Source organism: Grammomys surdaster, unplaced genomic scaffold (genome assembly GCF_004785775.1).
Source record: "Grammomys surdaster isolate TR1022 unplaced genomic scaffold, NIH_TR_1.0 125756, whole genome shotgun sequence".
In the NCBI taxonomy this organism is placed as follows: Eukaryota; Metazoa; Chordata; class Mammalia; order Rodentia; family Muridae; genus Grammomys; species Grammomys surdaster.
This window is the reverse complement of record NW_021620588.1, coordinates 1,328,031-1,466,345: the sequence shown is the minus strand read 5'-3', so window position 1 is coordinate 1,466,345 and position 138,315 is coordinate 1,328,031. Positions and strand designations below refer to the sequence as shown.

The 138,315-nt window shown below is 40.0% G+C and overlaps 2 protein-coding genes and 1 non-coding gene across 12 annotated transcripts; all 3 read left to right on the top strand.

Moving 5' to 3' along the window:
* Positions 1 to 16,025: 16,025 nt before the first annotated feature.
* Thumpd3 (THUMP domain containing 3) lies at positions 16,026 to 37,074 on the top strand. Of its 4 annotated transcripts, none has more exons than XM_028788616.1 (9): positions 16,026 to 16,064; positions 17,116 to 17,957; positions 22,010 to 22,140; positions 25,644 to 25,713; positions 28,234 to 28,349; positions 29,285 to 29,395; positions 29,777 to 29,900; positions 30,186 to 30,334; positions 37,026 to 37,074. In XM_028788616.1, the coding sequence occupies exons 2-9, from the start codon at positions 17,148 to 17,150 to the stop codon at positions 37,036 to 37,038; spliced, it is 1,524 nt and encodes a 507-aa protein (XP_028644449.1). In that variant the 5' UTR covers positions 16,026 to 16,064; positions 17,116 to 17,147; the 3' UTR covers positions 37,039 to 37,074. The 4 variants fall into 4 exon arrangements, with proteins under 4 accessions (XP_028644449.1, XP_028644450.1, XP_028644448.1 ...); XM_028788617.1 differs by having other exon boundaries at positions 16,045 to 16,098; XM_028788615.1 differs by lacking the exon at positions 16,026 to 16,064 and adding an exon at positions 16,092 to 16,166.
* On the top strand, positions 22,780 to 22,886 carry LOC114639891. Its single transcript, XR_003714075.1, has one exon. It is a non-coding gene; the product is annotated as a U6 spliceosomal RNA (small nuclear RNA).
* Positions 37,075 to 46,843: 9,769 nt separating the features above from the next.
* Positions 46,844 to 124,647, top strand: Setd5 (SET domain containing 5). Of its 7 annotated transcripts, none has more exons than XM_028788606.1 (24): positions 46,844 to 47,117; positions 77,139 to 77,325; positions 78,122 to 78,346; positions 81,652 to 81,844; positions 82,113 to 82,218; positions 82,602 to 82,753; positions 83,092 to 83,150; positions 83,582 to 83,760; positions 86,878 to 87,120; positions 87,779 to 87,927; positions 88,240 to 88,357; positions 88,930 to 89,039; positions 89,632 to 89,881; positions 90,506 to 90,589; positions 91,640 to 91,897; positions 93,065 to 93,385; positions 93,763 to 94,005; positions 100,897 to 101,026; positions 109,924 to 110,171; positions 115,167 to 115,637; positions 118,971 to 119,269; positions 120,744 to 120,877; positions 121,291 to 121,379; positions 122,070 to 124,647. In XM_028788606.1, exons 4-24 carry the CDS (start codon positions 81,753 to 81,755, stop codon positions 122,676 to 122,678), a joined length of 4,344 nt encoding a protein of 1,447 aa, XP_028644439.1. In that variant the 5' UTR covers positions 46,844 to 47,117; positions 77,139 to 77,325; positions 78,122 to 78,346; positions 81,652 to 81,752; the 3' UTR covers positions 122,679 to 124,647. The 7 variants fall into 7 exon arrangements, with proteins under 7 accessions (XP_028644439.1, XP_028644441.1, XP_028644440.1 ...); XM_028788608.1 differs by lacking the exon at positions 81,652 to 81,844 and adding an exon at positions 82,313 to 82,449 and having other exon boundaries at positions 47,039 to 47,117; positions 82,545 to 82,753; positions 122,070 to 123,958; XM_028788607.1 differs by lacking the exons at positions 78,122 to 78,346; positions 81,652 to 81,844 and having other exon boundaries at positions 47,039 to 47,117.
* The last annotated feature ends 13,668 nt before the right edge of the window (positions 124,648 to 138,315 follow it).

Sequence of the window (138,315 nt, the reverse complement as noted above, 5' to 3'; positions counted from 1 at the left end):
CGCACAGCTCCTTTTACTGTGCACTCCCAAGAAGCCTGAGCATGGCGTCGGTTTTAACTATTTGCTTTAACTATGATTTGCACCGCTTATGCAGACTGCCGATTCTGTGTTCTGTGCCTATAGAGCAGACACCTGGGCTCCAGACACCGACAGCTTAGTACAGGCCCCACAAACCCCTCACACCTTGTGTTTCTAAAACTGAATTCATTACTTCCTTCCAGTCCTGCCTCCCTCATATGTTCTTTCTGGTCATCACCTGGACCTCCATCAGTTCAGTTAAACAAGCTTGAAAGCCAAAATCATCAAAGGTACCTACATTTCTTTAAACACTTATTTGAAGCACTTCAGGGCTGACAATGAATCATACTCCCTCTTTTGAAAGACTAACTTTATCACTGGCTTGCAGGTGTGGCCTATGTTTATTGTTCTCACAGGAGTACTGATCTCATAGGTAGGAGTACAGGCTGTGTCCACATCAGCGTTTCTGAGTCATCTACAGCAGCAAATCCTTGTTTCTCACTCTCAGTGCTTCTCACCTGAGCTACTGGAATCTAGCATCCCTTGGTCATCTTCTAGCTTCTGCCAAGGTTTTTCTTTTTGTTTTGATTTGCTTTGTTTTGTTGTTTTATGTTGTTGTTGTTGTTGTTCCTAGTAATGTAAACATTTAAAAACTTTTTCTGAAATAATAAACATCTACTGTAGACATCTTGGAAAAATATAGTTACAGATATTTGCTGTTAGTGTAGTCTGTCTGTCTGTCTGTATGTATGTATGTATGTATGCATTCCAGCCATTTTTCCTCAATGGACATACCTCTTTAGATGGAAAGGATTATATAACCGATGTTCTTTTTTTTTTTTGGTTTGGTTTTTCAAGACAGGGTTTCTCTGTGTAGCCCTGGCTGTCCTGGAACTCACTCTGTAGACCAGACTAGCCTTGAACTCTCGAACTCAGAAATCTGCCTGCCTCTGCCACCCAAGTTCTGGGATTAAAGGCGTGCGCCACCACCGCCCGGCTAGGGAACCTTAATTTTAAAAATGCCCTACTGGAAGTGTTTTCTTAACTAGTGATGGGGGAGGGATCAGTCCATTGTGGGTGATATCAGCCCTCCCTAAGCTGGTGGTCCTGGCTTTTATAAGAAAGCTGGTTGAGTAAGCCATGAGAAGCAAGCCAGTAAGTAGCACTACTCCATGGTGTCTGCATCAGCTCCTGTCTCCAGGTTCCTGCCTTGCTTATGTTTCAGTCCTAACTTTCTTTGAATGATGAGTTGTGATGTGGAGGTGTAAACCCAATAAACCGTCTCTTTCTCAAGTTGCTTTGGTCATAGTGTTCCATCACAGCAATAGTAACCTTAAGTAGAACATACAGAGGCAGGCAGGCACACACATACATCCATGTAGATAAAAAAAAAAAATGTAATGTGAAAATACAGCCAAGTTTGGTGGTACAGGCCTATAATCCCACCTACTTGGGAAGCTAAAGCAAGATGACTGAAAATTTAAGACCTATCTGGAATAAAGAGGGCTTTTAGTCTCAGCCACTTAGTGAAATCTGTCTCAAAAGAAAAAAATTTAAAGGGGGTGGGATATAGCTCAGTAGTGTTTGCCTATATGTATGCATGAGTCCCTGAGATTAGTCCCCCCCTCAACAGATTAAAATAATCAGGTTTTGATTCTTAAAGCAAACAGCATGTAAGACCAAGGACTTTCATTTTCCACACATGACTAAGTATTTAATAGCTTCCTTCGTTAATTATTAAGGGTGATTAAGTGTCTATGTTCTCAGGGAAAAAAGAAGTACTGCCAAGTGTTTAAAATGCTGGATTGCCCAGGCAGTTTGGCAATGATGCTAATTTTCTGCTCTACATGTGAAAACATAGGTTGTGGGAGTTTCCAGTATTTCAGAAGAATCTTCTTGCCTTCTCCACTGGTGTTTCTCTTCTTCTTCTTCCTCCTCTTCTTCCTCCTCCTCTTCCTCCTCCTCCTCCTCTTCCTCCTCCTCTCCCCTCCCTTCCTCTTTCTCCTTAGTACTTACAGTGTTGTGAGTTTCTATCACAGCACTCTTCTATGTGTTATTTCACATGTCAAATAACTTGTTTTCCTGTTTTGGATCATACTGCTCATGCATAAATGCCATGATATTCTTGCTTAGGTTGGTCTTTCTCCGCCCCCCCTCCCTCCTTCCCTCCATCCCTCCCTCCCTTCCCCACACTCTCTTTGTGTTTGTGTGTGTGTTTCTCTCTCCCCTTCCCTCCCTCTCCCTCTCCCTCTCCCTCTCCCTCTCTCTCTGTAATCCTGGCTGTCCTAGAACTCACTATGTAGACCAGGTTGGCCTCAAACTCACAGAGATTCTCCTGCCTCTGCCTCCTGGAGTTGAAGTGCTGAAGCTAAATAAAGGTGTGCTACCACAAATGGCTCCTCTCTTGTCTTCTGTTATTACCAAGTTCTGAGTCAGCCTATGGAGAATGGGGCAGCAGGTATAGTTTAAGGTCCTTTGGCCCCAATGAGTTGGAACCAATAGTCTGAATGACTCAAAATATCCCTTCCCTGAAATTAGGTTAGTTTATTTATAAAGAAGCCTGACCCCTAAGATGATCAGATGTTTTGGGGAAGGAAGGAGCCAAAAGAAATCTTTTAGGAAGGTGACAGGGAAGGTCAGAGACTTGTCTTTATTCTACCTTGACTTCAAAAACACAGTTCTTAGGTGACAGAAGAACATATGTGGTACTCTGTTCAACATTAGCAGGGCAAAGAGGTCGGCTGTGTTGAGAACTAATAATACTGCTCAGTACTGGGATGGGCTATCTGTAGCTTCAGGCCTGCAGAGTCACAATAGTGAGGATCTGAAGATGAAAGGTTAGTAGAAAAGAGAAGCAAGACCTTCCTATCTCAGGGACTATCCAAGGAAATAGAGGTATCTATGCAATTTGTTCTAGCTGTCAATACAGCTTCCCCATCTCTCCTGGGAAGTCATGCTTCTAAAATGTATATGATTACCTTGACAAAGGAGAGGATATAAAGTCTGATTTCAGCCAACCCAGCTTATATTTCAAGAGGTACTTAACAAAAACTGCCTGAGAAAGGACTGTTGTACTGCACATTTCCATGCTTTGGTCTAGAAAAAGAAGAGAAGATTGGCTAATTAATCCTACTTGACTTTGTTCACATTTCTACTGCCAAGAGGAGCAGTTACTCACCAACAGACACTAGAAACACCCACACGCTAACAGACATGTATAGTCAGGCCCTCGCTGGGCTTTCCTCGCTTGCCACTCCACTCACAGAAACCTCCGGTTGAAGTACTCCCAAGCACCACAGCAGGCCTCTCCTCAACAGCAGAGAACTTTTTTGTTTTAATTTTATATTTTGTTTTATGTGTATAAATGTTTTGTCTGCATGTATGTCTGTGTACCATATGGCCAGATGAGGGGATTGTATCCCCTAAGAATGGAGTTACAGATAGTTGTGAGCCACCATGTGGGTGCTGGGAATCAAATCTAGATCCTCTGGAAGAGCAGCCAGTGCTCTTAACCACTGAGCCATCATCTCTCTGGCTCAAAACAGCAGAGTTTTATATGCAATAAAATTATAAGAAACAATGATTTACAGATATATTTTCAGCATTTTTCTTGGATCATAGAAAAGATAGAATACCCAAAGATAGAAGAAGAGAAAAAAGAAAGGGAAAGTCAAGCATAGAAAGTCATCCCAGTATTCAGAGGCTGACAGAGAATTGCAAAGAGGAGGCTAAGCTGGGTGATGTAATGAATCTGAGGTCACCCTGTGTTACATAGCAAGACCTGGAGGGGGAGAGGAGGAGGAGGAGGAGGTGAGGAGGTAGAGGAAAAAGAGGTGGAGGCTGGGGAGGAGGAAGAGAAGGAACATTAAATGAAAGCAGGCTAAAAGTCAGCAAACACTTTAAGAGATAATGTGAATGATATATCCCAGTACTAGATTGTTTCAGCTAGTGAGCATAATCTATGTTAAACATTGCTCTACACCCATTGTTTAATTCAACACAGTTAGTATACATGTTCTATATGTTAGTCATGGTTCTAAAGAAGGAGTACTTTATAGAAAACAAAACACAAGACAATTTCCTCCTTCTTGGAGTTTACCTCTCAGTGGGGAGAGCTTACTTAGTTATCACATTAAGAAACGGAGATAGGAAAGTCAGGAGTGCCTAAGGTACAGTCCAGTGGCAGAATGTGTGTTCAGCATACACAAACCCCTGGTCTGATCCCTGGCAGCAAGAAAGAGAGTGAAGAATGCAAAGTAAGAAGAGAAGAGGGAAACCATATATAGAAACAGAAAGACGGGAATAAATATATAGGACAGAAAAAACATTGAAGGATCTTCTAGTTTTGCTTCAGTTGCTGTAATAATACAGTGACTTGGGGAGGAAACAGTTTATTTCATCTTAAGGTTCACTGTCGCTGGGCGGTGGTGGCGCACTCCTTTAATCCCAGCACTTGGGAGGCAGAGGCAGGCGGATTTCTGAGTTCGAGAGTTCGAGGCTAGCCTGGTCTACAGAGTGAGTTCCAGGACAGCCAGTGCTACACAGAGAAACCCTGTCTCGAAAAAAAAAAACAAAAACAAAAACAAAAACAAAACAAAACAAAAAAGGCTCACTGTCTATCACTGAGAGAAGCTAAGGCAGGAACTCAAGGTAGAAACCTGGAGGCAAGAAATGAAGCAGAGGCCATGAAGGACTGCTGCTTACTGGCTTGCTCTCCATTATTTGCTTAGCCTGCTTTCTTATTCAGCCCAGGCCTACCTGCCCAGGGGTAGTGCTACCTACAGAGGTCTGAACCCATCCAACATCAATCATTAATCAAGAAAATGACCCCAAAGAGATGGCGATAGGCCAATCTGATGAAGGCAATTCCTCAATTGAGGGTCCCTCTTTCCAAAAGACTCTAGTCTGATTAATGAAAACCAAATCAGAACAAGGGGAAAGGACCTAAAGGAAATTAGACCCTGTCTCAAAACAGATTCTTTAGGCTTGGCTTCCTCACATAGTAAGTATTAAGAACAATGCAAAGAGTAAAAGTAGAAGCTACCAGGCCTCTCTTGACCCACACTTGGAATTGGGCATGACATACTGCCACATTGCCACATTCTAGAGAACCAAATCAAATCCAGAGGTCAAAGCAAGCCATAAACCCAGCCCAGCCAATGTCCTTTGTTGAGAGCAAGGGTACCAGAATTGTTGGAAGGCATTTTTGCATAACCTTTATATTATTTCAATGAATATCCACAGCCACTTATGAGACATTCACCATTTCACCCCCTATTGTATAACTAAGGAAAACTCAGTCTGGGTTGACTAAATAGACCTGTAAACATAGGCATCAGATCTAGGAGTGGCTCTTCGCTGCTGGAGAGTTCCCCTTTACAGCTGTCTTTCAAAGTACAGGGCAGTAGTTAGATGGATAGAACCCAGTGTTCCTTCTTCTCTGAGAGACATGGGAAAGCAAGTACTGAAGAGTTCAGATGCTGGTGTGCAAATCACTTTGGTTTGTAATTTAATGCTGGTTCTGACTCATTGTCTCCATGACTTGGGCTAGTTAGCCCCAGTTTCACCACCTTAATAATGGGATTGATAACAATATGCCCAGTTCAAACAATGGTGAGATAAGACCCTCCCTGGACACATGCAGTTAGCTCTCTTTTCTCATGGGTTCTGCATTCATTGACTCAGCCAGAAAGAAAGGATTGTTTTCAGTTACACCTGTACTACACATGTACAGACTACTTACATAGAATTTACATTCTTTTAGTTATAAGACAATCTAGGGATGCCTTAAAGTATACAAGCAGATATATATACAGATATATATACAGATATATATATACAGAATATATATCTGTGTATATATATACACAGATATATACAGATATATATTCTGTGTGTGTGTATATATATATATATATATATATATACACACACAGATATATATATACAAGTTAGTACTAAGCCATTTTATATAGAAACTTCAACATCTTTGAATTTGGGGATCTATTGAGGCACTTGAATCTATTGACACACCTAAGGACTGCCTACTATTGTTAACCTGAGTGTCCTAATTCTTTGCATTGAATCAATCAGTCCCAAGACCACTGTGTCAAGAGCTCCTGTGGCCTACTGATACCAAGTCCTTGTGACTTCATCATTGTCCCATTGTCCCTATGGACACTGCCTTAGTCAGCTTTGCCTCTGACTCCAATTCTGCAGTGACTAATCCCAAGGAACTCTGTCACAAGGTTGACTCTGTGCCTGCTCTTTTGTTGCACTTCGTATCCCCTTTGCAGCTAGCTTCTATTTGTGCTAGAGACCTGGTGGCCATTCATGTTTATCTACACCATTTCCTTTGCCAGTCTCTTTCAGCTCTGACTAGACAATTGGAAGAGGAAATGGAAGTTTCCAGGTTAGGTCATTTGCTGCATTTGTTTCCTGTACTAGCTCAACCCCCCTCCTGTCCCCAACCCCCGTCGTGCTTTGAAATAGCCAAAATTGTTCCATCGAGAGGAACCACTAGGTGGCAGGGCTGTTTCACTTGCCTGGCCTATCGTCTTTATTCCCTTCTATACATCAACTGCACCAAAAATACAGTTCCTTTAAAATGAATGAGTTGCTTTTAAATCAACTTACTTACTTCTACGCAATTGCTAAAGAACTAAGAAAAGTCACAGACTTTACTCTGAAAATCTACTGTGATGTCACTAATTCCTTTCAGAGTTCTCACAGGGGTCAGATTACTGCATAAGTTTTACTGCCTTTGGCTTGAAAGGGCGTGGGAAAAGCAAATAAACCAGTGCTTGTTGAGCACCCGGCCAGAGCTGATTGTTTTCCCTCTAGTTGTCAACACCCAGCAGGACAAAGGTCTTTAGGTTAAGGGTTCATGGACTATTAGGCTGTTGTTTCATTAATAGGATTGTGGCCGCAGCTCTCCTTTCCCAGAGCCGTGTCCAGAAGGTTGCTTTGGAGGAGATGGAATTTCAGCTGCTTACTGAGACAGAAGCAGGTGCGGGCACATCCTTCCTTCAGTTACATCCCCACAGGAATCCAACCTGCCAGGTGGGATCCCTTAACAAACGACTAGGAGGAACAGAGAAGGGAGGAGATGTGGAGTGAAGGCCAAGAATGCTAATAAAACCCTCGCCTTACAGCAGGGAGGATGGGGAGAACTGCTGTAGATAGCTGATGGGAGGAGACATACAGCTAGGTGTTCACACTTGTAATTCCACTACTTGGGAGGCAGAAGCAGGAAGATCATGAGTTCTAGGACAACTAGTGCTACTAAATGAGACTGTAAAAATAAATAAATAAACAGGTTTTTAATATATATATATATATGCATATATGTATATATATGCATATATATATATATGTATACATATACATATATATATATCACTTAAAGTTAAATGCAACATTAAGATACAAACTCTTTTTTTTGTTTGTTTGTTTTGTTTTTGTTTTGTTTTTCGAGACAGGGTTTCTCTGTGTAGCTCTGGCTGTCCTGGAACTCACTCTGTAGACCGGGCTGGCCTCGAACTCAGAAATCCACCTGCCTCTGCCTCCCAAGTGCTGGGATTAAAGGCGTGCGCCACCACCACCCGGCAAGATACAAACTCTTGGGGGCTGTAGCTGTAAGGACAGGAGAGGCAAACTAGGATAAAGGAAAAGTTAAAGTCAACTTAGGTACCACAGCATGATCCATAGAAAACACAGAAAATCAAAAAAGGAAGGAATAGTATTCCTAAGCAAGGAAAAGTTATTTGGAGGCATGAAGGTAATCGGAAAACAAACTAAACTAAAAGCACCCAGCCAAACAACAACAAACCCTGAAAACACAAAGAGCTAGTAATTCTTGTGTCTACACGAGAGAGAGTCACTAGGCAATAGAGTAGCTGTACTGTGTGATTTTCTAACCACCACCTTGCTTTGCCTTAAGAATGTGCTGGGGTTGCTGGGTGGTGGTGGCACATGCCTTTAATCCCAGCACTTGGAAGGCAGAGGCAGGCGGATTTCTGAGTTCGAGGCCAGCCTGGTCTACAGAGTGAGTTCCAAGACAGTCAGGGCTACACAGAGAAACCCTGTCTCGAAAAAACAAACAAACAAACAAACAAACAAAAAAGAATGGGCTGGGGGTGTAAGATAGCTTGGAAGCTAAAGTCCTTGCTACTCGAGCTTCACAATCTGAGTTCGATCCCTGGAATTCATGTAAATGTGAAATGAACCAACTCTATGAAGTGACCCTCAGGCCTCCAGACAAGCCATAACATGTATATACACATCATCACTACCGTCACTATTATCGTTGTCATCATCATCATCAAATGATGGAATGGATGAAGGGCTGGTAAAATGGTTTATGGGGCAGAGTGCTTGCCAAGCAAATCTAGTAACATGAGTTCAATCCCTGGAACCTGCATGATAGTGGAAGGAGAACCTGACTTCCACCTCTCTCTGACAATAATAATAAATTACTTAAAGATCAGGCTGGGATAAAATATCATTTATTTGCCTGAAGAAATTGTTGTCTCTGAGACTTACTGCCTCCATCTGCTATCCTGGGCCTACTCCTGGAAGCTTCTAGCCTCTGTACAATCTTATCTAGGCCTAGAATGTTTTCAGCATCTAAGACTTGCTGCTAAATAAACTCACCCTTTCTTGCTCTTTCTGATCTCTGACTGGCTAGTTCAACTCAGCTGTTCTGGCTCAAACTCCTCTCCAAGATGACTAATTCAATCCAACTTCTCTCAGCTTCTCTTGAATTGTCCTGCTTGGCCTCATACTAACTCTGGCAATCTGTTCTACTCTTCCAGCTCCTCGATCCCTAGTTCATTCAGTCTTAACCTGTGCCTAGTTTGTTCTCTCTTCAACCTGTCTCTGTAAAAATCTCCTGGTAAAACTGCCTCCTCCTTTCTCTGTGCTTTTTTTTTTTTTAGTTTTTCGAGACAGGGTTTCTCTGTGTAGTCCTGGCTGTCCTGGAACTCACTCTGTAGACCAGGCTGGCCTCGAACTCAGAAATCCGCCTGCCTCTGCCTCCCAAGTGCTGGGATTAAAGGAGTGCGCCACCACCACCCGGCTCTGTGCTGCTTTCTTAAGTAGCTCTTTTTCCTCTCTTCTTTCGAGAGTTGGGGATATCCTATTCTGTCAAATCTTTCTCTGATTCATCACTGTCTGCCACTCAATTTACATCACTTTCAAATATAGCTGCTTCGTTCTACAAACTAACTTTACTTTCATCCTTTGGCATTAAAGGTGTGTACTAAGGACGTGTCTGTATTCCAGCCAGAGGGATTAAAGCTAAGGACTAAGCCATACCACAACTAGAAAGTTTTTCCAGCAAATAACACAATCTTGGGGTTTACAGTGTGACCAAATATCCTGGAGCAGAGAAGTAGCTCAATGGCACAGCACAGCATATATGAGAATCTGGACTCAAAGTCTAGTACTGTCAATAAATAAATAGAAAAGAAAAAGGAAAAGCAAAGATATTAATGTAAAACAGATCTCTAAGTTTCTGGGAACAGCTTCCTTTGAGCTTTAACCTTGATGCTCTGTATCTGAGTTATATAGCATTAAAGCAGGATAGAGAAATGGCTCAGGGAGTAAAGGCTGACTGCCAAGTTTGGTTACCTAAGTTCCTTTGCTGGGACCCACATGGTGGAAGGAGAGAATGAATCCCTGCCATTTGTCCCCTGACCTCCACAGGTATGACATAACAAGCATGTGTGTGCACGCACACACACAGATGTAAAACATTTAAAGACATGCTTGTTTACTTGGAGATGACTTTAACTTAATAGAACCACTACTGTGAGTTACAAATTAGAGGCGACAGTTTTCATACATACATGAAACTTATTCAAAATAGGCATTTTCTGCTAAGGATCCATTTAGTCAATATTTTCACAGCATATATTCAGTTTATTTATGTTACAAACTAAAATTATATTCATCTTCCTAATAAGCTAGACTAGAGATAAAATATGCTGTTGGCTTCATTGGTGGCATTTTGGTACAAGTTTCTTAGCATTTGGACCTATCAGCAGAATGTGGTTGGTCTACAGCAGCAAAGCTGTTAGGTCTGGCCACACACTTCCTTTTTTATCTTCTTTGGAAAACCACATCCAGTCTATCAGCAATGACTGCTATTCCTTCTGAATATATCAGAACTTGACACCTCTCACGACCCTAACACTATAGTGTGAGTATCATCACTTCTTACTTGGACCACAGAAATGGTCTTGTTACTGCTTTTATACAGGCTCCAGAGTGATAGTTTTTGTTGCTGGCTTTTTGGGTTTGAAACAAGGTATCAGGTAGTTCCGGTTGGCCTCACACTTGTCATGGAGATGAGGATGACCTTGAACCCCTGTCTCCCAAGTGCTAGGAGTTTGGTTGGGTTAGGTTGGGTTGGGTTGGGTTGGGTTGGGTTTGGTTTTTCAAGACAGGGTTTCTCTGTGTAGCCCTGGCTGTCCTGGAACTCACTCGGTAGATCAGGCTGGCCTCGAACTCAGAAATCCGCCTGTCTCTGCCTCCCAAGTGCTGGGATTAAAGGCATGCACCACCACCGCCCGGCCTAGAATTTTATTTTTTATGTGTGTATGTGCATGTGTGTGTCTGATATATGTGACTGTGTATGGAGACCAGGAGACTGTATCAGGTCCCTTGGAGCTGTGAGTGACTGTGAGCCATCCAATGTTGGTCTGGAAACTGATCTCTGGTTCCACGATAGCAGCAAGTAGTTTTTACCACCAAGCCAGCTTTATAGCCCCAGAATGGTTTGCTTGCTTTTAACTGTAAGGCACGGTGAGAATTTGTAGAACACTGGTCATTTCATATTACATTTAACTCCTTCGTTTTCCTCAGCCTAACAGGCCTCTTAGTTAATCCTAGATTGTTTGTACACTGTGAACTTGCTCTGGAATACTCTTCTTCCAGATTGCTAAACAACCTGCTTTCTTCCTCCAGACTCTGCTCTGTGACCTTATCAAAGAGGCCTTTCCTTTCCTGCTAGCAAAACATTGAATTCTTCCTATATCTCCAACACTCCAACCCAGATAGTTTTTCTTCATAATATTGATCCTCAAAGAATGTCATTACTGAATATTATTTATTATGATTTTTTTTTCATTAGAATATATTGCAGACACCTAAGGATCTTTCCCTTGCCCTCCAACTTTTGTATACCCAGAGCCTAAAAAAATGCCTGACATATAATAAATGGTCAATATATTGTCACCTAAATTGACACACCCAATATATGACTGGTGGAACTTAATTAGATAGTATAAAGACAGACATTAGATACACACAAGATGGCACTAAATGAGACCCAGAGAGAGCCTCTTCAGTATTCCAATGCTTCAGTATGTTAAGAAAGCCTCTGTTAGTGCTGAGTTGTGTCTACCACCTGGCCATGCATCTTCACAACTGGGGAGTGGGAAGCTCTAGATTCACAACCTATTAAAAGCCTTTTACAATCCTAAGATAAAAATAAATAAGCAAATGACTATTTTTAGAAAAAATAAACAACATAGAACCCTTTATACAGAATAGTAGTTGACTAGAATTGAATAATCTCATTTACATTGATTTTTTTTCATGACTTTGTGTGTACACACGTGCACACATGTCATAGCCCCATCAGCACTGGAGGTTAGAGGACAACCTGTAAAAGTTGGTTCTCGCCCCCACACCCACACCATAGAAGTCCAGAGGCTGGAACTCAGATTATCAGGCTTGGTGGCTGGTGGCTGGGACCCCAAGCTGCGCTGTTTCACCAGCTATTGTTTAATTATTATTTTTTTTTTTCGAGACAGGGTTTCTCTGTATAGCCCAGGCTGTCCTGGAACTCACTCTGTAGACCAGGCTGGCCTCGAACTCAGAAATCCGCCTGCCTCTGCCTCCCGAGTGCTGGGATTAAAGGCGTGCGCCACCACCGCCCGGCAATACAGGATTTTGTTTTTGTTTTTGTTTTTTTTTGAGACAGGGTTTCTCTTTATAGCCTGGGCTATCCTTGAACTCACTCTGTAGACCAGGCTGGCCTCGAACTCAGAAATCCGCCTGCCTCTGCCTCCCAAGTGCTGGGATTAAAGGCGTGTGCCACCACTGCCCTGTTTAATTATTATTAAGAATGCCATCTATGTGTCTCATGGCTGGCAGTGTGTTAACCTCACTTCATTCTCCCAACAAGTCTAGGAGGGAAGGATGATTTTGCAGATGAAGAAATTGTAAACGAACCTCCCTTAAGATCCAAAGCTTCCTCCACCAAGATAAAATTCACATAAAACTGGCAATTTTACTAGAGTGTAGAATTCAGTGCTTCTTAGTACATTTAGAGCGGTGTGTAACTTATCATTACTACCTAACTATAGAGCACATTCTCAGAAAAGTCAATAACCTTTGCCCATCTCTCCAGTTCCTTCTAACCTAGGCTTTCTGACTCTACATAGTCACCTTTTCTAGACAATGAATATTAAGTGGAATTGTAATCTGTGCCGTTTTGTGTGTTCGTGCTCACTCTCTCTCTCCCTCCAACCCCGTGTGTGTGTGTGTGTGTGTGTGTGTGTGTGTGTGTGTGTGTGTGACTGGAGATTGGACCTATGGCCTCTCACATGCTAGGATAAAAAGGACACTATCACTGAGCTACATCCCAGGCCTATATGTGGTCTTTTGTTTGTTTGTTTGTTTTTTTGTTTTTGAGACAGGGTTTCTCTGTGTAGCCTGGGCTGTCCTGGAACTCACTCTGTAGACCAGGCTGGCCTCGAACTCAGAAATCCGCCTGTCTCTGCCTCCCAAGTGCTGGGATTAAAGGCGTGCGCCACCACCGCCCGGCTATATGTGGTCTTTTGCATCTGGCTTTTTTCAGTTAACTTGTCACCCAGTTTTGTCCATATTGCAGCATATACCTGTACTTCAGTACTTTTTATGAGGTAGTTTATGGAAGACTTTTTACCTTGCACATATAAAGCACTGGGTTTGCTATCAGGCACCACAAAATAAAAAAAGTTTCAACAGTACTTTCTAATGACTAAATATTAACCTGTTGTGCATACACCACATGGATATTCAGGTTGTTTTTAGTTGGAAGCTATATGTACTATGTTTGTGAACAACTTCTTGTTTGAACATGTTTCCACTTCTGAGTGTACGCTTGCTGGTAGAGTGGGCAATTTGGTGAACATATGTTACACCTTTTTCAGGAAAGCTAAACTGAATTCTAACGTGGCTGTAACATTTTGCATTGTCAGCAAGATTCCATTGCTCCACATTCTTCCTGTAACATTGTGGAGAGCCTTTGGGGCTGCTTGGCAGGAATCTGACATTGGCTAAGGACAAGGAAATGGGCTTTAGGCAGGAATCTGACTTTGGGCCATGACAAGGAAGTAAGTTCAGGCAGGAGTCTATTTTTAGGCTAAAACAGAGAAGTTCAGGCAGGAATCTAATTTTAGGCTAAAACAGAAGTAATTTCAGTCTAGAATCCAAGTCTTAGGCTAAAACAAAGAAGTAGGCCTCAGGTATGAATATGACTGTGGGCTAGGACAGGATAGTAGGCTCAGATACTTTGTCATCCTGATGAGCCCTTACAAACAGCGATCAGATCATGAGAGTGATCATGATCATGAGAGTGATCACGGGGTGATCACAGGACTTTGTATTAGCCTTGTTTGTTCCTTGACTGTTTCTATTGTATTGTTGGTTCCTCAACCTAGAACTGACCTAAATTCTTGCATGTAATTAAAAGGGTTTAAAAGAAAAGTTGAATTAAACAAGTCTGCCTTCACCCTCAGAACTGGCTGGGTCATGCTACAATTTTGTCTAATCGTCTCTTTTCTTTTAATCCTCACTCCTGCACTGGAGAACCTGTTGACTGACTGAGTGGGCTTGGTCATAACATGAGAGGTGACTTTTGCTTTTCAAACTTGCCATTTGAATAGTTATCATAAAGTCAGTGTTAATTTAATCTCCCTAATGACTGGTGATAGTGGCCACTGATTCATGTACTTATATTGGTCATTTGTGTACCTTTTCCAAAAGCTCTGATGCAAGGCCTTTGTGAAGCAGGATAGAAAAGAGAAATTACAAGGACCTAAGAAGGGAGCCTCTCTCAACAGCTGAGAGTCACAGATTCCAAAACACTTAGCAACTGCTTGAGACCTTTCTCCTTTTCCATCTCTGAACCTATAATTTTCTAGAACTCCCATCAGAAACTCCCTTTAGTAAAGGGCATGTCCTGACCCTGTCATACAACCCTAGTGGCTTCTAGTTTTATCAGATTGTAATCCCATCCAAGGTACTTCTGAAGCACCCTATAATCTCATTTATGAAAAATAAAGAAGGAAAAAGTTTTCTTTTCCATTTGATGTAACTTCAGAGCCACTAAGAGTTGTTATTCTTAATTCCTAGGCTTAAAATCCATGCCAACGCTGTCTTTTTTGAGAGGTGTACACCATGCTTTCAGGTGCTCTTTACTTTTGTGTGTGTGTGTCATTGTTTTGTTTGAGACAGGGTTTCTCTGTGTAGCCCTGGTTGTCCTGGAACTCACTCTGTAGACCAGGCTGGCCTCAAACTCAGATGTGTCTGCCTCTGCCTCCCAAGAGCTCGGATTAAAGGTGGGATAAAATGTTACACCCACCACTTGGCTCCCCCCCCACCCCCCCTACACATTTATTTATGGAGGTAAGGCTCTCATGGCACACTTGTGGAAGTCAGAGGGCAACCTGTGGGAATCTGTTCTCTCCTTCCACAATGTGGGTCCTGGGGATGGAATTCAGGACCATCCCCAGGTCAAGCTTGATAGCAGACAACTTTTACCAGCTGGACCATCTATGGCAGACTTTGTCCCTGCTGATAATGACAGTGTGACTCCATGCTGCTGTTGCTGCTGCCATCACTGAAACTTTAAACTAAAAAATTGTTTTTGGTGAGGGTGAGGGAAGAGGCAGAGAGAGAAGGTATGCATCATGCATGCAGTGTCCCAATGACTTTGGAACCAGACTGGGCTGTCAGATGCCCTGAACTGAAGTTACAGGCATTCTGAGTGGCCTGATGTGGGTGGGTGCTGAAAACCAAACTTGAATTCTCTGGAAGAGCAGGCCTTGATCACTGAGCCGTCTCTCCACCGTGGCTCCCCCAACCCCACCCCACCCTTAAATTCGGCTGTCTCTTTTTGTTGAGTTAAAAGTTTCCTCTTTTAAAATGTTATATTTTGGGTTGGTGAGACGTCTTAAGAGGGTATAGGCGCTTGCTACCAATACTGATACCTGAGCTGGATCACTGGAACCCACGTGGTGGAAGAGAACCAACTTCTGCAAGTTGTCCTCTGACCTCAGGTGTGGCACGAAATCTCCCTCTACACACACATGAAATAAATGTTACTAAAATATATGAAATGTAACCTCTGAAATATAAAGAAAAACATGAAATAATAGTGTAATAACATAAAAAAGCGGTCTAAAAACCACAGACCAGGCTCTGGGCTATACTCTAGTAACAGCCCAGCTTGTTGGCTCTTAAAGAAACCAAGCCGGGTATGGTGGCACACACCTGTAATCCCAGCATTCCGGAGGCAGAGACAGTGGATATCTGTGGTTTCCAGGGCAGAACAGTCGACAAAGCGAGCAGGTCAGTCAGGGCTACATAGTGAGACGCCCATCTCAAAAATAAATTCCAAGTAAAAAGTGTTGTGCAAGACGGAAATGGGGGAAAATAATCTCTTTAGACTGTGTTTCTCTGGCTTTAAAACTGGAATCAAGTCCCAGTCTCATCCAAATGCTCGATACTTAAGGCAAAGGAAGTAAAACAACTGAACGATTGACGCAGTGCTCGCTACGAGCACGCCCTCCACAGAGGTTACCTCCGGGCAGGTGACCGGCCGGCAGATCTTCCTATTCCGGGTCAGAGTGCAACCAACTGCGCACAGCTTTACGCGCACACTCGCCCACCCCGAGCGCGGGAGCATCGTGACCCCCAAGGCCTGACTTCCGTTTCCGGGGTGACAGCTCGGCTTCCGGCGGCGTGCTCTGAGCGCGCCGGGCTCGCAGGTGCGGCGACCGGAAGGGTCTGGGCTTACAGCCGGTAACTGGCCACGGGTGGGAGTGGCCGGATGGGTGGGACGGAGGGAGGACAGCGGCGGCTTTGTGTAGGTCAGTGCTAGGACGGAGCGTCTGGCCTCTCTCAGGGCCTCACAGAGGTTGGGAGTGAGAGACACATTTCCCTCCAGTCGGAGCAACTCTTCAGCTCTCCAACCTGTCTGTAGGAGTTCTATTCACAGTGGTGAACAGTGACGCAGTGTGACCGCGTTAACCTTTGTGGCCTGTCCTTGGCATAGAATAGGGACAGGGAATAAGTTAGCTTAAATCACAACACTTAGGAAAATCTAATGGGAGGTGTGGACTCTCCATCACGGTAACACCTATCCAGCCCCTTCAACCTACACAAAAACTCATGCAGGAAGTCTGTTTTACTAGCTTCAGATATTTCCAAGGTCTGCTCTGGGTGCACATCATTGGATCTCAGCGTCACCATGTAGTAGGCTTTCAGATCCTTATAATTGTTTAGATGGTGGAAGTTGAGTTAATCTTTAATAAATTCACTGCCCACTTGACTACACAGCAGAAAATAGATACCTCAGCCGCACACTAAAAGTTTTGATCATTAGTCCAGAATTGTGTTATTCTCATTAAAACCTTCCAACTTGGGGAAAAAGGGATATATTTAGTTTCCAGTTCGAAACTAGACAGGATTAACTTGCTTTAGGGTCATTTGGACCTGTGAGTGCAAGAGGTGAGAATTCATAACTCTGAACCCCCACAGCCTCACATATTCTGAACTGCTTAGCTGAAAGGACAATATAGGAGCTTCTGTTTTTATGTTAGCAAGTATAAGATGGTGCTTACCAACACAGATGACCCTAAGCCAAGTATTGCATTCGGTGGAAATACTCCTGACGAGCCTGTATATTGCTTGTTTAATCATGTTTCACTGCCTGTAATCCGTGCCATTATTTATATGATAGTTTTAACTCTGGTATGTACATTGAAATATGAAAAGAGACTGAATTCTTTTCCTTTTTCATTTCTGTATTGACTTTAGAGACTGTTAGGCCTTTTAGAAGCATTTCCATCATGTCTGACACTCAAGAAGCTACCAGTGAGCACCTGGATGTGAACCTTCATGAGAACAAGAACCCTGTGCCCGTGATGGAAGGTGGTGTCAGAAGTGAGTCTGAGCATCTCCAAGTCACTATTGGGGCCACTGTACCTACTGGCTTTGAACAAACAGCCGCAGATGAAGTGAGAGAGAAATTGAAGTCATCTTGCAGAATCAGCAAAGACCGGGGCAAGATATATTTTGATATTGCAGTGGAAAGTCTGGCTAAGGTTCATTGTCTGAGATCAGTTGATAACTTGTTTGTGGTTGTTCAGGAGTTTAAAGATTACCAGTTCAAAGCTACAAAAGAAGAAGTTCTAAGAGATTTTGAAGAACTGGCTGGAAAACTCCCATGGTCAGACCCTTTAAAAGTCTGGCAGATTAACACCACTTTCAAGAAGAAGAAAGCCAAGCGCAGAAAGGCAAATCAGAGTGCAGGTAAAGAGAAGGCTGACTGTGGACAAGGAGACAAAGCAGATGAGAAAGACGGTAAGAAAAAGCATGCCAGCAGCACTTCAGAGTCACATATCTTGGACTATTATGAAAATCCAGCCATCAAAGAAGAGATATCAACCTTAGTAGGTGATGTCTTGGCATCTTCTAAAGATGAAACTGGTCAAAGCTTAAGAGAAGAAACTGAACCACAAGTACAGAAGTTTAGAGTCACCTGCAACAGAGCAGGAGAGAAACACTGCTTTACCTCCAATGAGGCTGCAAGAGATTTTGGGGGTGCTATTCAAGAGTACTTTAAGTGGAAGGCTGATATGACCAACTTTGATGTAGAGGTGGGTATTACCTTTTATTGATGATTAAAAAGATGTGTACTGTGGATTGGGAGGTGGCTCAGTGGGTAAAGTGTTTGCTAAGCAAGCATGAGAACTTGAGTTCAGATTCCTAGCATCCGCATAAAAGCCAGGGCAGATGTATGCATGTTAACCCTAGCACTGGTAGTTAGAGACAGGCAGTGCTTTGGAGCTTGTTGGGTAGACCAGCTGAAACAGCAAGACCCAGGTTCAGTGAGAGACTCTGTTTCAGAAATAAGGTAGAATGGTAGAAAGATAATGTAAACTTGTGACTTATGCACAGTCACCCACAAAAGAAAAAAAAAGGTTCTCATACATTTGTAAAATTTCCAGACAAACATAGCACAGGGGCCGTTAAACAGTGGCAGTAAAGCTAGGAGAATGTTAGGAATAGCATGACCTGTGGAGATAGATTGATAGGTATTGATTGAAATTTTTAGTCAGTAACTCTCTAGAATTGGACAAGATTGTCTTTTTGAGCCCCTATTTCAAACAGAGCCAATAATAGTATATACTTTTATGGTCTGTAGTATGGAAAGCAAATGAACGGGTTTCTTTTTGTTTTTGTTTGTTTGTTTGTTTGTTTGTTGTTGTTGTTTGTTTTTTTTGAGACAGGGTTTCTCTGTGTAGCCCTGGCTATCCTGGAACTCACTCTGTAGACCAGGCTGGCCTTGAACTCAGAAATCCACCTGCCTCTGCCTCCCAAGTGCTGGGATTAAAGGCGTGCGCCACCAATGCCCGGCTATGAACAGGTTTCAAGTGTTTGGTATAATACGTTGGTGTACGGTAAGTGCTCAATGGATAGACTCATCAGAACTCAAGTACTGGTGGCACATGCCTTTAATCCTAGCACTCAGAGGCAGAGGATCTCTTCTTTTCAAGGCAAGTCTGGCTTACATCGTGAGTTCCGGAACAGCCAGGACTATGTAGAGAAGAGACTTTGTCTTGCAAAACCCTCAGGTGTGCACTGTCTCTGTGTGTGTCTCTGACCTTGGCATCACCATGTCCAGCAGAAGTAAGGAGTCTGTTTGTTTTTTTTTTTCAAATCTCGGTGCTGGACTCAACCCACAACTTTGCACATATGGACAAGCATTGTATTTCTTTTTTTTTTTTTTGGTTTTTCGAGAAGGCATTCTATTTCTAAGCTATATCCCCAGTCTTCTCATTTCTAATCTAGTATTTTTTCTACATTATATGGACTTCTAGATTGTAACTTTACCTAAAATAAACTTACTTCTATCTTAGTTGGAGAGTTCTGCTACTAAACAATAGTAGAATATAATTTTCAGAACCTTGTGTCAGGGTTTTCGGGCTAATCCTCACCTAGAGCCAGGTTAGCTTGACTATCCTTGTAACTACTGGGTGACTTCTGTTGATAATGGCAATTGGAATTCTTTACATTCCTGGTGGTTTATCTAGGTCCTTAGCAGTTGACATTTTTACTAAGAAGTCAATTTTTGTTTCATTTGGGATACTTACATCAGGGGGCATGTCACTCTCTTTGTAACTTTCTTTTTTAATGTCAGACGAGAACAGTTCCGCATTCCATATTGTCTTATACAGCTGTGAGAACAAAGAGGCTAAGAAAAGCCATGTCCAGAAGTCTGCAAGGTAGCACAGAAGACACATCCTATATGAACTGATGATGTCTCTGTGTCCCAGGCTCAGAGGGCTTTCTAGGAAATGAGGCCGTGTGAATAAGATGTGTAGGGCAGGGCCTTGCATGTTGGAGTGTCAGCTCTTGACCTCTGCCTTTGGTAAGGCCATGATGAGGACATTCTAGGGGGAAGGCTGGGGAACATTTTATCTTCTTAGAATATTGGTAAGTTAGGAAAACTAGGACAAAGGTAGTCGTAATCAGACATTGTTTAAAACACTAGGAAAATAAGATAAAAGCAAATGTGACATGGTATCAGCTCTGGATAGAGGATATGTTTGAGAAGTGACTGTAAAAGTGTTTGAAGTGTTTTCCAAAAAAAGTAGTAATTTAAAAAATATATGTAGGCCAAGTGTGGTGGCACATGCTTGGGATCCCAGACTCAGGAGACAGAGACTGTCACATCTCTAATTTTAAGACTAGCTTGGTCTACATAGTGAGTTCCATGCCAGCCAGAGGGTACAGTGAAACCCTGTCTTAAAACAACAATAACAACACACACACACAGAGGCAGTGGTCGTGTACTCCTATAATCCCAGCATTTAGAAGGCAGAGGTAGATGAATCTGAGTTTGGGGCCAGCCTAGTCTACAGAGTAAGTGAGTTCCAAGATAGCCAGAGTTAGTTGCACAGAGAAACCCCGTATTGAGAAAAAAGAGTGGTAAAAAAGAAACCACACGTACATATTTTAAATCTATACTATCAGAATGTGTTGGGTTTTTTTGTTTTTGTTTTTTTGGTTTTTTTGAGACAGGGTTTCTCTGTGTAGCCCTGGCTGTCCTGGAACTCACTCTGTAGACCAGGCTAGCCTCGAACTCTTGAACTCAGAAATCCGCCTGCCTCTGCCTCCCAAGTGCTGGGATTAAAGGCGTGCACCACCACCGCCTGGCCAGAATATGTTCATATAATAAAAACTGGGAGATAACTTACTGACAGCCAGCATATGTATATGTATATATTTGTGTGTATGTGTATATATGTGTGTGTGTGTATATGTATGTGTGTATATATCATATATATACACATAGAATGTAAAATGAATAAAATATTTTAAAATTAAATGAAAATAGTATATATACTGTTTTATTTTTTTAATTCCAAAAATGATACAACTAACTTATAATAGTAGTGGTTAGATTAACGATCACCCCAGGAAGGAGACAAAAGGGAGCTTTCTAAAGGGTATTGAATGTAGGTCAGAGCTCACTGAAATATATATATGTACTTAAGATTTAGGTACCTCTGGGCTCATGGTAGATAGATTAGCCACTAAGGCTGCTGACCTGAGTTCAATTCCTAGGATGGATGGTGGAAGTTATCTTCTGATCTTCATACTCAAGCCACATACAAACTAAATAAATACATAAACAATTGAATTTTATGCACTGAATAGTAAACTTGCAGAGTATAACTCAATCAGAAAGTTTGTATGGGCTGGCAAGATGGCTTAGCAGTTAAAAGAACTGGCTGCTGTTTCAAAGGATACACGTTTAATTCCCAGCACTCATATGTAGGTACCTTGAAATCTTCTATAACTCCAGTTCCAAGGGATCACACACCACTTTCTGGCTTCCATAGGTACCAAGTGTGCATGTAGTGCAGAGATACACATTCAGGCAAAACATTTGTGCACATAAAATAAAAATTAAAAATGTTCTAAAAAGACAGTTCTCTGTGTGATGGGTGTATGAACAAGCCATGCTTGGCTTTTACTTGGGCTCCAGGGATATAAACTCAGGTCTTCATACTTGCCAAGCAGGTACTCTTTCCATTGACTTACCTCGGACCCAGCCATGAATAAGACAGTTGTTCTGTTGTTTTTAATCTTAGTTCAAAAAGTCTTAGTAAGAGAGACATGTATCTCTTTCTTGTTTCAGTCCAGCTAGCCTATCTAAGAAATTTAAACAATCTTTGCTTCAAGGCTCTGTTTATTTTATTCTTTTAAATTTATTTATTTATTTGTTTGTTGCTTTGTTTGAGACAGTCTTCCTATCTAGTCCTGGCTGTACTGGAACTCATTGTATAGACCAGGTTGGCCTTGAACTCAGATCCACCTGCCTCTACCTCCTGAGTGCTAGGATTAAAGCACATGGGGGAAGCACCACAGCTAGATAAAGCCCTCTTTGTTTTTTGTTTTTGTTTTTCGAGACAGGGTTTCTCTGTGTAGCCCTGGCTGTCCTGGAACTCACTCTGTAGACCAGGCTGGCCTCGAACTCAGAAATCCACCTGCCTCTGTCTCCCAAGTGCTGGGATTAAAGGCGTGCGCCACCACTGCCCGGCCGTTTTTTTTTTTTTTTTTTTTTTTTAAAGGCCTTATTAGGTGCAGTTTGAAGACTGTTGACTTTCTGACTTTCTCATTTGTTTCTAATTTGATGTAGGTTCTCTTGAACATCCATGATAATGAAGTCATTGTTGCTATTGCACTGACAGAAGAGAGTCTCCATCGCAGAAATATTACACATTTTGGACCTACAACTCTTAGGTCAACTCTTGCCTATGGGATGCTCAGGTAACAGAAGGATATTTTGCTATCCATATTGTAATGAACACTTCGCTCTGAATTAAAACACTCTTTTTCTAAAAGTAAAAAGAAAATTTTCTTGGTTAGAATTACAAAGTTCCCTATTTTTCTCTTCAGTATTCACTGTTCTCAGCTTTTGATCCAGAAAACACTCTATGGGTGGTTTATTAGTATTCTTGATTATAAATGTGAGAGTGGTGGTCGTGTGTGTGTGTGTCTTCATTGAGAAGCTGTTTCTGTTGAGAAAGGATGTGCTTCTTTAGGCGATAGAGTCAGTTTTGCTGTGCTTTTATTTTTATGCAGTGAAACAAATGAGATCCTTGAGATGTGTGAGTACAGAACTTGTATGTTGAGTGACGGGTGGTGCTGGCATGCAGCTTGGTAGCTGAGTGCTCAGATCACAGTACATAGCACCACATCCCACTTACTCATAGTTTTAAATGTTACACTGGCAGCAACCTGATAATCGTATTGGGACTTTGAGAAGTGCAAGGCAAGCAGCCTGCCACTGTTGTCAGTCTTACGTTCTTGGTGTTTTCTTTCTCAAATATGTCCTTTTTACCCCCCTACACTTGAGATTTCAATACTGCAAAATGGGCCTGACATGGGACACCAAAAATTATTCTTGTGCTCGATTTGGCAGCACATACACTAAAACTAAAGCAATTCAGAGAAGATTAGTATCGCCCCTTCATAAAGATGACAGACAGATTTGTGGAGTGTTCCATATGAACACAAAAGAAAAAGAAGAAAAGGTTTACTGATGCTAGAGAGATGGCTCAGATGTTTAAGAATGCATGCTGCTCTTGCAGAGGACCAGAGTTTGGTTCCTAGCCTTCAGGTTGGTAGATAACAACGACCTGCAACTTCAGCTCCAGGGGATTCAACATCTGTCTTTTGTAGACACCAGCACATACACATACTTTAAAAATTCCACCCACATATATACATACGTAAAAAAAAAAAGTAAAAAAGTGGTGACTAACTTTGGGGCTATAGAGATGGCTCATGATGTTTTTCCAGATGACCAGGGCTCAATTCTAGGCCCCCATGTCCGGCAGCTTACAACCTACTTTAATTCCAGCTCCATACCCTCTTCCAATATCCTCTTCTGGCCTGCGTTTGCACACACAGAGATACTAACACATATGTATAAATAAAAAATAGAAATTTCTATTAAAAAGTTTTGTTCATGAGGACTAAATATAGAAACATAGACAGATTATCTTATTCTGTACAGTTCCTGGCATGTTCTGGTGAATTATATAATTACATTTTCTTCCTTTTCAATTTTTGCTTCCTCTTTTGTCGTGGTCATGTGTGGTCTCATAGTTCCTCTCAACTGGGGCACATTAAGTTAGTAACAGAAAACTTAAGAGAAACACTCTAAGCTTCAGTCACTAAACAACATTTATTATCTGCCTCCAACCATGATTATAGAAACCAGCATACAAAGAGTTATTTGAGTGCTAGTATTAAAAAAAGAAAAAACTAAATAGAATAAAGAAATAATGGTTGGGTTGAAGAGATAGCCTGGTGCAATTTCTATACAAGCCTGAACCCAGCCTTCCACATTACTATTGTCAGTAATCCTAGCACTGAGGAGGCTGAGACAGGAGGATACCTGGGGCTTTCTGGCTAGCTACTCTAACTGAATTTGTGAGCTCCAGGTTTTGAGGTAAAGAGCAATTGAGAAAGGTGCCCAGCCGGGCAGTGGTGGCGCATGCCTTTAATCCCAGCACTTGGGAGGCAGAGGCAGGCGGATTTCTGAGTTCGAGAGTTCGAGGCTAGCCTGGTCTACAGAGTGAGTTCCAGGATAGCCAGGGCTACACAGAGAAACACTGTCTCAAAAAAACAAAAAAACAAAAACAAAAAAAAAGAAAAAAGAAAAAAAAGAAAGGTGCCCAGCTGAATGTGGTGGCACATACCTTTAATCTCAGCAGTTAGGAGGCAGAGGCAGGTAGATTTCTGTGAATTCTAGGCCAGCTTGACCTACATACTGAGTTCTAGGATGGCCAGGGCTCTGTAGAGACCCGCTCTCAAAAAAACAAAACAAGAGGCATGGGGGTGGGGATGCCCAGTGTTGATTTGTTTGTTTGTTTTTGTTTTTGTTTTTCGAGACAGGGTTTCCCTGTGTAGCCCTGGCTGTCCTGGAACTCACTCTTTAGACCAGGCTGGCCTTGAACTCAGAAATCTACCTGCCTATGCTTCCCAAGTGCTGGAACTAAAGGCGTGCGCCACCACTGCCCGGTCCAGTGTTGATTTCTGATTTCTGGCCTTCACATGCATGTTGGCAAACACAAGTGTCCATACACGTGCACACGTACACATGAAGTGATCATTACGCTGAGGATTGGGGTGGCTGGAGAGACGAACAAAGATGATACGAAATCCACAAAACCCCCTTGAAAGTATCTCAGGAAAGATAGAAACTATGGGGCTAGAGAGACGGCTGTTCTTCCAGAGAACCTGGCTTCAATTCCCACCACTGACATGGTGGCTCACAATTGTTAATAATTTGCCTCAAGGGATCAGATGCCCTCTTCTTGCTTTGACAGGCAGTGCTCACATATGATGCAGATATACATGCAGGCAATACATCCATATACATAAAGACTAAAAATTAAGAAGTATACAAACTAGATGGTAGAAAATACAAAGGACTGCTTTCCTGTCTCCTAAAAGCTTATGTGTTCTTGCTTAGCTCACCTGTGCATGTGGCTGCCCGTCATTTGGATGCATGTACCTCTAGTGGCACATGACTGGGTCAGACAACCCAGAGCTGCTTGCTCTTTATTCCAGATTCCTAAGTGGATTTGAGTGACATAATTTGATCAAGTGCCCAATCCTGGCCCATTAACAATGACTGGCATTACAGGCTTGCCCAAGAATCTGTCTTATGAGGGAGATCATTGACATGCATGGTACAAGGTCTCAAACAGAATAGAAAAGGTTTGATCAGATGAAACTTAGTGATCTGAGGACTGGTAAATAACATTTAGAGCTATTCACAGTGACCTGTAGTCTTGACTGTCCTTATTTTGTGTCCTAGGAAAAATGTTTCTTTGCATCATTTTGTCTGTTAAATGGTTATAGGATTGTTTAAAGCATTCAGTGAAATAACCAGTATATAAAGTTAAAGCAGTTATTTTATGTTAAGGACTGTATCTCTACAGTTAAATCCAAAATGAAAGGATACTAAATTTCTGGTTGTTAGCAAATGTCCACTAGAAATCTTCCTGCCTCAGCTTTCTGAGTACTACGATGACAAATCAATCAATATGTCTCTCTTGCTCTGCCCCTAACTCCCAAAAGCATTATACACATAGGTGAGTGCTGCCACTGAGTGCCAACCCCAGGCTGACTTTCTAACAGTAAGTTGTTGATCTTCATGCCAGAAGGCTTGTGATCGTAACCTTCAGGAATTTCTGTTGTGAAAGCCTTAGTTTTTGGTTGATTTTCCCATGTGCTGAACTGTTTTCTCTTTCCAGGCTCTGTGAACCTAAACCTACTGATGTAATAGTGGATCCAATGTGTGGAACTGGAGCAATACCAATAGAGGTAATAACACCTTTTTATTTTTACATAAGCAAGTGATCTATTCAAAATGTTCTAGACCTAGTGAGCAAATTGGATCCAATGAGAAAAAAACCAAAAGTTTGAAAAAAATTCTCATAGTCAGGTTAAAACTTTTTGTCAAAGCATTGCAACCATTTCTTTCAAACAGCCAAGTGCCATATGATTAGACAGTGAAGTCTTTTCTGGATCACAGAGGAGCTGAGAATGACAAACTGATAAGCCTTTTTTTTTTCCCTGTATCAAATGGATGAGGCACCTGCTTGAACAGCAGAGGATAACTGAAGGACCATCAACCTCCACATAAGTAGAGGTTCCTGGAACAAACAAGTTTAGTTATGAAAGGAGAAACCACAGTGCAGCTCAGTGCTAGGGCACCTGCTTGGCATGCCAGACACAGGTCTTGGGCTTGATCTCCAGCACTGCAAAACAAAAATAGAAACAAACCCATAAGAAAACCTATAAGTATTCTTTATGTTTGTTTGTTTCGAGACAGAGTCTCACTATGTAGCCCTAGTTGGCCTCAAACTCACGGAGATTTACCTATCTCCTCTAGGGCACAAACAACCTGGTCTTTACTCTCTCTCTTTCTCTCTCTCTTTTTTTTTTTAAAAAAACATATTTTAGGAAATCTAACAAGGCTACCATACCCAGTGACCATTAATAATTTTCAGAATTGCTACAATACTCATAAACTACAGAAGGTACTGGGTGGTGGTGGTGGCGGCACATACCTTTAATCCCAGTACTCGTGAGGCAGAGGCAGGCAGATAGATCTCTTGTGAGTTCCAGAATAGCCAGAGCTACACAACACAGAGAAATCCAGTCACCCAAACAAAAACAAAACAAAACAAAACATTAACAGAAGGCAAAATAAGAAATGGGAAGATGTTTTCTTTTTTAACCCTTTTGAGGCAGGGTTTTGGTGTGTAGCACAGGCTCACCTTGAATTCATGATAGTTCTACTACCTGAGCCCCACCCAAGGGCTGGTATTACAGACATGAGCCACAATACACAGTGGAAAAGGGATCTTGTAGGTAGAGAGCCTTCAAGATTGAACCACATCACCTGTGTAAGGGACCATGCAGGAGCTCACAGTAAAGTCACTTCAAGTTTTTGTGTTTAACACAGTGAAATATTCTACACTGTACCAAAAGCCAGGGAAAAGAAACTTCACAGAAGTACCACAGATTGTGTTGAGTGGGCAGAATTTGGACAGATGAGTAAGTGCAAAGCAACCCATAAAGGGAAAAATAATCGAGAGTGTAATTAGAAAATCTATGGTCTGACTTTGATCAGGAGTTACAATCCAAGAGGAAAATGCAAATACTTTGAATGTTCCACTAGTGATGGCTAGGGACGTGACTACTGCTTGAGATCTGCACAGGGAGCTGAGTTATTGTAGTCAAGAATTCTGGAAACAAAACTGTAGTTCTCCATCATTAAACTATGACTTATCTACGAAATGGCAGGTAAAGTGACCATGGATCAAGAAACATGCAATCAAAGTAGACATCAGAATAAAAAGAGCGAAAACCAGACTGAGCCATTTCCACGTAAAAGTAGGCATGAGAGTACCAAGGTAGAAACTTCAGCAGACATGATGGAAACTGAGGGGTCTGTGTACAGATGTGTCCACTAAAGTATCTAGTATCTGTCCTAGAATACGCTGAGATTTAGAAGTACTGTGAATGTAGCCTGAGGTCGGAAATCCATACTGGACTAAACAGTAAAATAAAAATAACAAAAGGTTGGCAAGCACAAATCACCTGAGAGACTTTTACTCTGGGTTCTTTCTGTATTCCTGCACACTCAGTTTCTGGCATACTTGAACATTCCTTTTGTTTGCAGTCATTTTAGAATAATAGACCAGAATGTCATCACCCTTTAGAGTCTGGGCAAAATACAGTTATGAAGTGCTATATTCATGCATGCATGTCTTTGTGACAGATTGTATGACTGTACCATAGTATGTCACTTCGTTTCACAAATAAGTCACTGCTTGGCATTTATATGCTGCTGACCTTTTTACTTAACTATTAAAATCTTTTCAGAGATACGGTGGTTATCTTTTGAAAGCTAAACTCAACAATCTAAGACAGCATAGGTCTAGTTAGTTTGGTAAATTTTTTAAATCATGTTAATTAAGGGAATGTAGTCCCTTATATGTGCCAGCCATTGCTGGGTAGAGATAGAATAAAATACTAGACCTATCTGGAAGGAATTGCTGGATTACTTGGAAGGCAGAGGTGATAGACAGTTTAAAATGGGCTAAGTCAGCAACAGAGGTGTACAAAGTGCTTCTAGGGCTGACATTGATGTCATGGTGGGTGACATTGGAGCCACATTTCTAGCGGGTGAAAGTTCAGCAGGCAGAAGAACAGGGAAGTCATTTCTGGCAAAGAAATGAATGGCACAGATTGCCATGTTCCTGAGAGTTGGCCATCCATAGTGACTTTCCCTTTTCTCTTGTGGCATACTTAACCAACACTCCTGTCTCATAGGGAGCTACTGAATGGTCTCACTGTTATCATATTGCTGGGGACAACAACCCACTGGCAGTGAACAGAGCAGCAAATAACATCTCATCTTTATTGACTAAGAGTCAGATTAAAGATGGGTAAGTTTAACTGCCATTTCCATACTTGATTGCAATTTTATTTCTCCTTTTTTGTTCATTATTTTTTGTGTCCTTTTCCAAAATGGTACAGTATTGTATAGGTTTTATTATTTAGATGAGGCGCATGCCTTTATTCCAGAGGCAGTGGCAGATGGATCTGAGTTCGAGGACAGCCTGGTCTATAGAGTGAGCTCCAGTACAAACAGAACTACACAGAGAAACCCTGCCTTGAAGAAAAAAAAAAAAAAAAAAAGAAGAAGAACCAAATTAATTATTAGTTGAAAGAAGCATGAAAGCCATTACCATAACTTCTAAATTACCAGTTATCTATACTCGTATCCATGGCCTGTTTAAATCTTCCAATTGCTTTGCTTTTGAAGGCTGTTGGATTGGGCTTTCTGTTTATATCTGTATATGTGTGTGGGTCTAAGAGTGCCATGGAGCTGTGTCATGGTGTAGAAGTCAGAGGATGACTTGTGGGAGTTGGGTCTCTCCTTACTCCCTGTGAGTCCCAGGAATCAAATTCCCTTTGTCTGGCTTAGGGCAGACCCCCTTTGTTAGACACTTTTTTTATATGTAAGCTCATTTTCCCTGGTGCTTTCTTAACTATACGTCCTTTGAAAACCAGTCTTAACCGTTTAAAAAACTTGTATTTCAGTTATGGACATATTTCTAATATTACTTTAACATTTCTTTTTAGAAAAAAAAATCTTTAGAAATTCAGACTGCAGAATGTTTTTTATTGCATTTATTTGTGTGTGGACATAAGGGCAGAGGTTAGAAGTCCAACTGAAAGATTTAGGTCTCTCCTTGTACCACAAGGACCCTGAAGATCAAGCTCAGGTCATGAGGCTTAATGGCCAGTACCTTTATTTGCTGAGCCATCTCATTAGCCTGGGAGAATATATTGACATATCTTTCCTTTGTCTCCACAGAAAAACCTCCTGGGGTTTGCCCATTGATGCTGTTCAGTGGGATATCTGCAACCTCCCATTGCGAACTGCTTCTGTGGATATTATTGTAACAGATATGCCATTTGGAAAAAGGTAGAAATTGGATTTTTCTTTTTTAAATAAATAGCATGAGTTCACCTATTATTGTACTATCTTCTCAGTCAGAAAAACATAACCATAATTCATTTCACCCATTGTGCCGTTACATGGTCCTATTCCACAATGTAGGCTGAGGAGCATTTGCTTCTTGGGACAGATTACTACTCAGTGGTTTGTCTTCAATGAGATAAGTTAGTTTTTTTAAAGTGTTCTGATAGAAAACATTATAAACACTTGACTAACAGTTTCCTTCATTGGCATAGAATACTAAAGTTCTGACCTCTAAAAGATGACTTCTTCATACCTTAGATTTTGTTCTTGTCTCATGTAAGAAACTACCTTTTGCAACAGTTTATACTTGATCCTCTTTTATAGGATGGGCTCCAAGAAGAGAAATTGGAATCTATATCCAGCTTGCCTTCGGGAAATGAGCCGTGTCTGTCGACCAGGGACTGGTAGAGCAGTACTGCTTACTCAGGACAAGAAATGTTTTACCAAGGTACTATACATGAGAGTTAAAATCACTCACCTCCCTGCTTGTACACAATACATTTGTCCGGTGCCCTCAACAGAAGGTGTTGGATGGATCCCCTAGAATTGGAGTTATAGTTGTAAGTCACAATGTACCAGAAACTGAACCCAGATCCTCTCCAAAAATAGCAAGTGTTGTTAACTTCTGAGTCAACTTTCCACCTCATCACCCATAACTTTTAAGTGGAAAGATTTCAGGTTGTTTTAGAAGCAGACTGGTAGCCTAATGACTTATGCTTTCTGTGTGTGCCAGGCCTTATCTGGAATGGGACATGTGTGGCGAAAGGTCCATACAGTCTGGGTGAACATCGGGGGCCTTCATGCTGCAGTTTATCTTCTAAAACGCACTCCTCAAGCCTTTGTTCATCCTTCGGATCAAGATGGAGGAAGAGACCCTCCTTGGTAAAGAAAAGAATGAAGACAACAGTATTTGTAGTTCTTAACACTGGAAATGTCAGCATAAAGAATTTGCTTTGGGAGAAGAATATCAGAAAAGTAACTAAGTATTACAGGTTACACTGCTTAACTACTCCAGAATGCTTTATTGTTAGCAAGGTGATTGTAATGTTATTTCTTGAGAAGCCTACATTGCTTGGCTTCTAAGTTTCAGAACACTTTAGGCCATATTCTATTGCTTGTGCAGCCTATTGTTCTACGATCTAAATTCTTTGTATCATCTCAGAAACAGAAGCATCCCTCAAGACCTAGTTTATCATCTGCCTTAAAATAAATACATACAACCTAAACAGGGCAAGGATGCTTTGTGTGACTCTTAGTAATATGACATTACTAAGTAGTAGAAGCATCAGTAGATGAGGTATGGGACCAATAAGCCTAATTAAAGGAATTTCTCTTTTAGTATATGGAAGTGTTATTTTCCAAAGCCCTCCCCAACCCCCAAAGTGCTTGTCAGTCTTTGGCGGGTGGAGGGAGCTAATGTATCTTTAAATGAAAATGTAAACTACCAGGACTACAGGGAGAAACCCTGTCTCGGAAAAAACAAAACAAAAAAAACCAAAAAAAAAAAAAAAAAAAGAAAGAAAATGTAAACTATACTGCTTACTCAGGACAAATGTTTTACCAAGGTATGACATGAGAGTTAAAATCACCCACCTCCCTGTTTGTACACAAAATGTAGGTCTGGTGTCCTCAACAGAAGAGAGTGTTGGATGGACCTCCTGACTTGAGAGCCCTGTTATTCTTGCCTAGCTTGTTGTTCTGTTGTTCTCTAGTTGTACTGATTTTTCGTCAGATAGTTCTATGGAAAATGAAATAACCTTATTACTTACCAGTTCCTTAACAGTGCCTTCTAAAAGCAATCCTTGTTTGAGCTTTATGGAAAGTTATTTTGGAGATCTGGCTTGTTTCAGCTTAGATTTTCAGTGTGATGTTTCTATTTAGAATAAAGGACACAGACAGTACTTCCTTTGAGAACAGAATCCACATTGCACCACAGTCAGTAGCCAGTGTCTTTTCAGAACTACTTACTGGAGAATGAACTGGGATTATGAAATTCTTAAAGGTTTTATACCCTAGGTAGGCAATTTTGCAATTGACAAAATACATTATTGATTGAACATAAATTTCCATCTTTGAAATAATTTAAACCTCAAACCAAGGTGATCATAGTAAGATGTATAACAATGGTTGTCTGTTTCATTTACCGAGTTCATAATCTTTGCCAGTAAGCATTTAATATTTACTAAACAAATGAACTACCTTTTATGCTAAGTTCTAAAGTTAATATACCAGGTTTGTGCTTGGTTCACCATAGCTCTAATTCTATTAAGTATATGAAATGACTTAAGACACTACAAATATAGTGAACACTGTCATCTTCATCTCTGGTTGGTAAAGTTTGCTTTTCTGGTTACTAGAATATGAAATAAGCTATGAAGTTTTTCCTCTAGACAAGGTTTTGTCAAATAGCCCTGGCTGGCTTCTACCTCCCATGTTTTGGGAATTAAAGAGTTGCAATACCATACCAGGTGAAAGGCTTATTTTTAAATTGTTTGCATGCAGGTATTAAGTTGGTATGTGTACCAGTACATGTGCCTGTGGAGGCTAGAAGCTGGAGTTATTGGCAGTCTATGAGCTGACTGGTACGGGATGTGAAGTCAAGTCCTCCTCTATAGCGGCCTAGGTTCCATTGTCAACTTTCTTTTTTTTGATTTTCTTGTTTGGTTTTTTGCATCAGGGTAAAGTTCTTACTCATCAATTGTGAAGATGTTAGCCACTTAAGACCAGTTTCAGTCCAAGTTCTTCCTACCTGCCTTTTGTGACCCACTTAAAGCAAATACATACTTTTCTCAAATAAAACCTCCCAGTCCAATCTTCTAAACTCTTTAGGAGTCATGAGTGTTCACCATGTACATCTTTCTAGAGAAGCCATTTCTCAAAGTTTAAAACCTTCTAATGCTTACCTTTTCCTAAAATTCTGAAACACATCAATCGTAGTTAAGATTTTTTGGGGGTTGGTCTTGTCTTGTTTTCAAGACTAGACCAGGGATATAGCTCAGTGAAACTGAATTTCTGGGTTAAAAGGCCCAGAAATTCATCTTCTGATTTTAATTGATAGAGGATAGGTGCCGGGCAGTGGGCAGTAGTGGCCCATGCCTTTAATCCCAGCACTTGGGAGGCAGAGGCAGGCGGATTTCTGAGTTCAAGGCTAGCCTGGTCTACAGAGTGAGTTCCAAGACAGCCAGGGCTACACAGAGAAACCCTGTCTCCAACAAAAGGGCGCGGGGGGGGGGGGGGGATAGGTATTGGTCAGCTGGAAATCAATGTATCATGGAGTTATTTTATACATCTTCCAGAAGTTGGTCCAGATCCTTATGACCAAATCTAGAGTCCAAATTGTCATACTCCTAACAATGTACAAGTTCCTCCAATTTACCTCAAAGTTTAAACTTAATCACACCTGTCAGCGATTTATAGGTAACAGGCCAGCTTCCCTCCCTTCCCAACCAAAGGGATGCCCAATTCCAACTGTGAAGACCCAAACTTGTCAGTCTTTCACAAGGATCTTTTGAAGTATAAGTGCATGCCCCCCTCTTTCGTTCACACCACAAACGAGTAGCGATGAACAATGCCACAGCATTACCCACTTTATTTTCCACCATTAGGGCAAATGTCAACATAATTGTTCTGGAGAAACCAATAGATTAAAAAGTCATTCCACATTTTGACTATTTAAGGACATAGGTTTATTGCCAAGCTTTCACATAAATAAATACAAGCACAGTGACAAGTCCAGCCACGTTTGTAAGCTTCATCCATTTGTAACATACGTCTATGAATTATAGATTAGAGTTTATATCTGTGGGAAAAACTTTAATATAACAAGCTGTTATATTGCACAAAAGAATCATTCTGAGCATTTCTTTTCATCTGGCAGATACTCAGCAATGTCGACTATATGGTTTTAAATTTTCTTAGCTGTTATATTTTTCTCCAACTAATACAGCAAGTAACTTGTTTCCCTTCTGAAATAATACTTCAGCTTTTTAATTTCTAGACCAAAGCTCCTGACAGTTTTGTTTTACAAACATGAACAAGTCTGCATTTAAAATGTTCAATAGCATTCAGAACAATCTTGACACTCATTGGAATGACTCCTTTCAAAATGACTACACATGATATTGCTGGTGCCAACACTATTTAAAGTTAGTATGTTGCAAAAGACATGCTATATTAAACTCTCTTTAAAGACAGTACAGTTTCTTAAAAGTTTATAGATGGACATGTCCACATGTCAGTTTTATATATTATTTTAAAACACAAACAGTGTTAATGGAACAATTAAGCATCTTAAAAAAATAAAGTATAACCATCATTCATATATAATGTGGTTTTTGGAACTCTGGGGAAATGTTCAAAACATTTTATGACAGTAAAACACCTTTATCCTCACGTATGAAGCTACAAGATTTTAAAGATGATAACTGCATAACATGGATTATGGAAGGTATAACTCATACAAAACACATGTCCTACCTAAACTACCTTAGACAAATCCAAACTGCACAGCAGCATTTAACATAGTGACAGTAATGTCTCTGACCATCGTGCCTCTGCTTGCTTTTGAGAATGTAAAAGGCACCATCTTGGGATTATGAAAATCATGTTGATCTCGAAGACCTGTTGCTACTCAGACAGCAGGAACATAGCTTTAAACAAGCACTGTCCTGTCTTCAAGGAACAATCTAAAAGAGGAAAAACAATAATTACACAATTACTATTCTTAAGATCTTTAAAAGCCATGACAACATTTAAGCAGGACCAAATGTGGCATAGGGCTGAAGGCAATCAGGGAAGGTTCCTTAAGAAGTGATGTTCTGAGACCATTCTCAGTGGCTCAACACTTGGTCAAAAATTTTAATTCTTCCCTCAGAGAAATTGAGTAGTTACTCCACTTTCAAGTTCCTACAAGCTTACCACCAACCTTATAATACACTCTAGATCTCCTAAAATAATATTTCTATCAGAACAAGGTAGTATAAAGCTGGCAGGTAGTCAGGCAGTGGTGGTGGTGTACGCCTTTAATCCCAGTACTTGGGAGGCAGAGGCAGGCAGATTTCTGAGTTCAAGGCCAGCTTGGTCTACAGAGTGAGTTCCAGGACAGCCAGGGATACACAGAGAAACCCTGTCTCCAAAAACAAACAAACAAAAAAGCTGGCAGGTAGACCAAACATTAGACTCGTTTCTATCTCTGGCCCTCAATCTGCTAGTATATCTATAGGAAGTTGCTTAAGGGCCACTGGTACAAACAGCCTCTGTTAGGATGAACAGTACTTCATATGAGATTTTAACAAAGGGCCAATAAAGCCCACTCAAGACTACTGAGTGAATTAAAATCCACCCAGTGGAGTTAGTACTGGTTATGTAACAAAATACTCAACTTTATAACTATGACGAAAACATGCTACTATTGCCAAAAGGAGATCCAAACAAATATTTCTCTGAACAAATATGTAGAAAACAGGGTGATAAAGAACAAGGGCTTTTTTTTTCTTTTTTTTTTTAAATAGGCCATCATTACTTGAGCAAGGTAGGGAAAATGAGTCTATGATATCCAAGAAAACAGAAATAACTCCAATTCAGGCTTAAAGGCCACTCCATGCTCACTAACAGTGCTCATCAGAATCAATTCCTTAACCCACTCAAAAATAGTCCTGAATATCTTCTGGATAAATATGTCCTCCAACGTAAAACACTATGCTAGCAAACCGCCTCAACTTCAAAGTCAAATGCTTGACTCCTAGACTTGTGACCCAGTAAGGTGCTCTACAGTTAGGGTTGCTAGGTCAAAGAGTTGCCCTTGTGCTCAATTGTCATTCTAGAGTAACAATTGCAAACCATAATTACACAGTTCCACCAAACAGAAGACAAGTAAAAAAAATGCCTTATCTTGCTCAAATTTTGAATAGTAAAAACAACTCACACCTAACCTTCACATTAAGTATAAATGTTTAACATATATAACAAGTTGAAATCATATGGCATCACCTGGCAGGAAACTAAGTTTATTTAAACAACAATCAGCCCAAGGTAAACCTAACACAGGATCAGGATAGCTGCAATGGTTAGTGCAGGGAAACCCAAGGAAGTGCTTCTGAGTATAAACCAGGAGACCTCACAATAGGAGCTTTGTTCTGTATCTCATGTGCTTTACTATCACTTGAAAACTTATTTTCAGAAATCACAAAACCAACATTTGTTTAGTTTCCAACTTTGCTTATTCACTAGAGAAATCCACATCCCAATTTGATGGGAGAAACTTGAATGAAATATTATTTGGAATATTTTAATATCCCTGTGTGTATGCAGATGGTTTAAAGACAGGCAATCTTAGTTTACAAGGCAGTTTTTTGAGATACGTTCTCACTCACCTGGAGCCTGCCAAGTAACTAGGCTTGTATGGACAGTCAAGTCCTAGAGATCCTTCAAACATGCTCTAACAGGCCTGACTTAAAATGTGGGTTGTGGTGATATAATTCAAGTATTCATTGCTTGAAACACAAATATTTTTACCAATTATCACCCAAGCCCCCTTAATATATCCCCTTTAAAAGAATCTGACCAGCAGATTCCAAAAGTATTACTACATTTTTTTTTCCCCTTTCATTCTGGGTTTGTTATTGGTTGTTTAAGAGGGAAGAAAAAACAGTACAGACTGAGCAGTACTACTAAGCTACACCTTTAACCTCAGTACTCAGGCGACAAAAGCAGGCAGAACTTTAGTTTACATATCTAGGTGCAGACTAGCCAGAGAGACTTAGTAAGGCTTTGCCTCAGGAAGTCTTTGAAGCCATATATATACATATACATATATTTTTTTTTCACAGTAAGCAAATTAACATGAAAAGACAGAATTTTTAAATCTGACCTTGGCTGTCTAGAATTTGGATTCTCTGGGTCTGAGACTAGAAAATTCGATTAAACAATGCAACAGATCCCCCGGTCCTAAACATACCATACTTTAAAACAATGTTAAGTAGAAAACAAAAAGCCTGAATAGCTCTTTTACAGGGGAGGGAATTCATTTAATATTAGTCCCATCTTACTCCTCATAACTACAGTTTTTTTTTTTTTTTTTTTTTTTGGTTTTTGGAGACAGGGTTTCTCTGTGTAGTCCTGGACCAGAAATCCACCTGCCTCTACCTCCCAAGTGCTGGGATTAAAGGCGTGCGCCACCACCTCCCAGATATAACTACAGTTTTATTATACAACCCATTTAAAAAAGTAAATTTAAAGGACAACCCCACCTTGGAAATCAGGCTGCAAATCTCAGCTGCTGCCCTTAGAAGGCAAAAAGCCATGCCTCTGAAGCCATGGGAAGGAAGTTAGACACGTGGCAAACATGAGGCCACGTGGTGAGAAGGCATTAAAGAAAGAAGCTCAAAAGAAAGTGTCAAAAGAGCCAATTAAGTTGACCAGCAGCAGAGACAGAAAAAAAAGAATACCCAGACCTCAGAAAGGTAGGCAGATTTAACCAAATTCCATGGTGGCTCATAGGGATTGCTTCAATTATAATTTTATGAAATCTCAGATCCCTAAGTTTTTTTTATTCTTATTTTTTTTGTTAAAACAGTGTTTCTCTGTGACCCACGTATAGTCGTCTCGCCAGCAAGAACGCACGCGGACACCAGGATCCTTCTGCAGCAAATTTTTATTGTGATGAAAGGAGGAAGACCCCGGGCCCCGAAAAGGCACTGCTTATATACCCCTGGAGCGGCGTGTTCATATCTGATTGGCTGCTTGTTCAGGAATGCATATTATGCCCCGGGATGGGCCGTGACTTGGCGCGCTATCACCACATGCACACGCGCAGTCCACTTGTACTTGTGGGAATGCCGGATGCCAGCACCATCTTGTAATGGCGAGTGCCGTCACCGCTCACCGCGTCTCTCTGCATCTCCCCCTTTTTGTTTTATTAAGATGGAACTGTCCTTGGCCTATCTAGCGCGGTACCAATCATGACTCAAACTCAAGCCCGATCAAGCAAATTCCATCTTGGGGGAATAAGCGATCAAGGACTGATAGTTTAAGACAGTCTCCCTTACCCTACCAGGTGCAATGGAAACAAGTCCTCTGGGTGCAAGGGCTAGGGGAAACATAGAGAGATGCAAACACCCATCCCTGTGCAATGGAGCCATCTCCCAGGGGTGCAAGGGCTGTTTGCCTCAAATTCAGGTACCACAGCTACACAGACAAGGACCAGCCAGGCCAAGACTCCTCACCGACCCAGTGCAATGGGCAAATCCCTTGGGGTGCAACGGCTGAGGAATCTGTCTACTGGCTATTTCTTTAACATGGATAACCAAATTTCAGAAGATGAACCTTGTTCTAGGGCTGTAAGTGCTTGGGTAATAACAACCTTGTCACGTTTTTGTTGAGCTCTGAGTTTGCAGACCAACCATAGCATGAACACTAATCCGCAACATAGGGCTGTACCAAACAGGCCTACTCCCACCCACTCTTTAAAGAAAGAGAAAGCTGAAGAGATCCAGGAGGAGAGTCCCTCAGTCGGGGACAAATCCACGCGCGTCGAGTTGATGGCCACCACAGCCGCTCTCAATTTTTTGAGTGTCTCATCGAAGTTTTCTGACCAATTTCCTGCAAGATATTGAGACAATTTCCTGGACAGATTAGCTGCATTGTGTCTGACCGGTATGGGTTTTTGAAAGGCAGATAATATGGTCCATAGTTGTTCCCCCGATATACTAGGAACCTGTATCCCTTGGATCAGCACGAGGGCTGTCATCAGAGTTTGGAGGGTCCGCCTGGGTGTCATCTTCTAATATTGCGAGTCATCGCGTCAGTCGCTCTGGTAGCCAAAATGGGTTGTCTTCTTCCTGCGGAAAAACACAAACCACTCCCCTGGATCTTATTAAAATAGGATTCGGGCCTTTCCATTGTCCGGTCAAGACATCCTTCCATTTGACCATCTCTTTTTGCCTGTCAGGTTCTAAACAGTGACGGTCAGCTGCCGTGTGGCCTTGACTGTCCAGAATTTAAAAATTAAGGGTAAAAAGTGCTATAGAAACGGTGACTCGTGGCACTGAGGGTAGAGCCTCCTCGACTCCCCCTTTTTGTTTTAAGACTTAAGATTGCGATGAGCCCGTTCTATACTGCCTTGTCCTTGAGGGTTATAAGGGAGACCCGTCATATGGGTCACCTCCATTTGGCGACAAAATTGTCTAAACTTTTGAGAAGTGTAAGCTGGTTCATTATCAGTCTTGAGAATTTTAGGCTTCCCCCAGGCACTCCATGCCTCAAGGCAATGTTGGATAACATGGGCCACCTTTTCTCTGGCCAATGGAGAAGCAAATATAATTCCGGAACAAGTATCAATGGAAACATGTAAATATTGCAATTTGCCAAAGGATGGGATGTGCGTAATATCCATTTGCCAAATCTGTAGTGGCCGAATTCCTCGTGGATTAATTCCTACAGGAGGCACTGGTAAAAATTGACAGCAATTCTGACACTGAGTAACTATATCTCTAGCTTCTTTTCTAGTTATATCAAACCGATGACGTAATGTCTCTGCTGTCACATGAAATTTTTTATGAAAATCTTTGGCCAAATCCAATTTTGAGGATAGGGCGATAGCAACCAACTTTGTGGCTCGATCCGCTAGGTCATTCCCATGAGACATTGGACCTGGTAGACCTGAGTGAACCCTAATATGTGTAATAAAAACAAGGAATCTCTTATTAACTAAAGCAAACTGAATCTTTTGAAAAACTTCCACAAGTCTACTAGATGGTCTAATTAGCCCAGCCACTTCTAAGACTTTAACTGTATTTACTACATAAAAGGAATCTGAAACAATATTTAAAAGGCCTGGAAAGGTTTCAAGAACCTCTAATACTACCAAGCATTCCACAACTTGAGGTGAGGTCTCATGGTATTGTTTGGCAGTGACTTTATTATCAACTACATAGGCACCCACACCTGTTTTTGACCCATCTGTGTAAACAACCACTCCATCCAGGAGCGGCTTCAGAGATATGATATGTGGAAATACAATAGCTTGAGTTAAGGCAAATTGTAGAATGGGATGTTTAGGATAGTGATTATCTATTTGACCATTAAAGGAGGTGACCAACACGGCCCAAACATCAGAGGTAGCAGTTAATATTTGAACCTGATATGTAGTATATGGCACTATTAAAACCTTAGGTTCCCTTCCAAAATGGGTAATAGCTGCTTTTAACCCACAAAGGGCAAGCTAAGCGACTGCATCTGGATACCATTCAATAATCTTTGTAGGAGATGTATTGGGATGGATCCATAATAAGGGCCCGTCCTGCCATAACACAGCAGTTGGTAAATGTCTGGTTTTAAAGACACACAAATTAAAAGTTTTAGTCTCATCAATGCGTTTTAGCTGGGCCTCCTGCAAAGCATCTTCTACCATTCGCAGGGCACGGCTTGCAGCCAGTGTTAATGCCCTTGGCAAGGAAATGTGAGAATCTCCTTCCAAGATGTCAAACAAAGGTTTCAATTCAGCAGAGGGAATTTTCAAAAATGGTCTTAACCAATTTATATCACCTAATAAGTTTTGAAAGTCATTTAAGGTATGTAAATGATCTCTGCGAATTTCTAATTTTTGAGGAACTATTTTCTCAGGGTAAATAATTGTCCCTAAAAAGGAACCAATTTCTGAAATTTGAACCTTCTCTGTGGCAATATGCAGACCCCGCTGTCCTAATGTAGCAATTAATAAAGGGTACAAGTTCTGTAAAATGGTCAATTCTTTATGGCAGATAAGAATATCATCCATAAAATGAATCAAGAGCAGGGAAGGAAATTGTTTCCTAATGGGTTGAAGGGCCATTTGTACATACAGTTGACACATAATAGGACTATTGGCCATGCATTGAGGCAAAACTTTCCAATGATATCTCTTGTCTGGTTCAAGGTGATTAACAGAAGGTAAGGTGAATGTAAATCTTTGCCTATCTTGCGGGTGTAGGGGAATGGAGAAAAAACAATCCTTAATGTCTATAATTATTATCCTCCACTGCTTAGGTAAAGCAGAGAGCAGAGGTAGGCCTCGTTGCACTGAGCCAAACAGCCGCATCTGTGCATTAATGGCCCTTAGATCATGGAGAAGTCTCCATTTTCCTGATTTCTTTTTTATAACAAAAATAGGGGTATTCCAAGGAGAAGTAGAAGGCTCTAAATGACCAAGCTGTGCTTGTTCCTCAATCAGCCTTGTAGCAGCTTCTAATTTCTCAGAGGATAGGGGCCACTGAGGAACCCACACGGCCTCCTCTGTAAGCCAGGGTATGGGCATAGAGCCCTCAATGGCAACTAGGGAAAACCCAGACCTTGTCTTCCTGTATTACTTTCTTGTGAAATTGGGTTTAACCTTCCTTGTTCTTTTCTGCCAAGGCCTTTTCCTTCCTTATGTCCCATCCTTTTCATAATGTCAATAGCTTGTTGAGAGTACTCATTAGTTAATGTCAGTCCCAAGTCTTGCAAAACGTCTCTTCCCCAGAGGTTAACGGGGAGAGGAAGCACATAAGGTATAAAGTTTCCTGTCTGACCCTCTGGTGTCTTTCAAGTCAAGGAGCATGAACTGACTGTAGGGCTGGCCTCATATCCCAACCCTTGTAAGGAGTGGGATGACTGTGCAACAGGCCATGCCTTAGGCCACCAGTTGGAGGAAATAATACTTTTATCAGCTCCTGTGTCTAAAATCCCTGTAAAACTCTTCCCTTCTATTGTTAATTGTAAAGTGGGTCTAGTTTTGAGATCCACTACCAAATGAGCAAAGTCAGTTCCTGAAGAACCAAGCCCGTTGGCGCCTCTAGGCACCCCGGTGGATGGGAAACAATTATGCAAACTTGGAAGAATAACCAATTGAGCAATCCTATCTCCAGGGGAGATAGAAAATATGCCTTGTGGACAAGAACAGAGAACTTGAAGTTCCCCGGTATAGTCTTGGTCTATCACACCAGGATGAACCACAAGCCCCTTCAAGGTAAGAGAGGAGCGACCTAAAATAAGGCCGACACTTCCCTCAGGCAGGGGACCTTTAAAATCAACTGGGACAGGTTGCAAGCCCTCATGTGGCATTAGTAAGAATTGGGAGGTGGAACGGAGGTCCAACCCTGCGGAGCCTCTTGTAGCTCTGCAGTTAGAGGAGTCCCCCGGTTGCAGGCTTGTGTCCCATATTTTTTGGGGCCCTGGGACCTGGGGCCCTGATACCCGTTTTTTGGAGTGCCTTCATCTCTTCCTGCTGGGGCGGGATCATGCTGAATAATCTTTCCTTGAATGTCCCTAACCAAGCAACATTCATTGGCCCAATGACAGCCCTTCCTGCATTTAGTGCATAGCCCAGGGGTTCTCCTTTGTATGGGAGTACGACATTCTCTTTTCAAATGACCCGGTTTGCCACACTTATAGCATACTTTACGGCCGCCAGGACTTGAGCGGTTCTGGCTTTGCAAAATAGCTGCTGCAAGGCCAGCATTGGTCAGTGGGCCTCCAAGTCCTCGGCAGACCTTTATCCAATCTGTCAGCCCTTTGCTTCTTCTAGGGGTAATCACTGTCTTGTATTCTGGCGAGGCATTTTTATACACCAGTTGTTCTATCAGTGGTTTAACTCGCTCTGGGTCTCTAAAAATTCTGCCTTCTGCTTCTGTCATTCTAGCCACAAAATCTGAGAATGACTCCTGGGGGGCTTGCAATATTTTCGTTGAATTTCCCCCAGCCTCCCCCTTCTTAGAGAGGACTTTCCATGCTTTAATAGCAGCAGCAGAGATCTGGCCGTATGCTCCCCAATCATAGTTTGTCTGGTCGGCAACATACTGTCCTTGCCCTGTTAATAGTTCTAAAGTCCACTGTCTCTGGTTGCCTTCCGCATTAGCGTTGGCCCTTGCCTGTGCTTGAGAAGCATCATGCCATAAAGCTTTCCATTCCATATACTGTCCCATATTAGGGAGAGCAGCTTTTACTGTATTTTGCCAATCATTCGGGGTCATCGCCATAGTGGTGAGTCTCTCAAGCTGCATGACTGTAAAATTAGCATCAACTCCATATTTTTTAACCGATTCAGCAAGTTCTTTGATACGGGCATACTCTACAGGTGCATGGACACGGCCTCCCCCCGCATCCTCAAATACCGGAAAGGCTTGTAACATCCTTCTTTTGTCTTCCTTTGAAAGGAAGGAGTCTGAACAACACTTGTCCGCATAAGGCGGAAGTGCGCCGGGAACAATAGGTTGGGAGGGCGCGACAGGCCGTGCGGCTCCTATCTCCCGTTTTCCTTTGCTTTCGATTTCGCGGCTGCTCATCTGGATGGTATCTTTCCTCCTCATAGCGGGCTGTCTCTTCGTCTAAGTCCTCCCCCTCAGAGGAAGTTAGCTCCTCCGACTCAGAGCCACCAAGCCCCGAGGCCTCCAGTTCTTTTATCGGATAAAGAGGTTTCTTTTCCGGGGCCTTTTCTCTTTTCCTACATCCCTCTCCCAGGGCGTCCTTTCCCTTATCTTTCACTTCCGCAGACTGTGTGTCTTTGGAAGGGTCTTTTTTCTTAGGCATGCCTTTTCGTTTTTCTTTGTGAGCTCCCAACCGTTTATTCCGCTTTGTTTCTGACATGCTGTCTTGCAACTCCTCTAGCACTCCCTGGCCCGCCGCTACAGTCGAGCGGCATTTCTCATCCTCCAAAACCAGAAGGAAGAGAACGAGCGCCGCTAGCACAATAGCGAGAGCTTCTAGAGTTCCTGCCAACTGGGGAGGGAGACGAGATAGATCAAGACCAAACATGCCTCTCAGAGCTTACCTTTGTCCTGCAGTTCTGAATCCTCTCCGCAAGCGGAGGGTCTCCTCAGCGCCAGCGATGGTGAATCTCCTGGGTTTCGGCACCAGCTGTGACCCGCGTACAATTGTCTTGCCAGGAAGAATGCATGCGGACACCAGGATCCTTCTGCAGCAAATTTTTATTGTGATGAGAGGAAGACCCCGGGCCTCGAAAAGGCATTGCTTATATACCCCTGGAGTGGCGTGTTCATATCTGATTGGCTGCTTGCTCAGGAAGGCATATTACGCCCCGGGATGGGCCATGACTTGGCGTGCTTTCACCACATGCACAGTCCACTTGTACTTGCGGGAGCGCCGGATGCCAGCGCCATCTTGTAATGGCGAGTGCCGTCACCGCTCACCGCGGCTCTCTGCATTTCTCTGTATATCCCTGGCTGTCCTAGACAGAACTTGATCTGTAGACCAGGCTGGGCTCAAACTCAGAGATCTGCCTGTCTCTACCTCCAGAGTGCTGGGATTAAAGGCATAAAGGCAAGCACCACCACTGGCTGGCTAAACTCTAACCCAAAACCTTTGAAACCCAAATTAATCAGTACTTGTTTTCATGTTTAGTAATGGCTGCAGACTTAGCTTTCAGCTTAGTATAGATGAAGCACAAAAATTAGGTAAAACAAGTAGTTTAGGCTACAAGAGGTTCAATTTTTATTTCTTTATTGCTTAGTGTAAGAGAAAAACCATTAAAGTCTGCATTGTTCTTCTGTAACCCACAAGTCTGCAGTAATGGCTCCTCTATCCATGGTTACACATCAAATGAAAAAATCGGTTCCTTGGTAGCATTTCTAGTGCTTAAAGATTAATTAGATTATTGGCTACCATATTGGAACAATACAAACAAAGTATCCCATTGCTGTAGTAAATTCTATTGGATAGTATTCTTTATAGAGCACAGGCACAACACAACAATCTAAAAACCAAGCTTCACAAATACATTTTTGTGGCTTACTCCATTTTACTTGTGTTTGGCTACAAGTCAAACAAAAGTATAGGTCCTGAAGAAGCTTAGCAAAATCACATTTAAACCAGCAATAACATGAAGAGTGCCATGAATCCAGCCAGTCCAAGAGAAAGCACTGCTTATATAGAAAAAAAGACAGGCTTACAGGACCTTAAGTCAGGAAAGACAACATCTGAGCTTTGCATTCCAAGAGGAACTACCTTTTTACAGATGTGTACAACGACAAAATTCTAGTAAGCAGTAGTCAATTCCATGTGGCTCAAGAAATAAGTGTGTACATAGGAAAAAAAAAAGGAATATACCCTTTTAAGACAATATCAGCCTGGCAATATGTAAGATACATCAGGTAATATTGGGAGAGGAAACATCCACTTGGAAACCATTAATAGTTAATAGCTCAGTTTATAAATCGAGAAAAGGGAGAGAAGCATTCATCGGAGTGGAAAGCTATGCTTTAGGTTGGATTCTCAATATGTCTATTGTAAAGTTCTCTGGAATTTGAACAGGCCCAAGTGTGGAACACAACCTGAGAGGGGTGGTAACAGAAACTGATAATCAAGGATAAAGGCAAAGAATCAACAAAGTGTACTAAGGAGTTATAAAAGAACTGCAGTGTTCAGGCTCCAGCTACAGCCTCGATTTGTGGTGTATGTAACTAATCTGTCTGGTTTCATGAGTCATCGGACTTCTAAGATCAGGAGAGGGAGAATGCCAGTGCTCTGTCTAGGGATTGGATAAAGTAGTACAACAAATGAAAATGAGGGTAAAATGGGTGTGCTGAACTACCCTTTCATAAGGCCGTAGGAGAGGGAGAAATGGACATGAAGTACTGGGCTCTTTTTAAATGCTTAAAATTTTGCTTATATATTCTAATTTGCGACACTGTAATTTCATGCTGAAGCAAGGAACTCAAGTGGGAGAGTATAAAACTCGGGTGAGCATGTCTTTAATCTACCTCGGTGGAAAATACTCCAAGGCGGATCACAAGCTTTAATAACCTGTAGTTTTGCTGCATAAAAACCCAGGTGACTTGCCTAGTCTCCCATTTTCCTTATTTGCCCCTATTACAATACTTCCCGACAAAACGGAAAATCTGTGGGAAGTCTTGCCCCTTCAATTTTACACCTGTTCAATTGCCCTGCAGGACAACGCCCACACACCAGGTTAGCCTTTAAGCCTGGCCACAAGACTCCCGCCCATCTTCCAGAAAGACTCGAATTGCAGATCACGAGGGAAGAGGGGGAAGGGATTCTTTCAGGCCCAGGGCGGTTCTCAGAAGACAGCAGGCAGCAGAGAACTCCCAGAAAGGTATTGCAACACTCCCCTCCCCCTTCGGAGAAGGGTGCGGCCTTCTCTCCGCCTACTCCATTGAAGCTCCCTTATTGATAACAACTCAGACAGACTTTGGAGAGCAAGTGCTTCCTGCCTCCAAAACAACCCGACTGATCCCCCACTCCTAATTCCACTCCCCGGAGTGCGCGATGTGGGTCTGGCACAGTACGCCCCTCTCTGGGCTACAACTCAAGGAGGAATCGCGTTTGCACCCGCCCCGCCGCCGCACAGACCGACTGCCTTCCCCGCCCCCAGCGCGCGCTTCCTGCCACGTTGCGCAGGGGCGCGGAGCCAGACTATGCGGCGCGGGGCCTGGGGGAGGGCCGGAACCTGTGAGCGCCTCCCTGCCGCCCCCGCCAGCCAGCGTATGGACTGAACTTGCATGAATGTAGGCCAATTGCAAAGGCCAGTTTTCTGGGCCCCGAGAGCCAATCAGAGGACGAGGCCAGGCCGGCGGCGGGTAAACCGACTCCCCCAGAGGAAGGGGAGGGTGGGAGGCAGCTCGCGCGCGAGCCACTTTTGCTGACCCTCCCTCCCGTCCCCTCCCCTCCCCTCCCCTCCCCCGCCAGAGGCCGACCGCGCCCGCACGTCCAGCTCTCCTCACCCCACCTACCTCCCGCCCCACCCAGTGGGCACAGCGAGGCTGCCGGCGGCTGCGCACTCCGACCGCCGTTAACTGACAGGCGCCTCACTCCAACCAAAACACGCCATTTGTGTTTTCACACGCGGCGGGAGGAGAAGCAGCCAATCAACGATGAGACGTCGACCGGAAGCGCTCCTCCGCCCCCCGTGGGAGCCATGGCCGCGTCCGGTGGAGACTTTTCCGATCCCTTCTCCCTCCCCCTCCGGTTGCTGCAGGGCGGACCGCATTCCTGACCACCACCTGCTTGCCCCTTTCAGCGTAACGAATCGTACCCAGCTTTCCCACAAAGCGGTTCCACCGTGCTCGGAGGGCCTACCGCGGCCGCCCCTCCCCGCAAACGCACCGAGCAACCCTCCCGCCAGAGTCCCGATCCCCTACCTAGCCGAGGCTCTCTGAGGAGCCGGAGCCCCAGAGCACAGCCTCTTCTTTAGGCGGCCCCGGCAGCCTCCGCTGATTGGCGGCGAGCTGGCCAATAAGTGTGGGGCGGTGGGCGGAGAGGCCAATGGCGCGGCGGGAGGGGGCGTGTCCCGCGTGCCCCTGGCGCCGGCACTGGGAATCCCCGTGCGGTCAGTGGCGTTTCCGCTCGGGCAGCGGGCTGAGTGAGCTGCCGCTGCTGCCGCCGCTGCCGCCGCCGGGGGAGGGGCGGCCGCCGCCCGCCTGCGCTCAGAGACTCACGCAGCCCTAGTCCCGCCAGTCCGCCAACACAGTAGTGCCGGCCCCCTCCGCCCCTGGCCCTCCCCCTCCCCGCCTTGGGCTCGCTCCGCCTTTTCTGCCCCCCACCCCCACCTCACGGGTACGGGCCATTCCCGGCCAGGAAACGCCGTGGCGCCGCGTTGGGCCTAACTCGAGTCTCGCTGCCTCCCGGGAGTGCCGTGCGCCGCAGCCCGGGCCCAGGCCCCGGCAGCGCCTGGGTCAAGGTAAGGGTCCAACAGAAAAGAGACACCGAGCCACACGACCGGGCCCCGGGGGAAGAAGGGTCACCTCACTCTCCCTGCGTTCCCTCTCCTCGGGGTCGTGGGCCTGGGCCTTCCCATGCTGGTAGCAGGAAGATGCTTGCCCTTTTCGTCTTTTCGGCTACCTTTACACACCATTGCATCCCTCTTGCCCAGAGAGAAAGGCTCCCCTTAATCTAGTCGACCCCACTACCTTTTTAAATGTCTTCCCTGGGTCAGGACTCTTCCCCTCCCCCTACTCTGGTCTCCCCTTTTTTCTTGGGTACTGCCTACTCCACGTTTATACCTCTTTCAGGAGAGGCCTCAATCCTGCTCTCAAAATACACATACTTTTTTTTCTGTCTCTGAGCCCCCACCTCCACCCCTGTTCTTGCGGCCTTCTGACAACTCTGATCGCTCGTGGGGGCCCAGTCCTCCCCTCCATAATCTTCCTGAGCGCCTCCCCTCTGGTTTTCCAGTTCCTATCTCAGATGGCTGCTGCTTTTCCCACACCAAAGATATTACCTTCGCCACCCCCACCTCACATTCTTGGATTCCCTGTGGCGTATGCCCCAGTATCCTTGATATCCCTGTTGAATTTGTAGGGTTCTGGCCTGGAATTGAGCCAAATTTTGTCGTTTTCCCTTCCTAGGGCGTGGAGAGCAATCTTTTAAGAACGACTTTAAAGAAGGGGGAGAAGGAATGTGCCCCTTACGAATCCTCTTCCCCTATGTGTGCAAGCCAAGATCCTAGGTGAATGGTGGTGGGCAGAAGCACTGGTTTTAGTAGGTGAATCGCTCTGAAGGAAAGTTTCAACTGCTGGGAAAGCCCCTTCTATGCTAATTTATTCTATAGGGCGCCTTTGCCTTTTTCATTCTTAGGAATTAGGGATCTTTCTCCTATATACTGATGCTGCAGCCCGCCCTGCTGGTCTGGGTCAGGGGTGCGTGTATGACCTGCATTTTCTGCTTTCTCATGTTACTTGTGTAACGTGTTCACCAGCAACTCATTTCTTGCCCAGAGCTCTGGGCTCTGGGTTTTGTCTATACCTGAATTCCTTTTGCCAATTGTTCTTGTGCTCAGAATACTTAAAAAGATTCAGGTTCTCTCATTACCTCCAAACCTTGACTAAATTGTTTTTAGATGACATATTTGTAACCAAGGTCATGTTTATATTACTTCCTTGGGTATATGTTAAATACCTATACTTTTGATTGGGGAGGATTCAGATGGAGGAGGTTCCAGGAGGAGGTTTGTGTGCAGCATATTGAGAGGAAAGTGTTTTGATGATTAATTTTATATTAATAATGGTTTAGATCGCTAAGAGGAAAGCTATAAGAGGTAATTTTAGATGTGTGCAATCTGACCTAGGACTAAAGCAGAGAATACTGACATAGAGATTTCTGAGCTTGGAGGACACAGGAATTTCTTTTCCTTGGATTTCTTCCAGTTTTCTCAGGAGGATCATTAGTTCTCTGGCCAAAATTTGTGGCCTGTTATGGGATTAGAGGCTTTAAGGTTATTCAGATTGTCATGTGTAGAATATTGAATTATGTTCTTTGGTAGGACACGACCCAAGGCTCTAGTTCCTAACAGTAAATTTAAATTTGATTGCTGAATGTTTGGAAAATTGGCTTTTTAAAAACTAAAATTTAATGCTTACTCCCAAATTGCTGGTTTAATTAAAAGGAATATTTGGAAGTTGGTCTATGTTGATTTTCTAATCAAAGATCTCAATTTAAAACAGTGACCTTAGGAGTGTTTCTTTCTAAAAGCATAATTCCAACCCTTCCAGCATGGAGCACTTGTCCAAAAAAAAAAAGTGTGTTAAGAAGTGGGGGTGGGGTAAAGAAAAGGTTGCTCCTGTGTTGGATCACAGGAGTGAGTATACAAGGCGGCAGCAGCTGCTGGCTCTGGAGCTCTGGTTGCTACGTGAGAAGCTTGAGTAGTGCTGGCTGCTGTCTCCAGGGAAGGACAGCAGTGCAGCGTCCATTAATGCTGTTGGCTGCAGGGAACTGCACTTAGTGATGGCTGCTCAGGACTGGAGAGAAATGTTGCTTGCTTTCCTGGGAAATTGCACTGCTGAGCTGGTTTGCTTTTTGCTAGTGAAGAGACCAGAATTGGCAATTCATAACTATCCATTTATGGATATCAGTGTCTGAAAACTGGATCAAAGTTAAAGACTTGGATTTTTTGTTTGGGAAGGGGTTGGCAGCTTTTTGTTACTATCTGAGGTTTTACCCTTCGTGGGACTTAAAGTTCATTAGTGTTTTGATCTTTTTTAACCTCTTAAAAGACTAAAATAGTAAAGATTTTTCTGAGAACAAGAGTAGGGTGAGGAGGATCTTTGTTTTGTTTTTCCAATGCAACTGACATGTTTTCCTCCATCTTTTAATTGCTTGAGTCATTTCAGGTTTGTATTTGTCTCTCCATGTTAGGCCATATTTGCCTTCATGAATAGATGTTCTGCTAAACATCTTACTATAATTGGATGCCTAAACTAAGAAGAGCTGCTTTTGGATTAATGCTGTTTTGTTACTAATTTCTAAATCTGTAGACCTCTCCAGATTAGATATACTTACTGATATTTGACCTATAAATTGGATTAATCATGTATGTGCTGGATTATGGACTTTCCACCGAACAAAGATGTGTTTTGGCAGTAATCCATCAGAAACACAGAAAGAATATTCAGAAATTGAATTTAGTTCAAGATACTAAGAAGACAGCAAGAGTTTGTTCTAAGTTTTGATTACCACCACCTCCATGCCCACTCTACCCCTAACCAAACAACCAGGGTGATCTTTGATTAAGCCTTTTTTTTAAGTAGTTTGTCTGGCAAGGAATATTTGAAGCTGGACTATCACCCAGGCATGTACAACACAAAATTGTAGAGGTTTTTTTTTCCTCCCTAAGATTATTGCAACCAATACCTTTTCAGGATTCTGTTTGTTCAGTTTTGTATAAATGTATTTAGATCCCATAAACATCTATAATTTGTAGTAATGGCTCTAGCATTTGTAGCAAAAACAAAGAAACAGTGGAGAGTATTTTGCATTCACAAATGTCGTTCATATTGTTTTTCCAGTGCTAAAAGCAAGTCCATAAAACAGAACTCTCTTAATGATTGTTTTAGATGGTTGTAATAATATTTTTGTTACGTAGATAAGGTGCTGTTATCCCATAGGTATGATTTCACTCATACTGACTGATAATATTACAGTTCAAGGTATTTACAGTTAAGGTGCAAGTGTTTTGAGCTTAATTATAATATGCAGGTTTCCTTAGAAAATAATGACTACCACTTTTATTTCCTGTTTTTTTGGAACTGATTGTGGTGTTACAGTAATATCTGGAAGATCAAGAGGCTTTTCTTAGAAGGATTACTTGAACTGGCACATTTAAAAATGCCTACATCTTTTGATACTGCTTAGTATCTAGGAGCCTGCGTACTTTCTGAAATTATTCTGACCCTTTTGACGAAGGTGAAACTTTGAAACAAAAGGCAATAGCAGTCAGTAATTAGTCAGTATATATATCTAAGAAATTAGATCATAAGTAAAATAAAATTTTATTACAACTTTTGGCTAAACTCGAGTGATTTGTCAGTTTAATTTGAAATTAGGAGGTCTGGCTAGTGGTGAACTTAGACTGGAAAATATGTGTGTAATAGTTCAACTGGTAGTCATTTATAATTTGATTTAAAGTGTCCTTTCAGGCAGACTTAGAAGAGTAATACATCTATGAGATAGATTGGTAGTATTCTGGACCCCAGAGATTCTAACACATCAAGTAAATTGCATGACCTTCACTTGGTATTGTGATTGGTTTCTCTAGTGGCTGGAATTCAGAGAAGTTGCAAAAGGTAGAGGGAAATACCCTTTCTTTCATACGTACTTTGTTAAATCATGTAACCTTAGTGAAATTATACTGTTTTATGTTAAGTTATAAACTGGGTGGAGATGCCAGTAACCCTGAGAGTTGATTCTGTTAGAAAGCATCCCTTAGATGAGCTTGAACTCAGTACTTGAAGAAGGGAGCTGTGAGGTACACTAAAGAGACAGGGAAACTAAACTAAGTACAGTCTGTATGTTTTTCTTATGAGTAAGGGTTATCAAACCCCTTACTTCCCTTACTGTTTCCAGTTATTTATTTATTTATTTATTTATTTATTTGCAGAGCATCTAGGGAAATGCCTGAATATAAATTTCCATAAAGTATCTTTGATGTCAAGAAAGTAAATTTTTTTTTTTAGCTCTTTTGAATCCTTGATATTTTCAAAACCCTAAGAGAGTATTGGTCAGTTTTGTTTGGTGTGTGTATATGTGTGTGTGTGCCTGCGTGTGTGTGTGTGTGTGTGTGTTTTACTTCCATGTCTGTTCTGTCTTATGGTGTGAGGCTTCCCAGAGTTTTCATGGCACATTGAAGTGATAATCATACATATATACACCCAGAGATGAGGAAACCTTTTAGCCTTCATGTTAGGAATTACAATATAAAACAGCAACAACAAAAATATTAGTGGCCATAAGAATTCTGGCTAGGGTTATCAAGTTTTTGATTTGTGCTACGGAATCAACGAGAAATGCCAGTTGCTTGCTGCTCTATTTGAGAGCTAGGTGGAAGTATGGGAGGAGCCACAGACCTCTGCAGCAGGATTTGGTGTGAGTAGAAAAGGAAGATTTTTGTTTGAAATCGCCAGCTGCTTATGTCAGACTGACTCCCTTATTATGCCTCCAGTAGGCCTGTCAATATGGCCAAACAGCTAGATAAGTGCGGGGCAGGACAAAGGGCTCTTTGCACAGCAGGGAAGCAGTGTTGGTGGGGGAGGGGCCGGAGGTAGGAAAAGCAAGAGAAGATATTTTTTTCCCCCAGGAGATGATTCACTTTGGTTTACAATTAAAGAAACTGTTTTTAGGTTCTCACTTTAGCCTTGAATTTATGCCAAGCATATACTTTTAAACCCAAATTTCATACATACTAGAAATCTGAAAGGACCTATCTACCGAGGTGAAAAGGGAGACACTAAAGCTTTGTATGAATTAAAGTGAGTTCCATGCTCCCTGTCCGTCTAAGTGTAAGTTGCCTCCTTAGTGGACCAGGTCTAGAGCATCTGCTAGCCAGATTTTACCAAAAATTAGAATGAACCATTCTGTGTGAATTAAATTTGTATTTCAATATATGCAGTATGTTTAGTTGGGTTTATATTTGACAAGGTGTACTGTTTTCCTTTGTGCAATAATTGCATATTGTAACTTTGGTTTTATTTTAGTAAGGGGAAAAGCACAGTCCAACATTTACATGTTTGATCATTATCATGGAAAATGTGTACTGAAAAAAGTTTTTTTTTTTTTTTTTTTTTTTAATAACAGGGCCTTTTAGCTCACATTTCTATGTTCTGTACTCAGGAAGCTGAATTAAGAGACTGAGCCAAACAAAGATTGATGCCAGCCAAGCTATAGAGTTAAACTCTTGTATCAAAAAACAAACAGAAAACCCCCCAAACTACACACACACACACACACACACACACACACACACAAACACAAAAGAGAGCTACCTTATTGTTTCAGTCTTCCTTCTACTTCCTGCAGAATCTGATGAATCTGATCTGCTCTGGAGATTACTACTTGTCCCCATCTTTTAGTTTAGGCTTAATCCTATTAGTTTGTGCTTAGCTCTCAGCAAAAGGTGATTTCATCTAGCTCATTACTTAATGAAAATTATGATGTTATATCTCTTATAGGCAAAACCATGAGCAATACTGCCAAAATTAGGTTCCTGTTGAAGGTGTCATTAAAATGTTAAAGAGTCAGTCCTGAATCATTCAGCTACTTTTAAATGTCAAATGTTACATATATGCTAGTTCTTTTTTAAAATTACATTTACAAATTAGACAGTAGTTATTTAGATTACAAAAGATTCTTCCTTATAAAGTACTATATGACAGCTCATTTCCACAAATGGTTTGTTTTAAGAGAATTAATTTTTAGAAATCCTTGAACTGTTTTTCTAAGCGCACATCTGTTGCCTGAGTGAGATAGAGAACTGGAATGCTGATTTCTTTTTACGGATTAGCAAAGAAGACATTGTTGTAAACTAACATAACCAGAATGCTGTATGTAACATACATTGATCAAGTTTTTTTTTGTTGTTGTTTTGTTGTTTCATTTCTCCCTTTTGTAAAAAGAAATACAGCATGTTGCCCATTAACATTTTATTTTAAGTATGGTAATCTTGGCGATTACGATACACAGAATATTTTGATCTGGAAAAAAAAATGAAGAGACTGGTAGAAGGCTCAGTTGGTCAGGTATTTGTAAAAAGAGTACTTGAGTTCAGTCTCCCAAACCCACGTAAAATTTGATGTGTGATGAGTGATGGATGTTTTTGATCCCAGCCCTGGGCAAGCAGAGATGCCAGGTCTCTAGGTCAGCCTGGCCTACTTGGCCAGTTTAGGCCAGTAAGAGACCCTGTCAAAGTTGTAGGGAAAGAATGCCTACAAAATGAAATGAAGTTGTCCTCTGACCTGAATATGCATACCCATGTGCACACATGCCCAAACAAGAAAGTAAATTTCTGTTACTAACACTGCTGGGATAAGTTTCTCATCAGCAAAATAGCATAACATTTATATGAACTCTAGTGATGTATATTATACATTACTATAGAAATTTAGATGGTCTTTTCTTCTTTTTACAGTCTGTTAACTTGGACTATTCCCAGAGGTTTGTGGGGACTAAACGGAAGCTAGTTCTTCTATCCTCACTCTATACCAGATACTGATTGCTAGCATTAGTGTTCCCTTCCAAAATAATAGAAATCTCTAAAATGTGGCTTTTATTGCTTCTGTTGACTGAATCAAACTAACGACCTAAAACAGATCCTGACATAAGTGAGATAGTAGGAGACTACATCTTTGTTTGTTTTTTTGTTTTTTGGTTTTTTGTTTGTCTGTTTTTTCAAGACAGGGTTTCTCTGTGTAGCCCTGGCTGTCCTGGAACTCACTCTGTAGACCAGGCTGGCCTCGAACTCAGAAATCCACCTGCCTCTGCCTCCCAAGTGCTGGGATTAAAGGCGTGCGCCACCACTGCCCGGCAGGAGACTACATCTTGATTTTAGTAATATTTATAACTTGTGGCTTCCCAAGTAGCTAATTTCATTTTCATAAAAGATCAGGGCAGCAGTGGGCCAGCATGGAAGTGAAGCACACGCAGCACCGCATCCTGCTGTGCTCTACCTTACTTCCTGCTATTATTATCACCCTACTATGCCTCTTCCCAGCAAAAAAGAAACTAGGACAAAGGGGGATTGAATGGGATACTGTAGCTTATATATTATGGTAGGTTGTGGATTTGTTTATATGTTCTAAAGCTAATACTTTAAAGTCTAGTGACAAATAACTTTTATGTCCTCCACTCTTGTTGGTACACTGTTTCAGATTCTTAGCTTACAGAAAGGTTTTTAAAGCATGTAATTTCATTGGCTGTTTATAGTTATTACCACTGCCAGATGCCACTGTATTATAAGATGAAATCCATTCTGTTTTGTAGTTTATATTGGAGATTACCAGTGCTTGCAGCTTGGATCTATGGCTAGAATTAAGAATTTTAACATTAAACCTTTATATATACAACAATTAAATAGCTATTTGAATACAAAAATTTCATGCCTGAATTCTTTGAAACCTTCTTTTCCGACACTACTCAAAATGAAAATTTATTTTTTATCATTTTTGTTGTATTGTGGTGCTCAGATTTTCTCCCTCTTCACTCCTGAAATGTGGATACTTGGACCTCCCAAGAATTCATATGGTACATGTGTGCTGCTGTTATAGTAAGAGTGGGAACTTTGTAATTCTTAGAAATTATGATCTGGTTAGGATTGTGCTGGTGTCAGTGCACAGGGATTTCACTATTTTATGTTTACATTTGTTGTTGATTTATATTATAAAGCTTTTTTTCTCCCAATGTGCATAACTTTTTTCAAAAACATTTTTATTCTTGTTCTTATTTTTATCTCATACTAAAAAATTCTATTTCCTATCACCAACAATTTTGTGCCTTCATGGCTTCTGGGAAGGAGTGCTATGCAGTCTGCAGTTAATAATCAACTGAACACTCCTGGTATCCAAGCAAGGTTTTACTTATGAAAAAGGACCTTGAAGGATATATTAGCAATTAGTTTTCCTCTGCATTTATTTGTATCCCCCCACCCCCCCGTGGACTGTTAGAATTAGCTTGTTTTTAAGGGGAAAATAGTTATATGTATTTTTTTTAAAAAAATAAGTGTGATTATTGACATTTGAGATAGAATCAAAAGAGTGCTTTTTTGTGGTTTTTGAATCTTGAACTCAGGACCTTGCATGTATTGGCAAGTGCTATATATATGAGCCCAGAAGGATACTTAAAACAACAACTTAAATTTTACTATGAAGACAAGTATTTAACCTCCTAACGTAGAACAAAGATAGGCTTTTGAGGCAGTGAGATTGACTACAGGGTGAGTAACATTACATTGCTGTATGAACACATAAATTTTATTTTCTCAATTCTGTGGCACAGACTACTACAGCCATGGAAATGGGTGTATTTCTGTGCCCACAGCCTGAAAGATGTTAGCTAGTTTTTTGTTGTTGTTGTTTTTGTTTGTTTGTTTGTTTTTGTTTTTTAAAAAGAACAGATCTGCCAGCACTTGGGAGGCAGAGGCAGACAGGTTTCTGAGTTCGAGGCCAACCTGGTCTACAGAGTTGAGTTTCTGGACAGCCAGGACTACACAGAGAAACCCTGTCTCAAAAAACAAACAAACAAAAAAAACCAACAGATCTGGAAAAAATACAGGAGCAAGTCTAAAATTGAAGTCTCTTTTAAAATAGTTCTGTTCTTTCTAGACAAATTTACTTTTATTTATACCAAATAGAACTTTAATTTATAACCCAGCAAAAGTACAAAACAAGGTCAGGTTGGTTATGTCAAAGAACATTTTAAGATGGAGCTAAAAATACATGAAATTGTTAGGATGTTTGTGTTTGGACTACTTTTATTGAAAGAGTGTTTATGTTTAAAAATCTTTAAAACAAAATTTTCACAGGTTAAACAATCAGTTTATTGACTGCATGATAAATAAGCAGAAGTACCAAAGAATCAAAACAAGTAAACATTAATAACTTCAGGTATATTGCTCAGAAGTTAGTGTTGCTATTTAACAGTTAGAACAAGTAAATAAGAAAGCTAACTCCAAGGTACTTTTACTTTGGGATCTTAGGCTTAATTGACCTAAACCAAATGCTTTTATTTCACTCATATACTTGATGCTTAGGTCATTAGGCTTTACAGTATTGCTAGTCCTAATGGATCAGTTCATGATTTGAGTAGAAATCTAGCCTTTTTTGAGAAACATTGCTCTAGGTTGGTATAGCTTTCCTCTTACAGTTTTTTATGAACTGTTAGTATGAAAAGGAATGGCTGGAAATTTACATAATATGCAAAGCAACAAGAAGTAGGCATACCCTACTTTATAAAATAGCATAGTGGGAGCTAGACAGTTCAGGATTGAGAGCCCTTCCTGTAGTAGGATCTAATGCTGCGACTCTCTAGTACAGTTCCTTATGTGGTGACCTCCCCAATCATAAAATTATTTTCATTGCTACTTCATAACTGAATTTTGCTACTGTTATGAATCATAAATGTCATAAATCATAAATGTGTTTTCTGATAGTCTTTAGACGACCTAAGGGAATCACAACCACATATGTTAAGAACCACTGTATAGAGGATCCAAGTTTGGTTCCTAGCACACTCAAGCTTAAGAGGAGCTGATGATCTCTTGTGGCCTCCAAGGGAACCACATTCATATGAATATAATCTAAAAATAATTTTTTTTTTCGAGACAGGGTTTCTCTGTGTAGCCCTGGCTGTCCTGGAACTCACTCTGTAGACCAGGCTGGCCTTGAACTCAGAAATCCACCTGCCTCTGCCTCCCAAGTGCTGGGATTAAAGGTGTGCGCCACCACTGCCCAGCTAAAAATAAATCTTATACAGAGTTGCAGTGTACTAAGGTGGAATGAGTTAGTTTTGCCTAAATGTGTAATAATAGTAATGCATTTCTGTTTCAGATAATTGTGCAAAGGATTCAACTAATTTTTTAAAATTTTACTTACTTTCTAATTACTGGTATTTTGTCTGCATCTATGTTTGTGCACCGTGATTATGCCTGATAATCTGTAGAGGACAGACAAAGGTCTCAGGTCCTCTGGTATTGAATTTACAGATAGTTGTAAGCCACCATGTGAGTTCTAGGAATTGAACTCTGGTCCTCTTTAGCACCTCAGCTGATCATCTTTTTTGAGAATAATGAGGGGAAAGGCAGGTGTTCTATCACTACACCCTAGACCCAAAATAATTTTTCTTAATCTTTTATGAGGAGGAGGGACCATGCCACATGTTAATTTCCCTAGAACAGACCATCAACTGTGTAGGAAACTTAGTCTCTACCTAGCAGACCAGTTTTCTTTGTGCGTTCTGATTCTGTGATAGAATTTGTCTGTTGGTCTCTTACTCTCTCCTGTAAGCAATTTTTAGAATGTATTTTCCTTTCATTAATAGTATAGCAAGAAGTAGCTAGAGATTAGATTAATTTTAAAACTTTATTATGAAAATTTATAGCAGACTAGGAAAAATGTATTTTCTTTGGATTTTATTTAGTTTAAAATACCCCATTTAGAGTGGGGCATGGTGGTAAAAGCCTAATCACAGCACTTGGGAGGCAGAGGCAGGCAGATCTCTGAGTTCAAGGCACTTGGTCTACAAAGTGAGTTCCAGGCCTACACAGTGAGACCCTGCCCTAAAACAACAACAGCATCAACAATAATAGCCTACTTGGGGATTGAGGGTGTAGCTCAATGGTAGAATGTGTGCCTAGCATACACCAGACCCTAGATTCTCCCAGCACACTCTACTCAAATTCACTTGGTTAAGATAGGGTCCATAATGGAACTAGAGAAATGGCTCAGCAGTTAAGAGCACTTGCTGCTTTTATAGAGGATCCAGGTTGGGGTCTCAGCATCCAGAAGGTAGCTCATAACCCTCTGTTGTTAGGGTTAGGGTTAGGGATTAGGGGTTAGGGTTAGAGTTAGGGTTAGATAACTCCAGTTCCAAGGAATCTGATCCCTTCTTCTGGCTTCCACAGTCACCAGACACACCTGTGGGTTTGACACATGCATACAGGCAGAACACCCCATATAGAGAGAAATAACTTTTTAAGGTAAGGACAATACATTGCACTTGATTGGTTTGAGTCAATAGGTTTTTACCTCCCTTTCTTTTGTGTCTTGTGTATATTTTTAAAAAATGCTGTTTTTATAGAGTTTCTAATTTTTGGATTTTTAAGGCTAGGTTGTCTTTAATATATTTTATTGTGAGATATCCTTATACCTACATTTCATATGAATTAGTGATGAGGTAGATTGCAGCATACTTTATAATGGTAGTACGTACTTTGTTGAGTTTCATAGTATTTGCCTATTATGATATTAAGCAACTGTTGATATTTGTGGCCTAGATCAACCAACCTCAAACTTTAAGGTGTTAAAAACTGAGTTCCCAATGAATTAGTGTTTGAGTGGTTCTCTACAATAAGATTTTGTACTTGAAGTTAAAACCAGAATAATTCTGGAGCAATGGCTTAGTGATCCAGAGTATATGCTGCTCTTCCAGAGAAAGAGTTCAGTTTCAGACACTCAAGCAGGTAGCTCACAAATGCCTTCATCTAGCCTCCTTGGACATGCACACCTGTACACATAAATACATCCTTAAAGATTTTAATTACTAATAAGATTTTTTAAAAAGACTTATTTATTACATATACAGCATTCTGTCAGCGTGTATGCCTGCAGATTGATAGTTATGAGCTACCATGTGGTAGCTGGGAATTGAACTCAGGACCTCTGGAAGAGCAGCCAGCGCTCCTAACCTCTGAGCCATCTTTCCAGCTCACTAATAAGTTTTTTTTTTTGCTTTTTTTTTGTTTTGTTTTTTAAAAAGGAGTATTTTTTTAAAAAGGAGTATTGTTGCCTGTTTGTTTCTTTGAGACAGAGTTTGTCTATGTAGCCCTGAATGTCCTGGAACTCACTCTGTAGACCAGGTTGGCATCTAATTTACAGCGATCTGCCTGCCTCTGCCTCCTGAGTGCTGGGATTAAAGGCTTTCACAACCACCACCCAGCTCGATAGGAGGTTTTAAATAAACAATAACTTTATATTTCTCAAAAGACCGCCATTTCAAAACTGCTTCTTTAATATTCACGATAAGCTGAAAACAGCAGAAGATACCCATATCCTCATGGACATATAGTCAGAAAGGGGGAAACTCAAGGTGTCCCTTGAGGGGGTCTAGCTGTGAAGCACTATTCTGTGCTCATGGTTATGAATATGTTTAATGTGTTAGCTGCCGTTCTGTTAGTGTTTTTGACGTTCGGATCGTACTGCCTTTAGCTGTTGGCTAAGTAAATCTTTTAAATTCATCCTTAGTATCTTCCTTGCTTGTTTCACTGCTCTCTAGTTCTAGTATGACCTAATGTTGTAGAATCGTTTTTAACCTTTTTCACCCCAAACAGTTGCTGGGTTGTGTGGGTGTACGTGTGTGGAGTGGGGGGTGTTTCATTTTCCTTTTGTGACAGGGTCTTGTACACAGGCTTGCCTAGAACTCAGGTCTTCCTTTCTACTTTGGTTGTCTCACACAGTCTTATTTTGTTTTGGCAAAGGATCCTTAGAGACAAGGAATGTTCATTGTTGTTTAATTGATACTGTTTCTAGATCTTTTAAATAAACAACTCTTTAAAAATGATTTCTTTTTCAAACACTTAACCACTGGTATTTCAAATTCAGTATAGTTAATATAAACATCTTCTTTTTTTCTGTGCCCAATTTCCAGTGACACCAACATATTTCTTCACTTTTTTTGCCACTGTATACTCGAAACAGTTTTAGATTAGTAGAACCGTATGATTACTAAAAGTTGAATGTCTTGTTTTATTCTGTTGACTTGATTTCTTTAAAGTATATCCCTTCAAACATAGTCAACTAAATTACAGCATTTCAAAATTTTTTGGAGTGTTCTCTGTGTGATTAGGCCACCAGCTTGATACTTAGTGAAGTTAATTTTTATTTCACTTTCAAATTTTTCAGGGATTACCTTTTGCTTTGCATGTAGATAAAATATTTTTCTAGGTATTATGTAAAATTTAGGAAGCTAAGTATGATAAAAAATAATAGCCTCCTTCTAGCCCTAAGGTCTTCTTCTGTGTCCTCTTTCTGTCACACACTCAGATTCACCTATTCATTATACACATCAGTATTTTTTGCATTTGCGTTTATTTATGGGGAGGCATGCATATCTACATGCCTGAAGTCAGAAGTTAACTTGTGAGTTAGTTTTCTTTGCCATATGTATTCTGAGGATCAAGGTGGTATTTTCTCAGGATACTTCTATTTTAAGTATCTAAGAAGTAAGTTTATTTAAAACTATCTCATTTTAGATTTTTTCAATAACTAATAGTTTTATGCCATAAAAGCAATGGCATAGAGTTTTTTAGAAACCAGAATTTCTTGACTTAGTATAACTTATTTGGGGTAGAAATCTGCCCTTTTTTTTCTTCTTCTTCTTCTAAAACTGTTTGTTGAAGCGCTAGGTTATGTTAGTTCCTGGTGGCTACTACTGCTGCAATAGCTTCTCAGCAGACATTTATTAAAAGTATCTTTTTATTTCACTTCAGTTTCAGATGAATTCAGATGATTTAACATCAGTTAAATGTTTTATTCTTGCTAACTGTGATATCGTAAGAGTTAAGGTTTCACATTTCAGCACTATCAAGTTGTAATAAGTAGACTAACATTATTAAATCACAACAGATGAGTTGATGAAGAAATGATTACAAGAATGTGAAGGTTCGCCGGGAGGTGGTGGCGCGCACGCCTTTAATCCCAGCACTTGGGAGGCAGAGGCAGGCGGATTTCTGAGTTTGAGGCCAGCCTGGTCTACAGAGTGAGTTTCAGGACGGCCAGGGCTACACAGAGAAACCCTGTCTCGAAAAACTAAAGAAAAAAGAAAAAAAGAATGTGATGGTTCTAAAAGGGAAAAGTGAGGGGATGTGAGAAGAATATTCTGGATATACAGTGTATATTTGCGTACGTAAGTTTAAATTAAAAAGAAAGGAAATAGGTACGCTTTGAGTTGTCCCACTTCAGCACTCACAAAAAGAGATGGGAGTTCTGAAATCGGATAGACCTTAATTCAGGTTCTGATTGTGCTTCTTTTAATGTCTGTGCACATGTTAATAAAATAAAATGTTCGGGTACTTGAAGACAAGAAGAAAGTGCAGGATCTCCTAGAGGTGGAATTATAGGCATTTATGAGCAGCCCAACATTTGTGCTGGGAATTGAACTTAGTTCTTTTGCAAGAGCAGTATGCACTCTTTATTAACTGCTAAGCCATCTCTTCAGACCCAGATTCTAGTTTGTTTTTTTCAAGACAGGATTTCTCTGTGTAGCCCTGGCTGTTCTGGAACTCAGAGATCCACTTGCCTCTGCCTCCCAAGAGCTGGGATTAAAGGCATGCACCACCACTGCCCAGCCAGATTCTAACTTTTTAATTCAAGTGTCTTGGCAAGTTTAATTTACCCTAATAGAAATAGTACCTTCCTCATAGAGTTGTAATTATAAATGTTACATGGAAATCGAGTATAGAAAAACTTGCTGGTATAGAATAATTAGTAAATGATAGCTTTTCATCTGAAAGTTGGTATTACTGCTATGAGTATCTGATTAGTTTTTAAACTCCAAATCTGCCTTATTTAGGATTATGTTCATATGTTGTAAATAGCACCTGTTTTTCCTTATTCCATTGATTATATGAAATAACTAATTGTTTTAAAAGGAGTAATTGATACTTAGCTGAAATTTGAAGCTTCTGAGAGATTTGGATGGAATTCCAACCTAGGGTTTTGTCTGTACTTAGCAGTTTTGCCACAGAGCTCCTTTAAGTTAAAAGTCTTTGTAGCCCAGGTTGACCTTGAACTTGTGAATCTGACTGCGTCCAACTAAGTTTCACTGCATGTTTTCATCATCATACTCAGCAGGTCTCTAATTTTATAAGTATGCCAGTGTTTACTTAAGAAATGCAATCCATAGATTAAAAACTCTTGCCGTGCAAGCCCAACTAGAATTCAGTCTCTAGAACTCATTTAAAGTTGAAAGGGAAGCACAAACCAGCTCTCAAAAGATGTCCTCTGGGGTCAGCAGAAAAAAACACTTGTCTTGATCTTCCAGAGAGTTCTGAGTTCAATTCCCAACAACCACATGGTGGTTTACAACCATCAGCAATGGGATCTTATGCTCTCTCTTCTGGTGTATCTGAAGACAGCTATTTTATGTGCTGAAATACCGCTTATGAAATGATAGGTTATCTAGAATTTGCTTTGGAACGAAAATCAGTTGTAGGATATGTTAGGACTGGATAGTAACCAGATGGATTAAAATTATTTCAGTTTTGTGCCTATTTAAAAATCTTCTCATAAAACATTTTAAATTTAAAGCAAAAGTATTTATAGAGTTGGCCATAGTGGGACCTGGTCAAGCAGACTACAGTAGCAGAACCAGTGGGTATACCTATAATCTGAATACTTGTTGGTGCAGATAAGACAGAAAGACTGTTTAGAGTTGGAAGCCAGCCTGGGCTTCAGAATAAGGTCTAATCTCAAAATAAAAACAAAACTCCAAACAGAACCAGATGTTTTGGTTTCTCCCTGTTGTTTACTATATGTACTATGAGCCTAGTTCATCTCCTGACCATCACATATTACCAGTCAACAAAATGGAGTGGCTCAATAAAAGAATATAGTAGTAACCTGTATAGATTAGGGGGTTTTTGTTTGTTTTTCTGATTGTGTTTTGGTTTTGAGACAGGATGTAGTCTTGGCTGTTATTAGTGACATGGAACAAAACTGCGCATTCCTCACCTTCACTTGAAATGGTTGCCTTAGAAGAAGAAAAGGAGTTCCTTGTTTGTTTTCATCTAAGCTCTTATTCTACTCCTTATTGTATTGGAAAGCTGCATACCAAAATTTGTAAGTTGCTAAATTCTTAGAACTATGCACTGAGGTGGATTATAAACAGATTTAATTAGAATGACCACATAGCTAAATAATAGACAGTATATCAAATCTGTTGATTTCAAGATCTTTTCATTATACCATGTCATTCTCCTGATTTCTAGAACATTTGACTGTACTGATAAAATCTGCACTTTCTTTCATTTGTTGTTTAGATACATTTTGATTTTTCCTTCAGGCTACTTTGTCAGAGAGGAAATGAATGGGAAGTTATTGAGTTATCCCTTATGATAGAGATCTTATTTCTTTAATAATGGAAGACAAAAAGCTCCTTCCAAATATCTATACATCATAAGTCACTTTTGAGCCTCCTTTATTCCAGCTAGTTGCAGTTCAGAAAAGGGTATATAGAGCAAAAACTTGAGTTTTTGGATACTTTAGATCATATTTTCATTTTTTTTTTTTTTTTTTTTTTGAGGAAAAGGTGTATGGTCTTTATCAGGTTAGTATGAATATCAGTGACCACTCCTTAAAATAGTTTAAGAACTACAAGTACCCTAGAATTTGTTTCTTTCGTTTTTGTTTGTTTGTTTGTTTTGTTTTGTTTTGTTTGTTTTTTCGAGACAGGGTTTCTCTGTATAGCCCTGGCTGTCCTGGAACTCACTCTGTAGACCAGGCTGGCCTGGAACTCAGAAATCCGCCTGCCTCTGCCTCCCAGGTGCTGGGATTAAAGGCGTGCGCCACCACTGCCTGGCTAGAATTTGTTTCTTAAGAGAGCAACATATACCAGACTGAACTCATAAAAGAGTTCCTAAATTTGAATTTTAAAAGAATAAGGAATGGTCACAGCCCCTTAACATTTGTCTTTGCCTTTTCTGTTTTGTGAGTATATTTAGAATGCAGCAAGTTGATAGCCAAAGTAAGGACCAGTGTATTGTCTCTTTTGAGCAGTTTACTAAAGCAGAAATTTGTAAGTGCATATACTTAAGTATACGTATACTCAAGTAAAATGTATTATGTTTGAAAGCTAGTAGAAAAACAAGTTAGTTAACAAATATCCAGGAATTGGCTAAAGTTTGAATATTGGTACTAAAGCAAATGGAAAGCCAGTGTGTTTGTTTCTTCTGAGAGTTGGAATTTGTAATTTGAAAAGCAATCTTGAAAAATAGAAATCTGAAATTTATAGACGAGTCATACTAATTTTGTCACTATTAGTGGCAAGTGGTAATTAACCAGGGCATACTTTGCTAGTGGTCTGTAAGGACAGGAAATAAAAGATCTTATTCAATATTGCTAGTTTTCCATAGTTTAGTTTTGGAGTGTTTTTCTAAATAGTAGTAATAATTTTTTCATTTTTGTTTGTCTGATACAGTCTCTCACTATGTTTCCCTGGTTGTCCTGGAACTCTAAGTAGACCAAGCCAGCCTCAAACTCACTGGTATCTGATTGCCTCTGCCTTCTTCTGAATTTTGATATCAAAGGTGTATACCACCACACTGGCCAATTTTTGCACTTTCAAAGATTTTGGTTGGTTGGTTCGTTGGTTTTTGTTTTATCCTCAGAAAACTAGAGTCTTCTGTGTTTTAGTTGTTAATGTTGGTTCATAAGAGATCTATTGCAATCTGGAGCATGGATTTTTTGTTGTTGTTGTTGTTGTTGTTGTTACTGGGTGGGTGAATGTGTGCATGTGCTCTGTGCATATGAATCAGGGCTCCTACATGGAGATCAGAAGACAACTTGCTGGGGTTGGTTCTCTTCTACTATGTGGGTCCTGGGAATTAAACTTTGACCATCATACTTTCAGCAAGTGTCTTTACTCACTGCTTCTGGGACATGGAATTTTTTTGAATTTTTAGCCTGTGTTGTGGTAGAGGTCATACACCTGGAAGGTGATGGTGGCAGGGCAACCAAGAGTTGAGGTTCATTTTTATATCAATTGCAAACCAGTGGCAAAATGCTCCTTTAGAAATACTTGCTGAGGGTTGGCGAGATGGCTCAGCAGTTAAGAGCACTGACTGCTTTCTGGGGGTCCTGAATTCAAATCCCAGCAACCACATGGTGGTTCACAACCATCTGTAATGAGATCTGATACCCTCTTATGGGGTGACTGAAGAAAGCTACAGTGTATTACATTAAATAAATTTTTTTTTTTTAAAAAGAAAGATTTGCTGAAGAAATATTCAAAAATAGAAGATATTTTAATGAAAAAGAAAAGAGCTGATGCTTGGAAATTATAAAATACAGGATACAGTAACTACAAAAAAAAATGTTAACATGGTATGTGATAGTGGTTATGTTTCTTTAGGAATTTAGTAAAAGTATTATTCTATCAGTGCCCTGAAGCTAAATTTTCAAGTATCGAGACAAACATTTTATTCTAAATACAGTGAACTGTTCATTGGAACTAGGTCAAAAATAAATATCCATGTAAGTTTTTCATGTCAAGGTCTTTTGCTGCCTATAATCTGAATATTTTTGATGCTGTGATAGGGACTGTCAAAGGTCCTAGATCTCAGACCAAATCACTAGTTAGCTAATTCCATTTATTCTCATGGGCTTCTAGAGAAGTATGTTCTCCATCCCAAAGACTGCATTTGCATCAGTAACTTACAGTATGAATAATACAAGCTAGTTTTTGCTAAGGCAAAGTTTTTCCCAATGTTTTTCTTTTTTTCTTTCCTTCTTCCTTTTCTTTTTTTTTTTGAGGTAGCTATTATACTCCATTACTGTTACTTTTTAAATAACCAAGAATTCTAAGAATTCTAAGGTTAGTTTCATTGTCTACAGTTAACGAGGTTTACTTGGGTAATGGGTATAGTATTGTTTTCATTGGTGGTGTTTATGGCCTGTTTTCTGATAACTAGACTCCAAAGTTATGTTGGCTTTATGTTTAAAATAGGAATAGTCTAAACAGTTGCATGTTTTTATTCTGTGACATTCAGCCATTATTACTGAGTTATTTTTTTCTGTGGAGTAAATGAGTTGAGTCTGTTTGAAGTCTGTCACCACTACAAACTCCCCAAGTACTCAAGGAGACCACTAAGTAAAAACAAGGACAGCTGGACACCTGTGATATGATGTGATGTAACTAGTTTTTATCTTTCCAGAGATAGATTACAGAACACCACATGCATTTTTGTTTCCTTGATTTGAGGGATTGTTTTCCTATATTTTACCTATTTTTTATGATGCAAAACAGTTTGTAAGAATGGCTGTTCTTTTATATGAGAAATTTGTATTCCCGGTAATGTAAGGAAATTTATCAAGAAACTCATACAAGATAATTAAAAGTGATTTAAGAAAATTCATCCATTGAAACATTTTAAATAAGCACTTGTATAACTCACGCCTGAACATTACTCAGCAGTCTAGTAGTTGGTGGCTTACATAAGCTTTTTATTTATCTGAACCTTGCAGAAGAGTGATGATCTTGATTCCCTCTATGAACTTTATTGTTAGGATACATATGCCTTCTCATATCACCAATTAAGTAAGGTACATCTGTACTCAGATGTGAGTGCAGAACTGTTATTTTTACTAACTATAAGATAATCCTGGGGTTAAATAACATTTAGCCATCTCACCATGTTAGTCAACCCCAATGTATGTGGGAATATAAAGCACTTTAATTTTCTGGAGGATGGTTCATTAAGACTATGAAACCTGCTCATACCATCTTAGCAGTTCTCCTTAGAACAGTTTGTCCTAAAGACTTGTGTGTATAGTGTAAATAAAGTTCTCAGTAAGTATGTGAATGGATGTTCAGTGCAGCACTGTAGAGTACCAAAAATGAGCATCTGCCTACAGAAGAATCATTTAAATTATAATGAATCAATAGAAGGGTGCTGCAGTATTATTGAAGAAGTACATATGTATACAAAAATAGGTCTCATTAAATATAGAAACCAGTCAGGCTATTATTCCTTTTCTCTTTTAAAAGGATACATGAGAATTTTCTGGTTTTGTTTTGTTTTTTGTTTTTCGAGACAGGGTTTCTCTGTAGCCCTGGCTGTCCTGGAACTCACTCTGTAGACCAGGCTGGCCTCGAACTCAGAAATCCAGCTGCTTCTGCCTCCCAAGTGCTGGGATTAAAGGCGTGTGCCACCAATGCTGGGCGAGAATTTTCTGTTTTTTATGGTCTTCTAATGTTGGGTTTTTCTGAGATACAATATCACTGTGTATATCTAGTCAGCTTGAAACTTGGTATGTAGACTAACCTTAAATTTAGAAAAAGTCATCTGCCTTTGCCTCTTCATGTTCAGGGATTACTGCCATGTGCCCACCACACCCAGATTATGATTGTATACTTCATAAACATTCTTTGTAACAAGTTAATTATAAGGGTCTTTACTAATAGAGCCAGACAACTGCAGTGAGGAAGCCTCTTGTCCACATCAGAGTATTATGCTTAAGGTTTCTTTGGTGTTACTGTCCTTAGCTACTTGGTCAGGAATCAGAACATACATGGTTAAGCTCATTTCTTCATTTTGAGAAATCTTCCTGTCATATTTACCTTTATTAAGGTAAGAAAAAAATTGTGTTTTCTAAGCAGCATAAACAACTTATGTAAGAAACTCCCCTGGTAAACGATGTAGTGAGTGTATTGGCTTTTAAGCAGTCGGGAGGGTTACTTTCCCTTCAGAGTTTGAGACTCAGCTATAGAAAGAAACATAGTTAAGAGGTTTTTTTGGTTTGGTTTTTCTTTTTCTTGTATGTGGTTGTGAATATGCAGTGCTTGTCATGTGAGTAAACCCAAAGAATTAAGAAACATCTTCAGGGACACAGGGTAAGGTGATGATTCCACACCTTAAATCCAGCATTTGGGTGGAGGAGGCAGGATCTCTTGAGTTTGAGGAGTTGTAGGCAAGCCAGGATAACATAAGTGAGACTGTGTCTCAAAAAAAAAAAAAAAAAAAAAGGAAGGAAGGAAGGAAGGAAAAAGAAGCAGCAGCAGCTACTGCTGCTTCAGAGCTGATAATGGGGCTTAGTTGGTAAAAGTGCTTGCCTACCATGCACAAACCCCTAGATTTGATTCCTACCACCATATGAAACTGGGTGTTTTGGTACATGCCTATATTAGCATGCCGGGGGTAGAGGCAGGTGGATTGGAGTTTGAAATCAGTCTACAGAGTACCTAAGATGGAAGACACACCTTCAGATAGCTTTTATGTTCATAGTAGTTATTGTTTGTTGTCAATGATAAATAAAGGGAAAAGTGGGAAATCTGCATAATACAAAACTCAAGGTAAACCTACATAATATAAATTCCCCCAAAGAGCTGGGAGTCTTATTCTGGACTTGATTAATATAGTTTAGTTAATAAACAAACACTTTTAATTTATATATTGCTATCCAGGGTAATTAGTTTAATAAATAAAAGGTACACATTAAAATCTTAATTTTCTTTTGAACACTACTGCTATATGTGTGACTTTCTTGTGAGTAAATTTTCCCCCTTTCATTGTTAATCATACAACCCAGAGCTTATTGAGTGCTAGGCAAGCACTCTACCACTCAGCTATACCCTCAGTCCCGTGTATGTTAATCTTTTTGTAATTATGTTTTTGTCTGTAAAATAATCAAGGCTTGGTGATGTCTTAGTGGTTAAAGGTACTTGCCGTAGATGCATAGGGCCGAATTTGAATAAATCCATGCAAAGCTGGACACAGTTCAGGTCTGTTATCCTAGCCCATAAGAGAGGCAGAGACAGGAAAATAACCCGAATCACCTGAAGTATGCAGGCCAGCTAGCATGTATACACAGCATTGAACAGAAGACCCTCCCTTAAGCAAGGACTGATAACTTCAGGAATCAGTCGTTCTCTAACTTGCATGCTCATTTAAACATACTAGCATGTGTTCACACAGAGGTTTTTTTAAACCATCTTCTAAGTCCTAAAATTATATTTCTATGAAGTTGAAGAATTTATTTATTTAAGCCAGTACAAATATGAAGTATGCCTCCTAGTATGTGTAAATAACTCTTACCTAGAAAAGGTAAACATATAGCTTGACCTTTATCATAGCCATTATAAGTAGGACTTTCTTTTAATTGGTCTTAAATTGCTTCATAGTAAGCAAAGCTTTACAGACATTGGCTTAAACTAGCTCCAGAATCCCCTGGAGAGAATGTAAATGTAAAGAAATCAAAGGGTAAAGAAGAGTTAGAAGAAAAGGAAATTTTTATCTTGGCTTGAATTGTTAAGACACATATTTCAGTTTATGTCAATCTATTTCTCTTTCTTTTTTCGACAACTCCTGGATTTTTTGCCCGTATTTGCTATCTTCTCAGTTAAGCCCAACTTACTATTGTCTAAATTAGGTGAGCTTTTTACCAGATCTCTGAATATTCATAAATATTCATGTAATATTTATCTTTTCTCTCCCTTTTACTGTTTGGTTTGTTGGGTTTTGAGACAGTCTCACTGTGTGCCCAGGTTGACCTGGAACTCACAGAGATTGCCTTTCAAGGACTGAGATTAAAGGCTTTTACCACCACGCCCAGCCTGCACTTTTTGGGTGTTTGTTTGGGTTTTATTGTGGGGTCATTTACTTCTTTGTCATGTTTTTCCCATTTCCTGTTTCTACATTTTTTGGGTGTGGAAAAGTGAAAGCTATTTTTAGCCACATTAAGGTTATTTGTGATAGCACTTCTTCATAGATTCTTACCTAATTCTACAAGATTCGTAAACTCCTGCTGCAGATTGTTCTCCATGTGTATCTTAGAGTCATCAGGAGCAGGACAGTATTCTTTCTGTTGGACCTATTTGAGACATACAAATTGCCAAGCAAGTTGGGACCTGTCAGGATTCACAGAAAATTTGAAGCAGGAAAAAAGAAAATGAGTATTTTATTTTGATACCTTTAGAAGTCATCTGTGTAATACAATGTTTCTGAAGTCATTGAACTAAATTATAGGCTGTATCACACAATTTCTAGCTCCTTATGTAATCATTTTTCCTAGTATCCTTCTCTCCCAAGGTTAAAAAAAAAAGTAGTATGTTATGGTACTGCTAATTTTTTTCCCTTGGGATATTTGGGTTTTGGCTAGAAATGGATAAACAAATAATTCAGATGGTTACATGAGTTCTGCAGAAAGCTGATTGTATGGATAGAAACCTGCATTTTGAACGGTTCTGTATTGTTTTTTGTTTGTTTTTAAATTAAGTATAAAGTATAGAAGGAGTAAAGCAGAAAATAGAACTTGTTGAGGGTCAAGTTGGCTTTGTTAGTGGATCCAGTATTGTGTAGATCTGTGGATGGTTCATTAATGGGAGAATGAAACTACATCGTTTTAAAGTCCTCAAGAGTTCCCATTCCATTTTTAAAACAGTTTTTATTTTTCCCTCTCCTCTCCCAGTCTCACCCTCTCAATCCCCTCTTTTAAACTTTATAGTCATAAGAACAACTGATTTAAGAGAAAATTCAACTTACATGTTTACTTTAGAAAAGGAGATTGAAAGATCAAATCATAAAATTACTATTTTCTTCTCCCATCCTGCAGTTTTTCTGAAGGTAATTTTTTTTTTTGAGATAGGGCTCACATATCCCAGATTTGCCCAAAATTTGCTATATAACCCAGAATAACCTGAAACTTCTGATAATTCTACCTGTAGCCCCATAACACCATGCCAAGTTTGTGTAAGGCTAGGGATAGAACCCAGGGCTTTGTGATAGCAGGCAGATACCCTACCAAATTACACCCTCAGTCTCTTTTTGTACCAATTTTCTCTCTTAACTTAGTTTAAATTACTCATTAGCCTACTAAAGAATTTTCAGAGCTGTACTATATGTGTTAATTTTCATTATGTAATTATGTAAATGCAGGGTTGAACATAATGCTTTCAGTAATATATATGTGTAGGAAACCTGAGTTTTGAGTTATATCCCAGTTTAAGGGTGGTTTTAAAAAGAAATTTGGTTTGAAACTTCCTGTAGTTGAAGTTCACTAACCTAAGGTCTTTAACAAAGTAAGAAACAATATTATATATGAAAAACCCAGTACCTAAACTGAAAAAGAAATTGGACCTATGATGACAATGCTAGGGAAGATTTTTAAATTGAGTGTACATTTAAGTTGGAGTCTAAGTAAATTGATTATAATCATTGACTCCAGTACGATCTGAAGTTATGCTGCCCCTTAAAAAGGAAGCATTGTGTATAACATTGTAAAGATATGTTGTTAACTTTTATCTTGACCTAAGCAAGAATAGATTTTCTTTTTTCTCTACTAGATGACATTGTTTTATATACTGAGTTCCATGTAATTTCAGAAATACACCTCTCTGGCCCTAGATTAGTCTAAATATTTATCTTTATTTTTATGACCCATAATTGGGTATCAGATTTCATTGCAGTTTTTATACAAGACTATTGTGTCCCGGGTTTTTCTTAGGAAACTGAGGAAAATTAGTATAAATTTTTACTGAAAAGGTCTTACCGTTAATATGTTTAGAGAATTCTGTTCATCAAAGTAAAAATATTTTTGATGTTTCATTTGAAATATAATTATGAGTGGTGGATACTGTAAACACGGTTAAAGGAAAGCAGGGGAAGACAAAGGGCATTCTCAGAAAAGGGCTTGGGATGTGTGGGGCAAGGATTTTCCCTTTATTTTATCAGATACTGAAATGGAAGAAATTTGACATTCTGGTGGCTTTTGGGGAGCTGCTCAGAGGTTGCTTCTTGGCTGAGTTGCTGTCTGCAAAGGCTGCTAACAATCGCTTGTCTGGCAGCAGATCTTGTTCATCAGGATTGCATCATCTCTGGGAGAGTGGCCAAGGTCCACAGCCTCAGTACAAAGACTGTCTGAAGCATACGAGGCCTGTTCTCTTTCTAAAGCGGCACTCTTCTTCCTGCCAGTCCTCTTCACAGGATTGCTAAAGCAGACTTGTGCGTTTCTTTCATTGGATTGGCTGTTTATTGGGCTCTTGTCTCCCAGCTGCTTCCGCCTCACCTGTCTGATACATTTCTTCTGAAATCTCTTAAAAGTCTAGAAACTATATATAAATGGTAACTCTCAAAAGAGTACTCAGTATTGGAAGACAAGCTGGGTTTGTTAGTGGATCCAGTATTCTGTAGATCTGGTGGGTTGTTAATTGATGGCAGAGTGGAACTATATTTTTTACTTTGCCTCTGTCCTTTCTCTTGCTGCTGCTGAAGACTTGGCTATTTCATTTCTTCCTTTTACTTTCACCTTCTAACTTTTTTTAAAATTGTGAGTATACTTTTGAAAATATTTTTCTAAAGACTACTTTGTTTTCCAGATTTTTAAAAATTGGAAACATGCACACAGACATAAATACACACAAAACATTAATGTAAAGAGCATGCCCTCTAATGGTTGGTGACTCATGGACAGCTCTCTTTCCATGTATATAACCTATTAATATTTTGGATAGTGAGAGCTTATTTTGTGCAGTACTATATTTGACTTTGTGAAGAAAACATGAATTTAAGAAATACTTGATCATCTACCTCTTCCTTTTTTTTCCCTCCTCTTTCCCCAAATCTAATAGGTTACCTATTTTTTTCCTTTGCTTTTGAGGATATAGAAAGTTGATGGAATTGACCACAGATAGAACTGAATCCCCTGTCCCCACTTCTTATCAGGAATGGAATGAAGGAAAAGAAAGGAGTCATAATTTAGTATGTTTTGCTAGGCCCATATCCAAAGGGAATCTAGTAGTTGATGAGAAGAGATCTGTGCCGCATGTGGTGGTGTATAGTAGCACTTGGGAGAGTGAGCCAAGGAGGGTACAAGTGTAACTCTGAGTTGTGCTATAGTGACTACTTTAAAAACAGACAAAACTAAAAGTTACTGAGTTTGCAAATGGTTGGTGAAGAACCCCCAAGGAAAGACAGAAAAACCTGAGAATCTCCAGGGAAACACTTTTGATTGAAGGGAAGAGAAGGGCAGTAACTTATCACCTTGGAAACCAAGGCCATTTCCTTCCCTCCCTTAGTTATTTTGTGTGCAATGGGGCATGCAGGTTAAAGGGTTAAACTTAGTTATAAGTGGAAAGTAGGATGATTAACAAGGCAATACAGAAAAAAATTAATCTGTAGCATTCCACTTTTTGAGCACATAAATGTTTCTTCATATACTAAACGGTGTCCTCAGCCCTTTCTAGGGTTTCAGAGCTACTGGCAGATAATTGGGGACATCAAAGATGACTGCCCCAAATCCTTTTCATTTGTTATATTTTGAATTTTAGTAAATGCTGAACTTGGTTACCATGATAAGTTCACTCAGTAAACATTTCTTGAATCTTCTTGATATGTCAGACATGGTATTTGGCCATTGGAACTACAGCAGTGGGTTAAAAAAAAGAGAGAGAGAAGAAAAAAGAAAAAAAAACAAGGTTGTTTTTTTTTTTTTTTTAAATTCCTGCCATAGTTTGTGTTCTGGTGATAAGAATTTAAGTAATGGAATAAATGATACTTTGAAATTATTTTTGTCTAGACACAGTTCTTACACATCTCCAGATTAGGATATTAAATTAATAGTTACTCTAGCTATAAGCTTGATAAACCAGCGTAAATGTTTTCTTACATGAGATATTATAATAAAAGATTATATATAAATAATCTAGTAAAAGTTCTTATTTAAATAGCTGCATTTCACATTGTTTTTTTCAGTGAAGGAACTATATAAAGAGAATTTTGTGTTATTAGAATTTGAGGTAGAAAACATCATAGGGGGCTGGAGAGATAACCCAGCAGTTAAGAGCCCTAACTCTTGTTCCAGAAGTCCTAAGTTTAATTCCCAGCACCCACAACCATCTATAATTATAGCTTCATGGGAGCTGATATCCTCTTCTGGTGTGTAAATGTACATTCAGTCAAAACAGCCATAGATAGACATTTAAAAAAGAAACCCTGTTATTATGATTTAGGACAAAATGGTCAAACTGGCCTATTAAAATTGCCGTATCAGAACAGTAGCAGTAGTACAGTTATATAAAATTTGGCAAGAGGAAAAAGAATTTACAAAGAGAAATTAATAGACTAATTTTTTAATGTTTCTTAAAGCTGTGTATCAACTGTTCAGATAGCTAGTGTAATATCTCACCACTGCTTCTGAGACAAGGTCTCACTGTGTAGTCCAGGCTGGCCCCTCTTGAACCTTCTTCCTTAGTTTAGTGAATGCTGGGAATACTGGGTGTATGCCTAGCCATTGTGTTAGGATTTCATAAGGCAGTGTAGAAATAATTTATTCATTCTTGAGAGGAGATACTACCTGAAGTAACTTTTCCATCTTTGCATTTTCCATTTTTTTTTTCAAGTTACTATCAGAGGGAAAAAAATTAACTATCAGGCCTAGATATGTGTGTCTGTAGATAATAGGTAGTTAGACGGATAATAATTATTTTTTGAATATATGCTAGTGGTGGCTATAGCAAAGAATTATTAATAATGTTGAATAATTTTTAACGCCTTTTCTGACATAGAACACATGATTTGAATTCTTCTGACTAGTCAAGTTGTGATCATCAGACAGATTCTGGTGATTATCTGGTCAAACAACTAGACTTTTCTTAATACAAATTATTTAACTAAAACTAGAGGAAGTGCCCTTCCGATATGCTCCTTGGGTTTATTTGTAGGTGTTCTCTTTGTTTCACCACTTGCAAATTTTGTGTCATTTCCCCAGTTGCTTTGATGTACTTTGAGAGTTCTTGCTTAGCTATTTGAGGGGGGAGGTGGATATTTATTTGCAAGTTGCTTCAAGGACAACAAATGGAGCAGTCACACTGATCATGAATTATGTCAAGTCATTTGCCTTTTAGTTTTAGTCTTAACAGTGCCACCCTGAGTTGGATGAAAACAGGTGTTTTGCTATACCCAGGTCCTATAGAAAGCTGCTTTAGTTTGGTAGCTTTCTCAAGTAATGGTGCAAAAGTAATACCTTTATGTGGTCATCAGAATTAGTTTTCTTTTGCCACATTAATGTGTCATTTATCAAAATGAAATTCACATGTCTCAAATCAGTAACTATTTAAAATTTTTATTAATTCCTAAATTGATTTAGTTGGTATCATATGCTTTTCATTTTATTTAGCTGTTTTTTTAATAGTATTGATATTATTTGACTTCTTTCTTTCTGGTTTTTAGAGACAGGGTTTCTCTGGGTAGGTCTGGCTGTTCTGGGAACTCACCATGTACACTGGCTGGCCTTGAACTCAAGAAACCCCCTGCCTCTGCTTCTGTGTGCTGAAATCAAAGGCTTACGCCACTGCCACCACCACCACCACTTGGCTGATAATTATTTGACTTTCTACTGTCTTCATGAGAGTCGTCTTACTCTAGGTCTTTGACATTATATTGACTTGAACACACATAAAATGCTTCTTGTTTCATCCTTTAGTGGCTCTTTTTAGATGAATATGAAACCACTAATGTGAATCATGAAGATTCTGCTTTTTACCTCCAAATACCTTAATCTGCTTTCCTCCATATTTACTACTTACTGATATTTTTCTTCCTAAATAATACTAGTTTATGGTTACCAAATCAAAGTATGTTCATTGCTCTTTTATGCAAAATAATCTTTGTCATACAATGTTGTTTAGGATTCTTGTTATCTTTCAAAAAGAAAAGCACATGTGTACATTCTTTTTTAAAGTGGTTATTAAGTCGCAACAAAGTTGAACAGGAGGTAAAAATTTCTGTATGCCCTCTATACCCACACATGCTTAGCTCCCTCTCTCCACCCTCTCATTTATGTTGTTATTCATATCTGTCAGTATATATTGCTGCACAATTGTGGGGTTTAGATAATTACATGATCTCTAATACTATTTAAAAGAAGTCAGAGAGGGGCTGGAGAAATGGCTCAGCAATTAATTAAAAACAGTGGCTGTTCTTCTACAGGACCTTGGATTCAATACTTAGCACCCACATAACAGCTTACAACTGTGAAACTCCATTCTGAGGGGATTCATTGCCCTCTTCTGGTCCCTGTGGGCACTGCATACACTTAATATACAGCATGCAGGTGAAACGCATAGATTTTTAACAAAACACCTTGGGCCGTAAGAAATGGCTATCTGATCAAACAACTAATTGATATCTTCTACCAGGTTTACTTTAGACAGGATAACTGATTAAACTATGCTCATTGATTGCCTAGAAGAAGTTTAAATGAAACTTTTAAGGAGTAATAGTTCTAGGGTACTTCTGGTAACCATTCTGAATCTTAAAATTTGTTTGGTATATCTTAGACTACTGGAAAAGTGTTCTTCTGGGCAGTTAAAGAGTGAGGAACATGTGCTTTTTAGTAAGCCAGTTAGACAATTGTTTTCACTTTGGCAGAAAAGAAAATAATGAAAATAGAAATTTAAAAATAAGCGTCACTTTTTATTAACCTCCTTTGTAGAACATTAGTAAATTAGAATACATAGTAAGCCAAGATAGAATTTTTTAAAAACCTTATTCCTATTCAGGGAGCTAGAGAGATGGCTCACTGTATAAATAGCATTTGTACAACTATGAGGACCTGAGTTCAAATCTCCAGTATCCATGTAAAGGACAGGAGGTTGTGGCTTCACATGCCTCTACCCAGTATTGATAAGCATAGATCCTATAAGTGGATCCTACAAACTTACTGGCCAGCCTGCTAACCCATCCAAAACGGTGGTTTTGCAGTTCAATGAGAGATCTTGTCTGAAAGGAATACGATTTGAGAGCCATAGAGGAAGACAGACGGAATCCTCTTGTGATGGTTTCCATGTTCATTCATGAGTACTCTCAAGCATACACACTAACAAACAAGCATACACTGTGCAGAGACACCACAAACACAAAAAGTACTATTCTAACAGTACAAAATACCCTACAGCATATAAGATAAATTTAAAAAATTCTCTGGTCAGTCATTATTTTCGTTTTCTGTGGCAGGATTCCTCATGTCCGTAACATGTTGGCTGAGGCTCTGCAGTTCACCCCCACTCTTTGAGTGGTCAGTCTCCATTAATTGGACCCCGTGATTCCCACCCTCTGCTGTCTTGGACGTCATGAGCATTGCAATCCCTCTGGGAGTCACCACACCAGATACATCCTACTCAGATATGGCTGCTGGATCAGAGTAAGTGCTATTTCCTAGATAATAGGATTGCTACAAGTTTGTGTGAGGATGGATTTCTTCTGGGCAGTTCATAAGCTATATGTAATATTTTCTTAAAACCTATCCCACTAAAGAAAACATTAGGCTTGCCCTCCCCCCACCCCCAGTTGGAGGGACAAAGAAATTAGAAGTGGGAGGAAAGGAGCTTTTAAGGAGGGATTTCTGGGTAAATAGAATCAAAGTTGCAAAGCAGTGGTTATATTTTCCTTTGTTTTATGGGTGGGGAAGATTGAAATGAAGTAGGTGTTACCACCTCCTTCTAAAGAGTTAATGATTATTCTGTTGAAGAGAGTTAGGTTTTCTTTCCAACTGATATTCTTTGAAGGCCTCTTCCTATGTACTTGTCATTATTTTAGAGTAAAGGGGCTGAAACTTTTAATGGGCAGACTGCTTAACCAGCTCACTCTGGGGTAGAAGGCATGGAGAGCTGTATCATCTGTTTTTACAATATTCATTGCCTAGAAAGAGGACCTTCAAAGTCAGTGGTACCAAACTTGTTTTTCAGCTAAGAGCAGCATTAGGAATTCAGAATTTGTCGAAAGGCCCAATCCCTAAAATAGACTCAGTTCTTTGAAGAATTTAAATGCCAAATGACAATGAAGGTAGGCCTTCATTATACAATTTTATATATTATTCAGTTTAAAATTTTTTAGCCTTTTGTATCCCTTCTCTTTAAGTTGTCCAAGATTGCCCCCGCTCACAGATTCCCCCCTCTTGTCCTTTTACCTCCCTTGTACCCAATCTTCCTTGCTTACAGAAAGGAAGTGGAAGCCCCCTACCTTTCAAGACGAAGTGGCACTACACCAGGATGTGAAAGTCCAGCGAAAGAGACCCAAGGGGCCTAGGGGGCAGCACACCCCCAGAAGCCAAGTCTATTCCAGGCAGTACCAGGGATTAGGGTCTGGGCTGGAAAAATCCTGGTGTTTTGAATATGTTCAGGTCCAGTTCAGACTCTTGATCCCACAGCCACTTCTTGAGTGAGGTGGGTGTTGCTCTAATTCCCGTTTCTCTTGCCATTTTCAGTCCCTGGGAATTCTTTCCCCTTCAGCAAAGCAAAGCGACTGTTCCAGAATTCTGGGTTGAATGGCGTCCCTTGTTAATAGTGTTTTCCTTAAAACTGAGGATATTATTAAAGAGCATGTATATTTCTTCATAAAGCTACCTACGGTTGACTTTTATTGTGTTCCTTAAAGAGGAAGACATGAAACTACCCTAGGAAGTAATATACGATATTCTGGGGTAGTTTGGAATTGAAAGTCATTTTTAAGCTTATTCCCATAAAATAATGGGAGGAGGGAGGGCATAGGAAAGACTAGTTGTCTTTCTTTATTGTAGTGGTTTTTTGTTGTTGTTTTGTTGCTGTCATTTGGGGGTTTTTGTTTTGTTTTGTTTTCGTGGTTTGGTTTTATTTATGGTTTTTGCATGCCAACAAGATTTAGTTAAATACTATTAGCTAAAACTTCCAATTGTATAATTTTTCTCTAAAATAAAGTACTTTAAACTCTGTGTTATTGGATAGCCAGATCAATTGTATAGTGGTTATAGGCCTTTATAAAGTCAGATAATAACCTACTGCAGTGTTAACAAATGATGTGTACGTAGACAGTATTAATATATATGAGAAGTAAAGAGGTTAAACAAGTTACGTTTGGAATTGGCAGGTAAGGAAAAGATCTAAAGCAGTTATTTTTAAACAGGTAATTTCTTCAAAGTATAACAGTAACTGTGTACATGGTCTGGGGAATCAAGAAGTAATGCAAAAATGAAAGTAGTCTGGCCTGTACTATGACTGTAGTGCTGTGTCCTAGAACTTTCTAAGGATTCTCATTCAGTGTCTCCAGACAAAATTCTGATAACTATGGTCAACAACCAATTTCACATTTTTTGTTGATTAGTTTTACAAAGGGTATTTTGATGATGTCAATCATTTAGCTTATATGCTAATCTGTTACTAATTATTAATGATATTTGTTCTTACTTCATCATGCCTAACCATTGTTCTAAGCACTCTCAAGATTAAATGTGGTATTAAGGGCAACATCTAACCAAGGAAGAAACCTATACCTTGCCTTTTGAAATTTTTAACTCTTGATTGTAGTAGTTTACATTTTACGACTATATATATACACAAAGTTACTTGTAGGAAAACTTGTAGATATTAACAACAACCACAAAAAGATCTTTGCATCTCTTGCGTGACCAAATATCAGTTACTTTCTAAGAGATGGCCTTGTAAGAGACTGCACATTGCTCATTGAACATAATTGATGACATGCATCTGTTATGAGCCCAGTTTGTCTGTGTATGCCCAATTCTTAAAAAAACGTTTCAGTCACAGGAGAAAAAAGGATATAATCATTTGCATAAAATGGTTGTCTAATAAAGACATGCAATCCTAATCCTTCTTTTTTTGTGTGTTCTTTTTTTGTGGTCCTGAGGCTTGAACCCAGGTCCTCAAACAGACTAGATAAGCACTCTGTGACTTAGCTACCTCCCCATATCCTGTACTGTAAAATTTTGATCTATATTTTAAAATATACCTAAAAATGTATAATTTCTAACCAATCTAGACATTGTAAAGTTTCCTCATTAAAGTTATGTTTAAATTTTAGATTAGGTATGCATAACAATCTTTTAATGGTTGTGCTTAAGCTTGACTACATACTATGGAGCAGTAGGATGGCCTGTTAACCTCCACAATATACGTTTTATTTTTATTCCCTAGACTTGCACATGAAGTGCATATGTTCATATTTACCCAGTTTGGAGATGGGTAAGATATAACCAACATAGCTCCATCTCCATGGCCATCTTTTATTTCATGCAACTTTTTTTTTCTGTCCCACAAAAAACTTCATTTCTAATAAACAACTTTCTTATTTCACCCCATGTGTTTAATGGTATAAAATCCCCTACATAAAAATATGTACAGCCCTTTGAATTACTTACCTAATAACCTACATAGTCAATAACAATGTATAAATCCATTTCTTTCTTTTAACTGTCCATCATGGAAACTAAATTCTATCTTCATTTTATTAATGCTTGTCTGCCTTTGGTTTCATTTAGGAAACCCTACCTGTTTCCTAATACTCAGCCAATTGCCTCAGTGACCCATGTTCAGATCATCCTTTTCTCAAGAATACTGACCTGCATTCTTGATATATTCCCCTTCCAGCCACTCCCACTGCCAATTCCCATTTTGAAGACCTTCTCAATTACTAAAGTGCATGCACCTCACTAACAGAGAATACTTTCCTCTGTCTAAGTTCCTCACCTAGAAATGACCTTTGCTGTTATTAGTAAGACCCCTTCTCACAGTTGTGGACCATAAAACTAGGTGAGTTCAATACATATCTCAGAGTCGTCTTTGATCCCTCACTTCTCAGTTCATGTGCTGCATTGAATTGCACGGTTTACTCCTGCTTAGTATTGTGTGTTTTGTAGATCTTGAAGCAGGAGGGTAGTTATTTGGAACAAACTGAATTATTTGATTCACTAAAACCGTTTGATCTCTGGAGATGTGTTAACACTGATCGTTGATATTGCTAATGGGTGAATCTTTGTTCTGATTAATATACATTACAGATAATCCATTCTCAACTTCTGCCAACTCATAGAATTACATTCTTTAATTATTCTTCTAAAGTCCATAAAACTGAACCAGGTAACAAAAGTTGAAATAAAGAAACAAGGAAAAAAACATATATTATCCTTGGCTATGGATACCTCTTTTTTTTTTAATCAAGTTAAAATTAAGTAAAATTTATGACCTTGAGTGTAAAAAAGAAAAAAGTTCCTGGGCTTAAAGGCCTCAAATACAGTTTACAGATAGAATGTTATCTTTCAAGCAATGCATAATGGGAAAGAAAGAGGCTTTGGAGTCAGACACCTTTATTTCAAATCCTGACTCTATCAGCATACATACTTAGAAAAATCACGTAATCTCACCACCTCAGCTTCACTTCCCTCTCTATAAAAAGGGGGCGACCATGTTTAATAATTATAGATATGAAATGAGTTAATACATGTAGACCCAAGCAATAAATGATTCATAATGGTAATCATAGTTGCTATTTAGTATGAAACAAATTTAACTCCCAAATTCAGTTTTATTTTGAAGTTTTATGTTATTATCATGCAGCCGTTAAACAGTCATGTCCTTAGATATGCTTGCATGTCCTTGGTGGATGAGAAATTCTAATATGTGAAAGGTATTGGGGGTTCATCAAGATGAGAGGTGTGATAAATATAAGATGCCATTGTTTTTGCCTGTACTTTCTTCAGGGTATCCTGTCTTGGTAGTGAATGGAAGAGGGCCTGGTCCCTGGGGCAGTGCAGAAGGCACTTTCATCATCTCACTCACTGCAAATGTCATGTGAGGTTTCATGGAAGTATTAAGAGATCCAATTAAGAAGAATAGTTCTGAGTCTAAACCAGCCCAGAGTGGCTTCTCTAGGGGAAACTCCCCGCTCTGCTGGTACGTTTGTGTTTGTCATTAGGGACACCTTGTATCCCAGGTGCCTGCCTTGAGACATCTGCCTGTACTGGCTTCATGTTACACACAAATTCACACTCAATAACACTATTATTTATAGGCTTAGTTATGTTAAACAGACTTTCACTAAGTTCTTGTTCTAGTGGCTGGTGGTTGTGGAAAAAGAAGGGATTAGAATGGGAAGTGAACTGTTAGTTTAAGGGAAGAGTAGGTGTTATGCTATCATGCGTTGCTTTTCGCCTTTGTGCAGCCCTGAATCTGTGGAGGCTAGTCCAGCAGTTAATGAGAAGAGCGTGTATTCCACTCATAATTATGGGACCACTCAGAGGCATGGGTGTCGAGGACTGCCTTATGCTGTGAGTATGCACTTGTTTCTCTCCAGAGCAGTGATCTTCCTGGAGTGTAATCCATTCTTATACATTGTGACTTTCTTGAAATGTTTATATGCAGCATGACGAAGTTGCCCCTTTTGCACTTCCCTGCCTCCAGCGGACGTCTAGCCCTGCATCATTGTTCTTGTTTTTATGTCCCAGTTGACCTTGGCATTTTGTTTTATCACTTTCCTGGTTGAAGCCAAAAAACGAAGGGTACTACTTTCTTCTTTCTTTCCATATGTACCATACTTTAGGGGAGAGAGGGGCCAGTGTTTGGACACTGTTGATTTAAAAAATCTTATTTTCAGGATCATAATTACGGAGCCCCTCCTCCTCCGACACCTCCTGCTTCTCCCCCTGTCCAGACGATCATCCCTCGTTCTGACCTGAATGGCCTGCCGTCGCCCGTAGAGGAACGCTGTGGAGACAGCCCGAACTCTGAAGGAGAGACTGTTCCTACCTGGTGTCCTTGTGGTCTTTCTCAGGATGGCTTCCTTCTCAACTGTGACAAGTGCAGGTAAGATCCTGTTTCATCTAAATTCAAACCTGGGTTGCTGGGATTAGGGTTTCTTATCAGTAGGGAAAAGCTCAAAGTATTCTTTCTTGTGTTTGTTAATGTAGATGATTCCTTAGTGCTCCTTGGCTCGAATTCTCTGCACTAGGTGAGAATTGCTGACAACAAGGAATGAGAGATTGATGTTAAAGCTATTGAATTTGATATGAAATTTAATGTCCTGGAAACATTTGGTAGGTGGGAGGGAGGGGGTAGTATATGCAGAGACACTTCTCCCATGTATGATGTGATGTGCCGCATGCTGCTGGAAGGACTACTTTAAGTTTATTTTCCCTCTTTAGGGGAATGAGCAGGGGGAAGGTTATTAGACTTCATCGGCGGAAGCAGGACAACATATCAGGTGAGCAGAAGGTGGGTTAAACCCACATTTTGACTGTAAATATTTTAATTTAAATGTTTTATAGTACACAGCTATTTTCACATAAACAAGTTCTTTCAAAACCACTGTATCTGGAAACTTTCTTAGACTTGTAACAGTCAAGCTACTCTTTGTGAGCACCAAGAATAATTTCTTTTCATTAAGTTACCCGTATATAGTTAAACACAACAGAGTGTGGAGACTACTTTGAAAGGGGAAAATGGATGGAATGCAAAATAAATCTTACATACTTCATGCCAACAACAAAAAAAATCTTGTTTTCAGAAGAAAGGTGGGGTCTGTCTGTCTGTGTAGAGCTATAATAGAGATAATTTCTTACTAGATGGAGGACATAGGGAAGGGAGGAAGAAGGTGACGTTAGTGCCGCAACTGTATAGTCATCTTTGTTTCAGGTGGGGATAGCAGTGCAACAGAAAGCTGGGATGAGGAGCTTTCTCCTTCCACTGTGTTGTACACAGCAACACAGCACACACCTACAAGCATCACCTTAACTGTTAGAAGAACCAAACCCAAGAAGCGGAAAAAGAGTCCAGAAAAGGGTCGTGCAGCACCAAAGACGAAGAAGATCAAGGTATGCAGTATTAAAAGGTCTGAAATAGCTCAAACATTTGATTAGAGCAAAAATACTCCAAAATTCTTTGAAGAAATTTGATGCCAATATTTGGCCACTTTTTTTCTACTTTCAAAAAAATCAGCTGATCAATATTATATACAAACAGATCCAACTCTCTTCTAACCTATGTAACCATCACTACAGGCTCATTTTCTTGTCCTTCACCCACCATCCCAGGTACGGAATGCCAGTTCTTCCTGTAAAAGCTTCTGTGAGATACAGCCTTACATCTAGGCTTCTCCTCTCTCTGCAGCATCTCCCTACCTCTCTGCACAAAGCAATCTGAAGTTCTTGTCTTGGTTACATGCCTGACCTCATGTCATTAGGCTGATTGATTGTCCTGTATCTAGACTAAACAGCAATAAAACATGAGGAAATTTATCTTGAATGGTCTGGGTTTCCTTATTGTCTTGGCCACTTTTCTACACTTGGTCACTTTTCTACACTCTTAGATACAGGGTCTCTAGAAGAGACATCTGTCTTTTCTATTCTTTCTTCCTCATCATAGCAACTTGGTTGCTCTTAGTCACTTGCCCACCCTTTGTAAAGGGGACTGGTCTTTGTTTCCTTCTTAATTTCAACTTTAGGATTGTAATTACTTTCTGCTCAGTGTCAGTGGTTTGTATAGTATATAAGTGGTGCGTGCTTTTATCTGTTAGTTGTCTTGTTCATCAAAGTATTGGAATTCATGTCAGTGTTCATAAGCCTTTAAAGTGTCCTTTTTCTTGACCATGGTTTGAGGTATACCATTGTATTTGCATACAGAAAATGAGACAGCATAGACTACTGGTTAGTGCCTTAGTTTTAGTCGCATGGGTATAACTGTCCTTCTTGGTACCAAGTTTTGTTTTGTTCTACTTGTTTTCCTCTTTGGGATAGGCATTTCGAGAGGGATCCCAGAAGTCCTTTCGGATGAAGGTAAGGGGTAACCTTTCCTGATGCTGCATTTTACATTTGATCTTGCATTTTGGTTGGCTTCTTTCCTGACATTGATGGTCTGGGAATCTTGGAGTCTGCTTTTCACAATGTTGTAATGTTGCCGTTCAGCTTTCATAAAGCTTTTCTCCAGAGTGGATTTTCTTGTCTATTTTATGAAATATTTTCATATTTCTGTTTAATTGTGGTAGTGTGGGGGTTAAGTTAGTTGGGTTTTTTTTGTTTTGTTTTTTTGTTTTTTGTTTTTAAACAAAACAAAACGAGGCTAGTTTATTTTATTCCAGTGATTGGACTCAACCTCAGGAGTGAGAATTCTCTGGTGGTGAGCCAGGCTCTCTTGTAAAGCCTCCTTGACAACTTTGGCTTTGAATCACTGTTTGAAAAGATAACTCTTTATTAGGAAATTGGTGTTGTTAATCTGTGATAGTCTTATTGAAATAGCACTATTTTTCCTGACGTATTTTTCTTAGTGGAGATTTATAATCCTGTTTATCAAATAGTAGGACGTTTTGTGTGTGTATCTGTATGTTTGGAGAAGTAATGTACTTTTTAGATATTAACTGGGTTTTGTTGTACTGATTGGTTTTACAAAGTTAAAGGAAAGGAGATTTGGTTGTCCTTTCCTGTATCTTCTTTTGTCCTGCCCTTGAGTATATTCACATAACTCCCAACGTTGAGGATTTGAGAACTTTAGTTGAATTTGAGTTGTAGTTTGGTTCTTCTAAGTATTCATGTCCCTAAATCTCTTGACTGTTATATAAACAGTGACTCCTTGAGTTACAGTGAACTTACTAGGATTACTTTGTATTTAGTTGGAGTACCAGTTGATGTTGTCATTGATGTTGAATGACATTTTACCTTAAATTTGAAAGTCTGACCTCTTATGTGGATAGGATATTCTTTAATGAGATAGATCAACAAGTTGCTATGTGTATTTTTAACTGCTCATTTCATTTTATCTCATTTACTAAGAAGGACCTTATATAGAATTTGGGGCCTACCTGTAAGGCCCTCTTTTTTTTCCCCCCTATCAACTAATACTGTAACTAGCTCCAATTTTGAAACCTTTAGATTCCTTTGAAATCTGTTTTTCTCAGAGAAGTTTATACGCACTTTCATTTTGCTTACAGTTTCAACACAGCCTTGTAGATATGTTAAAATTTAGGGGAAAAAAGTTTTACTTTAATTATCTTATAATTTTTTAGTTGGCTTATAAACTTTGTCCTTAGAATTAGTGAGAACTTTCATAAAAATGCAGGTAGTAACTATGGGAATAAATAGAAAATACCATTTGGATTTTTAATCTCAAAATCAAGAGCTTTCCTATAAGACACAACTCTTAGCCAGGGTTTTGGGTCAACAAAACATGAGAGAACAGGTAACGGAAGTTGCCACCAAGCCTGACAGCTTGAGTGTGATTCCCTGGGACACTTGTGGTGGGAAGAGAGAATTAATTCCCACAAGCTGTCCTCTGTGGCACAAGCATACCAGTAAAATAAATGTTAAAAATAAAACAGTGTTTCTTCAGTATATTTGAATAAGTAATTCTGTGTGGTAATTTACATAGAATGATGAAACATTATTCAAAGTGTATTTGATAATGGTTCCAAATGATAACTTTCCCTGTGAGTGGTAACATCATGAACTAGGTAGTGCTATTAGAAATAATAGGTGTCTCAAAAACAAATAGGTGACTCACTCTCCTAATACAAATACAAACCATTAGTACTGTTATACTAACACAAATGAATATTAATCTCTTTTGAAATTTTATGCACTATGACAACTTAAAATTCTTTTTTGTCTTTTTATGATTTTCCCCCCTAAGGAATTTGATGTCAATCTTGATAGTTTGTTTTTTTGTTTTTTTGTTTTTTTTTTTTTTTTGATGATACTGACTAGATTAAGTTCTCACGTTATAAACAAGCAGATGATTTTCTCATTTGAAGGTGTCCAAGACCTCACAGTTCATTGATAATAGAAGCCCAAACCCCTAATTTCAGTCCATTGCTCTTAACACTACACCAACTGTCAAGTAAAAACAAGTATCTTGCTTATCCTGGCGTGCCCCCCCCCCCCCCCACACACCATGTTCATGAATGGTCTCTTACTAATTCACTTGATCTTTGTTTTCTACAGAATTCTCCCTCTGAAGCACAGAATTTAGATGAAAATACCACTGAGGGCTGGGAAAATCGGATAAGACTATGGACTGATCAGTATGAAGAAGCTTTCACTAATCAGTACAGTGCAGATGTACAGAATGCTCTTGAGCAGCATCTCCATTCTAACAAGGAATTTGTGGGCAAACCTGCTATTTTAGACACTATTAATAAAACTGAACTGGCCTGTAATAATACAGTAATTGGTTCCCAAATGCAGGTAAGAACTAAAGCATTAAAGGCACTAAGGGATTGAAATTACTTTAATACCAGAAGAACCAGAATGGAACAAAATTATTATTCCTTACCAAATAACAAATGAACTACCTTCCTGCTTATCATCTTTGACCAAAATCAGGTTATAGTAACTAAACTGTCTAGACTCTCGTTTTTTGTTTTTGTTTTTGTTTTTGTTTTGGGGGGGGAGGTTGAGACAGGGTTTCTCTGTATAGTCCTGGCTGTCCTGGAACTCACTCTGTAGACCAGGCTGGCCTCGAACTCAGAAATCCACCTGCCTCTGCCTCTCAAGTGCTGGGATTAAAGACGTGCACCACCACCACTCGGCCTAGACTCACATTTGAGAAATGAGGAATTACAAAAGATTTACAGAAACCTATATAGTCATAAAGTAGACACAGCTCCACTGATATCTTAAGTTTTTGTTTGATCTTACTTTCTCTGGGACCACTAGTCAGAACGTGTTTCCTGGGAAAATTGAGCTTATGTCAAAAAGAAAATTTTCTGACCTCCAGCCTACATAGTACACTGATAAAACCTGAAAGAAAGTATTGGTACCTTCTTAACCGTTATAAAACACTGTAAATGTTTACCACAGTGCTATTGCTATTCTTAAAAGTTAACACTCTGTTTTTATTCAGTTACAGCTGGGAAGAGTCACCCGTGTTCAAAAGCACCGGAAAATCCTGAGGGCTGCAAGAGATTTGGCTTTGGACACTCTTATAATAGAATATCGTGGGAAAGTCATGTTACGACAACAATTTGAGGTCAATGGGCATTTCTTCAAAAAGTAAGAATGTCATTTATTGAGCATTGAGGGCTTACATGGTTCTGGCTGACCAGTCTTCAAATAAGCTCATGTCTGTTTGCTATTGGTACAAAAGAGCAAATAAATCTACAAAACACTTAGTGTGTTCACTGGTGATGACTCCTTTCCAAGCCCAGCATTCCTTACTTTGTGCTTATTCATTAATGAAAAGCAGATAAGTCTTGGTGTTTGCTAGCTTAGATCTTGCAGTCAGCATATGCATCACATTTTGTAGTCGTGGGGTGGCTCTTTTGTTTGTGTTGAGAATTACAGGAATTTTAATTATATCCCTAGACCATATCCCTTTGTGCTCTTCTACTCAAAATTCAATGGTGTAGAGATGTGTGTCGATGCTCGTACTTTCGGTAATGATGCTCGGTTCATCAGAAGATCATGTACACCAAATGCAGAGGTAAGCTATCTTTAGCAACTTCCCTTTCAATGGAAGCACCAAAGGACACGTTTACTGAAGAAACAATCTGAAAACTTCACCCAGATAAAGGTCTGTAGCTAATAGTCGTATGATTTTTAAATGCAGAGATGAAAAACCAGAAGTGTGGTGCCATATGGAGATGGAATAAAGACAAGAAATAGGTTTTCTTTAGAGTGGACAGAAATGAAAAAAGGCAAGTTAGTAAGAAAACTAAGAAAACAGACTGGATAAGAAGTCTATAAATTGGACTGGAAAAAAATGCCATGTGGTAGTAGTTGTCGTTTAGTTCCATTTGTCTTTGCTGTTGTGGGAAACAGAGTTGTGAAAATTTCTAAATGTTTCCAAAATTGATGAATTCACAGTAAATGGCAGAAGAATTTTAAGGAAGTCTAATAGATTGTTCGTTAGTGTACTATCAGGAAATGATAGAGGGTAAATAAAATAACAGACTTCTCAAAATAGGCAGAAATTATTTGGGTCAAGCTTTTCCCATTTATGAAAAAGTTGGTTTTGGTTTTGAAGGTAAACATAATCATGTCTTGTCCATACAGGTGAGACACATGATTGCAGATGGGATGATTCACCTGTGTATCTATGCTGTGTCTGCTATCACCAAGGATGCTGAAGTCACCATTGCATTTGATTATGAATATAGCAACTGGTAAGACCGCAAAAATTTTTACCACCATGGATGGCCTTATTAAGATTTTGAATTTGTTTTCAATTTTTGTTGTCACCCACCTTTTGCTTTATCTTTTTTCTTTCTTCCTTCCTTCCTTCCTTCCTTCCTTCCTTCCTTCCTTCCTTCCTTTCCCTCTCCCTCTTTCTCTCTCTCTTTCTTCCTTCCTTCTTTCTTTCTTTCTTAACAAATAATGTATTTTTTGCCTGGAATCTTTGTGATCCTAGCACATAGGAGGCAGAAGCATGTGGATCTGTTTGAGGTTGAGGTCACTTTGGTCTACATAAGGCATTCCAGGCCAACCAGACCCTGTCTCTGAAAGAAAAATAAAAGCAGTAGGGAGAATTGATTTAGTAGAGGTTTGTTTTCTTTCTAATTCTGTGCATAGGTTATAGGTAGAGATATAAAGAAAAACTGAATAGTTTTTGAAAGTGTCATACCAATTCTAATTTATTCATCAGTAACATCAGAGGGAATTATTATACCAATGTTTCAATAAAATGAATAGTTAATATGCCATAATAATTCTGTTTTCAAAAATACTGAGATGCTTTTGGTTGTTTCTTTGGCATAGTAATTACAAAGTGGACTGTGCTTGTCACAAGGGAAACCGGAATTGCCCTATACAGAAAAGAAATCCCAATGCTGCAGAATTGCCACTCCCACCTCCTCCTAGCTTTCCCACCATTGGAGCAGAGACTAGACGTAGAAAAGCACGGCGGAAAGAGCTGGAGATGGAGCAGCAAAATGAGGTTCCAGAAGAGAATCATGACCCACAACCACAAGAAGTTCCAGAAAAAGTAACTGTATCCAGTGAGCATGAGGTACTCTCCCTGGCTAACTCAGGGTGGTCTGATCCCATGTGTTGTTTTAGAGAGCTGCACTTAAACATTTACTACTATTTACAAACATCAACATTAGTATGCTTATTCAGATTTTCTTTTCAGTTTATAATATTCAGAACCATGAGCAAAGCCTGGGTTTAGTGGCACACTACTCCAGTATTCAGGAGACAGAGGCAGGAGGATCACTGTGAGTTCTAGAACAGTCTGGGCTGTGCACAAAGAAACCTTGTCAGAATAGGAAGGAAGGGAGAGAGGAAAAAAAAAATATGAGATCTGATTCAGAAAGAAAAATAATAATATCAAAAAACCATCCTTTTAGGGCCTAGTATGGTGATACACACATACAGTTCCAACATCTGTAAGCCTAGGGCTGGGTGATTATGAATTTGAGGCTAGCTTAGGCAATATAGTAATTCCCTGTCTCAAGAAGCATACAAACAAAAATAAAGCATTCTTTGACTCATAGACCAGCTGCTTAGCATACATAAGGACCTGGACTTACTTCCCAGCATAGAAAGGAGTGGGGAGGTAGTGATGCCAGAGTAAAGCAGGTTGATGCTGTTCAGAGTTTGAATACGATCTAATAGTGCTTCTGTCTTAAAGGAAGTTGACAATCCAGAAGAAAAACCAGAAGAAGAAAAAGAAGAGGCTACAGATGACCCGGAGAACTCAGCTCATAGCAGGAGGGTAAGTACCATCCAGTAAATGTCTCTGCACTTTTCCTAAGATTTTACCATTAAGTACATTTCATTATAGTTTTTATTTTTCTACATGTAGGCATGCTCACAGTAGTTTATGATAACTATCTGTTAGTAGCTTTAAGATATTTCCTTCTAACAATTGGATTTCCCTAAAACTTGGTGATGAAGACCAAAGTTTGTTGGATTAGTTTTCTTGCTTTCTTTTGTGTTTTCTTTTGTTTTGTTTTTTATTTATTTAAAAACTAAAATCAAGTAGAGCTGCTGATAGCACAGTTGTACAGCAAGCACAAGGTCTTGAGTTCGATCCCAAATTACTGGGAGAATAGGAAGAGAAAATGACAGAAATGCCTAAGAAAAAGAACTTGAAGGAGGCTGAGTTTACCCATGTTCACGTTTCACAGGTCCAGGTCTGTTGGCTTCATTGCTTTGGGAGCAAATAGAAATAGGAATAGGAGTCCCCTAAAAGAAAACCTACTTACCTTTCACTACCAGGAAGCTAAGAGGAAAAAAAGTCAGGGGGCCAAAGATAAAGTATACTCTTCCATGGCCCCCAGTAGCTTGCTTCCTCCAAGAAGGTGCAGTTCCTGGGGTCTCTACAACCTCCCAGTAGTTCCTCCAAGCCTTTAACTGAACATGAGCCTTTGGGGCACATTGCATATCCATACTGTAATAATTTTGTTGTCAGATTGATTAAAGACATTTGCTAATTGTGTTTGTTTGTTCTTAGGAAAAGTTAAAGACAGTTTACTTTGGTTTTGAGCTCTGAAAGTAGGACAGAGATTAGTTGTAGTTGCTTTATGCACTAAAATGTGTTGAGGTAGCTCACCTAATTTTAAACATTTTGGTTTTGAATTTACTTTCTTTTACAACTGTTTTCTATATTTAAAACAGTTTTAAAATTTTTTTGTCTTAAAGTTTAGTGATGAATATGCTATCTTAATAATACTTTGAATAAATTCTGAAATAGCTTCTGATCGATGCTTTGTTGTTGTTGTTGTTGTTTTAATAACTCTTATTCCCCCCCCTCCCACCCCAGACTCGGGAAGACAGGAAGGTTGAAGCCATCATGCATGCTTTTGAAACTTTAGAGAAGAGAAAGAAACGGCGGGATCAGTCTGTAGAACAGAGCAACTCAGACATAGAGATTACTACTAGCAGTTCAGAGCTGGTAGTTGGAGAAGAGACAAAAACCACAGCCCCTGAGTCTGAAGTTAGCAACTCTGTTTCAAATGTTGCCATCCCAAGCACCCCACAGAGCACTGGTGTGAATACTCGGAGGTCGTCCCATGCTGGGGTAAGAGGGAAAACAACTTCTTGTGTTCACTAGTTTGTCAGTTGCCTTTTTTAGAATAGTAGAAGTTAGTATTTTCATTGCTCTGTATCAGAATAAGCTAAGTTATTTTGATCTCAGCAGCTGATTTGTGGGATGCAGAGAGACAGGTGAAGTCAACATTTGAATAACAAAGTCCCTTAGCACTTTAAGTGTCTCCCAGATAAGCACTGTGATAAGTTCATAGAATCCTTTTGTTTGGTCGAAAGCATACTGAACATGAAGAAGGCTTTACCTAGCTCAGTCTTCATCCCTAAAAAACTAAATCTTTGGGTTTATCTCACGGATTCTCTGAATAGCTTGGGTACATAATATTAATATTATGTGTTAATATGTATGTATTATGAACCTTAATATTAGCTATCTAGCTTCAACTGACTTTTGACCTATTTTATAGTTGCTTATTAGAAGTAGAATTAACTAAGCTAGATGTTTGTCTATGGTCTATTTATAGGTAATAAAATCTATAAAATTTTGTACTTAAAGATTACATTTTAAAAAAATTTCTTTTGTTGTTGTGTGACAAGGTCTTCCTATATATATATATAGTCTTGGCTGGCTTGAAACTTGCTTTGTAGACCAGACTGGCCTTAAATTCACACAGATCTGTCTGCATCTGTCTCTGTCTCCTGAGTGCTGAGATTAAAGATATGTGATACATGCCCAGTTCAGATTTATTTTTATATTTACATGTAAACAGTTACATGTATGTACATGCACCATGTATGTGCCTGGTACCCACAGAGGCTGGAAGATGGGATTGGATCCTCATCTAAAACTAAAACTCTAGTTAGGAGAGTTTGTGGCCACTAAGAACTGAACCCAGTTCTTTGCTGTAAGAGCATCAAGTGGTGTTAATTGGTGATTTATCTTTCCAGTCTTAAGGATTAATTGAAAGTAACAATAAATACTTTTTCCCCCACCATTATCATTTAGAATGCTTTAAATAGATAGAAAACTAAATAAGAAACAGGTAAGACATTTTCGATGCTGGGTGAGAGGTACCTTGTCTAACCCTAGTACTCAGCAAGCTAAGGCAAGAGATTGTAAGCTAGAGGCCAATCTGGGAGATTCTGTCTGCTAAGGAGAAGAGAAATTTATAGTAAACATTTGACCTTGATATTGTTACAGGATGTAGCTGCAGAAAAGCCAATCCCCAAACCACCTCCAGCTAAGCCTTCTAGACCCCGACCGAAAAGTAGAATTTCTCGGTACCGGACCAGTTCAGCCCAAAGACTAAAGCGCCAGAAGCAGGCCAATGCACAACAGGCAGAGCTATCACAAGCTGCCTTGGAAGAAGGAGGAAGTAACAACTTAGTAACTCCTCCTGAAGCTGGAAATATAGACAGTTCAGGGGAGAACAGACAGTTAACAGGGTCTGACCCAGCTGTGGTATCAATTACTGGATCCCATGTCAACCGTGCTGCATCTAAATACCCCAAAACCAAAAAGGTAAGCGACATACAAATTTCATATGGTAAAGCAAGAGGGCTTATTATCCCCAGGGAAGAAATAATCTTAGAATTATTAGATTGAATATTCTAGATAAATGTTGTTTATGCTGAAAGCTGAAACCATCCTACTTAGCTTTGTTCACTTGATTTTAGATAGAACTTAAATCACTGATAAAACAGTATTCTTTGTGAGCATGAAAAAGGTAAAGGAAAGATACCCTTACACTCTGAATGCTCAACTCATCCTCACTCTGGTTGCTGCATCTGTTCTAGTGTTTAGTTGAGGTTTGATTTGTGGGCTTCACTATTGCTTCTGGCAGCAATTACAAATGCAGTGGTAACTAATAGTTTTTGTTTTGTTTTTTAAATCTTTAGTATCTAGTTACAGAATGGTTAAATGACAAGGCAGAGAAGCAAGAATGCCCTGTTGAGTGTCCTTTGCGTATCACCACTGACCCAACTGTATTGGCAACAACCCTGAACATGCTACCGGGTCTTATTCATTCCCCATTAATTTGTACCACCCCCAAACACTACATTCGCTTTGGCTCACCCTTTATGCCCGAGAGGCGTCGAAGGCCCCTTCTGCCTGATGGCACATTCAGCTCTTGTAAGAAGGTAGGTCTCGCTCGGGCTCTCGGTGTCTCTCTCTGTCTTTGTCTCTGTCTCTCTTTCTGTGTGTGTGTGTGTGTGTGTGTGTGTGTGTGTGTGTGTGTGTGCGCGCGCACATGTCTGTCTGTCTGTGTGTACCTGCCCATAAATGAAAGTGTATTTAATACTGTAGGATGCGTATAGTTGTAGCATATTTGGTGTAGTTGTCTAGATAACTCATGAATCTCTAGATAACTTTGTGAGTTTATATTGTGTTGTTAAACAGGGAAATAAACTCTTTAGGAGCCAGTATGGTGAAGTTGGAATGTATGCTGTATTTTTGGTGCTCAAACTTGTGACTATTTACCTGGCTATACGTAGAGACTTGATGAGGTTGGAGGAGCACAAAGCAGTTCATGGGATGGATCATTTTGTATATGACTTTGTGATACTGGTTAGTGTGGTTATTGGTGACTATTGTGTGACGTTGGGCCCCAAATAATTAGAGAACAGTTATATTCATAAAAACAGATAAGATTGTAACTAAGTAATCAATAACTATTACTTCTTAAAAGAATTTAGACATAATTATTATAATTATTGTTGGTCAGTAACAATGGGTTAGACTACTCGTTCCCTGCCTTTCTGGGGCTCTCTCATTGTTACTGTTTTGGGTCTAGCACCAGTAGTGTTTGGTAATTGTTTGGGAATGTACTTTATTAATTCCCACGTTTGTACATATGTTCCAAGGGTGTCTTGGGAATAGATTGTTCTTTAAGCCTGTAATACTTTTCAATGTTTTCAGAAAAACAGGACACAGTTGACTAGCTCTTCCTTTAGGTAGGGTTCTTTTCCCTGAAACACCCTTTTTTTTCTGATCCCTAGATTTGGATTCAGGCTGCCACCCTCAGTGTTTGTCATTGCCCTCTTCCACTGGCATCACACACATGAGGATGTTGCATGTAGCTTATTTGATGTGATGAAGTCTCCAACTCCAGGCAGGTCTTCCCTGGTTCCTCCAAACCTAAAATATTTTTTTTTCTTTCCCCAAGAATATAAGTTATTTCTTGGGGACGGGAATATGGAGGATCAACAGAATGGCATGGAATATGGAGGGGGGGGCAAGGAAACAGAAATCTGCATAAGGGAAAGGCAGTGCTGCTGAGTCACTAGTATACTGCAGAAGCCTAAATGGCACATCCTACAAAGTAATGCACTCACTTGGTTTATATGGGGAAAACTCCCAAGTAGAAGATTTTCTGAGAAATTTGACCACAAAGTCCTTGTCAAAGGGATTTTGGATGATTAAGTAACGTAAGTAACTTGGTGACATAAGTAACAACAATAGAAAGTTTTTGAAAATCTGAGCACTATAGGAATTTTGTCTAGGTACTGAAACGGAGTTGGGTCTCCAGGGAAATCACTTATACCACTAACTTAGCTTTTCTCGGGTCTTAAAATGTTTATTGGAAAAGGAAAACAGTTTGTTGTACAAAAACACTATTATCCATGATAATCGGGTGTGATAGTCATGCGTGCCTGCTGTTAAATCATTCAGAAGGCCAAGACAAGGGTATTGTGTTACCAGCCTGGGCTGCAAAATCTCACCTTTTTTTTCCAGACAGGGTTTCTCTGTATAGCCCTGGCTGTCCTGGAACTCACTCTGTAGACCAGGCTGGCCTTGAACTCAGAAATCAGCCTGCCTCTGCCTCCCAAGTGCCGGGGTTAAAGGCATGTGTCACCACTGCCTGGTGCAAAATCTCACCTAAAAATCCAAAACAAAACATGATTTACTGGCTATGTTAGTGATAGCACTCCCTAAACCTAGAATGGCAAAACAGACTTCATCTACCTACAGAACTGTTCATTTCTTCAGTTAGAGTAAAACGGGAAGCTAATTTGTTGGCTAAGTAGGCAAACACTTGAATTCCATCCCTAGACTCAAGTAAAAGTGGAAGGAGAAGACCTGTTTATACAGTTGTCCTCTAACATCCACACAAACTCCCTACAAAATAATGATTTCTTAAAGATGTAATATTTTTTAAGTAATAGCAGAATCCTAACTGCTTTTTTGAGGAGTGTTAAAAATTTGAAAAGAAGGACCCTGTCTCTCTCCAAGGCTATGTACTTGGTTTATTAGGGGAGGGATAGATAAGTTCTTCAGTGGTAAGAGGCACTGGTAAGATGCTCCTGTAAACAACCCTAAATTATGCTTATTAGGTTTAAAAATAAATAAGAAAGTAGAGTCATATTAGTTACAAAAAAGGAAGATTAGTGTGGATGGGAAAAGAATAAGAAAGAATGGAAAGGGTGTAAGTATAGTCAAAATACACTATGTGTGTATATAGAAAAGTATGAGACCTGTTATACATACAGTTGGTATATGCTAAAAAAGGAACTTTTTTAAAAAAAAAAAAGAATTATTTATTTTATGTATATGAATACACTGTAGCTGTCTTCAGACACACCAAAAGAGGGCATCAGATTCCATTACAGATGGATGTGAGCCACCATGTGGTTGCTGAGATTTGAACTTGGGATCTCTGGACAAGCAGTCAGTGTTTTTATTGAGGTAGTAAAATCAGGTTGTAAAGAAGAGTTCTGGTTTCTTAAGAAGAGTTACTGGGGACTTTGGAGAGATGTCTCATCAGTTACGAGCACTTGCTGCTCTTGCAGAAGACCCAGATTTGGTTCCTAGCACTCACGTGGTGGTTCACAACTGTAATCCCAGTTCCAGAAGATTTGATTCCTTCTTCTGACCTGCATGAAGAATCAAGCACACACACACACACACACACACAAAATAATCACATAGAAAATAAAATTAATCTTTTTTTTAAAGGAAAGATTGATGATAATTTAGTAGAGATTAATATAAAGGTTGTTTTAAATAATAATATGGACTAACATTTGAAATGCCTTATTGGTAATTATGCAAGATTGCAATCTTTTTGTTTGTTTGTTTGTTTGTTTGTTTCTTTTCAAACTAGCAGAGATCCAAGCAAACAAACTTGTTTAAAACTATAACCTGCGCCGGGCGGTGGTGGCGCACGCCTTTAATCCCAGCACTTGGGAGGCAGAGGCAGGTGGATTTCTGAGTTCGAGGCCAGCCTGGTCTACAGAGTGAGTTCCAGGATAGCCAGGGCTATACAGGGAAACCCTGTCTCGAAAAACCAAAAAAAAAAAAAAAAAAAAAACTATAACCTGCATAGGTAATCTACTTGTTTGAGCTTTTGTTTTTGTTGTTTCATTACTAAGTATAGAAGGGATGGGTCTCATGGGGATGTCAGAGAATAAGTCTGGCGTCCGTTGTCTCCCACCTTTATATCAAATTGACATCATCAGGCTTTGCAACTAACATTTTTACTTACTAAGTGTTCTCACCAGCTGTCTTTGATTGAGTTCCTCTTATCTGACTGTGTTTTGTATTTTGCTTGTTTGTTTGCTTGCTTACTTACTTACTTACTTACTTTTGAAGTATCAAAATAATCCTGGCTTGTCTATAAATCTGTGTAGAATAGACTGCCTGCCTCTATCTCTTGAATGCTGGGATTAAAGGCATAAACCACAACACTTGGCATTTATATCTGTAGTATCTCCATTGACAACACATGGAAAGAAATTGAATTTTACTGAACTCCATATTGCATTATCCAAGACTCTGTGACCAATCTCATCCTTAGTTGTCTCTCACACCTTTTTTTAAAGCAGGGCTAGGTATCCAGCCAGCCATGATTCTTCTACAAGCTGGATAAGCACTTTAACCACTGGGCTGTATCTTCAGCTCTATATCACTCACTGTTTTTAGAGACTTTTATAGTAAGGCTGCTTCATTAAAATTAATCTTCAAATTTTTTATTATAGCCAGTGATGTGGCTCAGTTGGAAGAATGTTTACATATCATTCCCAATGGTGGTCCACCTTATAAAACTGGGAGTGGCTGTGGTGCAGATTTGTGGTCCTACCCCTTAGGAGAGGTGGAAGCAGAAGGATCAGAATTTTCAGGCCAGCCTCATAAGACCACCTTCCCTTCCTAAAACCCTTATTTACATTGAAATTCAATTTAAATTGCTGCTTTAATATTTCTTGGGAAAAAAACAGACTAGATTCTACAACATAAACATTTTCTGGGCAGGGTAAACTAAACTTTTTTTTAAGATTTATTATTATGTACAGTGTTCTCCCAACATATATGCCTGGATGCCAGAAGAGGGCGCCAGATCTCATTATAGATAGTTATGAGGTATCATGTGTTTGCTGGGAATTGAACTCAGAACCTCTGGAAGAACAATTAGTGCTCTTAACCGCTGAGCCATCTCTCCAGTTCTGTTTTGTTTTATAATAAACATGTGAACCTTTAGTCAGTGTCCCTCTTTGTTCTGTGTAAAGTCAGTTGGACATATGTAAAGAATATTTTATATCCAAGATTCCTTAGAAAATTACTATGGTTTGCATTGTTGTTTTATTTTATTTTCCTTTGAAGTTTTGTTATAATTTGTTCCTTTAACCATAAACATACTGTTAAAATTAGCAGGAGAGAGGTGAGTAATCATAGATAAATGAACGAGTATATATAAAATAGATATATATTCAGAGTCACTGAATCATTGAGAAAAGAAGTTGAAAGTTTGGAGTGTTTGCAGTGCTATGCTACAAGGTTTCTTTGCATATTTGAGATCATTGGCTACAATAAACCCAGTCTTTTTGTCTCCATACAGAATTGAGTTCAGAAATTTACCCAAAGTAAGGCATCTCTAGTAATTGGGAGAGCAGGTTTCAAACTAGGTCTTTACATTCCAAAGCTTAGTTATTTCATTGTTCTCTCTCCTTTTCAAACATGCCTCACCTGCCTTTGGGCCTCCTAAAAAGCTTTTCACTTCAGTATACTTTACAGAAAACAGAATTGTTTTAAGACTTCAGTTATTCTAAATAGAATTTGCGTAGGTGAACAGAATAGGAAGAAATGGTCGTGTTCCTTTATGAATCCTAAATATTGTTTAAAAAAAATCAACAAGAGGACACTGAAGAAAGGGTTACTTGGTTTGACTCTGTTTAGCCTTATAGACAACACTGGCGACACCTTATTTCTCAATGTCCCATTTGGTTTTATATAAGCTCTCCTTTTTTCTAGTCTTAAGATCTAGAATGTAAACTCTGATATGACTTTTCCTACACTGAAAAATATTTTTCCATAATGTTTTCTCTTTTTTTCCTTTCTTTTTTTTTTGAGGAAAATATAGGAATCTAAAAATTTAAGTTTCTGTCTTCTGCTCTGAATGGAAAAATAAGTATAAAATAACCTGTATATAATATAAATTTTAAAACTTTAATATTCATGACAAAGGATTTTTCACTTGTCCTCCCAGGCTAGTAGCCCCTATCTATGAAAAAGGGCTTTAGACCAAGCTGACTCCTGTCCATTCTAAGGATCTGTGCTTCTGATAACCTGTGTGTTGGGACTCTGTAAGAGAGCATTGGTCTTGGCTTTTTAGACATCTTGTCGTGTTCTAGAATGTTAATGTGATTCTGAATATCTTTTATTTTATACACACATATACACATACCCATTCACTTACCTCTGTTTACTTTTTTCCTTCAATTTAGTAAACCACAAAGATACTTACACAATAGAGAATTTTCATAGTACAATTTCCTTGGAGTTTTCCCAGGTTCTAATTAACCACAGGCCACAGATCTTCTAGAACTGCTCTGCTGAAGATTATATTTACTGACTTAGGTTATGTTCTCTAAAAGTATAAAATTATACTAGTTCACCTTTTCCTATTTGGAGACAGTCTGGCTGAAATTAGTGTTTATTAAAATTAGATCTGTCTTATGTCAAGGACAGGAGAGCCACAGAATGGTGAGCAACTTATAACTGTATCTTGAAAAAATAAAATCGGGCCAGGCGGTGGTGGCGCATGCCTTTAATCCCAGCACTTGGGAGGCAGAGGCAGGCGGATTTCTGAGTTCGAGAGTTCGAGGCTAGCCTGGTCTACAGAGTGAGTTCCAGGACAGCCAGGACTACACAGAGAAACCCTGTCTTGAAAAACCATAAATAAATAAATAAATAAATAAATAAATAAATAAATAAATAAATAAAATCACGGATAATAAATTTTCTTTTATACCTAATACCTAATCTTACTTTGTAATTTTGTAAGCTTTCTTATTTCTCATCCTGATAAATTACATATTAGCTACTGAAAAAAGTAAGTGGTAAGAATTCTTGAAAAACTTCTTCTACTTTATTTTTTCAGAACCTCTTCCCCCCCCACCTCCACCCCCCCTGTCCCTGCTCAGTGATTTGCAGTTCCTGGGGCATAATTTGTACAAACAATTTGACAGGGAAAAAGAAGCTCATACAGATTATCACTAAAGACCTTTTAAACTGTCAGCCTATCTTTAACAATTATACTATCCTGAGCAGTGTGGAAAGTTGGTTATTTTTTTTATTGGTTGATAGAATTCCACAGCTGTTGGAGTTTTGCCTAATAGAAAAAACTGACTTGACTGGGCAGTGTAACTTGGTTGGTAGGGTCCTCCCTTGGTCCAGTCCCTGTCACCACAGACATACACTTGGGATTGTGATAGAAGCCTATAATCCTAGCCCGGAAGGTGGAGCAGAAGCATCAGATGTTCAGGGTCATCTTTAGCTACTTAGGATGTTTGAGGCCAGCCTAGGTTACATGAGGCTATTTCGAAATTAGTCTTAATTAAAAAGAAAGGAAAGAGCAGTCAAAGACAACTTTGGTTGCATGGGCAGGACACTGCCCAGAACCACTATGAAACTGTGTGAATGTATTTGTACTGTATTTCTCACCAGTTAATGTGTAATGATTTGGTTAGTGCACTGAAAATAAGTGTCTTTTAAATGGTTATTGAAAATTCTATGCATTCCCTCCCCCGCCATTATAGCGCTGGATAAAGCAAGCCTTGGAAGAAGGGATGACTCAGACATCATCTGTGCCCCAAGAGACTAGAACACAGCACCTATACCAAAGTAATGAGAATAGTAATTCTTCTAGTATCTGTAAAGATAATGCAGGTACGTATCTGATCCTTTTCTAAATTTGACATGAACAGTCATCATTTGAGGTTCACAGTAAAATTTTCAGTGTTGGTTCTCTGATATAAAAAGAAATAGTGTTTTCTCTAAATAGTTAATTTACATCTGTCTTTACAGAGGAAGAGAGAGATCTCGAGTCAGGGATCAGTTTTCCCAGGACGACAAAGAAGGAACTAGACAGTATACAGATAACACCAGAAATGGTTATAAAAAAGGTTAGATACGTTTAACGTAGTAAGTTTAGGAAATATTTATTTGTATTTATAAGGGGAGACAGTAGAAAGTGGTGGAACGCTAATGTTCAGGGGAACAATTGGAAATGTTAAGTGGCTTGTTGGGTGGGACCTGGCTAAAGGGGCAGGAAATAATGACATCAATGAGGAATCGTTATTGTTTTGTTTTCAAAGGAAAATAAACTATAAAATTTCTGAGATAACATGACTTTAAATCATAAGACTATGAGCCAAATGGCTATGAGAAAAAAGGATCTGATCTATTGTCTTTTACGGTGTTATATTGCAGGCTTCTAGCTGAAAGTATTGGTATACTAACTTATGCTAGCCAATTTGTTTACTTATTAGACAGGGTTTTTCTGTTTAATCTAGGCTGGTATCAAACATCCTCCCTGGTACTCAAATTCAGATCAGTTTTCTGACTATTTTGTAATCAAAAAATGCCATAGCTGGGTATGGTGGTACTTACAGTCCTAGTACTTGGAAGACAAAATAAGACAAGAGGATTGCTGCAGGTTCAAGGCCAGTATGGGGTAAAAAGCAAGACCCTGTCTCAATAGGAAACAACAGCAACAACATTTACCAATACAGATTAGTTGCTAAAACTAATTAAGGCTACACTAACATAATAAATACTTCAGAATTTTGTTTTGGTTTATTTGGGTGGGGTGGGGGTGTTTGTGGGTTTTTAAACTTCTGTTGAATTTAAAAGAATATTGTAAGTAATTGCTTTATATTAAAATTCTACTTTCATCTAGATTTTAATCTGTCCACCTAATGAGACAGATTCAGGTTTAGTTTAATAAAAATGTTTAGGCAGTTTTCAACTGTGTCAGTTTACTGACAGCTTTTAGAATATAATTAGAGTACCTGAGTTAGACTACAATGTGTGCTTTACTCTATCTGGTGGGTATGTTGCACACATATAGAATTGATCTTGGAGAACAGACTACTTGTTCTGGTTATCACACTCTCAGAGAGTTATTGTCTTTGTTACTACATAACCTCTGTGGAATGGACTATTAGTCATCAACTTTTATTACATTTCTGTTCTTCTCTCTAGCAAGCAGTGAGAAACATTGTCAGAAAACACCTTGCCCTTCAAGCGTCAGTATAAACTGAAAAAAAGCATTACATAAAGAAGTCAATCACTAGTTGTCACTAAAATGTTGTGTGAATCGTATGGAATTATTTTGTTTGTTGAGTTTCAAGAGTTTTGTTTACAAGAATATGGAGGAAAGTTGGTAAAAAAAAAAAAGTGAGGAGATATTGTTGACACAGTAGATTAAAGAATTAAATAGACCTGTATTTAAGGACTAGTTCTCTACCCTGTGTGATGTTACAAAATATCTCTGAATTTCATCTGTAAATGCCTGATTCATAAGGCTAATAAGAAACTGAATAATTTTACTAAGTGCTTAATTCAGTATCAGACCCATAATCTGAATTACTGCTGTCATTCTACATAGAATGGTCTTTCTTGTCACATATGAACTACCTAAAGGTGATAAATTCTTCCACTTGGAAAAACCTTACTTTTCAGGCCAGCCTGGGCTGTATAGTAAGGCTATCTCATAAAGAAAAGCCAAAGGATGTTAAAAGCTAAAATTGAATAAAAATAAGATATATTGACATAAGGAAGAGATAGGATGTTCGTTTGTAAATAACATGCATATATCCCTAGAAATGCTTTAATAATCAACTGAAAAATTCAGAACTAATAACAGTTGAATAAAATTTTTGGTTAAAAGTAAATACCTCTTAAATACTTAAGAATATGAATGAAGACAGGTTTTTGTCATCCTCAAATTTAACAAAATTAAGAAACTACCTGGGAATGGCTATACTTGAATATGTGATACAAACCATTATTGAGAAATACTTTGTAAATTTGAGCATAAAGGAAATTCTGTATTGAATAATAGAAAGAATAACTGGTACACATCCATATTCTTTCTACTTCTATGATTTTCTAGAGCCATCTTTAAAAATTTTGATTCTAAGTTTATCTAAAATTTTTTAAAATAAAACTTAGAAGGCAATAATAAGTACTTTGCTGAAAATATGCACTTAGCTTTCCTATGAAACTAGTGGCTAAGTTATGGCATATGGGAATATAGAACAGAACAGCTAGATAGACTAGGCTTTGAAATAGGGATATGATAAATTGCTCTAAAAAGAAAATTGGCTTCTAAAAAGGAAAGTTTTCAATTACTTGGGAGATTATAATGTGATTGGATCTTTTACCAATGCAAATTCACTATGTAATCCTGGCAAGCTTCAAGCTTGCCATCTTCCTGCCTCACTCTCCTAACTGCATGTACCACCACACCCAATATCTTAATTCAAATAGTATTAACTCTTGTTTCTGTGATCATGCTGTCTTTGAGTTAATGTAGTAAGAAAAGATTTTTTAGTAAAATATGACATAACAATATTCCAGTTCATCATGAGCTTTAAAAATACAATCCTAAACTCACTAGTTCTAGATATTATACAAGATATAAAAACCAAATATTTAGGTGCAAAAATACTTTACTAGTGGTTGTAAGTCTATATGACAGTTTTTCTAAAAGCCAGAACTCCAACTGATGAAAGAGTAATAGAAATTGTTATTTGATCTGTGTTCATATACATGATCTTAATAGTTTACACTGACATTTTTAAAAATTGTTGGTGCATATACTTGGTGTGTGTTTGCGCATGCACACTCATTCGCTTATACACATTTATACATTTGATATTTCACATAAGTTTTAGTGGATAACTGGCAGAACCTTCTACCTTATCTTCTTGAATCTTCAAGGCAAAGGATAATTATATGACCAGTTTTCTTAGAACTATAAAGTTGGCTTGGTAATTGTTTTAAAATGGAGAGAACAATGTAACATAGCCACTCATGAATTTGATAATGAATTGTCATGTTTATAATTTTTTAATGAATTTATCTTAAAACATTTGCCAGCTACATTTATTATAAAAACTAAGTTTTAAGATGAGCTCTCAAACTGGGCTTGGTGATGTATGCCTTTAATTACAGCACGCAGGACAGAGGCAAGCAGATCTCTGGAAGGAGACTAACCTGGTTTACAGAGCAAGTTCTAGAGCAGCCAGGACGACACCCAGAAACCCTGTCTCAGAGGGGTACAGAAGTAAGCTATCAGAGCTTAGAAGATGGCTCAGTGGGGAAGAACCCTTTCTATGGAAGCCTAAGAACCTACATTTGAACAAATTGAATTCACAGATTCCATATAAAAAAAAGCCAGACATGGATGCATATTCCTATAATTACCACATTGGGAAGCAGAAACAGAGCTTGCTGGCTAGCCAAAATAGTGAGGTTCATATCCAGTGGGAGACTGTTTCTAGGTACAAAGTGGAAGCAGTTGTATAAGACATCTAATGTCCTCTGGCTTCTGCATGTAGCTGTGCACTCCCACCCACATATAAATTTGCACACATATGCCACACACTGCCAAATTTAAAAATTTATATGTGAATTTTCAAGTTGCTCCACTGTTTTATTTTTTAAGGCATTCTAGAATTTTTAGCTATAAACATACTTCCCTCTTCTAAAAGGAAAGGATGTATAGGTACTAATAAAGAGGGGTGGCTGTCGTCATATGCAAGTAATACAGTTAGAGTCCTAGAAAAGCTGAGAAAGTTGGCTGGGACCAGTATATAAACATTTCATTATAACATTAAGATGGACAAATACAGAGATACGTCCTATTCACAATAGTAATAAAAAGTGGAGAACACTGGAATCTAAGACTCTCAGGTACGAGGAGGGAATCCAAGCTTGAATAGCTGAGAGATGATGCATAGTTATTGGTGAGGGTATTCTTCCCCCCAATTATAGCAACAAAGTGCTGAGATTAGAAGGTTTTTTTTCTTGTAATAGCCACATGGCTATCTAATTAGAATATTATGCTAGTCTTTCCAGAAATATTTTGGAGAAATAGAGTGGGGAACGTTTCTAGCCAATTTTTAAAAAGGCAAAATATCAGTATTGCTAGATGTTGTATGTGCCTAGACTCTAGTACTGGAAAGGCTGAAAAAGGAAAATACAAGTTTGAGGCCATTCTAGGCAACATTACAAGGCTCTGTTGTACCAAAAAGGGGTGTGTTAGTATTGATTATATACTATACAGGAAATAGAATAACTTTCAAAAACAAGGCTTGTATATTTAAAAACCAGTAGGAGTAAGCTGGGGGAAAGCATTGTAGCTCCAGTAGTAAAGGTTTTTCTTGAAATAGACAAGGACCAAAAAAAAAGGTATAATAATGGTCTAATGGGGAAAATGTGATTCCTTTTAATTCAATGAAGGAAGATTAAAGTTGTTCAATTGCAAAAGATATTCTTTCTTTCTTTTTTTTTTTTTTTTGGTTTTTGGAGACAGGGTTTCTCTGTGTAGCCCTGGCTGTCCTGGAACTCACTCTGTAGACCAGGCTGGCTTTGAACTCAGAAATCCGCCTGCCTCTGCCTCCCCAAGTGCTGGGATTAAAGGCATGTGCCACCACTGCCCAGCACAAAAGATATTCAAAGGAAAAAGTAGTAGGCATTTGCTACTCATAAGGTGGAGTAGGAATCAACGCCATAAAGTTAATTGTAGTAATTATATGTACTTCTTTCTTAAGAGTTATAGTTTAGAGGGTCAAGGGGATGGCTCAGTGGGGGCCTGACAACCTGGGACCCACAGGAGAAAATCAAGTTATTCTTTGACTTCCAAATGCATGACATAGCCTGCATGTATACACACAAACACACACGAAATAAAATATTTTTAAAAACTAAATAGGAATTAAATGTTAAACCTAAAGGTGATAGGCCAATAGGTGGTATTTTCATAGTTCAGGGATAGAATTGCAAAGTCGTAGTTAGATTTATTCAACCTATTAAAAACATTAAAACCGGCAACATTTTTAGATTTAATTTTTGTATGAGTGTCTTGACTATACATATGTGTACCACATGTTTGCTTGGTGCCCATGGAGTTCAGAAGAGGGCATTAAATTTCCTGAAACTAGAATTATAGATGGCTCTGGGCTGCCATGTAGATGTTGGCAACTAAACCTGGTTCTTCTGTAAAAGTAGACAGTGCTCTTAACCACTGCCATCTCTCCAGCCCAAATAAATAAATTTTAAAAACAAACTAGCGAACGAATGGTAGCACAGGTCTTTAGTCTTAGCACTTGGGAGGCAGCAACCAGCCTGACCTACAAAGTGAGTTCTGGGACAGCCAAGGCTAGGAAAAGCCACTTTAAAGGAGAGACTGAAACGGTCAATTTATAACATTTTTTTTTTTTACTGTCAACATCTTATTTTTATAACTCTAAAGACCAGCATACTGATACAGTGAAAGCTGGACGTTGCAAATTATTCACACAAGTAAATACAGAGGTAGTAAGCATATATAAATGTTTGGATGTACATGCATGAAGATCAGAGGACATGATCAGGTATTTTGTTTTTCATGCTGTTGTTTTGAAGCATTGTTTCACTGAACCTCTATTAGTCTGGCAGCCAGCAAGCTCCCACCCCCAGCACTGGAATTACAAGCAAAAGTGCAGCTATATTTGGCCTTTCATATGAGTATTCATGATTCAAACTTACAGTCTCAAGCTTATTCAACTTCCACCTTAAAGTCATTCTTTAAAAGTAAAAGAGACACCAAAAGCCCTGTAGTTGTCATAACAAATAAGTAGAGAACAGTTTTTTGTCATAGTAGACTTAACAGTTGTGATAAAGGAAAATACTTAATATTCAGCATAGGTTAAATTTTGGCAATATTAATAACACATACATATTTTTAAAGGGTATTCATAAATCAGCCATGATAGCAAATGCCTGTGATCCAAGCTTTTGGAAGGCAAAGGCAGGAGAAGGATGCTAGTTTGAAGCCAGCCTAGATTACATGGCCACTTAAAGGTCAGCTCAGTTTACAATAGTAGGACCCTATTTTAAAAACATGCTACCACCAAAGAAAGAGACTTATTCACTAATAGAGATTTGTGGGAAATCATTTTAATTTATGTGTAATGGGTAGCAATGAGTTTAAATGCATGAATGTTTGCATAATCTTGAAGTATTGAGGCAAGGTTTTAAAAATGGGTGTGTGCGTTAATATCTGATAGCTACAAAAAAAGGAAAACAGCAAAGACTACTGACCTATGAATTTAGGCAGTCACTGGGTTTGTTTGTTTGTGTATACCATCTTACGTGTTCATTGAATAGCATCAAATATATATCACATTCATTTGTGTGGCAGTTCCTCCTAATTTTCCTACAGTACTCTTCATCACAGAATGTATTTAGTAGTTGCATTGTTGAACCCTCAGTACAGAATTCTTAAAGATTGGGTTTGAAGTCTTTAGAAATGCTTAAAAATCATTGTGCAGATTAGTCTTGAATTACATGTTTGTTTGTTTTTTGTACCTAGGCACGTTAAAAAGGATAAAACAACACATGCTATAAAGACCAAGAGGAAAAAGTATTCTTTCAATGTAGGGAAATGAAAAATCCTAAGAAACAAGAAAAAAAAAAATCTGTTCATTTAAACATAATCAGTGCCTCACACCTCTTTGTATCGGCTACTTTCCTAACTCCAGTAGTTTTGCACTTGTAGTTACATACTGGCACTGTCACCAGAGGAGTCTTCCTAAGCACATCCCTGATCATGATCCACATTTTGCCTTGAAGGCCTGGTATGCTTGTCATTGTTTCCACCAAGCCATGGTGCTACCTTTTATTAAGACTGTTAACTGGAGATGAAAGGTCTATTGATAAAACTGCCTGTCTAAGGTATAAAATGCCACAGATTTGATCTCTAGCACCGTAGGAGGCAGGGGACCATGGACCAGTTGCTACCATGTCTACACTCTCTATATGCATCAGAGTCTTCATCTTTGCTACAGGGTGTTATTAATAACAAATGTTGGATTTATAGATATCTTACATTTTCATATCAAGCACAACATACAATGCCTGGTAAACATCACCTAAACAGTGATGTTCTTTTACTTGCTTTATTTTCTAAGAAATGGAATTCATAGTGTTGTCCAGGCCCAGGCTAACCTTCAACTCTTAGGCTTGAGCAGTTCTTTTACTTCAGCTACCCTAGTATCTGGAACTGTAATTCTTGGACACAGAATCTCACTTTTACCTACTTAGAAGGGTTTTGGGGTGTTTATCAGCATTCCTGAGGGGTCACACTATGCATGTAGACTTCAGAACACAATTTTTGGAAATCAATTCTCTTCTTCCACTTTCATGTTGGCTCCAGAATTGGATAGCAAGCACCTTTCCTTGTCAAATAATCTCCATGGTCTCTTCTTTGTAACTACTCGAGCCACTAATTTTTTTATTTTTTAGGCAGGGTCTCACTATGTATCCCAGGCTGGCCTAGAATTTGAGATAATCCTGTCTCTGCCTCAAAAGTGTGGGATTATATAGTCAAGTTTAAGCATACCAATAAGAAACTTACATTAAACATTATTTTCCATGTTTTCTCTAAGCTCTTTGAAAACAGAATAAGTCATGGCCCTTACATACATAACTTTGCCATGTAGTATATATAGTGCATACTAAGTAAATGAATGAACTTTTTAACTGTGAGTACTCACTTTTACTTAAAAGTACATTTTTCGGCTGGGTGGTGGTGGTGCACGCCTTTAATCCCAGCACTTGGGAGGCAGAGACAGGCGGATTTCTGAGTTCAAGGCCAGCCTGGTCTACAAAGTGAGTTCCAGGACAGCCAGGGCTACACAGAGAAACCCTGTCTCGAAAAACCCAAAAAAAAAAAAAAAGTGCATTTTTCCTCTGAGGTATGTTTTGTCATGAAGGTCCTCCTAAAAAATGACAGTACATAAAACATGGTCACTAAAATACTAAGTAACCTGCTTTTTAACATGGATCTAAGAATATAGTCAGCAGAGTCAAAAGGAGTCTCGGTTTTTTAATACTTGAAAAGTTTTTAATAGAAAGCATTTTCTTTTCTAGCACCTAGTGTTTGTTCAATACTTGAACACTAGGAGCTATATGGTATGAGATGCAAGATCGTGTGTCTCCTCCTACTCAGGAGTATTTGCAGGAAGAGCTGCTGAAAGAGTACATCAGTAAATACAAAAATACAAGTATGACAGCCTAGCAGGTGATGGGATGAAAGCGAAGTAGATTCTCTAAAACTCAGTGGAAAAAAAAAACCTATATTTCACTCCAGAAGAAAAAGTAATGCCCTTGGCATTGACCATTAAAATTGTCTATATTCATGTGGAGTTTCTCTGGGACATGGAATGTTTCATAAGTTATATTCATGGAAGTGATTAGATGTTTGTTTAGGTAGCCTGGCAGTAACAACAAATGCCTTTAATCCCAGGCAAAGGCAGATGGATCCCTCTGAGTTAGAGGCCAGTCTGATCTACAAAGCAAGTTACAGGACAGCCAGGGCTACACAGCAAAACCCTGTCTCGAAACCCCCACGTCCCCCAAAAAAGAAGTATGTTTAGGCTTTTGGCTTAATTGGGGAAGTTATTTGATAGGATGAGGCATAGGATCCATTGCAGGTTAGAGGTTAGTGCCTTTACTACCTAGCCTTCCAATAAGATACGATTCATCTCTCATCCAAGCTTTGTGTTTCACAGACTTACTGAGCCCATTAAAGAAATGGAAGTCGCGCTATCTGATGGAGCAGAATATCACCAAGTTGCTTCGGCCTCTGTCTCCAGTTACACCACCCCTACCCACCTCAGGCTCAAAGAGTCCTCAGCTGACCGCACCTGGCCAGACTCACCCAGGAGAAGAGGAGTGTCGAAATGGATACAGCCTCATGTTCTCACCAATTACATCTCTTACTACTGCTAGTCGTTCCAACACTCCTCTGCAGTTTGAGGTGATTGATATGAAAATCATTGTTCATACCTTTTCATTTCAAATACAATATAATTTCAGGTGTTTTTAACTGTCTTCCTTCATCTATGGAAATCATTAACTTAGGGTCACTGTGGGCTGGTAGCTGGAAACCTCTTGTCTTGGCAGCCCCTGTTCTGCCAGAATAGTAGCAGTGCTGCCATGGTCCCATCTGCTTTCTTTTCACATTCAGTCCTTCAATCGCATTTTAGGGAATATGCATACAAGACCTTTATCTGTGTTGGTCAAAAGAGGTGTTTGAGTGCTTGTGGTACCAGTTAGTTTCACGACCCTGGGATCTCAGAGTACAAAGTAAGCTCACATCTGTGTGTCTAGACCTCTTAATTGTAAAGTTTCTTTCCCAGGTTCTTTGGTAGCTTTACTGTGGCCTCAGGGAAACAGAGACTTAGAAACATTGGGTTTCTAAGGGTGGTGGTGCTGCTGCTGTTATTGTTTCTGTTTGTTTTGATTTTTTTTTCCTCCCTGTTTGTTATAATGTATTAGGACTAAGGTAGATTAGAGGCTGTTAACACACATTAATGGTTGAATTACATTAGAAATAAATGTATTAGCTGTTTCTAAAATTGTTATATTCAGTCACTTTAAATAAGTTTGAGTGGCAGGTATGAATATAATCCGTGTGTTTTTAAAACTCATTTTCATGTTGCTTTAGTTAAATGGATATTTGTTAGGAGAAGACTGACTTCTCTGGATGTTGTATTGATGAAGTTGAATATCTTAACAGATCACACTTCTCTTAACTCTTTATGACTGTGTTAAGGATTAACAACACCTAGGTTCTAAAGGCAGATCAGTGTGCTGCTCTACTTCTAACACAATCCGGTATTAACTTACTGTAGAGCAAACCTTTAAGTGGAAAAAATGTCATCCAGGTTACATTTGTTTTTTTCCAGGTAAATTATCATATTTCTGTGTTCTTCTTTTTTATTGGTTATTAAAGAAGAATTCAGACCTTTCTAACTTAATCTACTTAACATAACAGTTAACTTTTGGTTAGCAATTAGAATTTCATGGTAAGAAATCCAAAGGAGAAGTTGTCCCTTTGTGCAATCAGTTATAGAACCTTTCCATGGCATGTTTCATTATTAATTTGAAATTACAAAAATAAGAAGTCTTTCTAAATAATTTTATATGTTTCTTACCCTTGTTGCATTTTAATAACTATAAAATAGCATGTAAATGAAATTTATATTTATATTTGGTTTTGGTTTTGGTTTTTCGAGACAGGGTTTCTCTGTGTAGTTCTGGCTGTCCTGGAACTCACTCTGTAGACCAGGCTGGCTTGACCTCAGAAATCTGACTGCCTCTGCCTCCCAAGTGCTGGGATTAAAGGCATGCGCCACCACTATTTAAGATAGAGAACCTAGGTTTTAGTGTATCTCAGTCTAAGCATAATGTTAAAATACCAGGAAGCAGGCTAGCTCAGCAGTTAAGGAACTTCCTGCCAAGCCCGACTTCCTGAATTCAGTCCCTGCAACCCACATGGTAGAAGACCAACTTCATAAGTGACTTCCTCACATAGACATAAAATAAATGTGATTTTTAAACATTAAAACAAGGGACTAAAGATAGCTTAGCAGTCAAGAGTTTGTACTACTATTGCAGAGGACCAGAGTTCCATAGCCAGCACCCAAGTTGGGTTGGTCACAACTACGTATAACTCTCCCTCTAAGAGATGAAACTCCCTCAGGCACCTGCACACACATATGCACAGACACATTCGTGCATGATTTTTTTGAAGGAAGTTGAAATATTTTAGGGGCTAGAAAATGGCTAAGACTACTTGGTGCTCTTGCCAAGGACTGGGCATTGATTCCCAGCACCCACATGGTGGTTCATAACCCTCTAACCCCAGTTCCAGGGATCTGATGCCCTCTTCTAGCTTCTATAGGTACCAGCCACATGGTACACAGACACATATGCAGGTATAACACCCATACATACGTAAAATAAAAATGGAAAAATAAGATAATTTTTAAGAGTATCAAGAAGGAAAGAAATATGTTAAATAGCAAAAAAATTGTGTGATTATAAAGTACTAATTTAATAATGCAGTGTCACCATTCTCATTATAAGAACACCTTCACCATCTCACCAGTCTCACCATCACTCTGATAGCAGTGGTTTTTCTTGATTTTGAGTACAGAAATGTTGGTTTGCAAACCTTTTTTCATCAAAAAACTACAGCAGATAGTTGGGCACTTTAGCCATACATATATAAAATAAACCCCTGCAGTGTGAATACATCAAAAGTTTGAGCCTCCCTCAGCTACATTAACAAGACTCTGTCTTTTAAAAGGAAAGAATATATTGAAAGATGATGTAATACAAAATTTATTTCCACATTGTTCTTTAAACATAAAATTATATGGAAGAAAAAAATGTTGAAATAAACTATTCTGTTAAAAGTTAAATAAATAATTAAAACGCAGGCTAGAGTGATGACTGTGGTTAAGAGCACTGGCTGTTCTTCCAGAGAACCCAGTGTTTAATTCCCAGAACACCCACATGGTTCCTCACAGCTGTCTGTTACTCCAGTCTCTGGGGATTTAATGCCCTCTTCTGACATTTCCTGGCATTGTGTGCATGTGGTGACAGGCATACAGGCAGGCAAAGCACTTATACACCTAAAGTAAAAATAATATCTTTTTTTAAAAAAAAAATTTTAAAAAAACAAGTGACAGTGAAATATCAGAAAGTGTCAAAGTGAAACCAGCTTCAAATAGAAGAAAAAACTTTGAATAGGAAGCACGTGTTCATATCTAGAACTGAGGGGATGAGGTACACAGTTGCAGAGAATGAGGGGAAACAATCTAGAAGAAGGAAAACAAAGCCCTCTGCTTTATGCACCCAGCACCCTCCCCATTATAGATCATTACTATCCACCTTGTTTTGCTGAAACAGCTCCATAAATCCTATCATGGCATAGCCCATGTCTGCCTTCTGGGCCACAGTTGTTGATAGTCTGTATATTGAGAACCCTCCCCTTACCCCAGGGCCTGGTACCCTGAGTCCTTGTCATGCCTGCTAAAAATGATTCACCTAAGGTGTTCACTTACATTATGAAACATCATAAACAGTATTCTTTGTCCTTTCCAAGACACCAGGAAGCATTTAGCTAGCCACTTTGTCTGTGGAAATGAGTTGTGCAGTTAAATATTTACCCTATGCATTCTTAACCACCCTCACCCCCAACCCCCTCCCAAAATGCTTACCTTTTCTTTCTGTTTTGCTTCTAGACTCAAAGAAGATAAATAACAAGATTCTTTTCCCTCCTCTAGAACATATCCTTCCCTGAGGGTTCCCCTGTACATAGGCCTAAGTCCCTGTTACCTAAGATACTTACCATACCATCTCAATCATACATGCAGGCTAAGAGTGAGTGCATGAGGGCCGTCTTGAATATTTGGGGGGCTGGGCTGGAGGGTGGCCTCTCATTCACAGTAAGCAGAGTGAATCGTATGTAAAACTGACTGCAAAGGACCATGGGAAAATGAGTAGCTGTGTATATGATGTGGGGTTGCTTTTGTTGTTGTCATTTGGGGGAAGGGTTGGCTGAAGAGTTTGATTAAAGAAGAGAATCTTCAAAGAATGTAGAATCTGTGTGCGTGAGAGTATTGTTAGAGGACGTAATGAATAACGTCTGCCTGTTACCAAGGAAACTGGAGTTGGTCAGCACTGTCTCAGTGTCATGCCAGCACTATGTGTGATTGGGGTTTAACTGACAGCTCTCGATGACCAGATGTTTGGGCTTTGGGTGATAGATGAGCAGTTTCCTTTAGGGAATCCAACTTTTTTGGCTTTCCTTCATTTCCTCTGGAGTGCCTTGTTGGGTGTAAATATGTAAGGAAGCTTAGCCCACACTCTAGGTTACAAACCTTCTCTTCTACAGAGGCTGGGATACAGTTTCTGTACAGTGATTGATACCTCTTAGGAAATCAATTTCAGTACTTTTCTTGGAAACCCTCCTACCCTAAAGATCCAAAATCGAGATTTTAGTTTAGCTTTTGTTACAAGCTTTAGACAAATTTAATTAATTATTAATCATATAAATCTACATGGAGCTTTTTTTCCTGTTAAAGAGAAAATTATAATCTCTCTACCTTTTAGAAATTAACTGACTTTTATTCTCACTTTCTAGAATAATTAGGACCCTACTCCCTGACTAATCACCAAATTCTCAGTCAGTAGGAAAGTCTATATAGATAATCACGAAACTGAAAAGATTGTATTCCACTAGTTTACTGTTGATTTCCTGGGTGTTGAGTCCATCTTGTTGGAAAAGTATAGATTATCTGTTCTGTCCTTGGTTGCTAAAGATTCAATATAGAAAGGCTTTGATACTTGACATTGTTCTTGGATTTCTGGTACTGTCTTTTTAGGCAGTTGATCTGTCTAGGAGAGGAAATCTTGGTGTTAAGCGATACAGATAAGCAGTAGTAGATGGGTTTTATCACTGGTGCATTTCAGCCTGTACCATGTTTTTCAGTGATAGGCTTTAACAGTTCTTTGATAGGTTGATAGACAGCAGAGGACACAAAGAATTAAACAGATAGAAAGTTGCATGAGAAACATAATTCAAGGTACAAGTGAAAGGAATTGGTTAGTTACAACCTTTAATGCTACTGTCCTACGGGTAATTTACCGTGCTTGACTTTTCAGCTACCTCCTGCTTTTCTCCACCTTCCCTTAAACCTTCCATGGATACTAACTTAATAATGTACAACATCACAAGCCAGCAACTTAAGACCTTTCTATAGTGTGTCCGCCTGGGGCTCAGCTATGCCCCTGGCTACAGTGCCAGCCCCCAAGTATGCTGTCAGATGACTGGTAGCTTCATGAAGGCTGAGCAGACAGAGTAGTCATGTTTGCACAATTGTCTAATGCCTCCCTTTTTGCCCTTTGAATTTTTCTTTTCTACCATTTCCCATATCTCTGTTAATCTTTATTCTTTCAGCTTTGTCACCGAAAAGACCTAGATTTGACAAAAGTGGGATACCCAGACTCCAGCACTCACAGCTGCGCTGATAGGCCCTCCCTGCTCAACTGCAGTCATCCTGACCTGGCTTCTCATCCCTCTGTTGCTCCCACCTCTGAGGCTGGCTTCCCAAGCAGGAGTGGAGATGGTCCTCAGACCTTGCTGAGAAACTCAGACCAGGCGTTTAGGACAGAGTTCAATTTGATGTACGCCTACTCCCCTTTGAATGCTATGCCTCGAGCAGATGGATTGTATAGAGGGTCTCCCTTGGTGGGGGACAGGAAGCCTTTACATTTAGATGGAGGATATTGTTCCCCTGCAGAAGGCTTTTCCAGCAGATATGAACATGGCTTTATGAAAGACCTCTCTCGGGGATCCATGTCACCTGGTGGTGAAAGGGCCTGTGAAGGAGTCCCATCTGCTCCTCAGAACCCACCACAAAGGAAAAAGGTAAGTATTCATGTTACTCTTATAAAGAATATTAGTCGCATCTTTCTAAGCGCGCCAGTGCATAACACTTGTCCTACTCTTTGCTATGAGTTTTGAAAATTAGTTCTTTTATTTAATTTTATTTACTTCTTTGGTTTATGGCAGTGGGGGGCATGAACATGCCAAAGGCACATATATAGAAGTCAGAAGATTACTTGTGGGAATCAGTTCTTTGCTTCCACCATGTGTGTCCTGGTATTGAAATCAAGTTGTCGGTCTTGGCAGCCACAGCCTTTATCAATTGAGTAGACTCTGTTAGTATAACTGGCAAGTGTTGTGAATAACCAGCAGGACTGAAGTGTAGTCAGTGAAAGAATACTTGTGTAGCATGAGTAGTAAGGCCTCTGTCTCTAGCTTCCAAAATACACATAAAGGAGATATCCAGCCTGGCCTAGTGGTCTATGTCTATGAGCCTAGCATTCTGGAAATTGAAGTGGGATTAGAAAGCTAAAGCCATGCCAGGCTTTTTAAACGCAGCAAATTTTACATAACTGATATATGCAAAAAAAGGCTAGCACACTGGAAGAATACTGAAAGCTGTTTTACTCATAGAATTCAGTTTGAGAAATAGCTTTAAGACCTTCAGGTGTGTTTTCTCAGACAGATGTAGTTTTTCTCATTTGTAATCCCAGCACCCATTCATGAGGTTGAGACAGGAGAATTGAGAAGTTCTATGCCAGAGGCTAAAGAGGTGGGTCAGCAGTTAAGAGCATATACTGTTCTTCCAAAAGACTCAAGTTAAGTTGCCAGTGCTTGAAGTGTTACCAATGCTTGTAACTCCAGCGCCAGGGGATCTGATGCCCTCTCTGGCCTTCATGGTTGCATGCCAACCCAAGCCACATAAAGACCGTGTTTTGTTTCAGTAATTCATTTTGTAGTCAGAGTGGTTGTATAATTAGGGAATTTCCTAACATGAGAAAACTTAAGCTAGTTAACTTGTTAAACAACAACAAATAAAGGAGCAAGAGCACTATCCTGATTCTAATTCCAGATTACATAATCTAATTGTTAATATTATATGCTAAATTAGATTGCCTCCTAGAGTCTGCACTAATAGTGCCTTACTAGAAAACAGCGTTAATAAATTAGTGGTTGTAGTTGTTCCAAAGGAGTCGTTCACTTCTTAGCAGAGTACAAGTTAAAGAATGAACAAGAAGTCTTTTATTTAGCTTGTTTGAGGGGTAGAAATTGAGAGGTAGCAGGCTAACCCACATTTCAAACAATGAGTGGGAATCAGCCAACAAACCTAGAGGAAGATGTTACTGTACAGTCCCGTCTGTGACACTGCACTGGGATGCAGATGGGTTCTGATAGTTGACTGCAGTTATAATGCCAGGGAGAACCAGGAAGCAGGTTTGGAGAGGTAGATCAGACCTTAGAGAGCTTAGAGAGCCTGAGGACTATAAGTAATGCCTTTTCTATAAATCACAAAACCTAACAGCTGTTTTCTCCCTCCCCCTGCTTAAATACTGTTTTGGTAATGTTTTGGGTTGTCAAAGTGACTTGGATGAATTTATTGTTAGGGATTAACAAGGCTGAGTATACTGTATATGACAGTTTCACAGAGAAACTAGTTATATCCTCATTGAAATAGAGGCTTGTGACTTTATTTCAATTATAATGTTCCTTATCCAAGTTTATTAACTTCTCTCCAAGATTATATGTAAAAATGCACACACAAAATTATTTTTACTGTTATTTTTGTGATATTTCACACTTAGGCACAAAATTAAGAGCAGTTTGGATAGGAAAAGGAAACACTAGCACACAGTAGGGGTGATAATGGAGTCTCAAAGCCTTACATGAGCTTCTGACTTTGAAATTACATAACATGACAAATATCTTTGCATTTCTGGTTTCATTTGTTAAATATACAGGTAATTGAAGTTAGAATTTGTTTCAGAAATATTTCTAAAATATTTGGGCACCTGTGATATGCCAGATTTTTTAACTAAATGTTAACAATAAAAAGCTAAGAACTGGATGACTGGAGAAATGGTAGATCTGCATGTAAAAGCACTTATTGCCCTGTCAGAGGACCTAACACCTACATACAGCAGCTCATACACACCAATAATTCCAGCTCTAAGACAGCCCACGTCCCCTTCTTCCCTCTGAAAGCACATACATGCAGGTAAATAAAATAGTATTTCAAGTCTAAACACACTTACTGCCAAGCCTGACAAATCTTGAGTTTGATCCCAAAGACACACAGTAAGTGGGGTTTTGTTTTATCTTTTAGTTAAACTATAATTAAAGCTAAAGCGTATATGTGATATATACCTGTGATATCAAGACCTGGGAGACTGAGATAGGAAGCCTAAGTCCAATGCCTGCCTGAGCTGCAAAGATCCTATCTCACAAAAATGAATGAATAATTTAACTTATAAATTAACCAAAAAACAAGATTCTACAGTAGATTTATAAGCAATCTAATACAGTAGTGAATGGATAGGAAAAGGGTTTCTCGTGATAGCAGGGGGGAAAAATGAGTAAATATTAGAAGGTGATTTGAGGATTGGGAAAATGTTTCCAGGTTACAGACAGGTTGCTGAAATATATAAACAAAATCATTTCTTCTTACTTTAGTTCTTTAATACCTCTATTCCCTTATATGTAATAGAGATAGTCTGAAATCCCGTTGTGTATCTTCAAAATTTGAATGTTATGAAGAACCCCGAAATACTGGCTTTTTCTTGTTGACATCTTATTTATTGTGGGTTAATTTTGTTTGTTTTTAATGGAGTGAGTGTTCCTAAGGAATGAAGAGCTTTTTTTCCAGGATACAAAAGCATTCTATCTTTCTGCCCTACTTCTTACAGATGCCCCCATTGTTGGACATAACTGATAGTAGGTTACCAAGGTGATAGTAATCTCACAAGTTCTCAAGAGGTTATAGTCTATTTGAACACCATTGTTTGAAATGACATTGAGAATATTCTTTAGTCCTCATCAGTTCTGACTGGCTTGAGTCTGTAGCCCTGCTCAGATCTCCTTTATACCTGAAAAAGATCATTACGTAGAGTCTAGACAGATCCCTCAGTGACTAGGAGCACGTACTGCTGGTCCCGAGGATCAGAGTTCAGTTCCCAGCACCCACGGCAGATGGCTCACAACTGCCTGTAGCTTCACCTGCATTTAGCATGTGCAGACATAGTTTTAAAATACAATAAAGGTTATCATAGTTGATGTCTGCTTTGCTTGCATGTCTTGCTACTGCTTTACCCAGGACTCCCGTCTTTTCTTTTGGTAGTAAGCCACTCACTAATGACACTGTTTCTTTTTCATATCTAGGTATCCTTGCTAGAGTACCGCAAAAGGAAACAAGAAGCTAAGGAGAATTCTGGTGGGGGAAATGACTCTTCACAGAGCAAAAGCAAGTCTTCAGGAGCTGGGCAAGGCAGCAGTAACTCTGTTTCTGACACCGGTGGCAATGGTGTGCAGGGATCCTCAGCCCGAACCCCCTCATCCCCTCACAAAAAATTTTCCCCGTCTCATTCCTCTACATCACATTTGGAGGCGGTAAGCCCATCAGATTCCAGGGGCACTTCTTCCTCTCACTGCAGACCTCAAGAAAACATCAGCAGTAGGTGGTAAGTTTATCTTTAATTAGCTTTATAATTAAATTCAGGTAGGAAGTTATACATTCATTTCCAGTTTTAACTAAAATTTTTGGAGCACTTATCTGAAACAGTCAATTTCTCATCTGTCCTGTTCAGCTAGTTAGTGTAAGCCACATCCTCACCCTTCAGAGACTCACTGGACAGTGAGATTTTGGGATACACTGTTTTATTTAGATAAGAGGTAAGTAAACAGTCCAGCCAAATTGCTCCCTTCTTCCCAACCCCCTTTGGGGTGTGGGTGGGTGTGTGCGCGCTCGCGCTCATGCATTTGTATATGCACTCTTGATCACTCATACATGCATATGGAGGTCAGAGAACACTTGAAGGAATCAGTTCTCCCTACTACTATGCTGATTCTGGAGATTGAACTCAGATCTTCAGACTTGGCTTGACCTTTACCTACTGAGCCATCTTGCTGAATCTAGGTTTCTCTAATTCAAAAGGAACTGTGTCCCATGCTACTAGCATATGCAGAACAGCAAGATCCTCTGAAAAGAACTGTCTAGGTTAGGGGCTGTAGAAATGGCTCAGTGGTTAAGTGTCTGACTGTTCTTCCAGAGGAGCAGGATTCAAATCCCAGCAACCACATGATGGCTCACAACTATCTGTAATGGGGTCTGGTGCCCTCTTCTGTCTGGTTTGTCTGAAGGCAGTTACAGGGTACTTATATAAGTAAAATACATACATACATACATACATACATACATACATACATGTCTAGTTTAGAAGACATAAAAATGAGTAATATTAATGATAAGTTCTTAGTATTGAATGAAATAGTTTTGTTTTGTTTTTTTTTCTTTTGCAATTTTTTGAAGCAAGGTCTCTGTAGTGCAGACTAGCCTTGAACTCACTGATCCACGTGCCTCCGCTTATCATAATCGGAGTAGGTGCTAGGATTATAAATACGCATCACAGCTGGGGTACAGCACTCTTTTCAGAGGTGGGGTATCTACATTTGGAAACTGAAGACCACCTTATTTTATGAGAAAGAATCTCTCACTGAGCCTGGAGATCACTGCTTAATCCAGAGTCTCTGGCCAGTAAGCTCCAGGGATCCTCGAGCATGGGATCTTGAAATGAGCCTGGAGAAGAAGATACAGATCTCAAAGTATTATATTCATTAATCTCTAAGAATCCTATATTAAATTATGGTGTATATGTCAATAATAACGGTTTCAGAGAAGGAAATTTCACATTCAAATGGTTTAAAAGAAGCTAATATCTTTAATCTACTTTTTCCAGATTGCTTTCTCACTGCTACTACTTATACACATTACATAGTTTGAGGCAGAGGAAATGCCTTGTTTTCAGTAGGTCCTGAAGAAAATAATACGAGGATGGTTTAAGAGTCTGTACTACACCATCTTTATCATGGTTATTTGTTTTAGACTCTTGGCCCTTAATTTCTGTGGCTTAAATTTATACTCTGGTGCCTTTGCAGGATGGTTCCTACATCAGTTGAACGACTCCGAGAAGGAGGTAGCATCCCTAAGGTTCTTCGAAGCAGTGTGAGAGTTGCCCAGAAGGGAGAGCCTTCTCCCACGTGGGAGAGTAACGTCACAGAGAAAGAGTCAGGTGAGCCAGGGTCTGCAGTTCACAGCAAATATTGGAGTAAATTGAGCCAGTTTCTGACATCCTTGGGTTCTGCTTTATGCTAGCTTCCAGTTCAGTCTTACTCTTTGAGCTACAGTGTACATGAGATCTAGCATTGCTTGCTCTCTGTCTGCTCTCTTCCCAAGGGATACTTTTCTGTAACTCTCATCTCCAATGTTCCGGAGCTCCACTTGATGAAGGATGAAGAGAAAGGAGGAGACAAGAATAAGATGAGGCATTTAAAATTTAGCGCATAATTAACCACTCACTTTGCCCTTCTGGCATGCTGCGCTCATTTTTTTCACAGAGATCAGCATGTATTGATGATTTGACTGAATGATACATATTTCCTATGTATTCTAAGAAGCCAAGTTGATTCTTATTATGCCTTCCAGACCCTGCAGATGGAGAAGGCCCAGAGCCATTGAGCTCAGCACTCTCTAAAGGAGCAACTGTTTACAGCCCTTCCAGATATAGCTACCAGGTAAGTCAAGAGACTTCTGGACTCTAGAGAGAGAAGTACCTATGGAGTTTCGATGTTGTGTTCCTAGTCATGATATACTGTCAGCTGCTTAGTGTCTGTGTGTGTAGTGTAGCCCCTGTAAACAAGTCATCTGCTTACCTCAGGGATCTCAGTAAAGCAAATGAGTTAATCAGAGACTTGGCATTTGATTGCCTTTCAAATGTTCTGGGGGAAGGAGCAGTCTAATGAGATGGCTCAGTGGGTAAAGGCAGTTAGTTGTTATCAAGCCTGATGACCTAAGTTTAATCCTAGACCTCACACAGTAGAAGGAAAGAATGGGTTCCTACTGGTCATCCTCTGTCCTCCACAGTATTGTTACAGCACATACTTGCATGCATGCGTATTCACATAGCCTTTTTTTTTTTTAAGATTTATTTATTTATTTTATTATGCGTACACTGTAGCTGTCTTCGGACACACCAGAAGAGGGCATCCAATCTCTTTATGGATGGTTGTGAGCCACCATGTGGTTGCTGGGAATTGAACTCAGGACCTCTGGAAGAGCAGTCAGTGCTCTTAACCGCTGAGCCGTCTCTCCAGTCCTCACAAACCCTTTTTAATGTGCAGAATAAAAGTGGAATGTTACAAGCACTTCAAGTTATCGAAGGGACTGAGTCAACTTCCATATCCTTTCCTCCCAACTCTTTTAAGCTCCTGCAGTGTGACAGTCCACGGACAGAATCACAAAGCCTCCTTCAGCAGAGTTCGTCCCCCTTTAGAGGACATCCCACCCAATCTCCAGGATACAGTTATCGAACTACTGCACTGAGACCTGGAAACCCTCCCTCTCATGGTTCTTCAGAATCATCCCTCTCTTCCACGTCCTACCCCAGCCCTGCCCACCCTGTGTCTACAGACTCGTTGGCCCCATTTACGGGGACTCCAGGGTATTACAGCAGCCAGCCGCATTCTGGAAACAGTACTGGCAGCAATCTTCCAAGGAGGAGCTGTTCTTCGAGTGCTGCTAGCCCTACCCCACAGGGCCCCTCAGACTCACCGACCTCAGACTCGGTTTCTCAGTCCAGCACAGGAACTCTGAGTTCCACCTCCTTTCCTCAGAACTCTAGGTCGTCATTGCCATCAGACTTACGGACTATCAGTCTGCCCAATGCTGGGCAGTCAGCTGCCTACCAGGCCTCCAGGGTATCTGCGGTTTCCAATTCACAGCACTACCCACATCGTGGGAGTGGGGGTGTGCACCAGTACCGACTCCAGCCGCTGCAAGGGTCAGGAGTCAAGACTCAGACAGGACTTTCCTAGGGCTTCTGGATATGGGCAAACTGAACTTAATGAGCCCATAGCTGCTTCCTTCCAGCTGCCTCTGGAATCAAGGCCGAGCATGTGGCTGGGGAAGAGGGGTACAAGGTGCCAGAGGAATGGGTCTGGTCAGCAAGAAATGAGACTTGTGGTCATGACTGGCCTCTGGCCTTGGAGAAAGATGTAAATCTTGTCTGAAGCAGAGACTATAAAGAAGTTTCTCCCTGCTGTTAAGGGTACATTGTTAACAAGCAAATGGTGTTTCAGTTAGTAACGGTTCTAAGTGCAATGACTTGTGTTGAAGCCTATGTCTCCCATCCTTGCCTGTAGCCTGTAGTCACTTGTGCAGTAAGGACATCTTTTTCAATAAAAAAAAAAAAATTTTTTTTCTTTTCAAAAGAAAAAAGTGGAAAGAGCCAATCTTAAAGCCCCAAGCCATCTGAGTAGTGTTAGGGTTTTATGCACTTAAGGAAAAAAAAAAGGTAGGTATGTAAATGTTGGCTGTGAGACAACCATTCCTAAAGCAGACACATGGTCTAGGTGTATCTACCTGGAGTGCTCCCTGCCTTTGTCTTAAAGCCACCAGGAAATGGAAATGGGCAGGGCAAGGAATGCTGGGTGCCTGCTCTGACCGAGGCTTGCCTGGCTTCTGAGAGGAGGAGCTCCTGGGTATTTGGGAGCAGATTTGGGATGGACTGGGCTCCAGCTGTTACCGTCCACTCCTCCTTCCAAGGTGTTTCACAGCTTAGTGACAGCCCTGTGACCTAAGTAGAGAAGTGAGGCAGGCCAGTTTAGGAAGCATCCAGTGGTCTGGGTAACCTTTGAATTTTAATTTTCCTATTCCCAGTTAATCAGGAGTTGCTGTCCTAAGAGCAGGACGGCCTCCATGACTGAAAAGCATGCACTCATGACTGCAGGGTAAGAATGGGATAGATAGGGTTGTGGAGTGGCACCGACAGGGCTGTGATTGTGTGTGGGGCCTGCCCCACGTTTCTATGGGGGATGCTTGATGACAGTGGGCAGGTGAGAGTTAACAAGTCACCCATACTCCTAACACTGTTCTGTATGAGAGACAAGAGCAGACTGGCTTCTCCCCATCAGTGCATTGTGCCTGTTGTACACCCCTGGAGGAGCCCTGAAGCCAGCCCAGGTGGGGTACACAATCTTTTTAAATTCCATATGGTTGCCAGCTTGTTTCTTTCACTTGTTTACTGTAATACCTGGCGTGTTTTTATTTATCTAATTTTGTATTCAGCTATAACCATGGTAGGGTAGTGAGTGTATGACAGTGTGATCCCTGGTGCTGCAGTGGACCGTACTTCTTTTGGACAAGATATACTGTGAGTCTCCCTCCTTACCTCTAATTGTTTTCTTTCCCATTCCCTAGATCTTTCATCTCCTTCTTTTCTACCCTGACCTACAACTATCATATGCACAGTCTTCTCTCTTTGTGTGTGACTGTTACAAAATTTCACTTTTCAAAATTGAAATCAGGTGTTTGCTCAAATGAGGGGAGAATTTGTTTTGGTTTTATTTGTTTTTAATGCTGAACCCTCAGCATAATACTTTTTGTTGTTTTCCCCACAAACCCATCAGTCTGGGAGAGCATTGGGAGTGGAAATCATGTTGCCTGGGATGCCGGTTTCTTTGTATATTATATAAAACGTATGTAAATGTCTCTCCATTTGGGCTGGGGTTTGCATTCTCCCATTGGCTAAAAGCCAAGGGGAGAGGCCAGCGGGCAGGCGGCCCTCACCCTGCCTGGCACGTGCAGAGACCCCAGCCACTCTGTGTGGGCAGGGTGCTGTCAAGACCAGACCTCTGGGGGGGGAGGGTGGGGGGAGGGGGGACTCTTGGAAGAGAAGGAGCACCGCTTCTTCCTCAAGTGGAGTGTTTACACCTTGCTGTAACATTTGAACTTTCACAAGAGATGTAATAATTTTGATAATAAAATTCTTAACCATAATCATCATAATGTTAAGAATGTATTTGTTCACTTCTGGAACATCACTTCCCCTGATTTAACCTTTCCTGACCAAAGGCAAGGTGGACTGGTGTCCTGGGTTGCTGTTAGTGGAGTTCTGCCTAGAGTAGAGCCAAAAATCCTGACTCGTCGTCCTCTGCCATCTGTGATTGAGATCAGGCCAGTGTTCATGCAAACCTATAGTAGTAGCACACACCTCTGGAAGCTGACTCAACATGGAAGTGCCCTAGTGTCTTGACATTTACTCAGCAGCTAGACATTGATCTTTCTCATTTAAAGGCAATGCTAGCCATTATTTGTGGTAAAAGGATATTATGCTGATTTAAAATGGAAATGGATCTGAACAAAGCAAGGTCTCTTCTCTCCTAGAACTTTTGTGTAGAGGAGAGGTAAACACAAGTGTGTAATTTTAATATTCACTTCTAGTTTATTGTGCTTGTTTTCACCATGGTGACATCCAGCAGCCTAAGACACTGACTCTAGGAGCACCCAAGGAAAAATAAGCAATCACATTCCCCTGACACAGAGCCTGCATGAAAAAGAGGCAGCACTTGTCTTCGTTGGCAAGTGTCAAAGCCAATAGCACCAGGTGGAACTGGCTGTGAAGCAGCTCTGACCTGATCAGTACCCTGATGAGGCCAGATAGAAGAAAGCACAACAGTCAACTGGCTCCTGGCTGGTGCTATTACATGGGGCCAACCAAAGCTGAGACCATCCAAAGCCCTTGCGTGCTGCACATATCCTGGGATAGCTATGAATGTGGCCCAGTATACTTAGAAACCACAACATCATGCTGCAGTGCCCCCCAAAAAACTATAGATGATTTAAAGTATATACTTTCTCCCCATTAGAAAACACCTCAGTCCGTGTTACTGTTTTCTGGACAGGTCACTGGTCTAAAGAGCCATGCTTGTTTGTCAGGTCAGGAAAAGTCTCCAAGGAGTTGAACCTGAAACTGAGATGTTAGTGACTGGGGAGGCGGGGCTCCACTCCAAAAAAAAGTGGCCTGATCTGTATGGTTTACTAGTCGTTGTTTTCTTACAATTACTCTCCTTAAGATTGTCTTGATCCTGTTGAAGGAAGAATTAATAGAAACTGAGAAAACTGTTTCCAGACATTAACAGTTGTTCAGGCAAACAATGCAATGGCCTTTGTGATGGCCGTTCTTGGTTGTCAGCTTGGCTACAACTGGGAGTATCTAAAATGTAAAAATGGAGGGCATACTCGAGAGACTTTTATTTTGAAGAAGGAATATCTCCTCCTAATAAGAATTTTATGGAGATAGGAAGGCACACCTTTAACTGATATTTTGAGTTGGGAAAAGGATGCCTTTCTTTAATCTGGAACTTGAGGCAGGAAGATACACCTTTTAATCTAAAGTGGTCAGCACATTCTGCTGGAAGCTTCTCTCCGGATATAGAAGAAGGAAGCTTTGTTCTTTGCCTCCTTGCCCTTGCCTCCTTGCCCTTGCCTTGCTAGCAGATCCATTCTTTGACTGACATTAGAGCCTACTTCTTCAAGAGTCCAGTGTACACTGAAGACCCGATAAGACATCCAGGCTTGAGGAGTGTGCAACTACTGGATTCTCGGACTTCCTGTTGGGTTAACTGGACCTTATCTGTAAGTCATTTTAATTAATCATCTTTCTATACATAAGAGATTCATTATGTAAATTCTGTTACTCTAGAGAACCCAATGCTAGAGATAAAAAGTACCTGAAATCAGGTATATTTTGCAGTTACACACTAAGAAATTGGCAGTGAATTTGATTGGCAGCTCTAACCAACTGTGTTTTGGTGAGTGTGTAAAGTATTCAAATATGGTAACTATTGTTTCTAAAGTAAAGTAGTTGGAAGCTAAGGATCCCTAGGGTATTTTGGAGTGGATGTTCTAGAAATGCCTAAAATACCTGTCACCCTCCTCCGCTTAATTCTGCCTCAGATAAGAAGAAAATACTTTGCATGGTTCTTTCTTAAAAACAAGCAGTTTCATGTTCATTGTAGCATTTGTCATAATTTTGTGAGGTGTTGGTGGCGTGCACTCGCCAGCGAGATCACATAGACACCAAAGTTCTTCAGCAGATCTTTATTACGATGTTATAGAGGAAAGACCCGCTGGAAAAAGGCTGGCTGGTGGAAACCGGCTGGGAGAAAAGGCCCCGAGCCCCGAGTAGGTCCTGGTTAAATACCCCCTGGAGTGATGTGTACATATCTGGTTGGTTAATTGCCCATAAAATCCTATATGCCCCGGGAAGGGCTGTGACTTCCCGCGCTTTCCCCTTACACAAAGACAGTAAATTACAGAACTTGTGAGAGCATCGGATTGCCAGCGCTGTCTCTGCTTTCCACGGCTCTCTACAGTGAGGGAATCGGGCCGGACCCAGGTAGGTGAAAATGAGAACTGAAACACAATATTGAGGCACACTTCATGATATCTGTTGTGAATAAACCTGTTTCCTAACAGACATGAAAGGTGTTTTTACTTAATCGGAAGGTACAACAGTTACCTGCTTATTGGAAATTGGTGTATCTGCTGTTATCAAGTGCCAGCTGTGTTACTGAATGCTTTGCTTCTTGTGGTAGAAGTTGAAGCTGAGCTTTAAATCAATCAATCTCTCTCTCTCTCTCTCTCTCTCTCTCTCTCTCTCTCTCTCTCTCTGTGGGGGGTGGGGGGGCCTTACTGTGTGTGCACTAACCCAAAAGAGGACAGCAGATCACTTAGGACCGGAGTTACAGATGGGTGTGAGCTACCATGTGGGTGTTTGGAATCAAACCCTGATCCACAAGAGCAGGCCATGCTCTTACTGGCTGAGCCATCTCCAGCCCCAAAGCTGAGCGATATTAATGGTATAAGCTAGTCTCATGGTGGAGCCATCACACTCCTAACTCTTACTCTTACCAACCTACTGCCCGTGTCATTGGTTATCATTTACATTTAACAGAATGTAATGAGGATTCGCAATTTCTTAATTTTTAAAAGTTAGAAATATCCAAGTCATTTTGTGGAAATTTTACTGCCTACCAAGGAAAATGTGAAAACCACTAGAAATACCACAGGCCCAAACTGTTCGTACACCTGGCTGCTGCCTTTCCCACTACTCTTGCCCTTTTGACCTCTAGAACACTCTACAGAGTTTTCCTAACGAGTGGCCATTTGCTTCAAAACTGCACTGAAACAGCCTCCATGATGCATGATAAGGCTCAGATGAATTCTTGGAGGAAAGAGTAGTCACCAAAAAAAAAAAAAAGTGGCTTCCTATATTTTTACCTGCCCCTACATTTAAAACCTACTTTGTAGCAGTTCTGAAATGACGACATGTTTCATAACAGCGTTTATTGCAACAAAACCGAAAAGTAACAAGTTTACAGCAGAAATTAGTCATCTCTAGGTGGCACTAGAGCAGACAGTAGCAGCTTGAGAGTGGTGGATCAAATTGAGGAGTTTGCAGTATGTGTCAAGGAAGCCCAGTTAGGTTCACTGCAAAACCTGTTGCTAACTTCCAGGAAAGAACTTCACACTAAAACTCCTTATGGAAAGGAAATTAGGCAGAAAAAAAGTTAAAAAATAGAATTGGGGAGGACAGAAATTCCCTTAAGTATTTTAGAAACTAGTGCTACTAGGATTATCCCATAAAATTCAGAATGTTCTATCTAAGAATACTTAGTAACTCCTTTTCCTAACTCAGGAGAGAAACAATTTGATGTGAAATTTCTATGCCAAATTTAAAGAACTCAGATTTTCAGTCTATATATTTTATTAATTTTTTACACACATACCAAAAAAGGAGAGTACCCTCATTGAGAGGAAATCTTGTCATATCATGCCTCCTGTCTTCAAGTGTAAGCAAACTTAACTCCTATTAAAAGGAGTAAACAGCTCAGAGGTTAAGAGCACTTCTGTTCCCAGGGACCCCAGTTCAATTTCTCAGCACTTGGTTGGTGACACACAACCATTTGTAACTCCAGTCCCAGGCAGTCTGATGTTCTCTGTGGGTATTTCAGGTCTGCGGTACACAGATATAACATGCAGGGGAAATTCTCAAAAATATAAGTTGAAAATAGTGTAAGGCAAATGTTTTTAATACTCTTAACCAGTTGATCATCATAGGTTACCCTGGCCTACCGTAGCCTTTCTCAGAATGCGTACATGAGCCTTCAGTTGGGGAAATTACCTAACATGAAGCCTGGTTTACAATAAAGTATCAAATGCCTAGTGGGATTTAATGCTGTCTGAAAATGAAGAATGGAATAGTTGTTGTAATATTGTGAAGTTAGAGTCATAAATTAAACTGTCGTAAGTGAGGAGCATCTAGGTATCCAGTATCATCTGTAATTTCAAGAACTCACTGAAGGTCTTGGAGCATATCACCCATACACTTAAATTACATTCGTTTATAAAATGAAATATGTAGGTAGAATCCAACTGGGAGATGGTCCATATGGGACCATAAGATACCGGCAAAGAAGTCAAAGACCTGAGTTAGTGGTGGGATGAGATGTCTCATGTATGATGGTAGGATGGCAGGGTGTGGTGATATCAGTTTTTCTAAGCTGTAGATTAATGTAATCTAAATTAGAATCCAGCAGGTTATTTCTGGACTCCTACGACCTAACTTCATCACCTGTAAAGAAAGCTACAGTAATCACGATGATGGTGTTAGTATGGAACAGTCGACAAACTGATCACTGGAACAGAACAGAAGTCAGAAGTCGCCACACAAGTGTGCTCATCTGACCTTTAAAAAGATGCAAAGCAGCCGGGCAGTGGTGGCGCACGCCTTTGATCCCAGCACTTGGGAGGCAGAGGCAGGCGGATTTCTGAGCTCGAGGCCAGCCTGGTCTACAGAGTGAGTTCCAGGACAGCCAGGGCTACACAGAGAAACCCTGTCTCGAAAAACCAAAAAAAAACAAAAAAAAAGATGCAAAGCAATAGAGAAGAGACAGTCGTTTCAACAAATGGTTCTGGGATAACTGGGCATCCATCTACAAAAGAAAGGAGAGCTGGGTATGGTGGCACACACCTGCGATGCTGACACTGTGGAGGTAGACACACTAGGTCAGGAAACCTTACTTAACTGTAACTTTTCCACATTTATGTCTCTGTGTTCTGTGTGTACACACATGTATGTCCATTGTGCACATGTGGAGGTCAGAAGATGACTTGGCAAAAGGTGTTTCCACCATGTGGATCTCAAGGCTCCAACTGAGATCATCAGAATAGGCGGCGAGCTCCTGAACCCACAGAGTCATCTCTGATCCAAAGGTGGGGTGGGGAGGGAGGCAGGCAGATCTCCGGTTTGGAGATCAGCCTGGTCTAAGAAGTGAGTTCCAGGACAGCAAGGTCTACACAGAAACCCTGTCTCGAAAAACAACAAACAAAACCAAAACAGGCAAAAGATTGGAACAGATATTGCTGTATATGCACACAGCAAGTAACATGTTTTGAAAGATGTTCAGCGTATATCCTGAGAGAATTGGAAACTAAAGTTGTGAAGTACCATCATATACATACAGAATAACCAAATAGAAACATGAAAATAAATCCCAGGGAGGCTAACAGAGGCTCATTTCTGGAGGGCAGTTCCTTTATAATAATATGACAATTTCCTGAAAAATGTATCTTCTTCCCATACCAAGTGAGATGCTTGCAAGCTGGATTCAGCATATTGGTGGGATAGCAATGCATCCCAATCAAGTGGGGTATATGTTATACTCAGCATTAACACACCAATAAGGGCAGGTGAGATGCTCAGCTATTAAGAGCATTGATTGTCATGAGTCAATCCCAAGAGGTCATGAGTTCAAATCCCAGCAATCACATGGTAGCTCACAACCATCCGTAATGAGATCTGATGCCCTCTTACGGAGTGTCTGAAGACAGCTACGGTGTGCTTACATAAATAAACAAACAAACAAACCTTTGGGCCTGAGCAAGTGGTACCAAAGGGATAAGGGAAGGGGAAAAACACACAACAAACACCAATAAATGTTTAACACACATAATCCAAGCACTTGGAAGGCTGAGTTAGAAGGATCCTGAGTTGTGGGCCAACCTCGAGTACACATTGGTACACAGGGTGATTTAACCTTACATACAGAAACCCCTAAAGATTCAACAAAATGCTGTCAAGAGAAAAAAAAAGCCAGCTACCAACAAATACTGCATAAGTTTACTTATATGTGGAATCTAAAAGAGGCAGGTCAAAAGCAGATGGGTGGTTGTCAGAGCTCACAGGATGGGAAAATGTGTTAACCTTCAGCATGAGTAAGTTATCCAGAACCAGTGTAAAAATGATGGCTTGGAATTTGTTTTAGAGAAGAAACCAGAATGTTCTCACCACAAAAATGAAAATAAGAAATGTGTTGGATGTGGCAAGTCTTAGACTGTATATATATGTAAAATATTGGTACTCTGAATATATAGTTTCTCTAGGTCATGGAAAGCCACATACAGAGAAGAACCTTAAATGTGTTTGTTTTTCAAGACAGGTTTCTCTGTAAAGCCTTGGCTGTCCTGGAACTCATTCTGTAGGTCAAGCTGACCTTGAACGCAGAGATCCACCTGCTTCTGCTCCCAAGGGCTGGGATTTTACTGTGTGAAAAAAGCTAATCTGAAACAACATAGTGTACGGTTCCATCTGTGATAGTCTGGGAAAGGTAGGACTGGGGAGGCAGTAAAAGGATGAGGTGCTGAAAGACAGGGAGAGATGGGAATAGTTTGGGGGAAGGGAAACTTGGTTTATTTGTTTGATGCACAAGTGGATATGTGACATATCTTTCTCAAAATTCACAGGATATAAGGCATGAGACCATAGTGTGAACTGTGAACTTCATATAATAAAATGTCAGTATAGACTCATGAACTGAGTAGTCCTGTTGTCTTTTTTTTATTCGATATTTATTTACATTTCAGATGCCATCCCCCTTCCCCACTCCCCCCACCCATTAATCCCCGATCCCATCTCTCCTCCTCCTTTTTGCCTTTATACTGTTTAAATTACATGCAAGTATTCAGGTCAGTTCTAGGTTAAGGAACTAGCAATACGATAGATGAAACTAGTCTAGGAACAAGGAAGACAATAAACCCAGATAATCAAAGATCATGCAGGACAATAAACAGAATCCCGTGATCACTCCTGTGATCACTATTTCTAAGGGCTTATCAGGATGATCAAAATCTTTGAGCATACTTCCCTGTCCTAGTCCAAAGTCATTTTCATGCCTGAAGCCTACTTCTTTGTTCTAGCTTAAGATTTAGATTTCTGCCTGAAATTACTTCTTTGTTCCAGCCCAATGTCAGATTCCTGCCAAGGAGCCCATTTCCTTGTCCTTGGCCAATGACAGATTCCTGCCAGACAGCCCCAAAAGCTCTCCACATCTCCCCCTTTTTATTGCATAAAACCAGACTGAGCCTTTCTTAGGTCATTCTGACAAGAAAGCCTTCCTTACCATAGTGGAATATGCATTATCATAAACAATGCACTTCTGTCTTAGGTTGGTAAGGCTCTGTGCAGAATCTTACCCATCCTTGCCTTGCCAGCCTGATAGATTAATAACTCTGTCTGGGGGATCCATTTTCAGTTTTGAGTCATGTACTTTGGCTGCCAACATGTTGATATAGTTAGAGACAAGCTTTAACACGATGGGCAGGAATGAAAGTATTCCCAGGACAAGAAGGGCTAGCCTGATCAAGCTATATATGCCATTCCTGAGGTTTGACTAAAATGGAAATATTAACCTCAGGCCATAGATAATTTTTTCAGCATTATCTGCAGCATCAAAGCTCAACAGAGCAGCATGTTTTAAATTCATAATCTCACTATGCAAAGTTGACACTCCCAGAGAGGTATTAGATTATGCCAAATACCCTACAGGTGTCTTTAAACTTTTTTCTAATTATAATGACAATCATTGTCTTAGCGTTTCCATTGCTGTGAAGCAACACTATGGCCACAATAACTCTTATAAAAACAAACATTTAATTGGGTCTGGCTTACAGTTTCAGAGGTTTAGCCTATTATCATTATAGCAGGAAAGATGGCAGCATGCAGGCAGGCATGGTGCTGGAAAAAGAGCTGAGAGATTCTTGCATTTTGATCAGAAGGCAACCAGGTGAGACTGGCATCCTCAGGCAGCTTGGAGGAAGCTTTCTTCCACAAGGGGTGGAGCATAGGATAAGACCTCCAAAGCCCACCCCCACAGTGACACATTTCCTTCATCATGGCCACACCTATGCCAACATTGCCACACTTCCTAGTAGTGCCACTCCCTGGGCCAAGAATATTCCAACCGCCACACCTGTCCAGGATGTCATTTGGTAGTGATGGCTCTGCATCAGGTAGGAATATGAAGAATGTTTTCCATTATCTTTGCCATGAATGTAAAACTACTTTAAATAAAGCTTATTTAAGTGACAAATACTAAAGACAGCTAACACACGACACCATTTTGTGTGTCATAGGAATTTCAACAATAGCACCAAAGAGGCTGGAGAACAACAAAAGCTACAATTGAAGAAAACTGTCCTAAGATAATTGAAGCTACAAATTAGGGGGAAAATACATATGTGATTAATTTTTGTCAACACACTAGAGTCACCTGGGAAGGGGAAACCTTAGCTGAGGCGTTGCCTCCGTCAGACTGACCTATGGTCAATGTCTATGAGACGTTTTCTTGATTGCAGATAGTGATGGTTTGAATAGGTATGGCTCCCATACCTATGACTCAGCTGTTTGAATGTTTGGCCTATAGGGAGTGGCCTTGTTGGAGTAGGTGTAGCCTTGTTGGAAGAAGCATTACATTGTAGGGGTGGGCTTTGTTAGTCTCCTATGCTCAAGCTATACCCAGTGTGGCACACAGTCTTCTTCTGATGCCTTTGGATCAAGAAATAGAACCCTCAACTCCTCTAGCACCATGTCTGCCTACATGCTGTCATGTTTCCCGCCATGATAATAATGGACTAAACCTCTCAAACTATAAGCCAGCCCCAATTAAAATGCTTCCTTTGTAAGAGTTGCCATGTCATAGTGTCTCTTCACAGCAATAAAACCCAAAACAAGACAGAATTTGCTACCAGGAGTGATATCCCTGACCATGCTTTTGTTTGGAGGAATATAGATCTCTGGACTGTGGACTAGAAACGCAGTTGAATGCTTTAAGTGAGGCCCAGCAGGCCATCCTAGTAGGAACATGGAAGACAGTGGTGCTGAGGACAAGAAGTTCTGTATGTTGGCTAGGGATCATTCTTGTAATATTTTGGTGAAGAATGTACCTGCTTTTTGCCCTTGTCCAAAAAAATCTGCCTGAAGCTAAATTAAAGGGCTTTGGATTAATTGCATTTGCAGAGGAAATTTAGAAACAGCCTGTGGTTATAAATGGTCATACTTATAATAAAGACTACAGTGAAAAGGGCATCAGGCTAAATCCTGTGTTCAAGGAAATAAGTAGGTTAAATAAAAACTGCATGCTGAATAAAGGGTAGTGGTAATCAAGGCAAGCCCCACCCAGCTAAACTTCCAATTTCTGTAAAAAGATTAAAGAAAATCTTAGGTCCAGGAGTGGTTCTACATGTTTTTAATCCCAGTACTCAGAAGACAGAAACATGCAGATCTCTTGAGTTCAAAGTCAGCCTGGTCTACAGAGAAAGTTCCAGAATACCCAAGTTGAGGCAGTGAAGGAAACCAGAAGGCTGGTGAAGATGCAATTAAACAAGGGAGCCATTTTCCAGCCCCAGCTAGCAGCAAAAGTAAGGAAAGTGCTGAGGCCAGTTGTGTGGCAGGGGTGTCCCTGCATGGAGGCCCAGAGAGGCCATTGCATAAAGCACTGAAAGTGAAGCCTGGACTCCCTTGGAGACTAAGGTGTTAGAAATGCCAGAGCCGTGGAATCCCTGCTGAGGAAAACTCTGGAGTGGAACCAGCCCAAGATAAAGAAGTGTATTGCAGTCAACAAAGCTGAAAGGAGTAGGAGAGCCGAAGAATATTTTGACATCAGACAAGTGGATGAAGTCTTTGGAGTTGTCCAACTAGTTTTCCATCTTTCTTTGGTCCAGTATTTCCTTACTCTGCTCCATTTCAGAACAGAAATATATATCCTAGGCTGTTAAATGTTTTGAAGTATGTGGTCTGGTTTTTGTTTTGTTTTTTTTTTTAATAGGGGGTTATGGTTAGTAGATTGCATGAATCTTAGAAGAGACTTTGAAATTTGGACTTACAAAACTGGTGAGACTATGGGACTTTTGAAGTTGAACTAACTGCATTTTTCATTGTATTGTGGCTACAAGCCTATGTGGGCCAGGAAATGGAATGTGGTAGTTTGAATAGGTATGCCCCCCATAGATTCATGTGTTTGAATGCTTGGCCCTAGGAAGTGGCACTATTAGAGGTAGGACCTTGTTAGAGTAGGTGTGGCATTGTTGGAGGAAGTGTGGCACTGTGGGGGCAGGCTTTGGGTCTTCCTGTGCTCAAACTACACCCAATGTGTCAGTCACCTTCTACTGCCTTCAGATCAAGATGTAGAACTCTCTACACCTTCTCTAGTGCCATGTCTGCATGCATGCTGCCATGTTTCCCTCCATGGTAATAATGAACTAAACCTCTGAAACTATAATCCAGTTTCAATTAAAATGTTTTCCTAGCCAGGCAATGGTGGTGCATGCCTTTAATCCCAGCACTCAGAGGCAGAGGCAGGCGGATTTCTGAGTTCAAGGCCAGCCTGGTCTACAGAGTGAGTTCCAGGACAGCCAGGGCTACACAGAGAAACCCTGTCTCCAAAAACTAAAAAAAAAAGAAAAAAAAAGTAAAATGTTTGCCTTTATAAGAGTTGCCTTGGTGCGTATCAGCAGCTGGAGGGATGCCTCAGTGGTTGAGAGCACTGGCTGCTCTTCCAGAGGACCTGGATTTGATTCCCAGCTTCCACATTGTGGCTCACAACCATCTGTAACTCCAGTTCCATCAGATCTGATGTCCTGGCCAATGTGGATACCAGACATACACGTGGTGCACAAACATACATGCAGCCAAACACCCATACACACAGAATAGAAAATGTAAAACACATATACACATTTGAGTTTGACTAAGCATCTATGTTCAATTACCAAATTGCTTGAAATTTAATAAAAACAAAACAAAACAAAAGGCAAAACCCAACTACACAACAAGAGAGTCTTCACACACTATTGAACGCCCGTCATCCTAGCAGTTGGGCAGCAAACACAGTGATATCACTGCCAAGTACACACCTAGTCTGCATAGAGAGCTTTAGGCCAACCAGAACATCAGAGCGATACCTGGTTTTTAAAAAAGCAACCCACCAACTAAGCAAACAAACAAAAATATAAACCAAGCCTGGAGAGATGGCTCAGCAATTCAGACCACTTAGTGCTCTTCTAAAGGACCCAGGATCAATTCCCAGCACCCACATGGTGGCTCACAATCCCTGTCACTCCTGGCCCAGGGGATCTGATGCCCTCTTCCAGCTTCTTCGAGCTCTTGCATATACTTTGTACACATAAACTCCCAAAGGTATATACACACACATTATAAATAAATATTTTTAAAAGCATAAAAAGAATTACCCAGCAAGAGGGAAGCCAGACAAATTCCACTTTGGATGCTTAGTCTCACATAAGTGGAGAAAGATAGTTCATTTTTAAAAGGGACAAGCTATATTTTTGAGAGTTTCAGTTGGAGCATAAACAGAAAACATAAATAAATACCTGGGAAGCAATTACCATACAAGTCAAGCCACAGTCTCTCTGAAGAAAATACTGAGGCCGTTCTTCACACAAAGGGCTCCTGGGGTGCCTCACAGGATTCTCTTTGATGGTGAAAGAAGGGGTGTTTTATAGCTCATTAACTTGTGCATTTGTTTTATGCTGTATCTCTGTAATGCTTAATCAATGACAAGCCACTAGAAATTGGCCTGAGGTGGTTGATTAAACCCACAAGTGGTGTGTTTCTGTCCACCTCGGGCCTAGGTGCCTAACCAGGGTGGATGTTCACTGAGGGCTTTGTTGAGTGAGGTAATGAATTTGAAGACATTCCAGTCCACCCAGTGAATCCTGCAGCCGGGCTCCATCTGTTAGGGTGCCAGCAGCCAGCATCAACCTACCCTAGTGCATGTGTCACCACAGGACTGACCTCCCAGAATAAATGTGTGCTCCCAACACCTTTCTTGCCCTGCAGCCTCTTCTCCCAGATCTCTTCTCTCACACAACCTGTCTGCTGTGTTTTCAGAACACCCTTCTCCTTTATAGGTAAGCCTCACCTCCTTCATCTCACCCATTGGCTCTATTAGGATCTCATTTCCACTGAAGACTGTATGTGAGTGCATGTGCATGTGCGTGTGCATGTGTGTGTGTGTGCGTGTGTATGTGTGTGAGTGCATGCGTGTGTGTGAGTGCATGTGTGTGTGTGTGAGTGAGTGTGTACGTGTGAGTGCATGTGCGTGGGTGTGTGGGTGTGTGTGTGTGCATGACAGGGTCTCATATAGGTGAGGCTTGCTTCCTTCTCCCTTCTTCCTAGCCACGAATGACCTTGAACTCATGATTCTCCTGCCTCTCCCTCCCTTGTGGGAAGAGATGGGATTGCAAGACACACACTACCTTATCCTTACATGCCTTTTAAATAACTCCTGAATCCCTCACGTCTGGTTGTGTCAAGGTTCTCATTAGATTTCCCAGACAGTTGCATCTTGTCCACAAGATTAAAATACCCTCCCTCCTGAGGCTCTGGGTCTTTTACTGCTTCCTCTAGCTTAGTGGTTCTCAACCTTCCTAGTGACGCACAACCCTTTAATGTAATTTCTCATGTTGTGGTAACCCCAACCATAAATTATTTTTATTGCTATTTTATAACTGCAATTCTGCTATTGTTGTGAATCATAATGTAAATAGCTGTGTTTTCCGACAGTCTTAGGTGACCTCTATGAAAGAGTTGTTCAACTCGAAGGGGTCCTGACCCACAGGTTGAGAACCCCCACTCTAGGCTCTTTTGTCACCATTACCTTTTCGTTCTCTAGCAAACCTCTGTGTCGTCAGGCTGCTTTGTAGTGCCTGGCCCTCCAGGCTAACTTATACCACTTCTCCCCCAAATTGGGGGAAACAGTGTATACAGGTTCCTCTCAAAATCTTCCTGGGAATATTCAGGTGATTGTCTGAGGTCTGTCCTCATAGTCTCTTGTCCTTCCTTCTGTTTCACAAAAACCTCAGTCCCAGGTGGTTGTGGTACACACCTTTAATTCAAACACTCAGGATGCAGAGGCAGAGGCAGAGGCACAGAGAGGCAGAGAGGTAGAGGGGCAGAGAGAGAGGCAGAGAGGAAGAGAGAGAGGCAGAGAGACAGAAAGAGAGGCAGAGAGGCAGAAAGAGAGGCAGAGAGAGGGGCAGAGAGGCAGAGAGAGAGAGGCAGAGAAAGAGGCAGAGAGGCAGAGGCAGAGGCAGAGGCAGAGGCAGAGGCAGAGGCAGAGGCAGAGGCAGGCAAAGGCAGGCAGATCTCTGTAAGTTCTAGGGCAGCCTGGTCTACAGAGTGAGTTCCAGGATAGCCAAGGCTGTTATAGGACAGAAACTCTGTCCTGAAAAAGGCAACAAAACAACACACACACACAGAGAGAGAGAGAGAGAGAGAGAGAGAGAGAGAGAGAGAGAGAGAGAGAGAGA

What these genes read in the sequence shown, in the direction of transcription:
- Setd5 (XM_028788604.1), top strand. Translation starts at nt 81,753, where the DNA reads ATGGAAGTATTAAGAGATCCAATTAAGAAGAATAGTTCTGAGTCTAAA. An exon ending in GGAGGTCGTCCCATGCTGGG is followed by an intron (nt 91,898 to 93,064) that starts GTAAGAGGGAAA and finishes ATATTGTTACAG; the next exon opens with GATGTAGCTGCAGAAAAGCC. An exon ending in ACACTCCTCTGCAGTTTGAG is followed by an intron (nt 110,172 to 115,166) that starts GTGATTGATATG and finishes TTATTCTTTCAG; the next exon opens with CTTTGTCACCGAAAAGACCT.
- Thumpd3 (XM_028788615.1), top strand. Translation starts at nt 16,127, where the DNA reads ATGGGTGGGACGGAGGGAGGACAGCGGCGGCTTTGTGTAG. An exon ending in ACAGCGGCGGCTTTGTGTAG is followed by an intron (nt 16,167 to 17,115) that starts GTCAGTGCTAGG and finishes TATTGACTTTAG; the next exon opens with AGACTGTTAGGCCTTTTAGA. An exon ending in ACAAGAAATGTTTTACCAAG is followed by an intron (nt 29,901 to 30,185) that starts GTACTATACATG and finishes TGTGTGTGCCAG; the next exon opens with GCCTTATCTGGAATGGGACA.